Genomic DNA, 124,074 nt, shown 5'->3' with positions numbered 1-124,074 from the left:
TTCTTTTTATACATATTGTAGTTTCATTTCAGCACAACTAATTAAAGTATCATGTCAATTCAACTACAGTTTCATTTGGCAATATACACTCAATATGTGAGACATGTTATTCAATTTCATTTTATCGTAATGTAGTTTCATTTCAACACAACTAAAATATCATTTCAATTTAATTACAGTTTTATTTGATAATATAAACACAATATGTGAGACAGTTATTCAATTTTATTTTAGATACACTGTAATTTTATTTTGGTTTGAAAACACCGGAAATACAAGATTTGTTAAATATAACGGTTGTCGTTTCTTTACTTAAAGAAACGGTGATGTTTTTGGACCATGGTCCACCATATAACAATTGCTCTAGGAACGACAAATTATTGTGTGGACCGTGGTTCACACAACTATGTGACCACATTCCAAAATGACGTCGTTTCGATGTTTTAAAAAAAATTCCTTGCTCCACGCGTGTGCTATAATAATGAACATTCTAGGGTAAGATAATGTATTTTATTAGTTAGAATAATGTTTTATTTGATAGAATAAGGTACTTTATGTGTTAGAATAATGAAATTTATGGGGTAATATACTTTATTTTATGAGTTAAAATAATGTAATTTATGTGTTAGAATAATGTACTATAGAATAATGTACTTTATATGTTTTTTAATTGTGGTCTGCACAGCTGTGTGGACCACAGTCCACGCAATAATAATTGCTTTGGGAACCCAAAAAATAACCATGAGTTTGATTTGATTAACTATAGTTAAATTAATCATAATTTCATTTTTATTAATTTATTTATAAAAACTACAATACCTCAAAAAAAAAAAGGTTGCATGTTCACTCATACTTTCACTTTCACAATATATATAAAAGTCTAGAGAAAGGTGAATATATTTATTGACAATTTTGAAATTCTTTTACAATTTAATAAAAAAAATTAATGGTTTATTAAATAAGTTAATTTCTCAATAATAACTTTTAAGGTTATCTTGAAATCTTAATTATAAAATAAAAAACAAATATTTTAAATGTTTTGTGCAGTGAAAAATTATTTTAGCATACACGTATAATTGTAAGTGTAAAGACGTTGTTAATCAAGAATAAACTAAGTATGAAAGTAAAGTGTGATAATGTAAATGAGAGAACGATTTATAGGGTAGCTTGAGAATTGTGTAATTTTTCTACTCCACTCTTTTCATCTTCTACTATGAAGGAAATCCACTAATAATCTTGTATCCAAGGAAAATTACAAGTGAAGATAAACTCATGCTTTGATTACTAAGCTAGCTCCAATTCAAGTTTGTCAATTATATTGGCCATTATATTCACACAACATCGCTAAATTTGCAACTCATCCTCTTTCTATAACATGTAGAGATTTATAACATGTTAGATAAAGCTTTGAATCTATTGAGAGTTTTGGAGTTTTATTGATTATGCTTGAAGAATTTGTTGAAAGTTTTGAGATCATATGCTAGATTGTTCATTGCTATGTGTCTTCTTTTAGTATGCTTCACTCCTATATATAATTGAAGTCAATATTATCTATTGGAGAGAGACAAATTCAAAATATGCAACTCGTAATATAATATTATGCATATCCTAATATTTGTAAATGTCTAGCTAAATGTTGCTTGTAACTTATTTCCTAATATTTGTAAACGTCTAGCTAAATGTTGCTTGTAACTTATTTTTAAAATTTGACTGTTGAACATTTTTATATAGCTTATAACTAAGTAACTATATAACTTTAATTTATTTTAATTATAAATAAAATTAATATAAGTACAAGGACATCAAATTTAAACTTTAAAAAATAATAATCAATCTTTATTGAAGTAATAATAAATAAACTATTTTACAAATTCAACTATTTAGAATTTTTTTTACAAAAAATCAATAATGCAATTAAAATAAATTAATATATTTTATGTATTAAAACTATTATTATTATTATTATTAAAATAATTCATATTTTTAATAAATAACGTTGGAATAGATTTATGTTCATATTTGAAAAAATGAACCAAATAGAAAAGACAATTTTTTTTTACATTCAACCAAACAACACTAGAAAATGAAAATATTTTTTTTTAAAAATGAATCATTTTTCATAAATTGTTTTTTTTTTTTGAAAATATTTTTCATGTTCGGAAACGGAAAATGAGAGAAAATATTTTTGGTCTAACAATAGTTTCCTCTATCAGTCATGTAGGGCGGTACCATACATTGTGATTAATCTTGTTTAATTTGTGGCCAAGATCATTCATGCCCATTAAATTAAAAGAGACTCATCTTATGTACATCTAATGTGTATGTGTAAGACCAGAGAAATTTATAATGTCAATTGTAATAACAAGGACATTTTTTTTTTTAAAAAAAAGAGACATTAAAATAGTAAAAGATGAATATATTTTATAATTAAAGATGAATGTTTTCAACTTTAATTTGTCAAAATTATAAAATGTATATCTACTTTGTCAAATTTAAATTTGATAATATAAAATATATGTCAACGTTGTTACAATTTGTATGTGGACACACGATCCATCCAGCCTTGCAATGACTTCACTGCTTATGCTGTTTACCCTTTTTGAGAGATTTGAAAATGATATCCTTAAGATGCATCTTTTCTGCACAGAATATACTCTTCATCATAAAAAGGAGTGGGTAAGATCTTGAGGGATTAGAGTGATGAAGATGTTGTTAATGAGGTGTTAGCTGATTTAGTAATAATGAGATTTTCTTTTGAATACAAAATTTGTATTCATATAGCGATAGAGATTCATTTTTTAATCTTAACTTTCCTACAAAAACTATTCTCAATTGTGGCTTTGAATTCTTCTTTTATATTTAATTATTATGTTGACTTTTTATGAACAGACATGTTGGCTCAACCGAGAGGATATTAGTAAGAATTAAATTTGTAATTTTTAGATATGAGAATCATGTCAATGACCTTGTGGTCTGGTGGCACCAAGTCGTTCTCTCATATGAGAGGTTGCGGGTCCGAACTTCATTCGAGGCGGTATTGAGTCTTTGTGCTTCAATAGGTTGAGCAAGTAATATAATTATGAACAAATATTGCATTGTAACAATAGTATTCAAAAAAAAAAAAAAAAAAAAAAAGAAAAAAAGAAAAAAAGAAGAAGACATGAGAATCATGCATGCTCCGGTCCACCCACTCTATTACATTTGTTAGAACTAAATTTACCATTCGTAATGCTATAAATAATGTCAATATTTATGAGGTGAGAAGTCGGTCAAGATTTTTATAGATTTTTATAAAATTTAGAAGTTGGAGGTATTCTCTATGTTTTAGAGTTCTTTGATTAATTATATTATTCATTGCATTCATTAATAAGTTAATTAGTTGTACATGTAATTATTGATTTTAAGTAAAAAATGATTATAACAAATATTTGCCACCATATCTTGGAGATACCATTTAACCGCTTGACACAACTAAAAGTGACAAGTGCCAACACATATATCATTCGAACAACTCTGATCTGAATGGATTAAAAAATGTTAAGTGGGTATATATATTGTATAATGACATTTTAATCAAGTTGTATATGGATTTAGTCTTTCATTATTAATTTTATTTTATTTTCATAAATTAATAGAGTTAAAAAAAATGAATGATTATCTCATCAATAACAAATTATTAAAATTAAAACATGTGAAACATCGTTCTTATTGATAAATTTAATCATGCGCATGACATTGATCCCGCGGATGATAAATCTCACTTAAAACTTGCTTTCAAGTTTCAATGACAAAGTGTGAGTTCGGTTTATCCCTTATGGACTTGAAGGCGGGTTCATGAAGTTCAGGATATAATCTAATGAAGTCGAAAAATCAGGATTATATTAAAAAAAAAAATCATTTAACTATTTAAAATTGGTGAAAAAGAGAGCGAATAGAGTTAAAGGAATTGGTAATGACAGGGTAGAGAAATTAAAGGGATATCCATTGATGTCTACTTTGCTACATGCCAGCTGGTGCCTGGTGGTGCATGTAGTTGTGTTTTATGAAAAAGTAGCATACCCTAAATAACTTTTGAGATTCTATCCAAAATATTGTCCAAAGAATTTTGTTCATAATTATTGTCACAATCATTCTAAGTTTATTAGCTACCATAAAGTAGCTCTATTTTAATTTAATTAATTTAAACAATATTATATTTTTAATTTATCCTTTATTTTTTTTAATTTTTTAAAAGTAAGTTTGAATTTACTTCTTAAAAATAACATGAGAAAGAACATCGCATCTTAAAAACTGTGCTAAACACAATCATCTCTTACAAAAAAAGACTAGGCCCTGTTTGGTAAAAAATTGGCCTATAGGTCAATTTTGGCCTATTTGACCACTATTAATTGTTTGATTTAGTTAAAATATCAATATAAATGTTTGGTTAATTAGCTTTTTGCAACTCCAAAAGGCTAAAATTCAAAAAGCTACTCCGGAGCAACTTTTTCAATTAGCTTTTTGAAAAAAAAAAAATTATACCAAACTACTATCAGCTAACAGCTAATTTACCAAACACTTTTCTACAATCAGATAATGTTATCAACTATTTATACCCTCTAATTAACACAATCAGCTAACAGCTAACAACCATTTTACCAAACAGGGCCTATGTAGCCATTAGCAAAGAAATTCCAAGATGGGTAGCATGCGTTTCCTCATTTTGGAAATGTTTCATTTCTAAAACTCATTTCAGAAACATTTCCGTAGCATTTTTTATTTGATCAAAAGTTCCTGGTGAAAAGTCCTACTTCTCACCACTAAAAAATGTAATTTGAATTCATACGTTATTCAAAATACTTAGTTAAACTTTCAGATTATTTTTTTTTTTTGAGATTTGATTGGTAATGCTGCACAATTCAAAATATTTAAGAAGTTGAATTGTATTTATACTAATGCATATACATATGTATTTGCAATGTTAGACAAATGTCACTTAAAAGTCATCCCAAACTCGATTTTTACAACTTTAATAGGTATATTTTAAAAATCAATTTCTTATTCACCTATTATCTAGTTTGAGCGTATAGCATATCAAATTCATTCTTTCAACTAGAGATGCGTTTGGAAACCTGGAAAATGATTTCTGAAAATTATTTTCCGGGCTTCCATGTTTGGCAAAGGAGGGAACTAAAGTCAACAGAAAATGAGGATGAGTCAAAGGGAAAATACCATTGTTTTTTTTCAAAAACAACTTCCCCCTTTTTTGGGGAAGTCATTTTCCAGATACCAGAGTCAACTAAGTCTTCATTCTTCTTCTCACAACCCTTCTTCCCCACTAACGTAACGCTGCCAACCAGCCGTCGTCGCGCTTGCTGCCAGCCGGCGTCGCACCCCAAACCCGCCCAGGTTGTCGTTGTCGTCACACCCAGCACCACCACCTTGCTTCCAACCATCGTCGCACCCTAAACCCGACCAGGTCGTGGCTATCGCCACGGCCAACGCCACCATCGATCGCCCCACTGAGCTCCCACCGTCGCCGCTCAGCCAGCCATCTTCTTCGCCATTGCTGCAGGGGAGAATATCGGGTACGGATTTGGACTTGTGAGTTTGACTACATGATTGTGGATTCTGTGCTTAAAGATTTAATAATAATAATAATAATAATAATAATAATAATAATAATAATAATAATAATAATAATAATAATAATAATAATAATAATAATAATAAATCATTGTATATTTAAAATATTTAAAATTAATAATTCTGCTCTTTTCTAAAAAATGAACCAAACACACCAAGATGATTTTTGGAAAAATAACCAAACGTTGGAAAAGAAAATATTTTCTGAAAAATGACTCATTTTCCAGAAGTCATTTTCCTAATTTTCAAACACAACCTAGGAGAATCTAAATCTACTATTACCTACCCATATATATATATATATATATATATATATATATATATATATATATATATATATATATATATATGATTTTTACATTAATTAAAATAAATATTAAAAAATATAAAAATAAGCTACATTACAAAGTAATCTTAGATAAATTCTTTGTTAACATGTCAAAGAACCAAAATCATCAAAACACCACCTTAGCTTGTGAAAGGAGAGATATATAAATATATGATGAACAATATAAAATTTGAATAGTTTTTTTTTTTTTTTGGAAAACCAAATTTGAATAGTTAATAATACTTACATTAACAATTGAAAGAATATAATGAAATCTATATTTCATATAAATAAATAAAAGTGATACTGCTAATTCTACGTAAACAATAACTAAATAAACCCGAGACCAATTAAAGCAAGTAAATATCTTTATTGATCACCGTAAAGGCCCTAAGTACAATCTACTTGGTTGCTCTGAGTGCCGACTGACTGCGATCGGGATTCTCTAATAACAACCTATCGATCGTCCAAAAAGTCCTCTACACTGTAGCTACTGTAGGTATTTATAGCCGCTGTGCCGGAGACATGAATCCGGTCGTTCAGCATGTTCTCCACGTAGCCACCACGTGTCATCCTCCCGGGTGCCCTGTCTGTCGTCGTAAAGAGCCGCCACGTGTCCTTTGTCAGCTCTCTCGCCAAAGGGCTACCGCTCGGTGGTCAACACTGCCGCTCGGGCAACTCCCGGTCGGACCCCGACCGGGTTCTTCCCATGAAGCCCGACCTGTTACCTGCAAAGACAAAGAGAAAAGGACGAAGGCACCTCGGTTGGGGTAAAGCTTATGTCGGTCGGGATATTCCCTACCAAAAGCCCCCCAGCCCGGGCCTTTTTGACCGTCCGGGAAAAAACGGGACGGGATGAGGAAGCCCAACCATCGGCCATCAAACCGACCGGCCAGCTGTCATTCTTTCCCTCGCCACGTGTCGGCCACTGCCGGCCTCTGCGACTGCAATGGTCGCCTCGGAATCAGCGCTGGTCGTGTCATGCAAGTGGATTGGTTTCCCGCCCAAATGCTCTCCTATAAATAGGCCCTTGAGGCCTTCATTTGAACTTTCCTCAATCTTCTGATCCAATCGGCACCCTCAGAGAGTTCCGAGCGAGCTATTCAGCAGATCAACCGAGCAGCTTCCTTACAAGCTTTAGTCAAGTTTCCTTGATCGGTAAACTCTCTACTCTTTAGCTCTTGCTTTGTTTTTAGCTTTGCGTAGGAGTAGGGTAGAACTAACTCCGATCTAACTTCCCGAACCCTGTACTAACCCCCGACCGACCGTTAGGTAGAAAACATGTCGGATTCGGATAGCCAGAACGCCTCGGTCGCAGGCTACGACGACACGATCGAGCAGAGCAGCGAGGAGGTGGACATCATGTCCCTACTCCCCAGAGGTCGAGCAACGACCACAGCAAATACCCGATCGAGCCCCCGAGCCTGAAGGGTCATCAAGCTCATCGGAGACATCAGGGTCGAGCTCCAGCAGGTCGGGGAGCGAGGAAATGTCCACGAGCGGACGAAATTCCCCGGCTGAAGATGTCCAAGGAACGCCTACGAGGGTAATAGGGGATTACCCTCAGGTTGAGCCCGAGGGTGGACACCGGGCAAATGAAGCGGAGGCGGTCGAGGAAGACCCGGCCGGGCCGGCGATGCCAAGCGGGGACGGGTTTGAGTTCCTCAACAGCGAGAGCGTCGAAGGCCAGATGAGCTTGCTGACAAAAGGGGAAGCAAGCAGAATCGCGGAAACTCTCGCTGGTCGGGTCGAGTTCGACACCAGCAGGCAGCTCGGGAATATCATCGAGCGGCACCAGGGGAAGTGGCTCGGGATGCATTACGATTCGTTAATGGCCCCGATCACGTTCCTCTTCTCCAGCCTCCTTACCGCATTCCTGGGCTACTACCAGGTTATGCCCGGGCAGATTTGCCCGAACGCGCATCGGATAATTGCGTGTTTTCCCCAGATTTGCAGTCGACACAACTTGGCCTGCACCATGGAGCTCTTCAACTTCGTCTACCAAGTGAAGGTGCTGGCGGCCGCATACGGGGGTGGGTTCCTGATGACGCAGTCCCGAGCAGATAAGTGCTCGATTGAGGGGCTGCCCGGGAACAACCGGGGGTGGAAGAATCGGATCTTTTCAGTAAAATATGATCCATGGATCCTCCCGGTCGAGAGGGTCTGTAGTCAACGCTTTCGAAAGCAAGTCATCCCAGTCGAGACTCAGGCTCTCATAGATGCCGTGACCAAGATCTCGGGCGAGATCTACGAATATCGCATCTTCAAATCGCCCGAGTGCTACGAAGCGGCCCGGCTACCCGATCCGGTCTACAACCTGACCGAGAAGTACAAACTCGAGCCGGCGGGTGTAACAATCGCAGGGATGCCCGCTCGGGGCAAGAGGAAGGGTAAAAGTTTGAAGCTAACTTCTTTCCCGACCCTTAACATTCCGAGCGTTTATTTTCTAACATCCCGAGCCAACTGACTTTCTTCTTTGTTTGCAGCCATGGCAGAGTTTGGAGACGACGACGCCCCTCTTCCCCCGCCCGCCAAGATCTCCCTTGGCGGTAAGAAGAAACCGAAGGCAAAGCCGGCCGGGCAGAAGGAAATCCCCACGGCCCGACCTCTAAGCGCCTCGACCGTCACGACGGCCGAAGGCTTCGTCGTTGAGCCGACGGACGTTCTGGTTACCCGGGTGGAAGTCGCCCGGGGCAAGGAGAAAGTGCCTGAGCAGGGCGTGGCTGAGGTGGGCGGTACGAAACGCCGCCGAGAACAACGCAGCCCGAGCCCCTCGACCGGGCGAAACAAGGACAAGCTGTCCATACTGGCCCGTATTGGCAATGTCGGGCTAGCCAGAGAAGATTTGGGGAAGATGACTCCGACCCAAGTGGCCGAGAGGATCAGCCACGACCTGGCCGAGGTAAGCCTTCTCCAACTAATTTTCCCTTTTTATGCAAGTGTCTCTAACCGGGCTGATTCTGAATATCTTTTGCATTGCAGATTTCCCGAGCGGCCCAGCTTTTGCAAGGTCGGGCCATGCTGGTCGAGGAAGCCGACCGCCACAAGAAGATGGCTACTCGACGCCTACAGGAGGTCAAGGACGTCCAGGCCGAGCTGGAGAAGGTCCAGAAGGACCTGAAGAAGAGTGAAGAGAACCGGGTCCTGGCGGAGAAGGTCGCCTAACGGGCGATCGGGGATGCCACAGAGTTAAAAGCTCGACTCGATAATCCGAATGAGTTGTCTCAATCTGTCTTCAAGGACAGCGAGTCGGGCACGACATTCCTCACGGCGGCCCGAGGAACGAAGGTCGGAGAGGATCTAATCCTTTCGTTCGGTCGGTGGGCCTTCAAGGCCGGGCAGCGGAAGATGCTCGAGCAGGCCCGGACCCGGATGGAGCAGGCTCTTGAGGGGGACGACCTCCAGCTGGTCCTCTCGGCGCTTCCTCCGGATTTGGCCGACCCCGGTTCCTCTCCCTTTGCCCTGAAAGACAAGGCCGCCGAGCCTGGTGGGTCCGCGGCGGCCACTTCAAGCGGAAGGGAGCCTTCCGAGAAGGGCGGAGCCCGGGAAGCAAAGAAGTAGAAATAGGACTTCTTGTTTTGTAAAGGAATGCTGATCGGGAGCCCGGTCCCGAGATTATACCGGACACTCTTTGTAATTAATGAAACTCGTTTTTTGTAACTTGTGTCGCTCGTCTTTCTTTCCGCATTTTTACTTTTATTCATGCGTATACCAAGCCTTAAGGCTCGACCTCACGGCCTTTTGGCCCGGTCGTGCACTACTCAACTCGCTCGATGTCCGACCTTGTGGCCTTATGGCCCAGTCGTGCATCCGAGATTCCGACGTCGAACTGGCCAACCCGATCGAGTTTACCCGATCTCCAGGCCTTGACGAAATTTTGAAAATAGGTAAGCCTCCACGTTTGGGACATTCCCGAACGACGGGCCTATAGATACTTCCTTCATCTCAGCCCCCACGCTATTGTGCCCTCGAGGTACGAGTGGGTGAGATAGTGGAAAGAAGTTGGACGGATCGGGGAATTGTGCTAAGAGCTCCTGGCTTCCCCGATCGATGGCGTGACCCACATGTCCGCCGAAGAGGAGCGCATTTGACCGGTCGATGGACACGCCCGGTCGATGTAACTTGACGATGAATTGTTCTGCGTGCACTGAAGGTAAAAAAAATAACCGATCGGGCTGCCGCATGCAAGCGGTCGAGCAATCACCGATTGTATATACATTAAACCTTCCCGCTCGCAGGCGGTTAAATAAATATTTACATCCATAAATTTAAATACAAATGACGACCGGGACTAACTCACAGGTCGAGCCCCCACTTCGTCCATAGATTACAAAAAAAAGTAGGCTAATGCCTAAACATAACGAGGTGCTCGAAATTCCAAGTCCCCTCGATCACCCGACCGGTGGTCGTCTCCAATCGGTATGTCCCCGGCCGTATAATAGCACTGATGATGTACGGCCCTTCCCAATTTTGAGCTAGTTTTCCGCCCCCCAAAGGTTGACTGGCCTCCCTTCGTCGTAAAACGTAATCTCCCACTTAGAAATAACGAGGGTTGACCCGGACGTCCTTTGAACTCTTGACTCGCTTCTGATACTCGGCCATACGCCGAGCGGCTAGCTCTCTTCTTTCCTCGACCCCATCGAGATCCACGACCATCGCATGTTCGTTCTCCTCCGCATTGTAGGTTCTTTCTCGATCGGTCGGGATCTAAGCCTCGATCGGGAATCGGGCTTCTGCTCCATAAACCAGGGCGAAAGGGGTCTCCAAAGTAGCTTCCCTCGGGGTCGTCCGATAAGTCCATAGTACATACGGCAACTCATCGGCCCAACTACGACCAGCCGAGTGTAGCTTCTTTTTTAGACCTTCCAAAATCGTCCGGTTAGCGTTCTCCACTTGCCCATTTCCCTGCGGGTAAGCCACCGACGATCGGACGTGGGTCGTCCCGATCGTGGCCAAGAAGTTTTGGAAATACTGGCTTACGAATTGGCGGCCGTTGTCGCTGATGAGATGCACGGGCACACCAAAGCGGAAAATCACATTGCGCCAAAGGAACCGAGCACACTGCTGAGAAGTGATCGTGGCTAAGGGCTCGGCTTCAATCCACTTGGAGAAGTAATCGATGGCGACAATCACGAATTTTCTCCGACCGGAGAGCTGAGGGAAGGGGCCCAAGATGTCTACCCCCCACCTAGCGAAGGGAATTGCGGTCGTGACCGGCTGATAAAAGGTTGCCGGTCGTCCAAGCATCCGGGCAAACAGTTGGCACGTCTCACATTCCCGAGCTAACTTTTCACAGTCTAGCTGGAGGGACGGCCAATAGTACCCGATCAGCATGATACGACTGGCTAACGATCGGCCTCCTTGGTGTGAAGAACAAATTCCCGAATGCAATTCCTTCATGACCAAATCAGCCTCAAATGCGGTCAAGCAACGCATAAGAGGACCTCCGTATGATCGCCTGTAGAGATGACCGTCCAAGACTTGGAACCTCGGGGCTCTAAGCTTGGCCTTCCGAGCACGCTGGGGGTCGTCCGGGAGTCGACCGTGCTCGAGGAACTCCTTTAGATCGGTGATCCAATTGTCTTCTACCGGCTGGATTGGATTGACCGGTAGGCGATGGATGCTATGTCTCGGGATCACCAGAATTCGTGCTATCTTCGACATATGTTCCGGGGCATCTTGAGCCAACTTAGATAAGATGTCCGCGTCGGCATTATCTAATCGGGGTATGTGCCAGACGGTATACCTCCGGAACTGAGCAAGCTTCTCCATGGCTAGGTCTCAGTATAACTGCAGACGCTCTCCATTGACTTCATAATCTCCGAGAACCTGCCCGACCACAAGCGCGGAATTTGTTTGAGCTCGAATGTAGTCAACCCCCAAGTCTCGAGCGCACTGTAAGCCGTTAACAAAGGCTTCGTACTCGGCTTCATTATTGGTCGGATGGAACTGATACATGAGAGCAAAATAGACTTTGAATCCTTCCGGGCTCGTGACCACCATTCCTCCTCCTGCTCCTTTCTTACTACTCGACCCGTCAGTAGCCAACAACCACCACTCAGCCTCGGGATCCGCAACCTCGGGGGGTCGGGTATCCCGGGCGGTGCACTCGACCAAGAAATCAGCAAGGGCCTGACCTTTGATTGCTGGTCTTGGTCGGTATTCGATCGCGTACTGGGTCAGCATTAACGCCCACTTGACTAGGCGACCGGATGATGAAGCAGTTCGGAGGACTGGCCCGATCGGTCAATACGCGAATTGCTCGACCCTGGAAATAGGGAGCCAACTTCTTCGCGGCAATGTATAAGGCGTAGACGACGTTCTCTAACCGGGAGTACCAGAGCTCGGGACCATGTAGCGCATGGCTTACATAGTACACCGGTCGCTGGACCCCTTCCGGATCGGTTCGGCACAATACTGCGCTTACTGCACGATCGGAGACGGCGAGGTACACGTCTAGCTCTTCCCCGAGCTCGGGCTTTGAGAGCACGATTGGTGACATGAGATATTCCTTCAGCTCATCAAAAGCCGCTCGGCATTCTTCGTCCCAGGCGAATCCATTAACCTTCCGCAATACCTTGAAGAAAGGTAGAGCGCGCTCGGCTAACTTAGAGAGGAACCGGCTGAGGGCTGCCAACCGACCGGTTAATTGCTGGACTTCCCGAACGGTAGAAGGTGGTTGCATGTCCAGAATCGCTTTTACTTTGGCCGGGTTGGGCTCAATTCCTCTCTTGGTCATCATGTAGCCGAGGAACTTGCCGGTCTGAACTGCAAATGTGCACTTGGTCGGGTTCAACCACAACTGGTACTTCCTCATGATTTGGAAGCACTCCTGGAGGTCCCGAGTGTGGTCGGATCGGTCCCGACTCTTGACTAGCATATCATCAATGTAGGCTTCCATCGTTCGGCCCAGCAGATCGGCGAAGAACATATTGACCATCCTCTGGTAGGTTGCTCCCGCATTCCGGAGGCCGAACGGCATCACTCGGTAGCAGTACAGCCCGTCCGGGGTCACGAAGGCTGTCTTGCTTTCATCTTCATGGTGCATCATGATCTGATGATATCCCTTGAATGCATCCATGAAGCTCATTAACTCGGCCCCGGCCGTCTCGTCGACCATCTGGTGGATACTCGGTAGAGGATACGGGTCGAGCGGACAGGCCTTATTGAGGTCGGTAAAATCAATGCACATCCTCCAAGCTGGGGGCTTAGGAACAAGAACGACGTTGGCCACCCACTCAGGATAGATCACCGGTCGGATGTGCTCGATCGCCGCCATCTTTTTGACTTCCTCTCTGACAAACTCACGGCGATCGGAAGAAAGGTGCCGGGTCTTTTGCACGACCGGCTTCGCAGCGGGATCGACAGCTAACTTGTGACAGATTACCGATCGATCGATCCCGGGCATGTCTTCGGGCCCCCATGCAAAGATATCAGCATACTCCCGGAGTATGGCTAAGATTTCCCCTCGGAGCTCGGGGGTGAGGGCCCGGCCAATCTTAATCTTCCTATCCGGTCGGTCCTCGGATAAGGGAACTTCTTCTATCTCCTCGGAAGGCTCAGGTTGTTCCTTCCGATCCTTAGCCTCCTCCTTGGCTATGGTGTTCACCCGGGAAGACGGACCGGAATCGCGTCTATTGACCGCGCGGGTGTAACACTTCCTGGCGGATTGGACGTCGCCGCGGACTACACCGACCCCATTGGGGGTGGGGAATTTCATGCACAAGTGAGGCATAGAAATTATCCCACCAATCTTCATAATGGCGGGTCGGCCCAAGATAATGTTGTGGACGCAATGGAGGATGACCACAACGAACTCTAGCTCCGTCTTGATCAACTTTGGGGCTATGCCGATCTCGACCGGGAGCGTTATCTTTCCCTCGGGGTAAACAAGAGCCCCGGTAAAACCCGACAGTGGTACACCGACCGGAGTCAGCTCCTTCCTGTCAAGTCCAAGTTTTTCGAACACGTCCAAATAAAGGACGTTCACACTGCTGCCAGTGTCCACCATAACCCTATGGACGTCCGTCCCTTTGACATCAATCGTGACCACGAGCGCCTCCATACCGTGGTCACCGCTGCTGGGTTGATCTTCGAGGGTGAAGGTTATGGGCTCCATCTTCTGCCTCTTCCCGGTCTCCCGGGAATCTACTACAGCGACCGGGCAATTACTCCGCGGTCGGGAAGCGTCTTCCAATCCACCGAAAATGACGTGGATGGTCGGCTTTCCTGATGGTCGGCTGCTAGACGGAGGGTCAGGGTCCCGTTGGTCATCACGACGATCGTCCCTGCGATCGTCTCTTCGGTCCTGACCTGACCGATCGGAGCGTTCATCACGATCAGAGCGATCGGAGCGGTGATGGGAACGCCGGTGATCTCTCCGATCGGTGTTCCTTTTATTGTCCTATCTCTTCCCCACACACTTGTCCAACTTCCCCAGGTTGAGTAAATCTTCTAACAGTTGGCGCAAGTGGGTACACTCCTCGGTGTCATGCCCGGCACATCGATGGTAAGCGCAATGCTTACTCTTGTCAGGGCCGTCTCGATCGGGATGGGGGAGTTTGATGAGATTGCAAGACTGAGTGTACTGCATGGCTTCCGCTGTGGATCGGTTCAAGGCCGTAAACTCACCAGGCCTGGTGCGGGATCGGGGATGGTCATCACCCGATCGATGTTCCGCCCGGCCGGCCGGTTTACGGGACGAAGACCCGACCTCCTGCGAGCGTTTTACGGCATTCGCATCGCCGGCGTTGGCATAATCTGTGACCCTTCGAAGGGCCTCCTCATAAGTGGCCGGGGGGTGTAGGATGAAATCTTGATACAAATATCCCGCCCGGAGAGAGATGTAAAGCATGTGGGTGGCGGTCGCATCATCCATGGGCTCGACCTCCCTGACCGCCGCCTTCCATTTGATGAGGAAGTCGGTCAAGCTCTCCCCTTCAAGTTGCTTGGCCTTCTCCAGATACATATAGGGCTTCCTTACCACTTTGGAAGTGATAAACTTCCTCACGAACTTGATCGCCAAGGTATCAAATTTGTCGATCGAGCCCGGTTGCAAGGTTCGGAACCATTCCGCCGCCCGGCCGGTGAGCGTGGAATAAAAAGCCCTACACATTACGGCATCTGACACGCCCTTCAGCATCATATTGCTGTAGAAGTCATTAACATGGACCTCAGGGTCCGTCCGGCCATCGTAACTTTTCTCTCCAGAGACCTTTAAATCAAGCGGGTAAGGCTGAGCCATTACTGCCGCTGTAAAAGGCGTCTGGTGCAAGGTCGATTGGTCGACCGGGGGTGTTGCAGGGTGCGCATTTCTGAATTGCGCAAACTCCGCCTGGAGGTTATAGAGCAATCCTCGGGTCTCGTTGAGCTCGGCGGCTTGGGCTGTATCCCGAGCGCGTCGCCGTCGGTGAGATCTCGACCCGCTAGGCCCGGATGAAGCCTCTTGACTGGCTTCCTGCATCTGCACGTCTTCCGGCTGGCGGTTTGGGTCTTGGGGCCCCAATCGTTGCGGCATCTCCGGTCGAAGTGATGAGCATATTTTATACCTTAATTTAAATAAGATTTTATAGGTTAATTTTATTATTTATATTTTATATTCCATTATTTTTAGTATAATTTGTTATATTAGGTTTAGAGAACTTAATTAGTGAATAAAATAATAAAGAAAGCTTATTAAGCCAAGTTAGATAAATTAAAATATTATATTGCTTTGGGTCCCACTTGTTAATAATCCGCAAATCATACTTTGCTTCCCTTTGTTTTCCTGTACGTATAATTAGTATTATATTCTATGTTTTGTTTGGTTTACGACAGGTTGCAGACGCGAGACGGAGAAGGCACATAGCTTCGGATCAAGCGACTTCGACGGGTCTTCTTTGCGCAATTATTGATGAAATTAACCATCTTTTGAATTTGAAGATGAATTTGTTGAAGGAATTGGCTATTGATGCGGTAAGAGCCTGAATTTTAGGGAAGATTGTTGATTTGAACCCCTATAAAAGGAGAGCTATTCTGATGTATTTGAGGCAGATTGTTCCTTCTAAATTCTTATATTTTAGAATAGTTTTCTCTATGTCTAGCTAGATTTTCTTAATCTGATTCAAGAGATTTGAAGTTTTAGTTGTGAATTTAGGGAGGTTCTACTTCAATTAATTTATTGGATTCATGTACTTCCTGCTCTTTCAAAGTTAATTTTACAGGAAGACTGATAGTAAATTAAATTGACAACTTGGTTTATTATTTTTTATCCTATTGCTATCTATGAGTTTATGATCCGTAATTGTCATAAACGATTAGACCGAGTAGCTTGTATTAATTTTATTAATGTGATTAGTACACGAATGACAGGAAGACTAAGTTGCAGGTTGTAGCTATCTCAATCTGTGATTTAGGCTTAGTTGTTTTCCATTAAAGTGTAATGATGTTATTGGGTGAATATGGAACGCTATCGTCCCCAGTTTATTCAATAACAATTGTTGGTTTGAATGCTTAATTTGAATCAATTAATTTAGGGAGAACAAAGACTAGTTACGGCTATCCTAATTAGTTTTTGGCTAAGTACTTAAATCTAATTTAATTTTTAAGAGCCGATGATCTGAGTCACATCTTTAAAATTCATTTCCCCTTGAATCAGAATTCAACATCTCTGAACTTGTTATTAATTATTGTTTATTTTATTTATTTTATTTATTCTTCTCAAATCCCCCAATTTTCCCTACTTTGAGTCATTTTATTTTAATTAAAGAAACGAAATTCATTAGTTCTCTTGGGATTCGACCTGGTCTTGCCACTACTACAAATTAGTGGAGTGAGCCAGTATTAAATTTGTAGGGCTTCGACAACCCTGCCAAATTTTGGCGCCGTTGCCGGGGAACTAACATCGTTTCTTGAATTATTTATTTATTTATTTATTTTTTCTTTGTGATTGTTTCTATTGTCCTTAGTGTTGCATGACTCGTTCCTCTCATTCGGGAGAATTGCAATATATCCCTGAGATTGAGAAAGTCGCAAGGCAACTAAGGAAAGAAACAAAGCAAAGAAATAGCTCCTCGAGTTCTGAAGAGGTAAATTCAACCTGTGATCCAGTAAACGAGGAGGTTGCAAGTAAAATGGCTGAACCAAATAATAGAACACTTAGGGAGTTAGCTGCACCGGATCTAAACCAACAACCTCTATGCATAACAATACCAAATCTTGAGGTTGATTTCGCTTTAAAATCTGGTTTGATCCATTTACTTCCTATTTTTCGAGGTTTAGCTGGTGAAGACCCACATAAACACTTGAAAGAGTTTCAAGTAGTTTGTGCAGGTATGAAACCACGTGGGGTGACTAATGAGCATATAAGTCTTAGAGCATTTCCATTTTCATTAAAAGATAAAGCAAAAGATTGGCTCTATGATCTTTCCCCTAATTCAGTTAACACGTGGAATGATGTGAAAAAATTATTTCTAGAAAAATTCTTCCCTGCATCTAGGGCAACTAATATTAGGAAGGAAATATATGGGATAAGACAATGTACAGGTGAAACATTGTATGAGTATTGGGAAAGATTCAAGGAGTTGTGTTCTAGCTGTCCACACCATCAAATCTCAGACCAACACTTGATACAGTACTTTTATGAAGGGCTGTTACCTACGGATAGAAGTATGGTAGATGCAGCTAGTGGTGGTTCTTTGGCTGACAAGACACCTACGGATGCTAGACAATTAATATCAACCATGGCAGAAAATTCTCAACAATATGGGACACGTGCGGATGGATCTATTCGTAGAGTTAACGAGGTAAGTACTTCTCAACTTGAAAATAAAATTTCAGATTTGACTACTCTTGTGCGTCAAATGGCTGTAGGACAGATGCAATCTACGGGAGCATGTGGAATATGTTCATTTGTCGGGCATCCCACAGACATGTGCCCAACATTGCAAAATCCAAATCAAGAGTTGAATGCAATAGGGGGATTTCCTGGTCGACCCAACCGAAAATATGATCCCTTTTCAAACCAGTATAATCCCGGATGGAGAGATCATCCAAACTTGAGCTATGGGAATCAAGGAGCGCAACCAAGGTTTCAAAATCAGAATTTTAGACAATTCCAAACACCTCAGCAATCTCAACCCCAAGCTTCAAATTCAGGTATGTCTTTAGATGAAATTGTTAAAGCACTTGCTAATAACACTCAACAGTTTCAACGAGAAACAAGAGCAAGTATTCAACAATTGGGCAATCAAGTTTCTCAATTAGCCACATCTGTTAGCAAGTTGGAAGCCCAAGCTTCGGGGAAACTACCATCACAAACGGAGGTAAACCCTAAAGAAAATGTAAATGCAATCACATTGAGGAGTGGTAAGCAACTTCAGCCTGAATCTCCATTATCAGTGGAAGAGGAAAAAGAAGGAAAATCAAAGGAGGAAAGTGAGTCTACGGCTAATGAAAAATCCAAGGTAAGTTCTGAATCTTCTTTTGGTCAATATGATTCATCTCTACCCCTTTTCCTTCAAGGTTAGCAAAATCAAAAGAAGAAGAACATGAAAATCAGATTTTGGAAACCTTTAGAAAGGTAGAAATCAACATCCCCTTACTAGAAGCCATAAAACAAATTCCTAAGTATGCAAAGTTTCTAAAGGAACTTTGTACCAATAAGAGGAAGTTGAAGAGTAAGGAGACCATCATATTGGGTAAAAATGTTTCAGCCATGATAAGTAATGATCTACCTAAAAAGTGCAAGGATCCTGGTATGTTCACCCTACCCTGTATAATTGGTAATAAAGAGATTAAACGTGCCATGTTAGATTTAGGTGCATCAATAAATGTCATGCCATTTTCCATTTATCAAGCTTTAAATATAAATTCTTTGCAAGGAACTAGAATAGTTGTTCAATTAGCTGATCGTTCTTGTGTGCATCCAGTTGGAGTCGTAGAAGATGTTTTAGTGCAAGTTAATGGACTGGTTTTTCCTGTTGATTTTTATGTTTTGAAAATGAATGATGATGCAATAGATCAATCAACTCCAATTTTGTTAGGTAGACCATTTATGAAAACTGCTAAAACAAAGATAGATGTTGATAAAGGTATTCTTTCTGTTGAGTTTAATGGAGAAATTGCTGAATTTAATATTTCTGATGCAATGAAGTATCCTGATGATTACCATTCTCTTTATCATGTGGATGTAATTGATTCAATAGTGCAAGATGTTTTTGAAGATAGTTTTGCTGAAAATTTGTTTGATTTAGAAGCTGAATTTGATTTAGATGAGTTTGTTGATTCTTCTTGTGAAGTTTTATCAGCTGTAATATCTGGTTTAAATTCTGCAAATGCTGATTTTTCTTTAACTCATGAAAAAATGTTGCCATCTGTGTTGCGGGCTCCAACTTTAGAGTTGAAAACTCTGCCTGATCACCTCAAGTATGTATACTTAGGTGAGGGAGAGACATTACCCGTCATTATCTCAAATAAGTTGTTACAGGAACAAGAAGATAAGTTGGTTTCACTGTTGAAAGAACACAAAACTGCAATGGGTTGGACTTTAGCTGATATAAAAGGTATAAGTCCAGCTGTTTGTATGCATAGAATCCATTTAGAAGAAGATGCCAGACCAGTAAGGGAGCCACAGAGAAGACTCAACCCAACATTGAAGGATGTGGTATTTAAAGAGGTTCTTAAACTTTTGGATGCAGGTATAATTTACCCAATTTCTGATAGTGAATGGGTAAGTCCAGTGCATGTAGTTCCAAAGAAAACTGGTATAACTGTGGTAAGAAATCAGAAGAATGAACTGGTACCCATGAGAGTGCAAAATGGTTGGAGAATGTGCATAGATTTTAGAAAACTGAACTTAGCTACAAGAAAGGATCATTTTCCTTTACCTTTTGTTGATCAAATGTTAGAAAGGTTAGCTGGAAAATCTTGTTTTTGCTTTTTGGATGGATTTTCAGGTTACTATCAGATAGCCATTGCTCAAGAAGACCAAGAAAAAACTACTTTTACTTGCCCATTTGGAACATTTGCATTCAGGAGGATGCCGTTTGGCTTGTGTAATGCACCAGGAACATTCCAAAGATGCATGATGAGTATTTTTTCTGAATTTATTGAGAGTTGCATAGAAGTGTTTATGGATGACTTTACTGTTTATGGTGATTCCTTTGAAGTGTGTTTAAATAATTTGTCTAAAGTTTTAAAAAGATGTATTGATGCGAATTTAGTTCTGAATTATGAAAAATGTCATTTTATGGTTAGTCAAGGAATTGTGTTAGGGCATGTAATTTCAGCTAAGGGGATAGAAGTTGATAAAGCTAAAGTAGATTTGATTGTGAACTTACCCTACCCTACTAATGTTAGGGAAGTGCCCGGAGAGAGATGTAAAGCATGTGGGTGGCGGTCGCATCATCCATGGGCTCGACCTCCCTGACCGCCGCCTTCCATTTGATGAGGAAGTCGGTCAAGCTCTCCCCTTCAAGTTGCTTGGCCTTCTCCAGATACATATAGGGCTTCCTTACCACTTCGGAAGTGATAAACTTCCTCACGAACTTGATCGCCAAGGTATCAAATTTGTCGATCGAGCCCGGTTGCAAGGTTCGGAACCATTCCGCCGCCCGACCGGTGAGCGTGGAATAAAAAGCCCTATACATTACGGCATCTGACATGCCCTTCAGCATCATATTGCTGTAGAAGTCATTAACATGGACCTCAGGGTCCGTCCGACCATCGTAACTTTTCTCTCCAGAGACCTTTAAATCAAGCGGGTAAGGCTGAGCCATTACTGCCGCTGTAAAAGGCGTCTGGTGCAAGGTCGATTGGTCGACCGGGGGTGTTGCAGGGTGCGCATTTCTGAATTGCGCAAACTCCGCCTGGAGGTTATAGAGCAATCCTCGGGTCTCGTTGAGCTCGGCGGCTTGGGCTGTATCCCGAGCGCGTCGCCGTCGGTGAGATCTCGACCCGCTATGCCCGGATGAAGCCTCCTGGCTGGCTTCCTGCATCTGCACGTCTTCCGGCTGGCGGTTTGGGTCTTGGGGCCCCAATCGTTGCCGCATCTCCGGTCGAAGACGGTCAAAAGCTACTGCTCGGGTAACTTCCTCAGGGTCTTCCGCTCGGGCGGGAACCTCCTGTGCTTGCTGGGCCTTCCGTGGTGCCTCCATCGCATCAGCACCCCCGACCCCAACCGCGAACGAGCCGAGCGTCGAGCCCGGGAAGTGGGCTGATGCTGCGGCTCTACATGAGCGGCCGGGTATACTGGAGGGGCGGCGGCTGGAGCCGTGTACGCAGGCGTGAACGGTGGATAGCCAACCGGAGGTGTGTAATACATCGGTTGGCCTGGCCAATACCCGTACGGTTGAGGTGGGACCGGGTATGGATACTGACCGGGGTATATCATCGGTTGTGGATATTGCTGACCGGGTGTCTGGAATCCCGGTTGTATGTAGTTGACCGGCTGTTGGGCGGCCGGGTACGTGTTGGATGGATGTGGTGGTGAGAGATTAAGATTCAAGTCCACCGTCTGACCTTGCTGTTGGGTGGCGTGGTGGTCGGATGAGCTCGCTGCATCCGCCTGGTCGTCAGCGAAGTTGTTGTATGCCCACGGGATACATTGTTGGAAAGAGACCGGGTGCTCGTCAAGACGTTGCTTTCTTGCACGGGTCCCCACAGACGGCGCCAAAATGATACTGCTAATTCTACGTAAGCAATAACTAAATAAACCCGAGACCAATTAAAGCAAGTAAATATCTTTATTGATCACGGTAAAGGCCCTAAGTACAATCTACTTGGTTGCTCTGAGTGCCGACTGACTGCGGTCGGGATTCTCTAATAGCAACCTATCGATCGTCCAAAAAGTCCTCTACACTGTAGCTACTGTAGATATTTATAGCCGCTGTGCCGAAGACATGAAACGGTCGTTCGGCATGTTCTCCACGTAGCCACCACGTGTCATCCTCCCGGGTGCCCTGTCTGTCATCGTAAAGAGCCGTCACGTGTCCTTTGTCAGCTCTCTCGCCAAAAGGCTACCGCTCGGTGGTCAACACTGCCGCTCGGGCAACTCCCGGTCGGACCCCGACCGGGTTCTTCCCATGAAGCCCGACCTGTTACCTGCAAAGACAAAGAGAAAAGGACGAAGGCACCTCGGTCGGGGTAAAGCTTATGTCGGTCGGGATATTCCCTACCAAAAAGAAAAATAGGGATAATTCTAACTAAGTTGGTTAAGAATATAGATTTATAATTACAAGATCACAAATTTGTATCCTAATCTTCTTGGTAGTTTTTTGTCAACTAAGATCACAATGCAGGGTTTAATTTACTCAGTACACATACTTTCAATTCAGATAGTGACGATAAGTTTCCTTTATACATATCTTATATAATAATTTTTCTATTAAAAAGAACGCACTCCGTAATATTTATAGTAAAAAACTATAAAATATTATAAATGGGATTCCCAAGATAAGTAGATAACTACCCTACCCATTTTGAATTGTAAACTGAAGCTGACAACGTAAATGAGAATGCATCCAGATCCAGAACATGTAATGAGGAATATATATGAGTTGTTTTTTCTGCACAGCTTCTCGGATCCCTAAACCCTGGATGGAGAAGATTGTGAACTATATATTACGTGTAAACCAGATATATATGTACATTGGTTTTATTGACACGAATTGAAAGACTAACGGCTATTATCCATTCATCAACAACTAGCATGTGCAGTTCCGATTCCCAGTGATCTACTTAATCTAATAGCAACTAGTATAAATGCGTCACTCAATGGGAATATAATAACACTATTTTTTTTTATACCATAAGTACACTTGGCCAATAAATGTAATTGTATATAACTATATACTATAAGTCTATAACAATGAATAACATCAATTATTACACAGATAAATTAATTACAATTATTATTCTATTCACAATCAAGACCCAATTCTTCCCTCCGTGTCAGATTATGTGTCTATAGTTAACGGAGTACAATATGTTATATGCAATTAACATATTATAATAATGCAAGGTAGACCATGGTCCATGATATAACTAACAATTAACGTGTCAAAGAGAGGACCATCAATTCTAGCAACATGGTTGGGCGAAGGCCAGTGATGGGCGAAGTCGCTATGATAAGCAAAAACTGTGCAGGCCAAGCCCACCAGCACCCTGCCGCCTATTGAAAATATGGTAGCCGTATATAAGGAAATAAAGTTGCGTCTTCGATATGAACTATAGCTTTCGACACAGAGGTAAGCATTTGACCCTAACAAACATATTTCGAACTCCTTAAAAAGTTTAAATGCATTTAAAACTAGTTCAAAGTACATACTTTTTCAATGCTGAACAAAAACTTCTTTTCAACATTTCAAAACCCTATTTTCTAATTTCATGGATATACTTTACGAATTAATTTTTCACTCAACCGTTATCTGTTTTGAATATAAATATATAAAATCTATCTCCTCACTCAGGAAAACCTAAATTCACTTAAACCCGACCTAAATCATAAATAGAGTACTACACTCAAAATATGATGTCTCAAAAAATAACCACTCAAGTACAATTTTTGCAAAATTTTCCAACACTACTTGTTATACTTTTCTTGGTAGCTTATTGTGAAACCTTTCTATCTGTAACATGCATGTTGTTCCTTGTATTAGCAAATTGGATAATAACAATGGTTTCTTATGCCCCAATTAACTTCAGATCTACATATCAAACTTTCTTGCTAGTTTCCACTTTGTGTAAAAGTGGTGCAAAATACTATGGAACCTTCACCCTACTCTAGCCTTCTTAAATCTATAAAAATAATATATATGAATCACTTTTATCAAAATCTCCAAACCTATTATAATGATAACTTTAAATTTTCATGAAATGATATGTGATGCATTGCACTATAGTTAACAAAATTTTATTCTCACATAAAAAGTATTCAATTAAAGAATTTAATGATTAAGTTAATTTATAGTACGAATAATTGAGTGATTAAATTTTCATCGCAATCATAACTGAAAAACTGAAGAGATTATTTTTTAAAAATAATTTAGTCAAATCTTATATAACTGAATATAACACTTGTTTAATTTATAACGAAATTATATTCATTAATTTATAAATAATAATTAATCGATAAAATTATAAAGAATGATATATAATATGCTATAATTTGTATACAATATTAGCTGATTTAATACATGAGTGTGATTTTCCATAATCTATTAGCATGTGATCCTTCTTCATGAGGATTATTGACTGAAATAAAGTGGATTAGAGCACATGGTTGTTTGGTAGGGTATAAGAGGGGACATCATGTGCCCGGTCATGATAGGGTTTCTTGGAACATAGTACAGTATAGAATATTGAGATACATTTCATATTTTAGTAGAGAGGAGATTATAATAATTAAAATATAGGCTACTTGGCATTTCATTTAATGCATGCTTGCATGGATGGTAAGTCATCCAAATAAAAATAGACGTTCATGAAATAAGAACAAATAATTAATTTGTCTCAATTATTTGGTAATCTAGGTATGTAGAATGAAAATGAGAAAACAGAATATAAGGAAATATAAAATATAAAACGAGGGGAAACATACAAATTTTAGAAAAATGTAAGTGTATATTTGCAGATTATAAATAAATAAATAAATAATATATATAGGAACGGGGAATTAGAAACCTTCTTTGTCCCAATTCCTGTTCCATGAATTTTTTCTCAGTATAGTAACGAGGAACGGAGAATTTCATTAGGTTCAAGGAAAATTGTCATCCCTAATATTGAAGCGAAGATAGAGAGAGAAATAGTAATTCTATTGTTGAATATATTACAATAAAGTTATTGTAATGTGATGAGGGATAATTATGACAATTTCACATGTCCCTCAAATCATCTGAATTTTCAATTTACAATAGTTTAATTACCGGAGTATAGTTATTTTTTGAAAATGGAGTATATTTATTATTTATCACAAATGAATGATGATTTGTTCGACATCTATGACAAACAAGACTCAGCAAAAGTCATTTGGGAATCACTATCAGAAAAGTACGGTGCCAATGAAACTGAAAATCAAAGTGTCAGAATTGTTTACAACAAAAGGAGTAGAAAAATCAAGAAGTTCAAAGGAAGGTGTTTTCTATGCAGAAAGCAAGGACATCGAGCACACCAGTGCTACCATCACAAGGGCAAAACTAGCAAAAGTCAATCTGACAGAACAAGATGAGTATTGAGTCTCTTTAAATAAGTAGTTATTTTTTGAGTAACTATATTTGCTCCAGTTCTAAGGGTTCGTATGAAGTATGATTGTCTTAGTACTTACTGAATTCTAGTTGAGTTGTCTAGATTTTGATTACTTTAGTAGTACTTACTTCTTTAGTATGTTGAATACTAATGACATTGATTGAAATAATTAGTGCATAGATATTGCTCAAATTTTATTACTAAGATTATTTGTATAAAAATAAGAGCATATATCATAGGCTTCAATTGTAATTAATGAGAACATGGAAAAGTCATCACTCTTGAATACTCTGTCTAGGAAGGTGGTTTTTAAGTAAACTTCAGTTTCACCACTCGACCTGGGAGTACTTAAGAAGTAGGACGTTGATCATGCAGGCTAGTTAGAGCGCCACTTGATCTTCACCTGAAATGAGGTTGACTTTCATATGTTGTTAAACAATTAAAGCCTTGCAATAGAAATTGTTGAAGTACTGCAATAGTAATATTGATATGCATCCTATGAATGCTTTATATGAGTTGTAATTTCCTCAAGGGAATGGAAAATTGTGCAAGTGGCAACTCTGAAGTCTCATTGTTGAGAGATATTTCCGAATAAATATGAGCTCGAACATATTCCTTGTGTATGAGATTAATTTCTTATAATAATAAGATGTGAAAATTGTGATTATGTTGTTCAACTTGATGTAGCATGTGGACAACATTATTTCTATGGCTTACTAACAATGAGCATTTGTATATATATTATTTAAACTCTTGGTTGAGTCATATTGAAATACCTATAATTCCTAGTTAAAGGGTAATTGTGATCAATTGAGATAACCAAGTTTGTTGAAATATATTCAACTGTTGAGTATGTATCAGGCAGAGTGCGAAGCTTCTATAATGCTCCACAAAGCCAATCGGCAAAACTCAGTTTACAAAGGAGCTAATGTTGGACACCAAAGATCAGTATGGGTAAGAGATCAAATACATTTGACAAAATTTTTGTAAGTGTTGCATTGTGGGAGTAATAAACTCCTTGTATTTTCATCAAAAGTTTCTCTGTGGTATTGAGAATAATGATGAAAGAGAATGTTTCATGTTAAACATGAAAATCTCAAGGGATTATTGACAAGTAAACGAAGTACTCGTCAAAGTGCATGTAAGTTTGATCAAGAGAATAAACTTACTTGAGGGCTAATTATGAGGATTAGTCGCTGACTCATTGGAAGGACTTAAAGTCCAAGTGGTAATGAATTCATGGTAATGAATTCGTGGTGGATCCCACTTCTGTGGTCAAACGAAGCCATGAAAAGAGTTACAAAATAGTAACTAGTTGGTCATTCCGACAGTGAGTGTGTACTTGTGAGGTTGAGCTACAGCTCTTAATGAATTCATAACTCTTTGAGAAAGGGTGATTTTTTTGAGACAAACCTAATGAATTCACTGCATAATGACATGAGTACAAAGTGCCCCTGGTGCCTTATACTCAATTGGGATGGTCTATGTTGAGGTAGACCTAAAGAGATCCCTAACTTGAGTAGAAAATGGCTAACCGCCTCTTATGAAAGATAATGGAGTTATCTCAAGAAGCTGAGTGGCTAAGAAACATGGTGATAACAGTGCAGTTGTGGGGGTGTCCAACACCTCCACCACATTGTGATACACAAACTGTCGTTTGCGTTGCATATAACAATGAGTATGATAGAAAAGACTTACAACTGATTTATGTTTTTAACTACTCTATAAGCCTTCAGTGGTAGTCTATACTAAGTTAGACTTGATAGAGTTAAAGTCTATATTGAGATAGACTTGATAAGACATAAAAATCTGTAATGCGGTAAGACTTGTCAGAGTTAAAAGTCTATGTTGTGATAGACTTTGACAGGGTAGAAGTCTATATTTGAGACAGACGTAACATTCTTTAATACTAAGGGTGTTCATAAGAAGTCAAAGAGTTTGACTTTTGTAGGACCTGCCTTTTGAGTTGGTGTGTGTATTCGAGTTCAAAATTTATCTAACCGGTGAGTTCAAGATTCACAACACTCTTGAGAAGAAAATTACTCGATGTCACTACGTGTCAGTTCAAGTTCTCAAACACTGGCATTAAGATCAACTCGATTGTATTGCTCAGATATTATCCTTTCTAGCCTTATACTTTGAACGTGTGGGGGATTGTTGGGAAAATACGGTCAAACTAGAAGCCACATTTCTAGTCCTATTTTCTTGGGTCTGCATGTTTCTTGTCCACACATTTTGCATGGACATGGGAATGAAACTTCCACTTCTAGTGTGAGTGTGTATGGTCATGATTAGAGCTTCATGACTATAAATAGTGCATCCTTCACTATTGAACAGTGCACTCAAAAGGAAGTTTCCTTCTTTGCTTTCTTCATTTCATACATACCCTCTAGTATGAGCATATATAGTCAGGTCCGCCTACGTGATTGCTAGTGCAAGCTATTCGTAGTAGGTCTGTGTAGCCTGTCGAAAGCGTGTCAGGGCGCTAACTGCACCGTTACCGGGCAAATAACGCTTTTAAGGTAGTGTTATTATAACACGACACAAATTTTCTTCCAACCATACACCAGTAGTGTCCGTGCTTCTTAAAAGGCTTCCAGATCACGCGTTGACGTTGCATTTTTCCCAACAGACTCTTCAAAAATAATTAAGAAGTTTCCTATTTTTGGCACCAGAAACAAATTTAGTGTCTGTTCATGGTGGATTTTTTTTTCTCCAGAAAATGAATTATTTTCTAAAAAATATTTTAATTTTTTTGTGTTTGGTTGAAGATAAGAAAATTATCTTTTTCTTTTTGACTGAAAGTTTAGAAATTACATTTTTGTCTAATTTGTTTCATCATTTTCCAAAAAATTGAACATATTATTTGTTATAATAATAATAATAATAATAATAATAATAATAATAATAATAATAATAATAATAATAAGTCGTGCTTGTTGTGGTGGTGCTAGTGGAGGTTTTGGTGTTAGTGTGGTGGTGGTAGTAGTGATAATAATAATAATTCAGAAATTAGCTTGAATTGAAGAGATCAAGATATGAGAGAAAAAAGAGACGAGGAAATAAAGAATATGCAAAATATTTTCCAACTAAAAATTTAGGAAGACATTTTCTTCACTAAATTGAACTTTTTTTTTTTCATTGATCAGAATGAATATTTTCTTTAAATAACTAAACACAAAAAAAAAATTGAAAAAATGACTTTCAAAAATCAATTTTTAAATTTCCAAAGAGACCCTTAGTATAACAAATCTTGTATGAGTTTATGTCATGCAATTAAGTATTTATTTATGTAATCTTTTAACAAAGTTTCAACTCATAATTCATGATTTCTAGTCTCAAGATGTTTATAACTTGAAATCTTGAATAAGGTCTTGAGATTTACTAATAGATAATTCCATTTTTATATTTAAAAGTTATTCAAACAATTAATTATATAGTTGGAAATATTTATCATTGATCATGCATGTTATTAGATACAATAATTTATAGTCGATTGTTCTAACAATCATATTAAGTAAAAGAAATACAGGTAAAAAAGCATCCTTATAAGTTAAACCAAAAACTTTACAGCTGAATCCCAGCATGCATGCCACTATACTCTAAAATGCGGCGTATTAATTTGTACGGACAACCTAAATTAAACAATATATTCCACCTCCACTAATTACCGGTTTAGTAGGTCAACACTCTATTTATTAATTAACAATTGAATTGGTTTCTAAAAAGAGACTACACCCTCTTTGGTACATACTTAGCTTATTTGACCACGGTTAGTTGTTTGATTTGGTTAAACAATCAATATGACTGTTTGATTAATTAGTTTTTTGTAACAGTTTATTGTTTCAAAATGTCAAAATTCAAAAAGCTACTCAAAGCAGTTTTTTCGATCACCTTTTCGAGAAAGTCATTTTTCATGTAATCAGCTATCAGTTAACAACTAAATTATCAAACACTTTTCAACAATCAACTAATGCTTTCAACTAGTTAAACACATTAATCCAATGCTATAAGCTAACAGCTATTTACCAAACACCCCTACCTCCACAAGTATCGCATGATACGGATGGTTAAACAAGAATAAAAATCATAAATTTTCTTCATAAAACTATGACAATATATTTTATAGAAACATAAAAAAGTAATTTCATAAATTAAGTTCAAATTAATATGTTGTATCTAATACACGATGAATACAACTTATTATACAAAAACTTCCTTAGGTATTATTTATTGTTTAATTTATTTACATGGAGAATTGAGACACACAAAAAAAAAAAAAAAAAAAAAAAAGTCCACTTTTTAGTGAACAATCTTTAATTTCTTAATGTGGGTGCATCATCATTCATCAACGTGACGCAGAAAGTGAACACACAATGCTTGCAACTTACACATGCTCCTACTTATATATATACTGCTATTTATTATTTTATGTACAGCTGTTACAAATCTTTAATTAACCAAGTCTGGTAATTTTCTTGGGGCATTAAATTACATTCATCTAATAAAAGGAAAATTTTATTTTTATAAAAATTAACTCATCATATTGTAGTTGAAAAAGGGGAATAGAGTATGGAGTATGGAGGTCATTATTGGCAGTACAATAATCCACTTTCTAACCTCTACCTGACAAATTCCACATGCTCATGTCAAAGAAAGAAAATGAGAGACCTCCACGGGGGTGCACCCACACATTATTATTTTGTCCACACCAAGAAATTAAAGTGCAATTCACAAAATGACACATCACATACAGTCCCTCCCACCACCAGATCTGCCAGTCTTTTCTTTTCATCATACTCATCACAATAATCCATTAACTTATTCACTCAATAAAAGCAACCACAATAGTGATTTATATTCAATTTTTAAGGAGAACAAAACTTGAAAGAGTGAGAAGATTTGGAACTGCGTGTAACACATTAATTTTTTGAGAAAGTGAATAAAAGAAGTGTAGACGGGAGCGTTTCGCGCACATACAACTCCCAACAAGGCGTGTTATGTACTTTGCGTTAGACCTATTTCTTTTTCTTTTTTCTTTTTCTTTATTTCATTCTTCTCTCTTCCTCATCTATATCCTAACTGGCATCTCAAAAATCACAAAAAACATACTCCTATATATTGAGGTTGCCCTTAAGTACAAATTCAAGAATGATCGAATAGCTTCACAGTATAATAGATAACTACATTAAGCACCTTCATGTGCTTAATTCACTAGTCTAGTAGGTAGTGTTTGGGACAATATAACTACAATAAGTCCCAATAGGCACTATTTAGGGCAAGATAACTATAATAAGCCTCTAAATAACAAAATATATGAAATCTACTAAGATATCTTATACAAAATTACTCTCACATAAAAATTTATACATACTACTTATGTCAACTTATTGTTATGAATAGTAAACACTACTTTTGTGTTCATGCAAATTTATGTAAGAATAATGTCACATGCATGCTTGTTATCTTGATAAATACAAAACACTTTATTGATTGAGTGCAAATAGTTTTATTTTATTTATTTTTTGATTCAACTTGTTCTTACCAATTGATGAAGGTTATGTTCCATCTCAATTAAACTACTAAATTGATAATCAGACATCGCATTTAGGATATATGCTCAACATGTACTATCAGATGCAGATCAAGGAGGCTTTGTGTATAAAATCGACTCTGATCTGATCTAATACCAACTTAAAAAATATTGATCTGATTCAACTAAAAATCTAAACAGATAATTAGACCAAATTAAACATTTTTATGTGTTTATAGTACTATACCCCAGCCCCTTAGCTTGTTGTCAAAACTGTCTTCCCAGTCAAAGAAGGTTAGGGCCTAGGGGTACCCTTATAATAAAGTAATACTAATATAGTATATGCATTGAATTGGGTGCCTAGTTGTAATTAAGTAAGTATTTTTACAGAAAGACTAAATTCCCGCCTCTTAAAGTTTTCATGACCGGTAGCCTCTCGATCTTATATTAGCCAGCAGCTTTTCCTTGGTTGAAAGTGCCAAAAGACACTCCCTCTTTCCCTTTCTTTAATTTTGTGTAAGAGATCAGAAGACCCCAAACAACAACTACTCTCATCTTCTTGGGTCTGGGGATTTGCCATTTACAAACATATATAATGAACATCATATATATATAATATATCGCACATTGCATACACAAATCATATATATCAGCTGATCTGATCTTCTCTGCATTATACTCAAAGCTAGGAATGAAGCGAAGCATAGAAGTTGGTGGCAGAAATAATGATATTGCTTGGATTCATACCGGCCGGCCTGACATTCCTTGTGGCCGCAGCTAACACTCCAAGATCAGAGCCGTTGCATAATCTCGGAACCCAAGAAAGCTAGCTTCTTTCTACTTTATTCCTAAAATAATCCTGCACCCATTGTGATTTGTGAGCTAGTGAGCATTATATTATATTCTTGCTTTCTGTTCTGTCCCGGCCTTCTTTATTTGTGTAAAGGCCTGGCCGGGGTTGATCGAGTTTGTGGTGTCGCCGGAAAAAATGTCTGCGAGGATACTATCTTCTCTTACGGAGGAGCGGGCGGACATGCGCAGCAAGCAGGTTGGGTGCATGACGGGGATATTTCAGCTGTTGGACCGCCACCACTTCCTTATCGGCCGGCGAGTTGCCGGCCACACTAACAAAAAGCTGCTCACTAAAGGTATGTATATATGTTTTATTTTGTTTAGGCAACTAGTATAGTATATAGTATAGATCTTAGTTAAACAATATAATTAAATGAGTTGCACCAACTGGCTAAGGCTCCCCGGCGCTGGAAGAGTAGTTAGCTAGAGTGGTGGCCGGTGGGGTTCGTTGAGAATCATATTGTTCTCACCAAACTCCTAGTCCTTTAGTTGAAATTTTTATGGTACGGTTAAAATGGTGCAACATTTTAATTGTAATTTATTCTATTTAATTTGATGAATTGGAGCCATTAACTCTATCAAGTGTTTGGATGCAATAGAAAAATTCAATTAAGGGAAAACATTATATTTTCAGTTGACGGGTGAATGTAGGCATTTTGGCGGAAAATAACTTCCGTCAAAATTTGATGGAAGTCATTTTCCGCCAACACTCAAAACATGGTTTCCAATGGAAACTAGTTTTTTTTTTTCTTAAATTTTTGATAAATGATATTATTTTTAATATTATTATAAATATTTTTATATTCTAAATAAAATATTTAAAATGTTTAATCATACAATTCTACTCATTTTTCAGAAAATAAACCAAACACTTCAAGACAGTTTGACAGAATGCAACCAAACACTGAAAATGAAAATGTTTTCTAGAAAATTAAATAACTCATTTTCCTACTTTTCAAACGGACCTTAAGTCTATCTAGTCCACAGTCTACACGGATAGTTCAGTTCTGTTAATTTCTGAGTGATAAATTATGGCTAATGACACATGATCAAGTCATGACAGTCACAATGTGGGAATTACATCCAATGTGGTGGACACCTTGTGAGTACCAAGCATCCATCATCCTATAGGGGGCTGAGTCACTGTGATTGAGGTCCCTTTTACTATCACATCCGGCCGGGGTGTGTAAAGGTTTTAGGGGCGAGGAATTTCGCAAATACTCTAAGTCTATTAAAATGAGTTAATGAGACTCAAATTAAATGATTGAGAAGGCATAGTTATTGGAACTTGGAAGGATTCATTGTTTTGCAAAATCCAATTAAGGTTTTTTCTCTAACCTGTTATAAAAATCTTATAATCTAGCGATTTAATCATATGAATTTAAGTAGATATTCGTATATATATGTTTAATTCAATTTTCTTGGGATGTACTAAAAGAAGAACAATAAAGTTTGGTGCATAGCTGTTCATTGCAAGAGAAATTTGACAAGTGCATATGGGCAATCCACACCATTATTCCCATGAAAAAGAAAAAGAACCTTTTTGCATTCTTCACTTTTTTGCCTTTTTGGTCTACAATGCCCATGCGTTTTTCTGATCATAACTCATAAGAAACCACCATAGTTACTACTTACTAATTTATCTCCTTATTTTTCCTGTAATATCAAGGTGCCCACCACAATATGGAGCCCAGAAGTGTGACAAAAACAAAGAAGGTGAGACGATGAAAATCCACACTCACTACCTAAAAGTATGTACGGGGTAAATTCCACTCTGTGACCCTAGCTGATCACAAGGAGTGTCCATAACTGACCGACTCAAACTAAAAAGGTCAATAGGCCCGAACTTGTAACGTTCTGGTTATGACGCCGACAGCCTGACCAACTTAGCTCAGACCGCACAACTTTAAAATGTAGAATTGTGGACTAACATATATGTTTGGTTGGGAAATGCAGGAGAAGAGCGTGCATGAGGGGTTGAAAGGGAAACAAATGGCATCTGACCAATCATCCAAGATATACCCATCATCTCCAACTCCATCAAACCTCTCATCACTTAGCAGATACAGAACTCCTCAGCTGGAATCCCCATCTGATTTTCCTGAAACACCCAAGAAGTCACTGCATTTGGGCAGGCAATCATCACCTGATATCCAAGATGTAGTGAAGGAATCAATGCACCGGGAGGCGCGAAGCGTATCAATCAAATCTGTGGCCAAAGTAGAGGGCAAGATCCATCTACTGAAGCACATTGATTCCCCAAGGCCCTTGAAGCAGCCCGAGAGGAACCCTCCTCGCTTCTCCTGTGACGGGATGGAATCGCGAGAGAGGCTCAAGGCAACCATGAAGCTAAGAGACACCCCAAGGCTATCATTAGACAGTGGCTTAAGGTCCATTAAGAGCTCTGCAGACCAAGATTCAGGCTGTCATCATAAACGATCGTCCAGCGTGGTGGCAAAGCTGATGGGCTTGGAAGGTTTCTTCCCAGATGAACATTCCATTTCAATGTCTTCAAGACAAACTCAACAGGTTTTTCAAAAGGATTCTGGCAATCTGCAATTGAGACCTGCAACTTCAACCTTAAAATCAACCCCAAATTCAAGTAATAAGGTGCCCTCCACTGTTTTTGGCGAAATTGAGAAAAGGGTAACTGAACTTGAGTTCAAGAAATCTGGTAAGGATCTCAGAGCACTCAAGCAAATACTCGAAGCGATGCACAGGACAAAACCAAGATTAGAGTGCCAAAAACCGAACCACCCATCTTCTACCAAATGGGAGACTTACCTTACCAAGAAGTTCAATTCTTCCATTCCAATACCAAAACCGGACAACCATAATGGTAACCCCAAAAGGGTTGCAGGTTCCATTGACAAAGGGCGAGCGAAATTGGGACCTAAGAGAAACAACGTCAAGGAGCCTAGTCGGGGTGTTCCTGTTCCTTCTGCAGAGAAGAAGACCAATGGAAGAACATCAAAATCAGTTCAAGAACACAATCATATCCATGTGAGAAGCCCAGGAGCTTTAAGTCCAAGATTACAAGACAAAAAGCAAGGAAAAGACAAGCTCAGAAGGCATCAAAATAAGCAGCCCAAACCAGGTCCACCACACAGGAGACATAAACCGAAACCTAACAATCTCCAGTATGATGATGACCAAACGAGCGAGACGAGCAGTGAGAAAGGCAACCACACGGCTTCAGTGCAATCAGAACGAAACGATTGCTTGGTCTCAGTGGCCCCAATCGAACAACCAAGCCCTGTCTCCGTGCTCGATGCTGCTTTCTACATCGAGGACTCACCATCTCCTGTCAAAAAGATATCATCACCGTTTAGAGGTACCAATTCAATACTTCCTTGCAAAAACACCATCTCTACATACAAGATTCACCATTTCTTGTGCTATTTGTCACCTTAACAGATGCTAATGAAGCAGAATGGCACACAGACGATTTAGACTGCAGCACAAGAATTCTCGGCTCCGAATACAATCTGGTTCATAAGTTCAGCATACTAAACACTGATCCTGATCATGAAGATTCCATTAACCAAATTGCATGGAAGTGCCAGAGTGACAACTTTGACCATCACTACATCAACAAGGTTGTACTGGCATCAAACATCCTCAAAGATTTAGGTTGTGTCTCAACAACTGAGCTCCATCTGATAAACCCAGAGTTATTCCATGTTCTAGAGCAAACCGAAGGACCCACAGACAAGAACCCACTGCAGTTTGATCAGAAAATGCACAGAAAACTTATATTCGACACAGTGAATGAAATTCTTGCCCACAAGCTACATCTGAAAGGATCTTTAATTCCCAGGAGGAGATGTTTGAGTGGAGAGCAGCTTTTGAAGGAATTATACGCAGAGATAGACTATCTCCAGCCTAAATCAAACAGCTGCAGGCTGGGCATTGAGGATGATGATGAACTGGTTAGCATCTTAACTGCAGATATGAAACATGAATCTGCAGATGATTGGGGAGGAGATGATAGTGAGATTCCAGCATTAGCACTGAGCATTGAGCGCCTAATCTTCAAGGACCTGGTTACTGAGGTGATTAGAGGTGATGGTGAAGAGAGATCAAGGGGGCATTGTAGGCAACTATTCACACAGTAGTAGTGGCTTCAATCTTCAATTCTGGGGTTTATCTAAGTCATAGCATCCTGCACTCATACTTTCTAATGCTTCTTTAGTTATACATGTACCATTTCCATATGTTGTCATCACATATTTGACTCCCAAGCAAAAGAAATTCAATCAAAATATAGTTTTTTAGCATTCCAAGTAGCAGATATGTCCATTCTTAACAATAATTAAAGAGGTTCAAGTGTGCATGTTTTCAATCTCACCCAGTAGCAATCATTATGGATGTCAATTTTAGTCTGAAACAGATGGATTGACCCGATAAGTCCAAAATTTTTTAAGATTAGGTGAAAAATATTAGTCAAATAAGTTCAAAATCAATAAGCTTGATTGCCCGAATAGGCTAGCTTGATAGGCTATTATTTGTGTTCACAAGTAACATTGAACAAAATATATAGGAAATTTATATGTAAGCTATCTTTAGTAATTTTTATTAAATTTTATAAAGAGTTAATTCCAGCAATGGTCCTCCGACTATATTGATTTTTCAAAATTAGACCCCGACTTTTAATTTGGACACTTTAGGTCCCTTGACATTAAATTTCTTTCCAATTGAGGTCCTTTCATCATAATACAATTAATTGAACTTTAAATGAAAGGGTAAACTCGTCCTTTCACCTGCCTATGTATTATTCTTCATATTTCTTCATTGTATAAGCGATATATATGAAGATAATCTCAGTCAAAGTCCTAGAATGTTCCTCACCGTTCCCATTTATTGACTGCTCATGTGTGCGTTTCTCCGTTATTGAGATGTTTACAAGGTATAACAGCGAAATACGAAGGGAGAAATACGACTTTCTCCGTTATTAAAAGTCGAGGACTAATTTTGGAAAATCAGTATAGTCGGAGGACCATTGCTGGAATTAACACTAAATAAAATGTTAACAAATATATTATGAAATAAAATACTTTTATGAAAATCATGGTTGAAAAAATCGCTAGATGCTCCTCGGGCGCTCGGGGGCGCCTAGAGGCATGTGTATTTTTTATTTTATTTTCTAAAAATTTGTTTAACAGTTTTAAATTTTTTAAGACTTGATAATTATAACCTATTTAATACTTTAATAGTTAATACTAAAATATTAAATATTAATCTAAAAAACATATAGAGTTTGAACAATTTAGCGTTATTTCGCTCAAAACACGATGTCGTTTTGAGTGAAATAACTCATTTAAAAAAGAAGGGAACAATAACTAATCGGCCGACCTAGTCGGTGCCTAGGAGGCCTACGTAGGAGGCCTAGGCGGCCAGCCGCCTAGACCACCGATTATGGTGATACGCTAAGCCGCCGGCCAACACCTAGCGCCGATTAATCGGTGTCTAGGCGGGATTTTTGCAACACTGATGAAAATAAATAACGAAAGATAAAAAAATTATTACGGAGTATATTATAGTGTAAATATATTAATATATTATTTTTAGTTAGAGTTTGGAAATAGAGATTTAAATTGATTGAATGATGTATAAGTTTATATTTAATAGTGTAAAAAATGCACTACTTTATTAAAATTGAAAGTTTAGAATGTTAATTTGAAAATGTCAGAAGAGACTTTGAACCTACCCAATAAATCTTACAACTCGAGATTTTAGGATTAGGGCTAAAAATTTTAAACTCGTCTGAAAAAAAAAAAAATCGATTAGCCTAAACCAAATGGGCTTACCTGATTGACATCCTTAGCAATTGTAACTTCCAAAGTCACAAGTTCAAGTGGGTATAACCCGGCGATTTATATCCTACACCACGGCGCGCGTTGCACTATGCGCCCAGATGCAAAACGACGTCGTTTTAATTATTTTTTTTTTTGAAATTTCCCGCCCCAATGAATGACAGTAGTTTTTTCTTTAAAAAAAACCCGCTGTTCAAGAATGTACATAATGTTATACTAGAATACACATAATGTTATACATGAATGTACATAATTATATAACAAAATATACATACTCTTTTTAAAAGATAATACACATAATCTAACATAATACATAATAAACATAAACTTTTAACATAATACACATCAACTCTTAACATAATACACACAAAGTTTCTGATTCGGATGTACATAATTGTATAAAAAGAATGTACATAATTGTATAAAAAATACACATAACTGTATGAACCAATACACATAACGTTGTGAACAAATACACATAACGTTGTAAACAAATACACATAATCTCAGCAACTTTCTACCGCGCCTCCCAACACTATCCCAAAACGACGTCGTTTTGGGAGGCGCGCGATGCACAGTGCTATGTGCGCCGTGGTGTAGGATATAACGATTGGTATAACCTCGGCATCAAAAGTAAAAATCTGACTACATGTCAAATGCTTCCATAGCATAGTGGTAGTGCGTTCGCTTCGTAAGCGAAAGGTTGTGAGTTCAATCCTCACTGGGAGCTTGTATAACATTGTACATAATTATCAAATCTTCTGGGGTGTATTATCTAAATCTTAGCATCCTGCACTCATACTTTCTAATGCATTTATGGAATTATAAAGATAGAGACGCCTCCCAAGCGAAAGAAATTCAATCAGAATATAGTTTTTTTTTTTAGCATTCAAAGTAGCAGATATGTCCATTCTTAGATTCAAGTGTGCATGTTTTAAATTTGATCCAGTATAGAATGCCAAACAATCATTATGGATGTCAATTTTAGTCTAAAATCGATGGATTGAGCTGAAAAGTCCAAAAAAAATTAAGATTAGGATTTAAAAAAAAAAATATTAGCCCAAAATCGATAAGCTTGATTGCCCGAATGGGCTAGCTTGAGAGTCTACTATTATCTATTATAATGTAATATATGTTCATATGTATTTTTCTCAACCTACCGAAACACAAAGAGCTAATGCTAATGCTCCTACACTAGGGTTTGAATATGAGACCACTCGTTTAATTTGATGAGCCACAGCTATGCTGCTCGAGCACAAGGCCGTTGGCGAGAGTCTTCACACTTAAGGCTATTATTTGTGTTCACAAATAACGTTGAGCAAAACATATAGAGAATTTATATATAAGTCCATCTTTAATAATTTTTATTAAATTTTCAAATAAAATTTTCATAAATTTATTACAAAATAAAATACTTTTATGAAAATAAATAACGAAAAATAATAAAATTTATTATAATTATTATATTATAGTGTAAATATATTAATTATTTTTAGTTAAAATTTGAAAATAGAGGTTTAAAGAATTAATTTCACTTTCAAAAGTCGTGGGACCAAAAGTGAAATTAATTCACCTTTTCACTTTTGGTCTCACGACTTTTGAAGTTTTATCACTTTTCGTGCACAACTTTAAAATTTTTCAATTTTGGTGCCTAACTTCTTATTTTTATTAGTTTTGGTCCTTTCAGCTAAATTAACGGCAAAATGTTACCGAATTTTATATTTTTATGGATAAAATCGTCATCCCAAGAAAACATCTTCAATGTCTAAACAAAATTACTATAAAATCATATCTATAGGTGATTGATAGATGAGAATAATGGAGAAGACGGGCAGAAACTAGATACAGATCTATGAGATTTATAGCGTCAACGATTGGTAAACTCTTCTTTTTCTCTTAATGTGATTTTTTTTTTTGTTTAGATATTGAAGATCTTTCCTTGGGATGACAGTTTTTCCCCTAAAATATAAAATTCGGTAATATTTCACTGTCAATTTGACCGGAAGGACCAAACTTGATAAAAATAACAAAGTTAGGAACCAAAATTTAAAAAATTTAAAGTTGTGCATCAAAAGTGATAAGAGCTCTAAAATCGTGGGACCAAAAATAAAATTAATTTGAGGTTTAAATTGATTGAATGATGTATAAGTTTATACTCTGTATTTATTACTGTAAATGCACTAGTTTAGCAAAATTGAAAGTTTAGAATGTTAATTTGAAAATGTCAAAAAAATACTTTAATTTGAGTCTGCCCAATAAATCTTACAACCTAAATAGGCTGGCATTCACATCCTTGGCAAAGTTTGAAAATCACAAGTTCAAGTGGGCATAACCTACCTGGACATGAGGTCCATCATTTAGACAAGAAAAAATCTGATTACATGTCAATTGCTTCCGTAGCATAGTGGTAGTGCGTTCGCTTCGTAAGCGAAAGGTCGCGAGTTCGATCCTCGCCGGGAGCTAAAAAATTTTAAATTGCACAAACACGTCCTCAAGCAACCAAAAGATCAAATTCTTGCCGGGAGGCGGCCCTAATTAAACATGAAACTACAAGTGAATTGCCATTTTAAAAATGCAAAGTTTTCTTGGTCTTACTTTTGCCAATACAGAGAACTAGCCCGCAAGCTAATTAAGTCTGCAATTACTTGCATATCTTTTCAGTTATGAATTACATTTTTAGTTTCCATAACACTCTTATAGTGTTCTCAATAGGCCATGCAATACATTCTTATAGTTTTATGTATCAACGGTTACACTTGTAGTGTTCGTCTCACGATGCACTAGTAAAATCTAGTTTTGAGTGCACATTTCCATATCATCAACGATTTCACCTATAGTTTTTACGCGATGCATGTTCACAGTTCCCACGAGAAGCATGGTTCGCATAAAAAATTTGCTCATATATTTGGATCAAATAGAAACCTAGTTTTTAAGAGAGAATTAGGAACCAATAATAACCGTCAATTTAAGAAGATCTAACAACTTTAAAGTAAGGATAGATGGTAAAAACACAGTGACATTTCTTAAATAACACAAATTAAACTTTAAGTGCATTTAGCAACATTATGGAGTGTACTTAGTAAAACAATAGAGTACATTGCATGATATGTGAAGATGCTGTGAAAATGGTTCATCTTATAGAGTTTATTATTATAATTATAATTATAATTATAATTATTGTTATTATTATTATTATTATTTGTTTGGTTTAATGTTTAGTTTTTTAAGTGTCTTAGAAGTTCACTTTAGAGTTTAGTATTACCTTTATCACTTAGCAATATTATAAAGCATACCCAACAATATTATAAAGTGTATCCAAAGATACTATAAAGTGCATTTTATGTGCAGTGAAAGTGCAATACAATACACTTAGGGTTCACATTTTAGAATCATAGATTTAATTTTTTTAGTTTGGTTTCGGGTCCACTTTTTACTATTTAGGGGTTTAGTATTTATTATTTTTGTGTTTAAATTAATTATTTTTACCACCAGTATATTACATTAATATGAGATTTGTAGAAAATTTTATTTGTAAGAAGTTTCATAGGAAAACGAATATATTGATATAAAAATAATTTAATTTTATGTAAATAAAAATTAATAATGAAGATTAAATTTTAATATTTCAATTTATTCAAAATTTTAATTTTTTAACAATTAAAATTTTTAAATTTTAATTAAAATACACGTGACTTAATTTATTCAAATAAAATAAATTAACATTTGCAATACATAAATAAAATTTTATTAATGTTAATATTTGTTAATAAACTAATAAGTAATTTAATATGCATTTTAATATATACAAAATATAAAAATGGCAATTGTTAGAATATTGCAGACTAGAATAAATTAAAATATTACAAATTTACTTGTTATAATGGTACTTAAATAGACTTTGTGATAAAATGACAAAATGCATGTATATGTAGTAAAATGGTAGTAAATAGTCTTTGTTAAACAACAATAGATTAAGTGTTTAAATTTCATTGGAGCGATGATTGTGATTATTAATATTTTGATTATATTTATTATATAATTATTACAAATTTAAAAGTTTATTTTAATCCTCATAAATAAATACTCCCTAAGTTTTTTTTGGATATACCCAGGATTTTTACCGTCAAAGACAATGATTAATTCCCTCGCGATTTAAAGTTGCTCAAAATTCTTAAAGTCAAAGATTGAATCCTTAACCTTTAATTAAAGATGAATGAGTCATTTCCACTCAATCACAACCTCCGAATTAAATACTCCCTAAGTTCTAAGTTCACAACTTTATAAATCATCTTTTTAAAAACTATATAAAAAAAAATTGATTTGACATTATTTAACAATTAAAAAACTTTATATTGCATACGTTTTTAGCTTTTAGCAACCCTACTACCCTAGAAGAAGTATATTTTGGCTTAAAGGGCAAACTAGCCGCATTTGGTCCCTATCTAGGCCTCGTATTCCTTTCTTACGTACGCATGCAGGTCAGATAAAAAAAGACATCTATCTTCCAAAATCCAAACCCTAATAATAATGTATGATGTTTCTCTTCTTTTTCTTCAACTATTATTATTGATGAATATATTGTAAGTGGAGCAAGTCGACTTAAGAAGTGAAGCAATAAAGACTCGGGGCCCTGGGGTCAAGTCCCGTGCTTGACCTGGGCCGCCTAGGCCATGGCCGAGGTGCTCGGCTTGGGCCTCGGTCGAACCCTGGGCGAGGCCTTGGCCGGCCAACCCGGGGCCCGGGCGCGGTCAAAAGTTTTTATAACCGTTTCCCCCTCTTCAGGGGGCGATTACGGAATTTTGCTAGTAGCCTAGTATAAAAGTCTTAGGGGGGTGTATTCAATCATGACTTTCATAGAATTTTAAAGACTTTTATAAACTTTAAAAGTTTGGAGGTATTCAATTCAAACTTTTAGAGAGTCTTTAAAAGTCAGGCTATATTCAATCAAGATTTTTAAAGATTATTTAAAAGTCGTGTGGTATTCGATTAAGACTTTTAAAGAGTCTTTAAAAGTCATGTGGTATTAAAAAAGTTATGAACTTTTGTAGACTTTTTAATTTTAAGACTTTTGGAGACTTTTCCTTCTCAAATATAAATAGTTGAAATCCAACCATCCACCCCAAGATTTCAAAAAAAAATTTTCTAACAACTTTGAATATTTTCTCTCTCTATTTAAACTCTATTTTCTCTCCCTATTTAAACTTTATAAACCTATTTAAATTCAATAAAATTATATTTTCTTCATTATCCTATATTTTCCTCATACCTAAACTCTACCAATTTTTCTCTCTCTCCTAAACTTTATAATCTTCATCTCTAAATTCGAAATAATATTATTTTTACTTCATTATTGCTAGTTTATATTGATTTTTATTTTTTTCTATGAATTTTTTATCCCTAACTTTCTCTAATTCTCCCTAAATACAAGAACAAAGCAAATTTTTCTATCGTTAAATTTTAGTATATGTTTCATAATATTCATACAAATACTTATATATTTTGATTTTTTTCTTTTATGTTTATATTCGTAATATATATATATATATATATATATATATATATATATATATATATATATATATATATTTTAACAATAAGTTACTACGAATAGCGAACTACTGTTCGCAACAACAATTTGGGATTGCAAACAGTAGCACCTTGTTGTTGTTCACAGTGTAAAATTGCTATTGCAAATAATAGTTCTATGTGTGATGCTTAGCAATATATCAAGTATAATTTTTTTTTATATATTATTAATATTAGATTTTTATTTAAATTTTATGCAACTTGTAATTATATTTTTAAATATTTTATTTGATCAATTATTTTATTATAAATTTTATTGTTCAATATTATTATGAATTTCTAATGAAATAGTTTTTTTTTTGTTGATGTTTATTAATAATATATATAAGTAGTTAGCATATAAGTCTCAACATACTATGGATAAAAATAATAATGTTGAGAATGTTGATGTGGGTGAAGAACTATATAATAAGAAGAATTTTATAATATATTATAAATATTTTGTAAGAAAATTATAAATGATAAGAATCAAAATCATCGAAAGTTTGTAAGGATGTATTCAATTTAGAATTTCAATGACTTTTGTAGACTTTTTAAAATAAAAAGTCGATAAAAGTCTATGAATATTTTTTATATAGAGTTTTATAAAGTTTTAAAAAGTTTTGAACTACTCTATGAAAGTCAATCGAAGTTTATTAAAATCTATCATTTTAAAAGTCTTTAAAATATACTAAAGTCATGATTGAATACACCCCCCTTAGTTATTGTCGCATTAGGACATCATGTTCTACGCTGTCTAAACACTATCCTATTGTAATAGCGTTACATAACATATTTATACGATCTTTTATCTCCGTTATGATACACACATGTCCATGTCTTTTTATATTTTTATCTCGTTTCTTTGTCATTTACCGTATTGTCCTTATTCTTTTATTATCAGGTTTGTTAATTCGAATTTCAGACCTCCCGAGTTAATTAAATCTATCTATTATTATTACTGTTGTTCATTGAATAAATGAGGACCACATGACAGCTAAACTATCTTTTCATTTTGTGACACTAGACTTTATATGCTGCTTCTGCTTCCTCATCGCCTCATTTCAGCATGCATTTTTGCTTTGGATCTGCAGAAAATTATTACTGCAAACCTCTCAACTGTCCCATTCACCCAATTTAAAGCACAGCCTCCTCGTACAACTCGGTTACTCCTTTTGATCTGCATCACTGCATTATCACTCACTTCTCCAACTCACTTTCTATCTAATGCCCTACCTACATTATATTGCATTTCTTTAATCTGCACCATACTTAAACTTATTTAGCTCCATTTGCAGATTCCATGTTAAATATGTAACATTTTCCTATTAACTATTAATTATTATTATAACATTACAATACGTTATGATAATATTAAGTGTGTTATATGGTGCAACACTAATAGCTAGACTTCATTTATGACTAGGATAGGAGTTGGTTAGGGTTTATATATGAGACCTAATGACATATAACTCCACATTGATGGTATGCGGTTATTTAAGGTCCACAATCCAGCCTCTCACTACTTACATCCATTCCTGATACACCATCTAGAGAGAGTACAGTTGAGCATGAGTGAGAGACAAAATGATCCATGCGATTACAACAACAATAATGTTTTTCTTTCTTTCTGTCAAATAAAAAAAAGTAATTTACGAGTTAAGAAATTAGCACAACAGCTAATTTACCATATTTTTTTTACAACCAGTTAATACTATGAGCTGGTCAAACTAGTTAACCACTCATCTATCAACTATATATTAACTAATCACCATTTGCCAAACACCCCCTAGTCTTTCAATTATTTGCAATGTAAATGTAGTCTTTAGTTATTATTAAAGTGTCGTCAGATTTATACCTAAGAGACCAAATTAGCCACTTTATAAATTTAGTCCTTTGACAAATCAAATTCGCCACTCTAATAATAACTAGAAGATTAAATTTACACTTTAAATAATTAAATCGCTAAAAATCTACACTTTGATTATAACTAAAGGATTAAAAGTTTCTTTTCTCTTAAATCTAATATGAGTTAATGAAAAGAACGTACGTGACCAAATTGGCTCTGATCTAAGTTGATGAAAAGAAAGTAACATATGAACATATACGGAAAATGCATAGTGCACTTAAAAGTTTACTGATATTACTCATTTACTCTATTATTTATTATATAATTTGTCAATTTACTAATACTGATGAATATAAAGGATAATGAAGTTATGTCTGTCATTGCAAATTTGTATAAATTTTTTTAAATACATTTAGCATTTTCATATCAGCACAAATTGAGATCAGAAATGAGGTCAAAATTTAAAGCTTATGAAACAATTTTTTTCTTGTAAACATGCACAATGGTGCATTATATTAATACCAGAATGCACCATTTTCACACCCAAAACAAATTATCATAACATAATATATAAATTACTAAAGATAAAATAAAGCTTTTCACCCTTTTCTTTAATTTAACACCAAAAAAAAAAAGCAATCTATATATATATATATAATGTTATGCTTTCATCTTACCAGCATCTATCATATCGAACTGTGGAGTTGCATATATCTTACAGGTTTACTGCTTTGCTTCGACACTGGAATTTGAATGCCATGAGCTTTGTAGATCAGAATTGTCAAACAAGGTAACCTGAAGCAGCTTGATCATGAACTGAAGCAACTGGAAATCAAAGATACAATGCAATATAAGGCCATGATCTTGACGATTGTTGGGCAGAGGCCGATGAAGGGCTAGCTAAGGGTTCAGTATCCTGTTTCTGGAAAATGTGATGGTATAAGAAAATAAACCCTTTATCCTAACAACGATTTTGCTTCCAACCCACATATGATCTCAGAAATTAAAGAACAAGTAGTATTTGAACTGGAGTGAAACTCGATCATTCTGGATCTTTACTTGGGTTGCTCCCAGTGTGGTTATGGGGAGCTAGAAAACGCAACGGCCTGAGAGAATGGGTTGTGAAGTCGTGAATGGGAGGCGGCCGGAGCAAAGCCGGGGAAGGATGCTGCGAACCACCGGAACTCAACATCTGGAAGTTGATGATTTGCCTGGAACTGGGCTCAAACTCCCCGCCGCCAATAATGGTTTGTGGGTGGTGGAAAAAGGAATGGGGCAATCCAGATGGAGAAGATAATGGCAAAACATTAAAGTTGTGGAAATCTTCTGAAACACCTCCGTGATGATGATGATGACGATCCCATCTCAGGAAAGAATTGAACTGCGCTGCATTACCCATCATCAGATTCGGTAGAGAAGAAGAAGAAGAAGAGTTATGTGATCTGGGCAACAGATTAATTTTGTTGGGATTATGTTGATCTTGACTATCATCATTATCGGCTTCTGCTATCTCTTTAGACGACTTGTGGTTGGTGGGTGGCTCGAGGGGAACCCCTTCTTTGACACCATGAGATTCGGCGGCGGCGGTGGCGGCGGCGGCGGCGGAACAAAGCCATTGTTGAAGATTGGGGTTGAAGTTTCCGGTGGGAGGCAGCTGGAGAGGAGGCAGTTCGTCGATTTCATTCTTGGCAACGTTAAGCAACCAATCAACAACTTTACTGGGTTGATTTAGGCCCAGCCGATCTTGGAGGTCGTATAATTGAATAGCAGTGGGCACCGAAAGCCTCACTCGCCGGTCTCTTAATCCTCGGACGGTGCACACTTTGCTGTGCCGATCTTTCCCGCCGAATGCCCGCGACACGCGAACAATCCTCGGATCCTTCAGCCTCGTCCACGCCGATGATGTCGGAGTAGCAGCTATAGCAGCAGAAACCTTATTAAGATTCACATTTCTATGGTCGCTGCTTGTGTTCCCCTCCTCCGGTTTTGTTGTCGCAGAAAAATCTACTTCTGTTGTAATCATCTTATGTCTCTCATGCTTTCTTCCACATCAAATTCTGTATTATATGTATGGCACAAATACAAATTCAATGTTAATTAGTATATCCATATAGGCATAGCTAGTTAGGCATTTAATTATTGCCCAAGGTACTAAATTAAAAAAATCAAATTCAAGGGTAGAAGTAAAATTAGGGATTCATATATATGATATGCAAGGACATTAGAGAGAAAGATTAGTATATAGGACACTGGAAATTTAATAACGGATCCGATACAGAGAAGATTAGTATAGACGACACTGGAAATTTAATAACCCATCTGGTACAGAGAAGATTAATAACGGATCTTGACACAGAATTGAAGAAAAAGGACTTAGGTAGGTAGTATATGAAACACTACACTTTAATTTGAGCAAATAATCTATCAAGTCAAACAAAAATAGGGTTTGGATCTGGAGACTCACATGATCTGATCTGATGGAGTAGCAGAAAAGTTGGCCTGGGGGGTTTGGTCTCTAATTACTTAGCCGCCCAAGCTAAGCTAAGGTAGATGAGATGAGATGAGAGAGATGATAGGGTTTCCATTTCACACAATATAATGAATAATGAGGGAGGGCATATAAAGTGAGGGAGATGAGATGAGAGGAGAATTAAAGATGCTGGAGTCCAAAATACAGTACAGACCAAGCAATGAAGCTCCACTGGGAAGAAGCTAAGGGCAAGGAGAGAATGAAAGCAATGGAGGAAATGCCGCCACGTGGAACCGGGCATCTGAGAGAAAGATAAGTGTAATGTAATGTGGGAGTCAATATATATCTTATCACGCTTGAGAATTGAAGCTGAGCTATCATGCAGACTATTTGATCATGCTTATAATAATAAGCGCAGTTATGTACAAACAAATAAAGCAGGGTTTTTCCCTCTTCTGGGAATCCAAAATATAATGGTGTTTGACTGTTAGTGTGAGAGGAGAGGAGATGAGAGGGTGATTAATTAAGAAGGTGATTATTATTTAATTTGAGCATGCATGGGGGACCATTGGCTTAGAAAAGTTGGCGTAAATGCTTTATCGACAACTACAAAAGCCATTCATGTTGAATTATTCATATGAATTCACATGGGGTTGACAGATTCATGCCTTGCCATTTAGGGATTTATGCTACTTTCTTTGCATCACAACTAAACTTCTTTCCTTAACAGTACACAACTCATTGCCCTAGCTAAGCTACTAGATAGCTACTCCCAAAATTTTCATTTTCAATCACTCATTCATGCATTATTATATTCATCCCCACCAAAGAATATAATTATGATTATTGGATTAACAACCACATTATCATCCCACCAATCACCTAGATAGCTAGGCTACTTTGACCTTTGGATTTCAATCCCTTCCAAATTCAAATAAAACTAACCCTAGCTAGTTGGTATATATTTAGGAACAAAATTAGGTATTTTTAGGCTATAATGGATCGGTAAGTTAAAAAAAAATACAAGAGGTTTTAAGCCATCTAGAGGTGCATAAAAAACATGTAGCCTAAGATGGAGAAATACTACATGATTTCTAGTCATTCAATCATCACATTAATTGAATTGATTAGTCTTTCAATGAATACGCATTTATATGCTTGACTATTGTTACCTTACACAATACCAAATTTCAAATGAAGTACTTAATACCATGTCAAAAGTTATATATAACTAGTAGCTAAAATGCATCATTATTTTCTTATACTTATTTAGTAGCCATTATCACATTTTAATTTTCCAAACAAAATAACAACTACAAAAAGCCAATCACATTAAGATCTCATATAGCTTGGATTGGTTTGATATAAATAATTTCAATTCCATAACTAATTGTATCATTATATTCATGATTTTTAAAATAAAATCTCAATTCAAATCTTGAGACAATTTTTTTTTTTAATGCAATCTTGAGACAATTCAATTTAACTATAAAACTAAAAATAACAAGGCAATATATATATATATATATATATAGAAGTTGACAGCTAGAGATAGGGTAGGTAAATTCCAATCTAGACTTACTGTCTATAAAAAGATGAAACTTATAACTTGTTATTAAATTATATTTGAAATCCACTAACATTCTTGATATGACTTATGTGCACAATATTCTAGTAGTAACAAGTACAAAGCAATGCAGACAAGAAAGAAAATAAATTGCAATTAGATAAAACTAATGATGAGGGTATGGTGTAATGTTGATATAAACGATAGGTACATGAAAGAGACATACATATATATATAGAATGAAAGCTAAGAAGAGTACATAACATAGGTGAGGGACCAAACTCATAATCGTTTAAAACACCCACTACCCTAGGGAGAGGACCACTTCCACTTTCTTGCAGAGGTATTTTCACAAATCCACATGAATATGAATACTAATATACGGAGTATAAATCTACTCATTCATATATATATATATATATATATATATATATATATATATATTAGCCTAGCTTTCTTATTATTGCAACCCAAATTTCATTCAATTCATTTCCGTAAATTTTATTGCCTGCTCAATAATATTGAGACTAAATAATTGTATGGTATAAGTAAATAAATATCTTTGCAGTGTTGGAGTTTCTATCGACATGATCTACAATGAAGCAAAACTATTGGCTAGAGTACTTAATTGTAATTTAAAAAAAAAAAAAACACACAGAAGCAAGCCTACTTGATTACTGTGTTGAAAATGTGATAGACTACTTCTCATTCAGTAAAACTATATAAACATGGGAAGGGAAAAAAAGTATGAGGACTATTTCTATGGTACATTAATGCGTTTACAACTTTACTTTCACCTTATAGTATATTATATGGTTATTTATTTTAACAAAGAGTTTATTATATATTTATATATAAACTTAATTTAGCCCGGCTACAACAATAGGTTATAAGAATGAAAGATGAAAAGAATTGAATTATAACGGTTAGGAATAAATGTTTAAATAAATTTTGATTATGCATTGTAAAATTAGAGTTATAAAATAAATCCTCAAAATTTTCCTTGTAATATTTAATTAGTATAATATAAATCAAATTCAAGTAGCATTGCAAAATTGTAAAGTATCAAAGAATAGGGAGACTTCAATGTAGTACGGAGTACAAGCTTAGTGATGACATAATGTTGATTTCATCAAGTAGTAAGGGTTTAATTTATAGCAACAAGAGTTACTCAAGAACAAGCTAAGACCTGGGAGATGACACAATTTTTTACGTTTGCAAATTGCAATAGTAAGAGTTAAGTAGTAGCGCACTAGCTTGAGGATAGTAAAACCTCGAGAATAGTAAGAGTTACATGTAATAGAAGTAGAAGACACAACAAGAGTTGAGAAGTACTGAAGGGGGATCACATCAAAACGTGATGTTGACTGCTATGCAAATATAAGAAAATAAAGTTGTGTCTTTGCTATTAACTATAATTTTTGGTGTAATGGTAAGCGCTTGATAGATCCTGACAATTGGTATCAGAGCATGTCATGGGTTGAAATTTCACTAAAAACATGTTGTGAAAATGTGACGATGACTGCTACGCAAGTATAAATAAATAAATTAAGTTGTACTTTCGCTATTAGCTATAGCTTTTGGCTTAGTGGGAATAATAAGACTTTACTCGTAGTAGAGTTTTAGAGCCTGCAGTAGAAGTCCTCAAGGCAAAAGCAATAAGAGTTTTGGTAACAACAGAAGATTTGTCAAGGACAAACATTCTATGTTCTAAGTTTTCAAAAAAAAAAAAAAAAAAAAAAAAACATTCTATGTTCTAAGAGCAACATTATCAATTGGGGATATTAAGGGGGGAATGTAAGAGTAATTAAGAAAGAGAATGTGGGAGGGGATAGAAAAATAATTATTTAAAAGAATATATATATTGTGTCGGGCGCGCTGTCAACGTGCCTGACCCGCCACACGGGCGTGTGCACTGCACGCGCCCGTGTGGCATTTGGCTGTGCGCATGTCTTTAATGGAGGGGTGACCGGCGTGATAAATTTTGGTACTAAAATAATAGTCGTGGATGAAAATTGGTACTAAAATAATAGTTGTGGACGAAAATTGGTATAAATTAAATATGTGGACCAAAACTGTCGTTTTGCTAATACTCGTGGAACCAAAATTGGTATTTACTCTTTAAATAATTATACTCATGAGGATGTAGATAAAATGGCGTAAGTCTTTTTTTTTTTTTTCTTAATCTCAAAGAAACCCACAAGTACTTAAATATTTTTCCCTTTGCACAATACTTTCAGGCCTCAGAAAAGTCATAATATAATAAACTCTATATACTCCATAAGCTATTTGATTCTTTAGAATCTAGATCTTTCAATGCTTTTTAAAGATATATACTATATCCAAATAAACCAGTCAAGTTGTATTCACAAAGATTTGATCCTTAAAAAATCTATCAAAAAAGATATTTGAGTTGCATGTTGAACGTGAATACAAAGCTACCATATAATTGCAAAAGTATCAAACTCTTTAAGCATCTTCTTCATATAAGCCAGAGTAGAAGTCAATTTGGTTATTCTATACTTTTAGAACTTCCCTTCATCACGTCTTCTAATAATCTAGAGTACATTTAGCTCCCAAGCCATTACTATATTTAATTAGTTTTACAAGTTTTTCAAAATACGAAAAATCATCATTAGAACTAAAGGGCGTTTTTATTTGGTTTGGAAAGGCCGATTGCATATATTGCTTTGAGCTCAAAGGCTTCAAGAAGTTTAAGTGTGCTAGTTCACACTTTAATTAAAGAACGGGTTGATTTGGCATCTTTCGAGTTTCGACCATTAAAATAAAGACTCCACACACTTTAGAATGGTCAAATTGCAATTGTGACTTAAGAAACTAATTTGACAGTTTATTGAAATTATATATAGTGCCCCGTTTGCAAGCCTTGTGCGCGTAAGTTGGCTCATTAGCGCAACCTTGCCTTTTGGGATCGAATAATGAACCAAATGAACTATAATAGGTTGCTTAGGCCTTGCCTAATTGGAGATGGATTCATGATATAACCATGTTTCAAATATGGAGTAGAGTTCTATTTGATAATAGATAATGCCCTGTTTGGTAAAAAATTGGCCTATAGACCAATTTTGACTTTGACCACTATTAATTGTTTGATTTAGTTAAAATATCACTATAAGTGTTTGGTTAATTAGCTTTTTGCAACTCCAAAAGGCTAAAATTCAAAAAGCTACTCCAAACAACTTTTTCAATTAGCTTTTTGAGAAAAGAAATTATACCAAATATCTATCAGCTAACAACTAATTTACCAAACACTTTTCTACAATCAACTAATGTTATCAACTATTTATACCCTTTGATTAACACAATCAGCTAACAGCCATTTTACCAAACAAGGCCAATGTAGTGTAGTTTGTTGAGTCTAATTCGTTTTTGTTGTTTTTGAATACTATTGAATATAATCTATTACAATGCAGTATCTACTTTCTCAACCTATTGAAGCAGAAAGAGTCTATACCGCCTCCACTGAGGCTCAGCTCGAACCCACAACCTCCCATATGGGGAACAACTTGGTGCACTAGACCAATTGACTTTTTGGTGTTGTGGTTACCTTGGGTTTAGTAGGCTGTTAGCTTTATTTTTGTAGTATAAATAATTTCGTTGTGTAATGCAAAATCATTAGTTCTTTCACCTATCTACACTATTAGCATTTGCATTTCAAACAAGAGTTTTGTTCTTAGTCTTATGCATTGTTAGTTAATTGTGAGGCTTGTTTATTAGCTTTTGTTCTAGCCGATTATATATATTGTGAATAAGCTAGGGTATATATAACATGTTTTGTCCTTTTGTAATTCAAACAATTTTGATAAATGAATGTGTTTTGTGTGATCATTCAAAAAATAAGTGTGTCAAACTCCAGCTTCAACCTTCCCAAAATATTCAAACAATCAACCATGCCATTCCATAAAGTTTGCAAGCTTTACCCAGGGAATGACATGTCAAATGGTCTCCATTGAAGCAAGCAACAACAACCCGTCTACCATGCATGTCTATATATAGAAATTCTATTTTGAGATATGAAAGACCATATATGCCTTTAACATGGAGATCGAGATTAGATAAGAAAATAGTTACACAAGAGTGACCAATCATAGAACTTGTAGGAACCGAGTCACCATTAATGACCACTACTGGAAATTATGAAATTTCTGACTACCTTAAAGTTATCTTAAATCAAGTTAATACCAAAAATTGGTCGTAAATAGCAACAAAGGTTTTTCCGGATATCAAAAGTGGTCGGAACAAGGCTTTCAACTTGATTTAAGATCAATTTCGGGTGGTCGGAAATTTCATAATTTCCAGTAGTGAACAGGAAAACCATAAACTTTTGTAGCAGCAACATAGAGCAATAGGTGGCGTTGATGATGAGATAATTCAAGAAGTTTCACAATTAGTACCACCAATCTCGCAAGAAAGTGATGCGTCCCAAAATACACAAGTTTTCTTAGCAGGACAATATGAGAAAATTTAAAGATAATGAGGAAGAATATGAAAAAGTTAGTATGTTATAATTGCAAGAAGCTAAGGCACTTCAAAATTCCATTACCATGCGAAATGCACCGCAAGGTCTCCGCGCGTCTCCAGACATGCGGAGTACTTAGTGCATTCGTAAAGTAATTGTGGTGCATTCTCTCAATTTGACATGTTGGAGTAGTGCGGTGCATTGATGGAGTAATTGTGATGCACTCGTTCAGTTCGACTTGCTAGAGTAGTGCGATGCATTGATGCAGTAATTGTGATGCACTCGTTTAGTTCGACTTGCTGGAGTAGTGCGGTGCATTTAGAGGTGGCAATTATTGATACGACCTGTTAACAGTACCACGAAACAAGACATGGATAGGGATGGCAATGTGCCCCATCCCCGTTGGGGATCTCCGCCCCCGTAGGGGATGGGGACGGGGACGGGAAAAAATTTCGGGGATCGGGGACGGGGATGGGGAATTTCACAAACTCCCCGGCGGGGACGGGGACGGGGACGGGGATACCACTCCCCGCCCCGCCCCGCCCCCGAAAAAAAAATTTAAAATAAATAAATATATAATATATATAGAATATTATTTTAGGATTAGGAAATAGAATATTTGAATGTGTATACATTGGAATAATACGTGTACTGTAGTAATGTGTGTATAACAACAATAAGTAACAACAATAAGTCAATATAATTTATAATGTTTGAATGATAAACTATTTTTAGTATATATTTGCTCTTTCGGATTGGAATTTGAACTTCATTAGTTCGTATGTTATTAAAAATAGTTGAATTTTAATTGTCATTTTAATTGTTTTCTTTTTATTTCTACTAGTTTCACACTTTAACTATGAGTTGACCGGGGATGGGGATTCCCCGTCCCCGCCAAATTCCCCGCGGGGACGGGGATGGGGAATTTTTTCAAGTCCCCGCCCCGCCCCGTTGCCATCCCTAGACATGGAAATAACGGGTTAGTGTTTTGTCTTTACGTTAACCCGTTATGTTTTGTGTCTTTAACGGGTTAACCCGTTAAACCTATTAAGAATATGTCTAACCCGTTAATATTATTGTGTTAACCCGTTTACACGAACCATTTACAAAACATTTTTATATGAAATTTGAATTTGTATTGTGTTCAAGTTTTTTTTTTTCTAAAAACTATAGACTTCTTTAATTATGATTTTTGGATGTTATTTTATCGTTTAATGAATGTTATGAATTGAATTTTTTTAGTTTGTTTGATTGATTGAATTGTAGGTTTTTTTTTTTATAACTTAACTTCAACCAACTATCATGTAGTGTGATGTCTCGATTATCATTACAAATGGATGGTCATAGTTTCGCATTTTTTTGGACTGAAAATGTTTGAGAAAGTATAGAACAGATACTATCTTGTAAAGAATCATGATTATTTAAAATATATATATATATATATATATATATATATATATATATATATATATATATATATTACTTAACTTCAAATTTTAGTAATTTTTTTAATATATTAATATGTTTAGCGAGTTTAATGGATTTATTCAGTATTTGAGATTTTAAGAAATTAAAAATTGTAGAAACAATGACATCTTGAGGTTGCTATTTACTAACGTCTATAGGTTACAATTGTTACGTTCTATGCTTCAAGCAAGTCTCCAACAATAAATTAAAATTACAAGACTATCAATATTGAACGACGACAAATATTTACGATAAAATTTTAATTGATAATTTGATTAATTTGTACTATAATTTGATAACCAGGACTATGTGGTCCAATGGTACCCGGGTTGGACTTCCATTTGGAAGGTTGTGAGTTCAAGCCTCAGTGGAGGCATTATTAGCTCTTTGTGTTTCAATAGGTTGAGAAAGTATATGAACAGATACTACTATGTAATAGAGCTAGTAGCATTCAAAAAAAAAAAAAAAAGTACTATAATTTGATAACTTTTATTTTTACTACTTAATCAACAATATAAATAGGATTTTCATGACTACAATTCTATGATTGCAATTGAAAATAAGATTTATATACAACCGTATATATATATACACACACAATTTTAAAAAAAAAAAAAATATTGCATTTTAAAAATAAAAAGTAGCAAAATACATACAACCGTGAGTTAAAAAGTGATGTTTAAGTGTAGTATTAGGGTCTCCATCAGCAAGTACAGCGGCCACTACAATAATCAGCTACTGGGGCACCAGAAGGCTAGGGGTCAACCTAGCACAATCACACCAGACAGGAAACCACGATAGGGAAAGCAAATTAAAGAATCAACAACTTTTTTTGGTGAATATCGAAATTACTCTACTATTCTTTTGTTTTGTTTTGTTTTGTTTTTTTTTTTTTTTTTTTTTTTGTGTGAGTTTAAATTTTATGCAGTGCACATCTTTAAATAATAGCTACAAATTTATCTTTTGGAGTGTTTGGTAAATAGCTGTTAGCTGATTGGATTAGTGAGTTTGACTAGTTGATAACATTAGTTAATTGTAGAAGGTAAATTAGCTATTAGCTTATTATATGCAAAATTATTTTCTCATAAATCTTATAAAAAAAAACTGTTTTGAACACCTTTTTAAATTTTAACATTTTAGAGCAATAAGCTATTACAAAAAGTTAATTAATCAAACACTCACATTGATTATTTAACCAAATCAAACAGCTGGTCAAATAAACCAAAATTAACTTATAAGCTAACTATATAGGGGAAAAAAATCTGTTTTCTATTCTACCCCATAATGATATTTTATTGGAACAATTTTAATTATTTTATTTTTTATTTCCTGATGTGATAATTTATTAATAGTTGTAATAGGTGGTACATTATTTTTTTTTTCCTTCTTTTCTTTTCATTCAATTGGTGAAAGTATTATTCTCCAGAAGGATATATATTTACTTTATTTAGTATTTTTCCAGTCTTATTAAGCAGATATGGACATCTCGAGGAACTAAAGCAGCAAAAAGATGCACGCGAGTCTAGCTAGGTTTATTAATGCACTATGTAGTTATGTACTCTTTTGTCCACACTTATTTGGAGATTAACTTTATTTTTAAGAAGTCATGATCATTTGGGCCAAAGAAACGGAATAATTTTAAAAAAATGAAAAACAAAAAACAAAAAAACAAAAACAAAAAAAAAACAAAAACAAAAACAAAACAAATTGTATCTTTGTGTACTTTTTTTTTTTGACATTCAAAACTGGCAAATTATGCTGTGCATCCGTATGCACTATGCATGGTGCATACGAATGCAAAAACGACGTCGTTTTATTAAAAACGCGCGTCTCCCCTTAAAAATAAAAAAAATTCAGGTTCGATTCCCAGCAACAACATATGAACTAAAATTCCAGAATCGATGAACTATAATTCCATCGATGAACTAAAATTCCAGAATCTAATCGATGAACTAAAATTCCAGAATCTAATCGATGAACTAAAAATTCCAGAATGAATGAACTAAAATTCCATAATCTATGAACTAAAATTTCAGAATCGATGAACTACAATTCCAGAATCGATGAACTATAATTCCATAATCTATGAACTAAAATTCCAGAATGAATGAACAACATAATGTTGTTCCTGGGAATCGAACCTGAATTTTTTTTTAAAGGGGAGACGCGCGTTTTTAATAAAACGACGTCGTTTTTGCGTCCGTATGCACCATGCATGGTGCATAAGGATGCACAGCATAACTACTCTTCAAAACTCTGAACCTCTATTTTGAAGTGCATTGGGACGTATCCATAAAATTATCTGAATGGGTGAAATTTAAATAACGTTAGAAATGTCAATGACAAAATATCAAACAATCATAATAAGGTTAAAATACAAAATACATTATAAATTACAATAGAATGTTTTTTTTTTTTTTTTTGATATATTACATGATAATTAGGGTCGGAACAAAAAAATACTTAAGTATGGTGAAAATGTGAAAATATTTATGACAAAATATGAACCATAATCAATTAGATAAAATAATTTTTTTTTTTTTGAAAGTTACTGGTCCTATTACATTGTAGTATCTGTTCATATACTTTCTCAACCTGCTGAAACACAAAAAACCAATAACGCCTCCACTGAGGCTCGAACTCATAATCTTCCAAATGAAAGTCTAACCCAGGTACCATTAGACCACATAGTCCTGGTAATTAGATAAAATAATTTGAATAACATTATATTCAGAAATATTTTTTAATTTTAATTTCTTTTAGTTAGATCAACTTTAAGTTTTTCTAAATTAATTTGAATACAATGAAGTATAGTATAAACTTATATACTACATTAATTAAATGATTCACAAAAGTAGACAAAAAGATCATTTAATTTGTTATTAAATGATTCATAAAAAATATACTAAAAAAATATTTAATTTATCTTGTGAAGAAAAGGAAGAGATAAAATAAACAAGAGAAGATAAGGACAAGTATTGCTAATGAGATTTGAACATATGGCATAAGTTCTTTAACATCAAGTTTGGAATTCATCCAACTAAATTACTCAAACAATTAACAATTTGAACATAAATATAGATTTCATATAAAAGTTAATGTTATATATATATATATATATATATAAGGGGTGGGGTGGGGTGGGGGTGGGAGCAGTTGCCCCCATAGTGGCTCCGTCCATGGGTGTGCTTAACCAATAACCATATTAAGCAAATTTTATTATGGACCATGGTCTATGTAGCAGCGTAGACCATGAAATATGTATCATTTTAATTGCACTTCAGTTTCATTTGACAATATTGCTATGTTTTTTAGTTTCATTTTCCTTCCATACTAATTTCATTATAGCAATACTAAAGTATCATTACAATTCTACTATAATTTATTTGATTATATACATTATTGTCTGTGCTCTATTTTTTTGTTTCATTTTTCACACACACTAGTTAATTACAGTTATGTTGAAGTATTATTTTAATTGTACTTCACGTAATTTGACAATACATGTTGTTGTATGGCTCGATTTTAGTTTTATTTTTCACGCACTAGTTTCATTATAGCAATACTAAAGTATCATTTTAATTATACTACAGTTTTATTTGACAATAATGTGCTCTGTTTTTTTGTTTCATTTTTCACACACACTAGTTTCATTATAGTAACACTAAAGTATCATTTTAATTCTACTACAGCTTCATTCGACAATCATGGTTCACACAGCGATGTGTGAACCATGGTCCAATGTATAACAACTGACCATATTAGGAAGTCTAACCTTTTGATACAAAAATCATGCTCTCACGAACACTCGACCACACCTTTCAGGACAATTTGTATACTATTTAATGTGAATAGAGCTGGCTAAGCACTTTGTGCACAGATGGCACCCGAGTTGGACTCCCATATGAGATGTTGTGAGTTCGAGCCTTTGTTGGAGGCGTTATTGACTCTTTGTGCTTCAGTAGGTTGACTAGATTGTAATAGAGTCGGTAGCATTTAAAAGATGTGGATAGAGCTGGTGTTGCAATTATTCGTATTAATTTGTACATTAATTTTTTTTCCCATTTAAACAAATAAAATCACATTAAGAGTCCATTTGGACATTTAAAATAGGAATAAGGGTCAAATAGGCCATCGAACTGCGCACAATAATGCAATTAGGCCACTGAACTAAAAAAAACAACAATTAGACCACTAAACTAAGCAATTTCATTCAATTATTCTAATTTACAGGTTTTATAGGTTACTAACAGGTCACCCAAACAATTTAAAATATTTTTTAAAAAATTATTATTTAAAAATAATAAATTAAGATTAAAAAAAAAAGAAAAAAAAAACTAAAAACTCGTTTCTGCCGGAGACGAAGAAACTCTTCGTCCCCGGCTGGAGACGAAGAGAATCTTCGTCTCCATGGCCGGAGACGAAGAGACTCTTCGTCTCCATGATTGGAGACGAAGAGACTCTCCGTCTCCGACCATGGAGACGAAGAGTTTCTTCGTCTCCGGCAGAGACGAGTTTTTAGTTTTTTTTTTTAATTTATTATTTTTAAATAATAATTTTTTAAAAAAAATTTGAAATTATTTGGGTGACCTGTTAGTAACCTACAAAACCTGTAAATTAGAATAATTGAATGAAATTGCTTAGTTTAGTGGCCTAATTGTTGTTTTTTTTGGTTCAGTGGCCTAATTACATTATTGGGTGCAGTTCAATGGCCTATTTGACCCTTATTCCTTTAAAATATGACTTTCAAAAATTATTTTTGAATATCCAAATAGAACCTTATTGATAAAGGAAAATTTAAACATTTAAAAAAAGCAAACAGGTAATTTGTACCAAACTTAAAAAGTTGGTGCAATTCTAGTCTAAAATATTTAACCACAACTTAAATTGTACAACATATTGTTAAAATTGATATTCGTTATTATTAGACCAAGGATATATAACAATAAAATATTGCAAGTTAATATTAAAATGATTATAACATATATAATATAAAACATAAATTTAATTTAAATGATATAGTATTTTACATTTAGTAATAATTTATTTTTCAACAAAATTAAAAATCTGCATAAAACTATGCTAATATTTTAAATTTTGATATCTAAATTACCAACTTTAAAAACCAAAAGGTCAGTTCTCGTAACCTTTCAGGTATCTTTTGAAGGTATGATTCGGAGTAGTTACCTTTCGAACTATTCACGTTTTGAATCACTCTTCGGAGTACCGTTCTGAGTATTAATTATGATGTTACGTATCAATGGCTCATATCTCACCGCATCTTTCACCTGGCCTGAGAAGAGTTCATGTGCGTGTATAGCTTCCCATGCGGTTGTGTGGTTAACTTAAAAAGACGCATCTTAAGAACACAAACCACGCACCTAAAATTTTAAAATGATGCACATTAAGTTTCAACAACTGACGCACATTAAGCATACAAATCACGCATCTTAAGAATGAAAACAATGCTCTTAAATTTTAGGTCGACGCACCTTACGTTTCAACACTGACGCACCTTAAGCACACAAATCACGCATCTTAAGAAGGAAAACTACACATCTTAAGAATGAAAATTATACACTTAATTAAAACTTTAGACCGACGCACTTAAGTTTTCAACAACTGACGCAACTTATCATTGCCTCCACTTATCATTTTCCATAATCAATAACCTTTATCATTTGACAAAAAAAATCTATGGTGATTAAAGTCATATTTTTTTTTAATAAAATATTATATCTAATCTCTAATTATATCGAAAATAGCAAAAAGACTCAAACCATTTATTGTAGTTATTCTTTCTTCTTCTTTTTTTTTTTTCGAAATAAAGGAGGTTTATTAATTAAGAGAGAGATATGTAGAAGAGTTCATAAAAGGCTTGAGATCCCTATCCAAGGTGAGAACAAATGCTATATTTAGCAAATCTAGTTGAAAAGCTATAAACTAGAAGCTAAAAATTGAAGAGTTGCTAAGGATGCTCTGTTTGGCAGAGCTTATTTAGGAGCTTATAACTTATTTTAAGCTATTAATAAGCTATAAGTTCTGTTTGGTAACGTTCCCAAAATAAGCTCATAGCTTCTTAACTTTTTTTCCATCTTTGTCCTTATTATTTTATTATAAAAAAATGACATAATTTATCCTTTCCAATTAAAACCTTTTTCCCTTCTCCTTTATCTGCAACTTTCACCTCAAATATTATTATTATTATTATTATTATTATTATTATTATTATTATTATTATTATTATTACTATTACTATTACTATTACTATTACTAGATTTGCAACAATATTGCTACTTCATTATGAGATGCTATATCATAATTATGCTAATAGTTTTATTTCAAAATGTTAATTTTTTTAAAGACAAAATGTCAAATTTTAATATGTAAACAAACTAATTTAAGTTTTATGAAGATGTCATTTTTAGTCTTTTTACATTTATCAACTTATCAAAAAGCTAATTTTATCAAACACTTTCAATCATAACAGCTAGCTTAACAGCTCTTCAGTTTTCAGCTCCGAGCTTATAACTTTTCAGGTTTCAGCTTCTAGCTTATAGCTTTTTAGCTAGGTTTGCCAAACAGAGCCTAAGCTAACTGATTATGCTAAAAGTGTTTCGTAAAATTTGCTTTTTCATCGGTTGATAAATGTAAAAAGACTAAAAATGACATCTTCATAAAGTTAGCAATTCTATTTGTTCAAGCATAATGGATTTCAACATATAAAATATGTCTTAACTAATTAATTAATTAATTGAGAATTGAACAAAGTTAATTTGTGTGTATGTTCCAAAAGCTTTTGATTTATGAAAATATGACTTAAATATTGCTCACTCAATTGCTAATTGCACTTGCTGATCAATATATATATTTACAGGGTGAAATACTACTGCAACGAACAAAGTTTGTGTCAATATGCATAGCCAGTTCGAAAACAAGCATAATACATGCAACCATCTCTAAAAATAGCTGCTTTTTTTTATTATTATTACAAAAGACTATGGCCCTGTTTGGTAAAAAAATGGCCTATAGGCCAATTTTGACTTATTTGACCACTATTAATTGTTTGATTTAGTTAAATTATCAATAGAAATGTTTGGTTAATTAGCTTTTTGCAACTCCAAAAGGCTAAAATTCAAAAAGCTACTCCAAGCAACTTTTTCAATTAGCTTTTTGAGAAAATAAATTATACCAAATAGCTATCAGCTAACAGCTAATTTACCAAAACACTTTTCTACAATCAACTAATGCTATCAACTATTTATACCCTTTAATTAACACAATCAACTAACAGCAAACAGCTATCAGCTAACAGCCATTTTACCAAACAGGGCCTATGATTGGCCAACACAAACTAACAAGAAAATCAGACACAACAAAGCAGAAGTGAAAAATGTATTCAAGAATCAAGATGGAAGCCCCTGAAACTGTTGTTCAAGAATTGATGCCCAGTAGGCTCCACACCACACATACGCTTCACTAACAACTAACTTTACCAGCTTCACAATTGCATTCACTACAAGAAAAACCATTTTTAGTGACGAAAAATTAGTGACGGGTAGAAAAACCTCTCACTAAATGTAGTATTTACATAGTTTTTGTGAGGGTAAAAAATTACTCTAACTAAAAGTTTATGATTTGGTGACAAAATTTTAAATATATATTTATTTTAAAAATATACTCTCACTATTGATACAAAAACTATTGTTACTCTCACTATTGATGTATTTGAAAATTATTTCATTGAAATTTAATTCCCACCAAAATTTTTGGGCGCCCCAAGTGTGCAGCTGGCTCCCTCATTATATGTTTATTTTTTTTTTAAACGAATTAAAGCATCTAATCTCCTCAATCGCTATGATCAACACCGTCAAAATCAATGACTACAAAAAATTCAATGAAATATAAATATATAGAGCCCTAAATCATCAACTCCAGTGTATTTGAAAAGAATCTCAGGTAGATCAGAGAATTTAGAACAGCAAAGCGGCAGTGACGAACGCCAAACCAGCAGATTCGACGAGAGCGACTCTATTCAAAGCGGCGGCGTTGGGAGGGGAGGAAGGAGCATCGCCTCCGGGAGCCTGTGCGATGGATAGAGGATTAGCGATGGTGGAGGCGGCAGGAGTGCTGGTGGGAGGAGCCGGTGGAGAAGAGAGTGGTGACTCAGAGGGAGCGGCGGCAGATGGAGTCTGAGCCGGAGAGGACGCTGGAGAAGAACGTGGTGCCGGCACTGCCTGCGGCGGCGACGCGACCGGAGATGGAGATCTCTTCGGTGAAGCAGCTGGTGCGGGAGTAAAGGCAGATCCAGCCATCAAGGCCACCATCATAACAGCAACAATTCTCAAGTAAGCCATTTTTCCACTCAAACGATAATTCAAGTTCAACAAACTTTGCTTCTGTTTGCAGAGAAATTGAAATTGTATGTATAGGCACAGAGAAATATTTTTGAATGAAGAGATGAGTGAATCCATTATATGTTGATTTGCTGCTTGTGTGGACAATGGAAATTTTGGTTTACTTTGCCTTGTTTTAGTAATCATTTATGAAATTATGAAGACTTTTTATTCTAAATTTGTAGCTACTGTTTGTGATTTGTTTTGTTTGTTTATTTTACAGATTGTTATTTCTCTATTTTTGGGTAAACATTTCAATAGCTTTTGATGATTATGGTTTTGTGATCATGTGATTGAATGTATTGTGTGAACAAGGAAACTAGAAAGAAAAAAGAAATACTTGCTTCGACACCTGCGGCAAGGACTTCAACAGAAGGTCAGTCATTTTTTCTTCTTTTTCCCGTTCATAATGATGGGTTTCCTATTCATTGCTTGCATTATCTCGTGAATTTTAAGCTAGAAGTGATAGCTTAGCTTGCTTTATGGGTTAGGCATGCATTTGCGGTGGCTGTGAGATAATAAACAGTACAGTAATGGCGGATGGATGGGAAAGAGAAAGCCAAAAAGGGGTTTGGATTGTTGTTAGTTGGGCACAAGCTTTGGGGTAACTCTTCACTAGCTGATCATATTGATTGTCAACCATAAATTTTTAATAGTAGTGATTTGAGATTATGCATAAAGAGTTTTTGTCATGCTACTTTGATCTTTTTTATGGACAATGGATAAATAATGTAGGCAGTTTACATAGAGGCAATTGCAATGGTGGAAGAGTATTAGCATTCAGCAAGCTCTTTCTGTAGATGGTGGCGTTCGAGATGTTAAGGCTCATTACCCTCAGCTCAGTTTGAAAAACCTTCCTCAGGTTCTTTACTTTTGCACTGTGTATACTAAAACAATAATAGTCAATATAAAAATAGCTATAATGTTACAGTCTTGTAAAATCTCATCCCTTTTGTGAACCATTTACCTTTTCAATTTAGAAAGATAATTAGAAGATGTATTTTGCTGAAAGTATCACTCTTAAAACTATACTTTGTAGCATTTTTCATATTTAGAGTGATAGAAATATGCATAAGTTTAATTTGTGGGATAAACTGTGAATGAACACTCATTCTTGTGTTTTTTTGTGGTGCCATATAGGATTAGATTTTCCAGTACATATGGAGATTTGTGTACTCTATGTTTTCCCTTTTTAAATTTTCCAGTAATTTGTACCATGGAAAACTTGTGGGAGAGAGTTTCTTGGGAAAGAAAAGGCCAGTTTATGAGTGTAGCGGTGTGCAGGTATTCTCTCCTAACCTTTCTACCGAGTCATGAACGCCACCCCTGTTTTTTTCCCCTTTGTTCATAAGGCTGTTAACTGTTGACCATTTTTCTGAGTTTGTCTTATGACATCAATGGGGTTTGCATCCCACCACTCACCTGGTCATCATTGTTATCAAAACGTTATTGATTATTTCAGAATTTTTTTTGAAAGCAAAATATTGCAGAAACTGGAGGCCAAGAGCTGTTAAAGAATTGTTTGCTTAATCTTTTCTTGCGTTTTAGGTGAACGGCATGAGCCTTTGATGTATAATGTTGTTAGGAACCAGATTGAGACGGAGTTCCCAGTGGTGGGACTGGATTGATGAGGTATATATGCTTTTTATTTTGTGGTTTCATTATAAACTATGGATTAGATTAAATTATTGCGTATTCTTTGTTCTATACTCATGAATTGGTACACATTTGAAATTTAATTAGATTGTGATAAAGATTTTGATTTTTGTTGTTCAATATTGCTCACCAAGACATGCATACACTATATTGCTGTAGTTTCAAGAATTTTGAGCATATAGCTGTATACTATTCTATTCTTAATTCTATACAACAAAATAATTTTAAGTGTATATTGAGGAGGCATGATGGTATGACTCAGGTCTTTATGTTTAATATAGGTATCATTGCTCTTGAAGGACAGTTTCATCGAATCAACATTTTATGAAGGTATGTTTCTAATGCTCAATGTTATATATTAACGGTTCTTTTTCTCTGTCTTGTGAACTAAGATTATGGACCATTCAATTTATATTTGACTTTGTTTCCCAGGATATGTGTATAATGTCACTAAACTATTGAAATAATAAAAAAGAATAGGGCGATGTACACACATAATAGTTCTATTGCAATCTGTATTATCATTATGTGATTATTATTAATCTTAAAGTAAAATTTTTGTTTAATCATATGCCATAGTAGATGTCACCCTTTTGTTTTCTCCTTGCTCTGTTACAAATATTGATAGATCATTTGATGAATTCTAAGCTTGGAAATTGTATGTCTTTAAGATTATACTAAAACATTTTGGGGTTTTATTGGCAGTCAAGAGATAGAGGTTGTGATTCCAAAGCAGGAAGTGAGATGATAAGCAGGAGTTACCACTGATCTTGCATGACTTGAGCAAAATTAGTTCAAATACAAAAGACTTCTGGCAAAATAGCTAGCCAACAGATACATTACTATGACTATTTGTTATAATTAATTTCTTTGTCTTTAGTCTTTACAAAGTTGTATGAAACATTTTATTTTGGTATTAATGATGAAGTCTTTTAATATATTGATCGAGTTTACTTTAATTGCATTATATATCAATATAATATTTATAGTTATAACATAACATAATATCGATTAGTGAGAAAAAGAAATGTATTACAAAAATGAATATTTAATGAGAAGTAATAATGTATATACAAATTAAAAAATAATACTATTTGTTAGTAAATAGTAGTATTAATGACAGTATTTTCTATCGTTATAAGAATATAATGAGAGGAAATTATGCTAGTGAGTAGTTATATTAGTGACGGGATTTTTTGTCGTAAAAAGAACGTTTTAGTGACGGTAAACACACTATCACTAAATTGCTTATTAATGATGGTATCATATCCCGTCACTATTTGTTTTTATCTACGGAAGAAATAACGACGGGTGGTGACGGTAAATTTCCCGTCATTAAAAGTTTTTTATGATGGTTTTTGGATTTTTAGTGACGGTTTTACCTCTCATTAATGGACAATTTTCTTGTAGTGATCCTATTTTGAAGTTTCGCAAAGATATGATATATGAATCAATTAACAACCAATTCAAGCAAAAAAAAAAAAGTATTTTTAAATAAAAATCCAGAGTCGAAAAAGCAACCATCAATGACCTAAAATAGAAGCGGTCAGACAAGACACTGAATTTGAAAAAGAAAAATTTGCCTAACATAATACAGAGAAATATTTTCACTACCCTACGAATAACAAAGTAAAAGAAAAATATACGAACAAATTTTTGTCTCACATACAAATGCACCCAAAGAACATATATACCAACAACACACAATATATAAAGAAAAACCATACCAGGGATTAAACGGCTGCTGAAGAATTGTTCAATAAAGATGAAGGAAGATGCTTGGCAGTGGATGAATAAAAAAAATAGGAGAAGATAAAAGGCCAAAAGGATTTTAATTGGGAGGGATAAAGGATGTCATTTTATTTAAAATAATAAGAATAAAGATGGAAAAAGTTTGGAAGCTACTAGCTTATTTTTAAAACGCTACCTAGCGTAGTGTTTCAAAATAAACTATTATTTTAAGCTGCTAACTTATTTTTAGAACATTACCAAATAGGGCTTATAACTTATTAGTAGTTTAAAATAAGCTATAAGCTCTAAGTAAGCCCTGCCAAATCGAGCCAAAGAAACATGTTACAAGAAGAGTCGAAAAGATACTAAGAAATAAAGTTAAGACATTATGAGGGGTAAAAAAAAAACAAAGAGACTACTATGATATTTTATAGAGGCCGATGAAGGGTTAAGTTCAGCACCAAATGGTTAGGAAGATTGTTGGTGAAGACTTGAAGGGTCAAGTCCAGCACCATGTTTCTTGACCTTAGCAAGTGATATTATAGTCAGTTTACATAGGGGATATTATTGGGATATAATCAAAGAAATTAGTTTTCAATGAGTTTATGAACGAATTCCAATGAGTTAAGAACCGAAATATTTCCAAATTAGAGAAATGATATCCTTGTAAATAGCCTAACCCTATCTGATCTCCTCTCCCTTAACCCCATGCAACACTTTTCCACCAAGATCAGAGGTGGCCTGGGGCTGGCAACCTCTGGTTTCTCTGATCTCCTTCTGCAATCTTTTCCCATGGGTAAAAGAAGAGCTTCGAGGCAGATCAGAAGAGAAGACGCACTAAAAACTGCAGAAAAAACAAAAGCTCTTTTAATTCTTAAATGTTACACACACTGTACTATCATTTGGATTATTAATTAATTCATCAACTAACTGCTACACATTTATTAGCTTTGATGACTTAATCAGCCTGCGCTTATACTTGCATTATTATATATTAATTTCTTGCTAGGGCTTTGTGGCCTTTCTTTTCAGACTAACTGACGAAATAACTGCGACTCTACGTGGTCAACGTACACAACTGATCGAAAACGGGATGATGATGACGATAACACGATGAGACAAAGTTGTAGTTAGCCGATTCCTTTGCTTTCTCAATCATGGATACTCTGTCCAACAGCGCTGTTCTGTTCTAGGTGAAAGTCAAGTTGAGATTTAATTTTTACCTCATATATGGTTTGTCTGATCTTGGGAGGTTAGGGTGAATAGAAATTTTTACCTTATTAAGAATATAAGGGTTAAAACAGTATATGTTGAGAGTTCAATAGATTTTTTTTTTTTTTTTTTTTTTTGTGACAAATGAAACCACAGCCACTAACTAACAGTATACACTTGGTAAATTCCGTCTTATGACCCTAGCCATTAAATTAAAGGCTTAGGTTGCTCATAACTCACCAGCTAAATTCCACTTTATGACCCCCGTCAAATTAAAGGCTTAGGTTGCTCATAACTCACCAGCTCAAACCAAGAAGGTCAATTGGCTTGCTGGGAGTCGAACGTCAACAACTTAACCAATTTGACTGGGTTACCTTGTTCAATAGATTTTTTTTTTTATTGGAAGGGGAAAACCCAAAGAAACATAGAACAGTTCAGTTTGTGTTACAGACAAAGCGCCAAGAGGGAATGCCGGCTGCATCATCTTCTAAAAACCCCATGATCGTATCCGGAGGATCAAATAACACATGCATCCCTTTCGAATAGTTCCTGCCACTCTTAGCCAATGCATATGCAACAGTATTTTACTCCCTCAAAATACTGGTCAATTGCCAAACCTCTAACCTTCTCAACTCATTTTTGCATGCTTCTAATATGTTGTGAGCCGTAACGCAAGGTGGTTTGGTATCATTCATATAGTTCACAAGGAGGGTAGAATCAGATTCAAATATTGCTTTCGATGTGCCCATATGTATAACTAGTTGGATACCTTTCAAAATAGCTCACGATTCAGCTTCAAATGGAGAGCCGTTGCCGCCTATTTAAAGCTTTCCAATTTCATTTTTCTTAATTTAAAATAGACACATTTTCGACAATTATTTTCTCGTTCAGCCATTATTCATTTTAAGCATATAATATATCAAATTAACTATTTCAAAGAACCTGAATTCACTTGACCTTACCCAAATCAGGAGTGAACCCACTCAAATTATATATCAGAATGGCGGTTTTAAATTCCTTTTTTAACTAATTTTTACAACTTTTTTTTAAATGTTTTCTTAATCTTCAATTTACCATCCATCTTTTCCAATTAAGTTGGTTAGTAAATTGTAATCATCATACACATTGTTGACAAAAGGGCATTATGGTTATGATTGGAAACGGAGTGCATGACTATGTTTGGCTATGAATGGAATAATATATAGGACGTGCACTGATGGGCCAAAAGCATTGTGGTTGAGCGGCATAGTTGTGGCCTCTCAAATGAGAAGTTTCAAAGTTGAAGGCTACAATGACATACAAATTTTTGGGAGGATGTAAATCACGGTGACTTAATGGCTCGTAAGCAGGGTCAAATTCTTAAATTCTTTTCCCAAAAGGTTGAATCTCCAACTTCGACCGGATAGAGTATTTGGGAAGATGTAATCGCGATGACTTAATGGCTCAGCAAACATGACTAAATGTCGGTGGGCAAGCACAAGAAATCTGTTCACATTGGGCATAATCCTCACATTATCGTTGTTGATGAGGTTCAAGAAATTTGTTTACATTGACATAATCCTCACACTGTTACTGTCGAGGTTCGAACATTGATCTCTTTTTCCAAATCTGCAGCCTACTGAACCAGTAAGCTAAGCTCGTGCGGACAACAAAATTTTAATTCTTGATTTGGTACAAACATGAAGTGAAAAATGGTTTTTAAGGCTGCCGTACGTGTTTCCGAATTGAGGCAGGCCAAGAAATGCACATTCGGTGCGTGGTGTATGTAATGTGGGGGGCAATGCGTGACTGCCAAATAGTATAAAGCACATACAAACAACCAACCTACACTAAATCCATCAGCATCAACATATAAAAGTATAAAACTTTAACAAGCTAAGGTGTCCTTTCTCCATAACAATACTATATAGTAACCTATAAGATCAATTGAAGGATGTGTTTTGTCTCAACTAAAAATTTAGGATTAAGTTGCATCAAAACTACATCCTGTAAAATTTTCCATGCTCTTCCAAACACTGGAAACCCAGAAAAAAATCATTTTCCAGGTTTCCAAACACAACCTTTAGAGTGTTAGCTCTAGCAACCATTGAGCCATTCTTGTACTATTTTCTTGTATGAACTTGCCAAGTAATTCCTCCAAATCAGGCTGTGAAGGCTCTACCACACCTCTTGGTTGATTGTTTGTTGGGTCCTTGGAAACCTTGATTATTTGCCCAAAATTGTTGTTGACCTTGAACAGCCTTTATTGAGGCCCGGCCTTGCATTGGAGCTTGAAATCCGAGTGGCCAAGGCTTTTATGTAATTGCAATATATTTGGTGGAAAAGGCTTTTACGGAATCTGTTGTGTTGACTTACCCTATATTTCTAGATTCATAATGATAAGTAGTGTAAATAGCTTTTTCAAGTTACTCCTAAAATAGACTGTTAGTATATATTGTGATAATAAGACTGTTGAGGTAAGTATTCTAACATAACTGCTTGTGCTGTTCCCCCTGGCTAACATTTGTGGAATTACAGAACATGGTCTTTAGTTTACATATACGATAAATGATGATACCATTTCTTCTATCTCGTACAAGAATTAGGTTAATCGTGATTTTTGTTTTGGTTGCCCACCGCACTGGCAAGTGAAAACTACAGTGTCAAAATTGGGCCAAAATATTTTGGCTGGATTAGTGTGGTGATGAAGCTGCTGCTGCTGCTGCATTTCGGCTCCAACCACCTCTTCGTCCTCCTCCCCTCCCTCGCCCACCTTGGCCCCTACCATGCCCTGAAAATTCACCGTCTCCAAAATCACCTCTCCCGTAGCTGCTGCGACCTCCTCCTCTGAAATCCCCATGCTCCCTCAATCTATCATTTCGAAACCCTCTACCAGAACCAAACCGACCTCTCCCCATCCCAACTGCAACAACAATTACAAAGTGTTGCCCCGTTAATCTGTAATGAAACAAACTGAAGTTGGCAATTGCGAGTATTTTGGGAAATGGGTACCCCTTTAAACTCACCTCGAGTTGTAGTTCTTTTTATCTCAACTACAGCTTGACGATCCCCAATCATAATGGGTGAATCCTGAATTGCAGAGTCCCCCACCAAAAGAAATAATAATAATAAGTGTCAAACAAGATGTACCAGCAATCACAGACACCCATAGTAGAAGAGAATTGTAGTTGCTAGACTTGAAGAAATCACAAATCGAAGGCGTTGGGAGAGGAGGTCAAGGGGAAGGAATTACAGTCTTGCAGAATCAGAACATGTTAGATATTGAAGTTGGCTATTGGTTATTAACATGTATGGACTGTTGTACCCCAAAAAAATGTACATGCCAATATTAATGGCTTATGATGTACCTAACAAGCTAAATTAAATTCACATTAATAAATAAAGGGAAAAAGCCAAGGTTCAAAGATCATGCACCTGTATAGCATTGTTCATTGAGTTCAAACCATGAAATTCAACAAAGCCAAAACAGAATCCTTGTTGCTGCACAAAAAAAAAGAGAAATTACGAGATAATTCAAAATTCTGTAACATAGCACAAAAATGTCAGTTGAACCTACCCTGTTACTTCTGACTTGGATACCTCCGTGCTTGATAGGTCCATATTTTTTAAATACAGCCTCTAATTCAGCTACTGTAATATTGAAAGGCAAATTTCGGACATAAATGGAATGACCCTCAGCTGCGTGAACCAAATCAAGTGATTAGACAAGAGTATTTGTTATAATGGAGTATAAGAATACAAGTAAAATATGATATCCATTTTCTAAAAACTTCAAGAATGACGTGTTTTACTTGAGAACATTTTAAACCTAAAAAGATCATCAACTATTTTTGGCTGACTCCTTTTCAGTTATACACTTTTCACAAATGTAAGAGTAAATGCTGGTGTAATTTGCAAATTGCTATTAAAATATGAGATACCTTCTTCTTGAGCATTCTTGCTTTCATCAATAGCAGTGCTGGGGGCAATTGGAGCTGGTGCTTCAGGTACTGGAACTTGTGCTACCATACTAGCTGACTGCTTTTCAGTTTTCATCCTCGAAGCATTAGTAGGTACATATATTTTTGTCGGTCCTTTATTCATCTGTGAACTTAGAATTGATGCATATGACATTTTTGGAGCATCATCTTGGATAGCAGAAGTAGTTGATTCCAAACTTGCAGAGGTTTGATTCTCATTTAAATGAGACTCAGTATCCACTAAAATTTCTTTTTCATCACTAACTTGTTTCTCATCTTCCAATGACTCATGGATTTTTATGCCAACATTTTTAACCTCTTCTGTATCAGAGCTAGCTGGGTTGGCATTAAGAGAATCAGGCACATGAGCAGGTTCTGCAAACAAAATGACAATGGTGAGATACACTTTTTGAGAGAGCAAGAACATAAAGAAATGTGAAATGAAAGCTAACCTGGATCAGGGGCCTCAGGGCTTGGAATCACTGTTGGTTCATCATCAACTCCATTAACCATTTTTGCATTAGAATCTGCCTCATCTTGCTCAACATACCTAAAGACATCATTCAGAACAAAATAGCCTTTGTCTTGCGGAGCAAGGAAAAACGTCTGCGTGAACTTCCTTTTTAAATTGTCCTTTCCAGTTAAACAACCAGTTACCAAAACAATCACCCCACCATTGTAGGAATTCTGAGCATCTGCAGTTTTTATCTCTGCATCATAGTTCTCGTAATCCAAGGAACGTATCTTATCATTAATACGCTGGTATAACATTAAAAAAAAAAATTCAAATGTTGCAGGACAGTTGGGTCAATGTTAAGAATTCGGGTAAAAAGAATGCCTGAATAGTGAATACTAACTAGAAATAGAAAAGGAAGGTTCATATAAGGCAAGCCACAAGGAAATTAGTTAGGGTGTCAAAAGCAAGCCTCCTTTAGACAAGACAAAAGCTTAATCGCTTGTACTCAACTACTTACATCCATGGTTGTCACAGATGTCATAGAACCATCAGGATCTGGGCGACTTAACACACTTGACTCCTGATAAAATCTGTAGACCTGGTCTGGTGAGTGGTGGAGAATAAGGTAATATTGTTCCACAAACGCATTTCCAACCAATTGTGCACTAGGTCCAGGAACTGTTGCCGGTGTTGTAGTTTGCATCGCCATTCTAAAAAAAAAAATCAAAAACAAGAAAACTGCTACAAAAAATTGCTTCTATATTTTAAGAACACAAGTACAATGCAGCTCAATTGCAATATCTTGACAGCTTGGCATAAACATAACTACGAGGATAGTTTTATAATTACTAGACTAGAAACAGTAGTTGTATTGTGGCAGTACACAAAGCTAACTTTTAGGCAACACTTGAAAACAAGTAACTCATGAACAAAGGGTGGGGGAGAGGATATAAATATATAATGATGTTGTCAAGATAAATCCAAAGTTTTTATGAAGAGGTTTTCAGTGGGAATGGTGGATTTGAAGGAATAAATAATTACTCTGGAGTAAAATTTTAAAGAACCAGGACTGAAGTACCCAAAAATTCCAGAGAACCCTAGAGCTGTGTATAGCAATTCCATTCTAACTACTTAAACGTTAAAAGGCAAAAAACAACAAAAAGAGCCTTAATATAGTAAAAATAATTTAAGTATCTGTGCAGAAATTCAAAAATTTACCCCTAATCGACAGATCTAATATTACTGCAAAGCTGGAACTCCAAAGAACAAGTTCAATCGATTTCTATAAGCAACAGTACAGATAATAAAAGGAAAACAAATGCAAATTCAATATAAGAGATTCCACATTCAAATATAGCTGGCAACACAAGCAAAACTGAGGCGAGTGAATGACATTCTTGGAATAAATCAAACAAGGAAAGAGTGAAGTCAACAAGATCAGTTCCCGTTGAGTCACTTGTAATTTGTAACCATAAAAAATTTGCAGTAATCTGGAAAATCATGATATTATCAAACTATTATTTACCTGAAATAGATGTTTTATAGGGTGGCGAAGATTTGTGATTCAGTTCAGCGGCTTGGCGAGAGAGAAAGTGTTTTAGTTCACAAAAAGAAGGAGGGGAATATTTCTGACTGGCTTATGCTTCAGCTTGGGAAAACAGTTGAAGTTGAAAGGTTGAACCCAAAGGTACGGTCAGGATTGTAACCATTGGACTCGTAAATTATTGAATGGATATATGTGTTAATGCTATTAAACAAAAAGTCACTTTTTTTTTAAAAAAGTAAACAAAAAAGTCACTTAATAAGGGGGAAAAGGTTAAAATTACTCATCGAACTCTATGTAAAAGTGTAATTAGATTATTCAATTTTAAAAGGTGCAGTTATGTTTTTAAATTGTCTAAATTATGTAATCCACCTAAATTTGACATGTTTCTCAAGTCATCACTAACGTAACAATCATCTTATTAAAAATTATTATTTTTTAATTTATTTTAATAATTTTAAATAAAATAAAATGTTTAAAAACGACTAAAAAAAATACACCCCTCTCTATCTTCGTCTCCCTGGTCTCCAACATGGGGACAAAGACGGAATGGGTTTTTTTTGTTATTTTATTCTATTTTATTTAAAATTATTAAAATAAGTTTTTTTAAAAAAATTGTTTTATTAGGATGACAGCTACATTAATGATGATTTGATAAATATGTCAAATTTGATCAAATTACATAATTCTAGACAGTTCAATGACCTAATTATATTTTTTAATTGGATAGCTAATTTGAACATTTGTCTTGAGTATCTATAAAATTGATTATATACAAGTATGGATGTATAATTACTTAGCAAGAGTTGATGTTTAGGAGAGAGCTCCTTATTAATTAATGGCAAAAATTTATCTGAAATTGTATTCTCTTAGACGGGTTAGGTTAAGATTAAATGTAATACTTATACTAGCAAATGTAATACTAAATTAGGAATAAAATGGTTATTACTTATATGGAAAAATGTAATATTTTTTAAGAAAAAGTGTAATACTTTTACATTTTGATGATAAAAGTATTACATTTTCCTTTATAAGCAACATTATTTATAAGGGAAAATATCATACTTTTGATGAAAAAAGTAAGACTTTCTACATCAAAATATAAAAGTATTACATTTATCCTCAAAAGTATTATGTTTTCCCTTATAAATAACAGACATTTTATTCTTGATTTAGTATTTCATTTGCTAGTATAAGTATTACATCTTTATATTGACTCAACCCGACTTGTCTCACGGATAAAGATCCGTGAGACGGTGTCACACAAGTGTGACCCTAATTTAATAAAGCACTTAAAAATGACTACAAAAAAAAAAAAAAAAAAGAAGGACAATGGAAAATAGAAAGGTTCACTGCTATGGGTGATCACGAACCGGATACGGTAACAACTTAATCAAAATTGAAGATATAATGATAGTTCTAGTTACGATTCAAAAAGGTTTCAGTTTCGTATTATTAAAATCGGGAACTGGAATCATTGGTTCATGTTCGAAACTGTGGGTTTTAGGGTTTTTGGATCCAATGAGGTCCAACACAACCGTAATTGGTGGATTCACCGATCAAATAAAGCTATGACCTTAAAAGAAATTAGACGCAATGATTTTTACGTGAAAATCGAAAGGTGAAAACCATAGGCCTTTTTGGGTGGTGCCAAGCCTAAAGACTTCACTATATTGTTGGGTACTGTACACATGTTATGGCTATTTTGTACATGTATTTCTGTAGAGTGTATAATTTGTACATGGAAGTAGAGTATTCTTCTTGATCTTCTTATTGGGAGGGTGAAAGAGTCTGCTCATGTGTGATGAGTGAATAGTGGTAGAGTCTTCTCTATGTGGAGATGAATGAAGTCTTCTTGAGTGAGAGCAGAAGAATGTTATCTCCTAGTATGAAGAATAATCTCTGATCCCCGTATGAGGAAGAGTGATGGAGTCTTCTTGTTTGGAAGAATGGAGAGCGGTTGTGGAAGAGTCCTTCCCTTTTGGGAGAGAATAATAGTTGGTAGAATGGAAGAGTCCTCACATGTGAAGATGATGGAGTCTTCTTGAGTGAGTTGTCTTCTTATGGGAGAAAGAATAGTAGGTGGGGGAAGAGTCATGTGAGTAGAGTCCTCCCCAGGTAGATGTCCCTCACTTTATGCTTCTTGAATCTTCTTTTATAGTAGTAGGATGAGATTATAGCTGTTAGACAATTAGTATGGAATTTATGGATGATTTTAATTGGGTAGTAAATAGGAGTTTATGTGGGGGGTTATGGATAATAATAATAATAATAATAATAATAATAATAATAATAATAATAATAATTAGGTAATTAATTAGTGGTAATGAATGGGGTAATAATAGGGTAATAATTAGGATATTTTGACAGGGTTTGTGTAATCCAATTGGGGTTAGGCGGTCCAACTAGGTCCAGATATCGAGTATCCATCAGAAACCATTCGGTTCTGGTTCTGAACCGAAAAATATATAATATAATTTAATTTAATAGAAAAGCTTGGAGATAGAAAATAGAATTAAAAAAAAAAAACAAAAAAACAAAAACAAAAAAAAAAGTTCGAACTGGCGGTTCAAACCAAAACCTTCTTAAAAGGTTTCAGTTTTGGTTTATCATTTCCCAGAACCGTAAATAGGTAGTTTGGAATCGGAACTGGAACCAAACCAAGGTCATATCTACACTGCACTTACTTCTCTTAATGCTCTAATCATTACTGAGATGTAATTAGGGATGTCAATGGGTCAGGGTGGATCATCAAGAACTACATCCATTACCCTACCTACCTTATACTTTCTCCACTCACCCCCCACCCTGACCCACAATGGTGAACATTTTCAAAACTCACACAAATAATAGGCTCCACCCGAGTGTGTGTACCCACTATAAATACCAACCACTTGTTATCTAATTAAATTTTTTAAAATAATATTTAAATTACTTAATATAATAAAATAATAAAATTCACTAGTCATATTAAAATATTAAATAAGAAAAATATTCAAATATTATAGCTAAATGGTTAATATTTAAAATTAAACTTATTAGTTTAGAACTAAAAATAGTAAAAGGTTGTTAAGCACCTTGTGCTCAGATGGCATGTAGTGACTCTTCAATATGGGAGGTCATGAACAGATAATACAATGTAGTAGAGTCACTAACCGATGAACTGGTTTAATTGATTTAGGACTTTAGGTAACCATATTTTTAACCGATTTTAGTAAAGTCCTAAACCAATTAAATCGGTTGAAACTGGGAAAGAAGAACAAAAGAAAAATATGAAGAGACAAAAATGCTCTTACTAAAAAGAAGAAAAGCCATGAGAATGACTAAAAGTGTCCAAAAAATAATAGTCTGGGATGTTAAATGACAAAAACGATATTCTGAGACTAAATTTAAAATTGTCACCAAAGACAAGGGACCTCTAGTGAAATTAACTCTTTTAAAAAGAGATGCTTAAAGTCTTTTAAAGTTTAATGGTGGCAATTTTGTAATTTTTTAAACAATTTTACGTGTTTTTTATTAAATAACTAGACTCGTAAAATCTACCTTAAAAGAGTTAATACCTGTTTTGGTCTATCAACTATGGAATATTATATAATTTTGTTATTGACTTTAAAAATTACTCAATTGTGTTATCTGAGTTTTAAAATCGCTCTTAATTTGGTCCTTCGTTAAAATTTTCGTTCGTCCAAACCCTTAAGGACAAATTTGAAAACTCACCTCCATTGGCACGTTTAACCTCAATTGAGTCCATAGTCGAGGGACCAAAACTCATAATTTTTTGGCATAAGGAAGAGAAGAAACGAAGAAGAAGAAACATGGTTGCAGTAGGCGCTAGGCGCTAGTCTGGCGCCCGGACAGCGCCTAGCGCCTAGGCGGTCTAGGCGGCGCCTAGGCGGAATCTAGGCGGGGCTAGGCGGGCGCCAAAAAAACAGTGGTAGACTTGCAGTTTGAAAATTTTAATGAGGTTGTTTTCAACATTTAATCAAATAACACACCCAAATAAATGAATTAATGATAATTCATAAGTCATAACATCAAAACAATGGTTTAAAAAAAATATTAAAACAATATTAAAAATTAAAAATACTCAAATACTTCAATCATCCAAAGATTCAAAGTATCAAACTAGTCTACGAGTGTATATATGTCATATTATATATATATATATATATATATATATATATATATATATATATATATATATATATATATATATATGCGCGCGCACACACACACACACATGTATAATAAAAAAATAGGTCGAGCCAATCGAGTTAACTCGACCAAAATGGACGAGTTAACTCGACTAACTTAGACGCTAGGCGGCCAAAACGGCCGAGTTAGGTGCTAGGCGGACGCCTAGGCGGGCGCCTAGGGGGAAAATCGCCACGGTCTAGCGGGCGCCTAGACCGATTTTTACAACCCTGAGAAGAAAAGAGGAAGAGGAAATGACTAAATTGCCCTCAAATTTTATTCATTAAAATTTTCCGACCACTTTTTGCCTGCAAATTGACCGGATGGATCGAAATTGATAAAAAATTGAATAGTTTGGGTACTCAATTGTTAGTTTGAAAGTCGTAGATTGAAATTAGCAAAACCCCAATATTCATAGGATCAAAAGTGTAATTACCTCAACTTATAATTATTGACTAAAATTATTACAACTAAGAAAGGTTCTTGAAGTGTTGGAGCTCTGATCTTAAGAATGACTAAGTACTCGTTGAGTTTGCTCGTAAAAGAATTATTAACTTTTGCAATCTTTTAACTTCGTAACTTATACATGCTTCAGGAGAGACTCTTTAAATATATAGTTGAAGGTCTTAGCTTGGAAAATTTGAAAGTTTGAAATCTCCACGTTGGCGGCTTTTGAAATGATAGGTGTCTAATTTCTGCCCTACTTTTCTGCAGCATGCCATTGACAGTTAGTAAAAACCATTTCCTTTTAGGTGAAAGGAATGTTTCTGATTTGTGTGTCCAAAAAGTATGTTTGCTTGTTGTTAGAAGATATATTGTTGTATGGTGTCGTTTGAGAGTATGTCTAACAACTCTTATTATTATAAAAGGACAAATAACATATTCATTGTACTAATCGTACATCTACCGGTACACCTTGGAACTACTGCAACACTAGTACAAAAAAGGCTTTTTGAATAACCTATAAATGACTTTCCGAGTCACCTGTACGGGTGACTTGGATTTCGGTGACTGTGAAAGTGCTTCACTTTCCAAGACACCCATACAGGGGCGTCTTGGAAAGTCTTTTATTTTTTTATTATTAATTTATTCCCGTGACAGTTGGGTGTCGCAGATACTTCTTTATTTAAAAAAAAAATTATATATATATATATATATATATATATATATATATATATATATATATATATATATATATATATATATATAACTATTGTCATATACTATAGTCATCGAAAGAGTTTTTTGTACTTTTAGTCCCACGACTATAGTGGCACTGGCAGAATTGATCCACGACTTTTGAACCTTGCAATTTTAGTCCACGACTATTGATTTTTTTGCAAAAATGGTCCTTCCGGCCACTTTTCCGTCAAAATTTCACCGGAAAAAAAAAATCTCTAGTTTTAGTCGGGTTAAAATTGACATTCTACTTATCTCAAAAAATTAAAAGAAAAAAATTGATATTTGACTACATACAATATTACTGAGCTACATACTACTGCCCCAGGCATCGGAGTACATTTATCACTCCAATGCTGCTGCCGGATAAACCAACTAGCACGGGGAACGCCACGGTCGCTCCACCGCTTACTGACAGCCCTGCCTGCTCCAGGAACTCCGCCGCCTGGGGCAGTAGTATGTAGCCCAGTAATATTGTATGTAGTCAAATATCAATGTTTTTCTTTTAATTTTTTGAGATAAGTGAAATGTCAATTTTAACCCTGCTAAAAATGGAGAATTTTTTTTTTCCGGTGAAATTTTGACGGAAAAGTGACCGGAAGGACCATTTTTACAAAAAAAAAATTAATAGTCGTGGACTAAAATTGCAAGGTTCAAAAGTCGTGGATCAATTCTGCCAGTGCCACTATAGTCGTGGGACTACAAGTGCAAAAAACTCGTCATCGAAACTATTGTCATATACTATAGTCATTATTTTTTATTTAACTTTCTATTATAATATATATATATATATATATATATATATATATATATATATATATATATATATATATATATATATATATATATATATTTAGTGACCAAAAGCAAATACCTAATCCATGGCTGACCCTAACCCACGGGTCAAGAACGTGGGCGATAACAAAAACTAGGGATGCATTTATTATGTTTTTTTTTTTAAAGAAATAGATTAATATATTTTAATTAAATATTTTATTAAAATTTTTAAAAACGAAAAAAGGTTGTGCATTAATTTTGTTTTTATTATTTTCTATCAAAATGAAAAATCAAGTGAAAATTTCAATGTAAATGCTTATATATATATATATATATATATATATATAGCTTTTCATTAAGATAATTATTTGTTTGAGTATAAGGATATAATAACGTGTTTGTTTGTGTTCCCATTTAACAAACTTGAGAAAGAAAAGCACAAGATTCCAAATAACTTAAAAGAAAGAAAACTATGTTCTATCTTTTGACATATCTAAAAAAATGTTCTATCTTTTGATTATTCTTTGATCTAAAAGTAGCTTGGAATATGCAAATTATTATTATTATTATTATTATTATTATTATTATTATTATTATTATTATTATTATTATTATTATTATTATTATTATTATTTGTTCAACAAAACAATAATATTATGCTAAGTGATTAGGCATCCTAATATACTACATTATTTTATTATTTTTAATTATTTTATAATATATTAGTTATTTTTAATCTTTTAAAGACATATTCATAAAGAAAAGATCAGAGAATAATAATATAATAATTCCAGGTGAAATTTGTAGAGAAAGGAACCGTGTGGCCCATGCTTTGGCCAAAACGGTCGATGCTAGGATAAGGCGCATTGAATGGAGCGATGTACCTCCGATCTTTCTTGATTCTTTACTTACACAATATATATTCCATTTTTGTTTTCAATATATATATATATATATATATATATATATATATATATATATATATATATATATATAGTTAGTTAGTTAGTTAATTTCAATTTTGGTTATTTCGCTGTTGTTATTTTTTACTTTTAGTTATTGAATTTAAAATCTATAGTTGATCCAAAACAAATAAAGATCTTTTCCTAGCTATAATTTAATTTTATCATCTTTTATGTAATTATAAATTATAAATTGTAAATATAAAATAAAGAAAATAAAATATTTATTAAAAGCTTCTATTGAAATAAATAAAAAAAAAATATTCAACAAAATATACAGTCTAAAATTTTGCTTAAAAATAAAATTTAATTCCTCTATATTTATTAGTACAATTCTCCTAGCATATTTATTTCAATAATTAATATTCGCACATATATATACATACAACGCCCTTACCTAACAATTACAAACTTAATTTGATTGCCCATTAAACCAACTATAAAAGTAGATATCATAATCATTGTTCCCAAGATATCATAATCATGGAGATGTGAATGAGATGACATGATCTGTTTCAACTTATATATCCAGATGTCTTAAAAACAAAGTAGATATATATTTTCAAAAGTTGATTTTAATTGACCTTAAATATAATATGATATATAAATAACATAGATAAATATTGGCATATGATTCCAAAATAAATATTTTTATATGGTAAATTGATATTATAATATTTAAATTAGGAATACAATTTAAATAAAAACATATCCTTTTTCTGATATATATACATATAGGAAGAAAAAGCGCTGCTGATTTTGATATGACTAGGCGACTAGCCAAATCATATCCATCTCCAAGTCATAGTCACAATATTATCTTAATAATCGAGTTTATCTAGTGCACACCCTCAAATAGTATTTCGCATTTATATAATCTTAATAGTAACAGCCAACAAGGCAAAGTTGCAGAAACTTCATCGAGTGTCATGCATATATGAGTGGTCAAATTCCCTCTATTTATAGCATCCAACAACCCATACCAAAACCACCATCCACCACCTTCAAATTCGGTGACACAATTCAAGCACAATAACCGCCATTATTATCGATCTACTTTGCAACCTTAGCTTAGCTTGACCCAAAATATAATATAATGGCAGATTATTATTATGAGAGGGAGCTTGACATGTTGCCTGAGGACTGCATTTCCTCTATTTTGTCTCGCACCTCCCCGCTCGACGCTTTCCACCTATCTTTAGTCTCCTCAACTTTCCGGTCAGCCGCCGGAGCCGACTCCGTCTGGGAACGATTCTTGCCGTCCGATTATGCCCAAATCGTCGCCAAGTCCACCGTGCCGTTGAAGTTTTCGTCCAAGAAGGACCTCTTTCTGCAACTTTGCAACTCTATCCTCATTGATCACGGTAACAAGGTAATATAATCTTTTTCGCAAATTAAAGATTCCTTCTTGTAAAGGTAATAAGATGCATGGTGTAATAATTATATGTATTACTAGCTAGATTGGGACATTAATATCTAACTGGTTCCGACCACCTTAACGACCTTAATATGTCATCATTTCTGGTTTTTTTTTTTAATGTATGCATAGAGTTTTGCATTGGAAAAGTCAACTGGCCTAAAGTCATATATGCTGTCTGCAAGGGAGCTCTCAATTCGATACGGTCACGCATCTGACCATTGGGCATGGAAATACATCCCGGAGTCAAGGTAATTCAACTTTATAAAACATATGAAATTATAATTTAGAAAACTGTAAAAATAATTTAATTTTTAATAGCCAAGAACCTTGTATTCAAATGGTATGTAGTGATCTCTTTTATGTGGGAAGTCATGAGATCGAGTCCAATTCTTAGTAGTGGCGTTGTTGACTCTTTGTGCTTTATTAGGTTAAAAAAGTATGTATAAACAGATACTACAATGTAATAGAATATCATTATCAATTATCAATTCAGTCTTTTAATTGAAATAAATATCACATGTTTGTTTCAAAAGTTATGAGTTTAATTATGTCAAAAGTTATGAGTTTAAATCTATGGATAATTGTTTACAGGTTTGCAGAAGTGGCTGAACTGAAAACGATATGCAGGCTAGAAATCCAGGGGAAAATAAGAACAGAGACGCTATCTCCCAACACAAAATACGGCGCCTATATGGTCATGAAAATGACGGACGGGGCATTTGGGTTGGACGCGATACCATGCGAGATGTCAGTGGCGGTGGGCAACGACGATGACCAGCTAGAAACCACCGCCGGCACGGCGTATTTGCGGAAGCCGGCGGAGGTTGCGGCGAAACAGTGGTTGGAATATGCTCTCTACAGGAACAGAAAGGAGAAGTTGAAATCGCGTGTTAACGGCGGCGGGGAGGAGAGACAGTTGCGGGAGAGGGGCGATGGGTGGATGGAGATTGAGGTGGGAGAGTTTTTTGCCGGAGAGGAGAATGAAGGAGAAGTGACGATGAGATTCACGGAGGTCAATGGTTGTCACGTTAAAGGAGGGCTTGTTATAGAAGGTATTGAAATCAGGCCTAAGCATTAGGAATTCTTTTATTTTTATTTTTCAAACTTTACTTCTTTGGAAAAGTAATGGTAGATTGTAGACATTTGGTAGTGCAATATATTTTGGCAAAACATGGAAATTTGAAAAAAAATAAATAAAACAAATTAATTTCTTTACTTAAAGCAAGGTTGAAAAAATTACTAGGCACCCTCTAAGCGCTTGGAAGCGGCTAGGCGGTCAATTTTTTTTTTAAATTTAAAAAAAAAATTATTAAAAATTCTGCCTAGTCCACGGCGGCCGACCGCTTAGAACGATGATCCGCCGAATTTCTAGGCGGTCGGCCGCCGCCTAGCGCCTAGACGCAATTTTTGCAATCCTAATTTAAAGTGGAATTAGTATTCTTGAAGAAATCTAGAAGGTAAATCAATGAATAATTACTTAAGAACTTGTTTTTGTCGCCTTTTAAATGTAGGAAATGTTTGTCTTGTCTGGAATGTAACAGAAGTCCCCGGTTCAAGAATGATTAAAGATCTTAAGCTTCCTTTATCAAGAAGGATTCAATAGCTCAATTTAACAAAAATTGTAAATAAGGAAGTCTTACGATGCCCGCATGGGTAGCTCAACTGGTCATAGAGGTGAAACTTTGAAATAATGACTAGGGATCGAGTCTCACCAGCGGCAGTGTGGAAGTAACCTCTCAAAATGAGGGGGGCTCCTTGTGCGCAGTGAGCACCGGTCTACCCTGGACCGGGGTGTGGGTTCCCTTAGGGTTGGGGTTCAGCCTTGGGATAATAAACTAGAAATATTAAATAGCAAGATGAATGTGATAGGCAATCCCAAGAAATACTCACTTAGAAAAGTTGATTGGGGCAAAATTTCATTAACAATTAACTCTTTAGATAGAGTAACGGCATCTCAACGGATATTTTCATAGTTTAAGCTTAGAAGTAGGTTAAAGGTTTTGAAACTGTAAAGATTGATGCTTTTGTTGAGGTTTCACCCGTGGATGTTCATTACACCATTACTTGACTTTGGTTAGAATTTTAGGTAAAGTTTCATATAATGCTTGGTAGACCACTAGATGACTAGATGTTCATTGGTTAAAAAAATTATAGGGTCGCTCACTTCACTTCTATATTTTTCCATTTCCAATTTTTCATTTTTTTCATTTTTGCAATTTCTTAATTTTCATTCTCTATTCCTCCAACTTTTCATTTCTCTAATTTTTTTAAATTTCATTAAATACAATCATTCCATATATTATTTATACATTTCTACAACAACAAATTTGTGTGCATGAGGAGGTAAAATGAAAAAGGGAAATAATAATAATAATAATAATAATAATAATAATAATTATTATTATTATTATTATTATTATTATTATTATTATTATTATTATTATTATTATAAGAATGAAAGAAAAGGAGAAGAACAAAGAATCATTTGTACATTTCTACAACAAAATAATAATAATAATAATAATAATAATAATAATAATAATAATAATAATAATAATAATAAAAGAGAAGAACAAAGAAAGAAAAAGATAATAAAGAAATATTATTATAAGAAGAACGAAAGAAAATGAGGAAGAACAAGCAAGGAAAAGGAAAACAAAGCATTCCTCCATTTGGAGAAGTCCAAACCTTCTTTCTCCAAAAGTATACATAAGGTTGGAGAATGGAGATGAGTCAATCAATTGGAAAGCGAGTTTTAATAAACTTCATTTATCTATTTTTCTACGTTGGTAAACGACCCTATATATTTGCAGTTAACATACTATGTGTCTTCAATTAGCATATTATGTGTCTATAAATCTATAATTATAATTTGTTAATTACAAAAACATAATATGTTAACTTAGATTAAGGTCCACAATGCAAGGTCTACCCCTAATCCATAGTATAATTGCCCTCTTTCCTCAACACTAGGTGATAAACAATGCTAGGGAAACATTTTCTTATAGTCAACTTTTGTAAGGCTATCCCCATTAGAGCATCTATAATAGTGGAGATATTTTGTGATTTTTGAGGAGTTTTTGTAAATGTGATTAGGAAAGGGAATATGGGAAGAGAAGGGGGAAAAAGATGAAAAATAAATAAATAAATAAAAATAAAAGAAGATGATTACCGTGTCGTGCAAGCCTGGCTTTTCTGTGCACGAAACGTGCACTTGCACACCAACTCAGCAGTCACGGTTCCAAAAACCATCTAATATGATGTGGATGAGAGAGTGTGAAGAGAAAAAAAGGGAGAGGTTCTCCGGTAAAAATGAGGTTTTTGGCAGTGAGTGGGCTCTACCATGTGAAGAGTGTGAAGAGAGTTTTGGCACCATGTGAAGAGTGTGAAGAGAGAGATGCGCCTCACGCCTCACAATGCGTGAGGCACAACTCTCGGGCACGTAAATCTGTATATTTTTTTTATTTTTCAGCTTTTGATTTTGTTTGTTTTTTTTCCTCTCATTTTCTCTTTCCTAGTCACATCTGCAAAAACTCCTCAAAAACCTCACAGTATTGAGAATGCTCTAAAGGATTCAAGTGGTTGGCTTTTCTTGTAATGTTTACAGAAGTGGGTAAGATTTAAGGAATTAGCTTGGAGGTTAAATGTTTGAATTGCAATATTAAAATGGATGATTGATGAAGGGATGTTGCTAAAGCAATTTGAAAGGCAACTGATAATCTGTATTCATACTTGGATGAACATTCATTACAGTTGCAATCCACACTCATCATAGTTGCAATGAGCATGTCTTTTTATGGTAAAACTAACCCTTCTTGGGTATCTATCATAATATATATATCCCCTAAACCAAGTGCCCTGGTTGAAATGGATATAACATGTACAAAGAATGCACAGTTTCACCACAAAGATTGAAGACAGACACCCCCCCTGACTCCCTAAAATATCTAGCCACCGCAACCAAAGGCGTCGTTTTGAATCATTTCTTCCCGAATGATTCCAAGAGCCCTATATCAGCAGCAGCGTCGCAAACAGAACAAGTATGAAAACCAACCAACCCCAACAGCGGACTCTTCTTCTTTTGAGCTTGAATCCTCCTCCGGATGTGGCTTCTGTTCGGATTCTGGTTTCTCGGGCACTGATTTCAACGATGAACCATTCCGACTATCATTTACCAGCCTGCAATTCAAAAGATTCAGCAGATATTAATTGACCATAAATAACCAAGGATGAAATCTTCATGTCCAAACTGTTGACACCCAGAAATAAATAAAACTCGGGTGATGACAATTGAGCTTACACTGGGAAAGCGAAGGAACTGCTGCTGCTGGTACCACTATCATCGGATAGATGATGAGGATCTGAAGCAGGAGAAGTTCCTCTACCATCTGATGAGTTAGATTTCATAGCAAAAGAGTGGACTTCATTGGACGCAGCAATTTTACTAATCCCTTCTGAGCTTCCATCATTGGATTTTTGCACTTGCAATGCCTCGGACGCAAGCTCGCTCTTCTCTTCACTATCCGGTGCCCCTTCGATCACGGGAGCAAGGGTGGAGGAGAAGCTCTTGCGAACGTTATTGCAACGTTTGTCCTCACAACTCCCATCCTCAGACCTGTTCATTGACATTGCGCGGTCTCTAGAAAAGCTATTATTGTTACCCATGTGAATGCTGAATAACGACTCAGTCGATGTAACGCTCCATTCCATGGGTGCACTAGACCTGCTGCCGAATACAGAGAATGGAATTCGATTGGGATCGTAGCCCGAAGGCTGGCCTATGGGTATCATGGCCCATTTATGTGGACTAGTTGAAATATCTGGATAGGATACAGGGATAGGTGACTGTGGTTCCGGGCTGTCAGGTTCATCATCATAGCAACAAGGGGGGGAAGAAGAAGAAGAAGAAGAGGAAGAGGAGGGGGATTCTACAGGTGAGGATAAAGAAGAGGAGGAACCAGAAGTTGTGCATTCAAGAAGCTGATCATGAACATTATTGTGCTTACTCCTATAGGGCTTTCCTAAAGGTTCATCTTCACTCCTATACCGATTCTCCATTCCCATTTTCACCTTGGATTGGCACAAACCTTTTCAGGGTTGTTACAGATCCAAGGATACTTCTCCTCTGCACAACAAGAATCAAAATATCAAAATAATTGAATCAAAATGTGCTCCATCTCAACTAATAGTTGGATCGTAGTCGCCTAGGTAACGTAGAGATTTGAACCCATGACCTTTGGTCTGGCAGCCTAAGCTAATAGTTGGATTGCACATTAATGGCTATATGCTCAACAAAAATATAAATAAATAAATAAAACCCTAGAATGGAGAATCAAATCAAATACTATGTGAATGAACAAACCACACAGATTTCTAACCTTTAATTGTATGTTGCCTACATCAAATCCCTTCCCTTCCCTTCATCTTCTACTTCATCCTGAGACAATTAGGAACATATGAGGATCCAAAACATTATCAAAATTGCAGATACACCTTAAAAACATCAAATTAATTAGATATGCAAGCTAAACAATTCAGATGGCGATTAAAATGGTGTTCAATCATACACACCCTGAATTAATCACGAAAAGTGACAAGGGAAATTGAGCATACCTAAGATAGGATAGAAATCCACCCATGAATATATCTTCATGGGAATTGGATTGGATAGATTGATAGACGTTTAAAAGATGGCGATTGGAAGAAAGGGATTTTAGAGCATGGGGGTTTTGTTTTTATCATGGTTTTTCCCTATTAAGGGAAGGCTGAGCGACCATTACGGTGATGCTCATCGACTTGCCTTCCATCCCACTTTGCCACCAAAATTTTTGCAACGCCAACAACATTTCTTAATCTCACCAATTCAATCTTTGCTCCCTTCCTTATAATTATAAGGAGAAGGGTCCAATAAAACATTATCAAACAACAATTTAGAATGTTGGATCCATTTATCAAATGAGTTAATTTCCAAAATATTTCCGACTTGTGACATTTTCTCAAATTAATCTTTTGATTTTTAATTTCTTCAAAGTGATCTTCAGACTTTTGATTTTTAAGTTAAAATTGATCATCCGTTAACTTTGGCGTTAAATTGGTTAAAATGAAGGATAAAACTGAAAATTTAAGTTTTGCATTCCAATTTAAAACAATCTGTAATTCCTTTCAGCAGTCTGAAATAATCAGGCTAAAAAAGTTTATCTTCAACTTCCATCCACAAACTTCCCAAGGTTAAAAAGCAGTTTTCTTTTATTTATTTTTAGGAAAAAGTCAAATAGGCCCTCGAACTTTAACTTAAAAGTCAATTAGGCCCTAAACTTTTTAAAGGTGCAATTACACCCATTAACAATTCATTTAGGTGCAATGAAGTCCAAAAACAAGTTAATGACCTGCTATCACAAGTCATTAGGGTTCATGCCACTCCCGACGCCGGATTTTCCGGCAAAAAAAAAAAAAAAAAAAAAAAAAAAAAAAAAAAAAAAAGTGATCGGCAAAATTTTCTACAAATCTTGGTCGGTTGTTGTCACTTTTTTTTGCCGAAAAATTCCCCGGAAGGTGGCCTGAACCCTAATGACCTATGATAGTAGGTCATTAACTTATTTTTGGGCTTCATTACACCTAAATGAATGGTTAATGGGTGTAATTGCACCTTTAAAAAGTTTAAGGACCTAATTGACTTTTAAGTTAAAGTTCAAGGGCCTATTTGACCATTTTCTCTTTATTTTTTCCTCTTCCCTCCTATATTCTCTTCCCTAATCTCATTTACAAAAACCATAAAATATCTCTACTATTCACATATTCTCTTCCCCAATCACATTTACAAAAACCATAAAATATCTTTACTATTATGGATACTCTAAACATAACTTATTTACTTACGCTTAAAATTAGACATTATTCACGTTATCACAATTAAAACATGGGCACTACACCCAAGTTTTGATTTTGATTGAGAAGTTCAGATATTAGTTGTGTATATCGTAATACAAATGTTCAATAATGCATTTTTCTTCTAACAGCTGACAATTACAAGTTTTAAATACTACTGCAAATTTTCTTCATTGATCAATATTACAAGAAGTCGGTGACACAAGGAAGAATTTAAATTTAAAAAAATCACAAGGCTGAAGCAGTAAATATATTCAGACCATGTAGTATTTATTGTTAAAAGAATAATACATCTTCAAATATCTAGGTCAAGGAATCCTCAGATATTCAAAGTATGCTATTCATAAAGTTGACATTTTCCTGTACCAGCACAAACTGAACACTCATCTGCATTCCCATCAATGTGACTTAAGCAATGGTCAAGTCTGTCATTTATAACGTCCTGTGTACCACCCAAAAGGAATTATTAAAAAATTTAAAATAAAAATAAAACAAAGGAGAAGAAATGTCTTGCAGACCTAATTAACAAGATTGTGTGATACTAGGTTCCAATTGCATTTGATGCTTTGAGGAGATGGAAGAATAAAAGCATAGAAGGATGCTAACTCATACCACAAGCAATTCATGGACACCAAGAGGTGCAGTAATAATGAATGGTATCCCAGGATGCAGCTTGGCAGCTTCGGCGGTTAGTGAAGGAATATCCTGACAATAGAAGTATTATAACTATCTTAGCGCATGTTAATTGATGCTATAAGTTTACTTCGCTAAATGGTACTAACGGGATTAATCTACCTGTTGCCAGTGTCGTCCAGGAAAAAGGAAGAATGGGGAAACTATAATTCGACGTGCTCCCTGTTGAACACAGGAATTAAATGCATCTTTGATAGAAGGCTCTGCCAGCTCCTATTTATGTTGGAAGAGAAGTTTCTCAATAAGAATTCAGTTCTATGGAGATAAAACATAGAGGTAAGACCATAAACAAGAGGAAAAGGGCATTAAAAATAACATATGGCTTACTAGGAAGCACACATACTACACTTTAAAGCAACAAAATCAAAGAACAAACTTCACCATATGAGCAGGTTCCACAATGGGGTACTTGGTTTTCTCTTGAAACATTGCCACAAACTCATCTAACATAGGTAATGAACTCAGTTTACATTTCCTTAGAAAATAACAATAATAGTAACAATAACAATAAACTCAGTTCACATTTAGCTACCAAGAGTTCACCAAATCATTAACACTAGCCTTTCAATCACCAATTGCATATTAGAGAAGACAAATTTATTAGAAAAGTGAAGCTTACTTAGCATAAGATTGGACTCTTTTCGACGCGATCCATGGTCAACAATTATCACACCATCACCAACTTTAATACAATTCCTTTCCCCTTTAAAGCCACCATTTGCGACGGTCAAGCACAACCTTGGTGCTAAATAGCCGGTTTTAGCAGGAAACTTGCGTACTTTAACAAAATCAAGAATTGCCCCTCCATGGGCTCTTCCTATTTGAGAAATCGTCAAGCTTCAATTGTTTATAATAAAAGAAACAGCAATTAATGACACATTCATAAAGACAAATGATTAATATGTATGCCCAACAAGAGAATATACATGAGAACCCAACTAGTGCTATGAAAACACAATAAAACATACCTTCTTATACTAAACTGAGATGATAAAGACAATGACTCCATCAGTTCTATGCAACTTTTGGTCGAGAAGCTTACAAAATGGAGTATTGATCAGTACTGTCTACTCTGTGTAATGTTTACAAGGCATTCATAAGGTCATAGTTAATACTAAGCATAATCAGCCCACACTCAAAGACAAGATCAGGATCCAAATGCCCAATACACCCCATCCTCAATACAATAAAGCGCAATAAATTTAAACATCTTTTTACATAAGACACCAGAATCCCCTTTGCCTATGAGGAAAGCTATGCAAGATACAGCCAAAAAAAAAAAAAAGGGGGGGGGGGGGGGGGGGGGGGGGGGGGGTGGTTTGAATTGTAATTTAAGGGATTGGTCCCTTCCACAACCTGTTTGTGGTGACCTATGGGTGACTGACAATCAGTTTCAGTTGGTGACCGCAATAACTTGTTTTTCCCCACCCAAAACCATCATATGAACTTGGAATAACTGAGCATTACAAACCAATCAATTTCAGTAGGTTAATTCAACTCTAACCCTAATTCAACAATTTTTTAACGTGATGATTTTACATTTTTACTATACAAACTGAGAACTTAATGACACTATGAGACAAATGCTAATCCCAATCTATCATTGTTGAATAGTTTCATCGAATTCATTAGTTCACAGCCTCACACACAAGGAAGCAGAAGAGCAGAGGTGATTATGTATAGGATGACTTCGACTCTTCAAGTCATCAACTGACCAGTGGACACGCACAATTGCGCAACCACACAAGCCGCAAACCAACCCTAGTTTCTAGAGAAGAGGCAAGGAAGTTGAGGATTCCTGAGGTTTAATAGAGAGCCTTGAATATGTTTTCATGATCATTAGAAAACGGAAAATTAGCAATTTCGATTAACCAGTGGTATAGACTCAATCAACAGCCGCCGCCGGGTAGCGACCTCCCGAGTGCCGACCTGCTAGTCTCCTACAGTGCCTAGTGCGGTAGTACCTACCTACCCTGTCTGGATGCCTATCGAACTACCATGGGAACTGGGAAGACATACCTCGACTCACAGCCTGTCGCCGCCTGCCGCCTGCCGCCCGTCGCCCGTCGCCACTCGCCAGTCGAAGGAGTCTCGGTCCTCTCGGACAAAGTCGCAGCCGCAGGATTAATTTTTTACAACGAAAAGAATCTGGGGATTTTGGGGTTGGGTTTGGTAATATATATATGGGACATTTCCCCCGTGTTATATACTTATATACTCACATTTTTCCCATAAATAATTTAGGAAAAATGGCACTTTTTCTCCCTAAATTATATACTTATAGCACTTTTTCCCCCTCAATTATTTATGTAAGCACATTAGCCCCCTCAATTATTTTAAAAGTGGTGGTTTTTCCCCCAAATATATTAAATTGACACTTCTACCCTTAAAGCAAACATTTTATTTATTTTACTTCAACAAATTATTGCGTATATATAGCGATTCCACGGTTCGGTTCGAACTGAACCAGACACTATAACAATCGAATTAAAAGTTTTCAGTTATGATTCAGATCTAGAACCCAATATTTGGATTTCAATTTATTAAATTTAAGAATAAAAAAAAACTGGATATGAACCGTGAACCGGCAATTTCGGATCCAGTTCGCGATTTTGAACCGTCTTTATTTTAAAATAGTCTAAATTCAACAATAAATATATTTTATTTTTTCAGTTCGGAACATGAACCGGCCATTCCGGTTCGCGATTTTAATAAACTCTAAATATCGCGTTTTGATTATAAATTGTAATTGGAATATTTTGGTTTGGTTGCTATAGTATCTGTTTGGTTTGAACCAAATTATAGTAATAATTTGTTGGAGAATAAAAATAAATGAAATATTAATTTTAAATATTTATTTTAAGGGTAAATATGTCCATTTAACATTTCAGGGGGGAAAAATAGCCACTTAAATAATTGAGGGGGAAAAAGTGCTATAAGTATATAACTTAGGGGGAAAAAGTGCTATTTCCCCAATAATTTAAGTGGTTCCTTGATATGTTAAATAGATGTATTTAGGCTTAATTAAAATAAATATTTTATTTATTTTTCTTTCCCAACAAATTATAAACACGATTTGAAAAAATAAAATACATTAATTGTTAAATTTAGAATATTTAAAAATAAAAAACAATTAAAAGAATGTTTGAACCAACATTTCAAATTGAATCTGAAACCGTGAATCGATAGTTCAAAATGTGAAAAAAAAAAAAAAACATACACTATTTGTAAATATTATAATTCTAATTTTAAGCTAATGCTAGTAGTTGTTCTGATTTGAACATCCAGTTCACGGTTCAGGATTCATTTTGTTCCAGTTCACATTTTAATAAACGAAAACCCAAATATTGAGTTATGTTCTAAATCATAACCAAAAATTTTTTATTTGATTGCTATAGTGTTCGGTTCAGCTCGAACCGAATTGTGACCCTCCTTACGTATAAGCCATATTTTGTTAAAGAAGAAAAATAAATAAAATATTTATTTTAAGGGTCCGTTTGGAAAGCAGGAAAATGACTTCTGGAAAATGAGTCATTTTCCAAAAGTCATTTTCCTTTCCTGTGTTTGGCTGCAAAACGGAAAACTGTCTTTTCGTGTTTGGTTCATTTTCTAGAAAATGAATAGAAAAATGATCAAAATTGTATACTTCAATTAATTTTATTTCTTCAATTACTTTTTACTTTTTATATCATTTGATAAATTTATTTTTTAAATTTTATACCCAGATATGTTCTTCTACTACTTCTTCTTCTTCCTTGACTTAGCTTGCAATTCATAAAAATAGAGTAATTCAATCAAAACAAATAAGCACATAAACCCAAAACAATCACTTCCATTTCTACACAAATTAGAGGAATTGAATTCAAAAAAAACAAAAAAAAAAAAAACAAACAAACAAAAAAAAAAAAAAAAACTGAGAAAGCAAAAAAAAAAATAAAAAAAATACCAGATATCACTGGTTTCCGGCTGCGAGCCGGAAACCAGTTCTCACAGGTTTCCGATGCGGAAACCAGTTAACTGGTTTCCGCATCGGAAACCAGAGAGAGGTTTCCGTAGTTCGGAAACCAGTGGGACTGGTTTCCGATGCGGAAACCAGAAAGAGGTTTCCGCAGTTCGGAAACCAGTGGGTTTCCGATGCGAAAACTTCTCTGGTTTCCGATGAGACTTCCCATTTCCCTTCGCGATCTCTGTCACGATTCCAGGTTTTGATGACTCAGCGGCTATTTTTCTGGTGATGGATTTGTTGGTTTGGAGCTTGTTCTTGCGTTGATGGAGACGTGGAGATGACAAATGTTGCGTTGAATGAAGATGGAAAATGACTTCCCCAAAAAAAAAAGGGGAAGTCATTTTCCGAAAAAGTGAGGTGATTTTCCATTGACTTTGGGTTATTTTCCTTTGACTCCTATTTTCCTTGCCTAGCCAAACACCAAAAACTCGGAAAATGATTTCCAGAAATCATTTTTTGGGTTTCCAAACACACCCTAAGAGTAGAAATATAGGGAGGGGGGGGGGGGGGGTGACTGCCACTTTTATAACAATTGAGGGGGCAAATGTGAATGCATGAATAACTCAAGAAAAAAAAATAATATAAGCATATAACTCAGGAAAAAAAGTGTCATTTTCACTTTCACTATATATATATATATATATATATATATATATATATATATATATATATATATATATATATATATATATATACATTCAGGTAAAAACGCATTTTAAAATACAAACATATGGATTAAATGAGGTCGTTAGATCTTAAGTTGGATGGCTTGGATATGCGCGTGATATATGTGGGTTTATAGTGTTATTTTATTAAGTTTTTATGTTTAGGAGGGTAAATATGGTACTCCGTATTTGTCTATTGTAGGAACCTAGTCAGATGAGCCTTACAATTCCACACGTGTGTGCACGATAAACTCTAACTGTGTGCACGGGTTCAAAATCGCATGCTTCGTTGTCCATTCACTGCCCTAAGAATGTATTACTGTGTATGTTTATTTTTTTTAGCCGTATGGGGGTTTCTAATGTGTGCACGCTCGTCTCTAACTGTGTGCACGGGTTCAAAATCGAATTCTTCGTCGTTCATTCACTGTCCTAAGAATGTATTACTATGTATGTTTGTTTTTTTAGCCGTATGGGGGTTTCTATTGTGTGCACGCTAGTCTCTAACTGTGTGCATGTGTTCGAACTTGCATTTTTCGTCGTTTATTCAATGCCCTATGAATGTATTACTGTGTATGTTTGGTTTGTTCATGCATATGGGGTTTTTGTAATGCGTGCATGCTAGACTCTAACTGTGTGCAAGGGTTCGAAATCGCATTCTTTGGACTGTGTGCACGCGTTGCTTTGCCGGAAAATCGCGTCTGTATTTTCTTTGCGGGCAAATCGTTGTCGTATGGGGGGTGGATTCCAGCTGGTGGTTGCGTTTCTATTTGTTAGTTTTAATCCTACTATAATTACTCTTCATTAATTTAGGATATATATCATATTCATATTTTTACTCTAATTAGGATACAATGTAATTGTCATAACTGCCCTTTTAATCATTAATTAGTGTGATGGAGTAATTTATTTACCTTCAATCTAAGCCATTAACCTACTCTAATCTTGCGGCCCATATTTTTTCACAGGTTTGTATTTTAAAATTGGGAGACGGAGTTTTGCTAGTCAAACACGAAACTCCCTTGTCTCCATCCATTGGTGATGGAGCTTAGTCTCTTATCTCCCTCTCGCTGCACGGAGTTGAAGACGAAGCTCCGATTCGTCTTTCATGGGAGCTCTATATTCTTTTTCCGGACCAGAAGAATATATATATTTTTAAAATGGTAGCTCCACCATTTTCTTCCAGTCCACTTGAATTTAAAAAGTTGCAGGAGGCTGCATCCTCCTCCGTCGATTTGGACAGAGGATGCAACCTCAATCTCAAGCTTCTCAGCCTCAGCTCTTCTTCCATCAACGTTGACGTGGGAAGCAGTCTCATCCTCCGTCAACATTATATTGACACAAGAGGAGGACTCTTCCACTCTCAAACGTTTTGAAATTCAAATAAAAAAGGCACAAGTGTCAAATAGACCTATTTACTATTGCGAAGTGCTCAATTTCCGCTATGAACTAAATTAAGTGTCAAATATGCCCATCTACCAGCTAAATTTGTTCAATTGGCATTTTTTACAAATTGCTAGCAGGTTGCCTATTTAATTATATTAAAAATAAATAAATAAATAGAATAAAAAATTAAAAAAAAAAATCGCTGGACAGCCGGTGGTTGATATTTTTTTTTTTTTTAATTTTTTAATTTTTTAATTTTTTAATTTTTTATTCTATTTATTTATTTATTTTTAATAATTAGATATGCAACCTGCTAACAACCTGTAAAAAAGGTCAATCGAACAAATTTAGCTGGTAAATGAGTCTATTTGACACTTAATTTAGTTCGTAATGGAAATTGAGCACTTCGCAGTAGTAGATGGGTCTATTTGACACTTGTGCCAATAAAAAATAAACAAAAAAATTGGGACTTAGAACTTTGAAATTTATTTATTTTTAAATAGTAGTCTAAATTTGTTTTAAAAGTTTTATTTTAATAATTAAAAATATTTTTAACAAAATGACACCCTTTCTCTTTATTAATTATTTAATTTATTTTTACTAATGTTAAGGTCGCACTATCCGTTCAATTAACTAGAGTTTCAGAATAGCTTTTCATCCCGCATAGAAGGTAAGATGTTCCCATTTTATGTTTTGTATATCATATTCTATATACTTTGTAAAACTTTTCGTGAATTTGTGTGTTTTTTAATTGAACATTTAACTAATAATTTGTGTGTTTTAGGTGAGTTTGTTTGGTATTCAAATAAGTTAATTTTTTAAATAAAATTTTAGCTATGTTGGCATTATGTAATGCTCTCATATATTCTTTCTTTCCTATACTGAAATACTGAATACTTTGAGTATTTCAGTAAATATTTTTCTCTAATATTATAATCAGTTCTTCATTCTTCACTAAATTTGTATAATATATTGTGACTTTTTATTGACGTGAGTTGGTATGCTTATTGATAACTATGCTAGAGTTTTGCTTTTTGATTAATTATTTATTAATATGAACTCATTGATGTCTTTAGGACCATTAGTGCTATAACTTGTCTCGCCCGAACTTTAAAATATTGTATGCAATATGCGTGCATAGTGCGTGCATTTTTCGTGTATTGTATAGTATCAGAGCAACAATTAATGGTATCATAGATTCCAAACTATATATATGGGTAAGCTCGATCTGACACCTATATCAGTGATTTGTGTTTGTTTTCATTATCCATTTCTTTTATTTAAACAATTTATTTGCTAATACTCATTTTTCAAATATTTATATTTGAATATATAAATAACAATATTTCAATCAATAATATATTAAGTTCCCTTCAAATTTAATTTAGATAATATAATTTTTGTATATAATATTCAAAATATTTTTGAATATATTTTAATTAAGATTCTTTTTGGATAACTTTATAGAATATTAATTTGTTAAAGATGATAGGTGTGGGCATGGATGTCCTTCTCTTTGGCAAATTATGTTGTGCATCCGTATGCACCATGCATGGTGCATACGGATGCCAAAACGACGTCGTTTTAATAAAACGCGCGTCTCCCCTTAAAAAAAAAAAAAATCAGGTTCGATTCCCAGCAACAACATATGAACTATAATTCCATAATCGATAAATTATAATTCCATAATCGATGAACTATAATTCCATAATCTAATCTATGAACTAAAAATTCTAGAATGAATGAACTAAAATTCCATAATCTATAAACTAAAATTTCAGAATCGATGAACTACAATTCCATAATCGATGAACTATAACTCCATAATCAATGAACTAAAATTCCAGAATGAATGAACAATATAATGTTGTTGCTGGGAATCGAACCTGAATTTTTTTAAAAGGGGAGACGCGCGTTTTTTAATAAAACGACATCGTTTTGGCATCCGTATGCACTATGCATGGTGCATACGGATGCACAGCATAACGATTGCTTCTCTTTAGCTGAGTGGTTTTCCTTCTTAAGGTACATTGTTTTCTTTCTTAAAGTTCTTTGTTTTCATTCTTAAGGTGCTTTATTTTCATTCTTAAGGTGCGTTGTTTTCATTTTTAAAGTGCGTCATTTTTTACAGTTTGCTTCTTTAATTGAGGACGCACCTTTATTTATTTATTTATTTTTTTTTTTTTTGTTTACAATCCTAAAACACAAACGGTATTCTTTATAAGATTTTCTCTACAAAAGTCATATTTATGTTAATCTAGCTTAAGGTGCGTAAATTCAAAGCTTAAGATTCATCAACTTAAATCACCGCACTTTCGCACCTGAACCCTTCCCTAGGAATTTTGTGATTTCATTGTTTTCTTGTGAATGTACGGTATGACTTTTAGGAATTAAAGTGAGAGTAGTCTGTGCAGTAGTACTAAAATATCATTTGGCTGTCACTACACGTATTTTGATAATAATGTGTTTCCTTTTTTTTTTTTTTTTTCTTTCTTTTTCAAAAGGAAAATTTCATTAATAAACTTTAAAATGCAGAGGATTTAAGATAAAAGAAGGGGGGAATGAGTCCACACCTTATGATCAGACATGGAAAGGGATTTCCGAGCTAACAGATGAGCAATTCAGTTCGCATATCGTTTAACAAAAGAGATAACAACATTATTTAGGGATGGCAACAAATCTTTGATATCAAGGAGGATGAAGTCAAACTGAGAGTCGAGATTGGGAGATTTGAGAGCATGGACGATCTGAAAAGCATCAGTTTCAACCTGACAATGTGAAAAATCTTGGTCTTTTATCCAGCTGAGAGCTTCTCTAACAGCTATGCATGGCCTCAGCTTCTTTGACAGAAAAAATCCCCTCAACATAATATTATAATACTATGTGGACTCTGATCTATAATATAAATTGCCGCCCTATATCCCAATTAATCTCATTTCTTGATTAGTCATTTAGTCATACCCTCAGCTTCTCCAAGCCCATCAATTAGTCTCAAATAAGCAAACGATACTTGAAGCAAGCCACAACAAAATTGTGCAAGTCCTGCAAGGAAATTCACTCCGACTGAGGGACTCAGTCGGAACACAAAATCTACTTGATCCAAAAGAGGTTTGGGCTCAATCAAATCGTCATAAGTTCTTTTTATGAAGTATTGTCCAATATCGAGGAACTCTGACCTTATGCTACACTTAGCATTTTTGTGAAAGGAACTTCCTAAGTATCTCACTCTGGGCGAGAGGACTCGGGCAGGAAGTCGGTCGAGTACATTATACTCGGTTGAATCATACACTGGCGTCGGGCGACCTCATTTTCCACCGGGACAGCCTCATTTTCCTCTGGGGAAAGCGTCAGTGGATATGCCGAAGTGCCTTCGGTCCCATGATTAGCCTGAGCCGCCTTGCGTGCTCTAGGTGAATTTTTTTTAAAGATGAGTTGATGAATGACTGAGATTCTATACATATATATATATATATATATATATATATATATATATATATATATATATATATATATATATATATATATATATATATATATATTGGGGCTATATACGGAGTAATAATTTAATATTAAATATAAATGTTATTTTTAGCGTACAAACTATTACATGAATGCGCACAATCTAATATTTCAGTAATTTAATATTTCAGTATACATTGCGCGCTTGAAATATTGTGTTAACAACATATTATATGTCTGCAGTTAACCTATTTTATATATGTAATTAATAATTTGTGTCTGTAATTACCATTTTATGTGTTTGTAGTTAATATATTATGTACCTTTAATTTATTTATTTACAGGCATATAAACAATTTTTTATAAATACATAATATATTAATTGCATACGCATAATTTTTGAATAATATATTAATTGCATACGCATAATTTTTGAATCAAAGTTTACAATATACAATAGAGCCCTCAATCATTATTACATGGACCGTGGTCCACACAATTGTGTGGACCATAAATAAAAAGTACATTTTTAATAAATAATAAGGGTACATTATTTATGTACGTAAGGTACAATTTTTGAAAGTACATTTTTAATATATTAAGGGTACATTATTTTATATAATGTACCTTTAGCACAAAAATAATATACCTTCAGTACAAAAATAATGTATTTTTAATATCTACATCTACATACAAATACAAATCTAATAAGAGTCAATAATGTTAGGCCCTTAACTGGAACAAAAAATGTTAGTATAATTGTTTATTGAAATGAATGGTTCATATTATTTTAATTTTAGCATTTTTTAAAAATGATTTTCCTTATTTACCCTCTATTATATTATTTTCTTCCCTTAAATAACGCTGGATTTCGTTAGTATAAACTTTAGTAACGGAATATTCCGTTAACTATTTATTATACTTTAACTTACTCATTAGTTTCTATAAGAAATGTCTTAGGTTCGATCCTCATCTCAAACAAGGATGTCATAATTGTTAAATATATACTACGAATATGTTAAAATATATGGAGTATTGAAAAAATAAATACAATATAAAATTTAACATAAACTTTGGTCAAATAATTAGCCCGACTAAATACAAAACATTCAAAGTTGAGCATCAAAGATTATAAATCATGAGCTTTGAAAATCATTTTCTTGCATTTAAAAAAAAAAAAAACAAAATTTAGACCAGTAATCCAATTACACATGACATACTACCAATAAAAAAAGAGAATACATGACATGTACGGAAGATGAAGACAATAATAATGATACCCAAAAGAGAATTAAGAAGACTTAGAGAAATTTAAACAAAAGTAGTATTTATTTAGACTATTGCTTTTAAACTATGAATTTAGACTAGCGTTATTACAAAGTTGCAAACATTTATTTTAGTGACAATTATAATCATTCTCTCATATATTATCTTGCATTTATATACTTTAAACAAATTCAACATTCAATTACATATGCAAGAATATCTCCTATATAATATTGCATTGATATACTTTGAAGTACTTATTTAAAAAAATTATTGGGCATTATCTCATTTGCTCAATGCGCGTAAAAAAGAACTAGTATTAAAAATATACCTAATAGGTTGCAGGGAGTGGTTGTATAGCCCTCCTCAATATCTTGTTAATATTCTCGTTTCTGATTCAATAAATTAAATTTTTCCTTTAAAAAAAAAACCTGATATTCATGGTCCACACAACGACGCGGACCATGGTCCACACAATAATTTGCCCAATTGAGCAGTTTGGATTAGCTTTACAATAGTTATGTTGTGCAACCGAATGCACCATGCGCATGGTGCATACGATGCAAAACGACGTCGTTTTGTTTTGACTAAAAATGCGCGTCCCACTTTTAAAAAAAAATCAGGTTCGATTCTCGGCAATAGCATTATTGTGGATATATAATTATGAATTTCTGGATATATAGTTATGAATTTGTAGATATATAGTTATAAATTTATGGATATTTAGTTCATTCATTGTGGATATTTAGTTCAAATTCATTGTATATATTTACTTCATTCATTCACTGTGGATATATAGTTATGAATTTATGGATATACTGTGAACTTTTACTTCATTCATTCACTGTGGATATATAGTTATGAATTTATGAATATATAAAAATGCTATTGTCGGGAATCAAATCCAATTTCTTTTTTAAGTGGGACGCACATTTTTTTTAACCAAAACGACGTCTTTTTACATAGTATGTACCATGCACATGGTGCATTCGGTTGCACAGCATAATTTGCGTTAGCCTTATCAGTCAGCCGAAAAGTGGCTTTAAAGCCTAATTTAATTTATTGGGTCCGATCTAAATGCCCAAATCCCTAAACCTAAAAATCGTCCCAAAATCCGTTTGCAAAATTTCAAATGGAAATCATGAAGTACTATGGATTGTAGTGCCATCGCCCATCGTAGATTCGTAGCACAGCGTTCCCTGCCGGCGGCGCTCTCTCTATTTCCGTCTGAAACAAGGTCGAAGTGGCGATTCAGTCGCGGGATTAATTTCAGTATGACTCATTCACTACTCCATATTTCCTTCTTGTTTAGTTCTACATCAGCCGATTCAATTTTGTTCGATTGTATGAGAGTTAGTTGTTGGTTTTATGATTAGGTTTTGTCCTTTTTACTACTCGTAGATTAGATCGAAAGTGCACTTACCGTTTCACGCTTGAAGAAGACCACAAGTTGTATATAATTGTATTCGTTTTGTTTTCCAGCAATTATAAAGGTGAAATAAGCAAATTAGGATAACATAAGCGCACTGTTTAGCTAGTTTATGTAACCCGCATTATGTTTATTATTTAAGCTAGAAGTTCATTAGCGATGCTAAATGGACATTTTGCAGTTGTATGTTATCATTAACGGTAGTTTCATCTTCTATGGATTCCGTTTGCAGATACAATTGATGCACAATATTTGGTAGGAATGCTTTACTTGTTATTGTAGGCATGGCCGTAGAAGATGAGTTAGTGGGTATGCTCAGGCAATCTGAGAAGAAGTCTAGAAAGTTGAAGAACATTAAAGAGAAGAATACAAAGAATAAGAACGCTGAGGGCCATGAAAGCGATAATGCACGTCCAACTATGACTAAGATGCTAGAAAATGCTATCGAGAAGGAAAAGATGGTTGCAAAACTCTCTGATGAGTGCAATGAAGATAGTATTGAGATGGCCAGAATGAAGAAGAGAAAGAGGAAGAAAGAAAAGAAGAATAATGATGTTGGTGCTGGATCATTAGATATTGAGACAGAAAGTCATGGAGGTACTGAAGGTGTTGCTTATCCAAGTGTAAAGAAAACAATTGATGATGGGACAGGAAATGAGAATATTAGCAGTAAAATGCACTCCGCTGATGAATTGGGGGGTTTTCGTGTTTCTAATGTTCTTGAAAAAGGGAATGAAGAAATTAAGGAAGTGGAATTAATTCGAGGTAAGTTTTTCTCTAAAGAAGAAGATGAGATCATCAAAGAAGCTGTTCATAGATACATAGAGGCACATGATTTGGGTGATGAAGGTTTGAATATGGTTCTAAATTCTAAATCCGTCCCAAATGTGAGAGGCTGTTGGAAGGAAATAGCGGCTGCCCTTCCTGAAAGGCCTTATCTTTCAGTATACTTTCGTGGCCAAAAGCTGTTTCGAAAAAGTGATATCCCTTGGACTAAGGAAGACTACGAATTTGTACTGAAGTATCAAGAAAAACATGGGAATCGGTGGTCAGATATGGCTGAGGAACTTGGCAAATTCAGAGTTCATATCCTTAATGCATGGCTCAGAATTAAGTTGCCCAATAGGAAGAAGGGACGGTGGTCTCAAGATGAGTACCAAACTTTATTTGATTTAGTGAATACTGATCTGCAATTGAAGATTTCTGAAGAGAAGAAATCCAAGCATGGTATGTTGCGAGACAATATTTGTTGGATGGCAATTAGTGAAAAATTGGGCACACGAAATAATACATCATGTTGTATGAAATGGTACTACCAGTTAACGTCACCTATGGTGGGTGAAGGTAAATGGACCGATGCTGATGATTATCGCCTAATAGGTGCACTATATGACTTGGATGCAAGCAGCATAGAAAATGTAGATTGGGACAATCTTCTTGACCACAGGCTTGGCGAAGTATCTCTGCAGCGTTGGAAGCAAATGGTTCGTCACATAGGAAACCATGAAAACAAATCATTTGCTGAACAAGTTGAAATTCTGGCACAAAGATACTGCCCATACTTACTTGAAGCAAGGGAGGCATGGGATAGTAAGCCTTTTGTGCCGTGAATCCGTGGATGATCTGTCGTCTTTTCACTGCAAAAAGTCTTCAAGGTAAGATACATGTATGTCTGTGTGTGTGTAAAATCCAACGAATCTAAAGCAAATTGCACTTTGTAGTATGGCAAATTGCACTTTAAAATTAGAGATAATTATCAGAATACTACTGCATTTTTTTCAATTTTCCCTTACAGCTGTTATATCTGTCATGAAAGATGACTATGATTGGTTCTTAGTTTTCTCTTGAAAATAAGCTTTCATGTAGTGTGTCCGTGTGTGTGTGTGTATGGGGTTGATTATGTGAAAAAAAAAAAATCACATAACATTAAAGATGTCCTTGAGTAGGGCAACTCCAACTAAGTTGGTCTGGTGATTTGATAATCACAAGGTTACAAGTTTGACTTTGGAGTAGCCTATGGTCTTCTTAGTTTGAGTCAGTCACTTGGGAGTAACCTTACCTGCATAGCTTGTTGCCCTTTGTTAACTAGGATCACAAGGTGGGATTTACTTAATGCACACCTTCGGGTAATGACTATGGATTTTCCTCGTTACAAAAGAAAAAAAAAAAAATTCTTGAGTATAATATAATATAAAATATAAATATATAGCCTAATTATAAATATAAATTTTTAGTTGAGAAAAAGTATTTGTTGAATACTCAGAATAGTATGTAAGTGGTTCCAGTTGAGCAATACAAGGTCAGATGCAGTGTATTAAGAACGGAATTGAAATGGGGGAGTAAATGCGGGAAGAAGAAGGAAGTGTAGTGCCAAGAGAAAAGTCGCAGGAAGCATCCATCATCCATTACCCATAGGTCTAACATTTCATATTCTTTAATTTATTTCCCATTAAATGCTTTATCTCGTCACAGTGTCACACTGAGACCTGACTCAGATGTTCAGTCTAGTTTTGGGTTGAATGAACAAGCTAGATCACTATATCACTACCATAGGTCTAACATTTCATATTCTTTAATTTATTTCCCATTAACATCATTAAATGCTTTATCTCGTCACACTGAGACCTGGCCCAGATGTTCGGTCTAGTTTCGGATTGAATGAACAAGCTACATCACTATTCACTACGCCGTGAGATTGATGGCGTTATCCTCTAGTCTTGCTAGATGCTCCCAGATTGACCATTTCGGGTTTAACTTAAGTTTCAACTTTGCTAGAGTATATCTTAGACTCTTATAAATTTGGCTAAGGTGCACAAATAATTCTAATTTCTTTTGTTGCTTGTAAACTTTTACACACTATTGATGGAAATAACTTATCAAGTTTTGAGTGGGATTAGAATCCTACCCAGACCATTTATACATATGAAGGTGTCAAAGCATCACAATCCATAACTTCAATTCATAATTTCATATAGAAACTCAAAAACCGCATGGGAGTATATATACTGTATACTCCGTATTATTCATCAAGAAAAAAAATGTCAAAGCATTGCAATTAAAAGTATACATATACTTTTATAGAGTATAATTTTTGTCATATATTCAAATTTTATTAAGTAATAAATAAATAAATAATTGTTATCCTTCAGGCCTGCTACACCAAATGAAGTAAATAAATAGAATATATATATATATATATATATTACATCTTTTGTTCCTTCTGAAGTACTACACCCACAACAAGTCAACAACTTGTCAACTTGATGAAACTTGTCTGCTGTACACCTTGTACTATAGTCCTTTTTTTTTCTTTTTTTTTTTTTTTTTCCTTTTCATTTCTTTTTTTTTTAAGGAAAAAAAAAAAAAAAAAAACTCTCCGTGGTGTGTGTATCCTTGTGTAGTTTTCAGATAAAATAAATACTTTAATTTAGGAGTATTATACATTTTTTACAGTTAGTTTTTACGTATTATTTTATTATATTTAATGCATGTCTTTTAATTTTATCACATTTAATTATTTTAATCAAATGTCTAAAAAAAATAGACATAAATACATAATGCATCGTATTTTCAGTTCAAAACTAAAAAGAAATCATTTTCACAAATACATTTCAATTATTAGTTTCGTCTTGGCATCTGTATTATCGAATATTATTATATGAAAAGAATACAGCATCTAAGAGGAGAAAACAAACAAGGAGAAGAAAACAAGACTTCGATTTGAAACTTTTGTTGGCACTTTAAATTTATATATGTAAAAATTATAATTCAGAAAATATGTATACATTTTTAAGTGAATAATAATATTATTTTGTCTATTAGTTATAATGACATCTTTATTTTTAATTCTTGACTATCAATTTGATTGTTTATGATCCCGTAATTTTCAAATTGACTAAATTCAATTCAAAATATTCTAAATACTTTTGTTCACATCAAACTTCACTCTTATTTACATAATTAAATTTGGTTGTTTTGAAATGTCAAGAAAGTAAAAGTTGTTAAATTAATATTTAAAAATTAAAAATGAAATATTATTATAGTTGTTAAATAAAAATAATAAAAAAATATTTTTTTAAAAAAATTGCTTATTTGGCATTTCGTACATCAGTACATAAACATAATAGCTAGAAAAATATTATATATGTCTCATTGTCTCAAATAATTTATATTAGACGTTTTGTGTGATAAGCACTACAGTACAATTGCTCATATTAAATTAGATGATGAATACTTTGGTTTAAAAAAAAAAACACTAGCTCTCACGTAAAGTTAAACTTTAAACTTTGTAGTTATCAAGTCAATTGTCCGATCAAATCGACCTGTTCCGAATGAGGAATACTTTTGATTGCGTTGAGTTAAATCCGATAATAGAATAACAAAACAAGACAAACAAACATAATAATAAGTATCAAATTCAATAATGTAAAAAAAATTTCAACCAAACACCACCTAAATATAATTCCTTAACTAAAAAGTTATTCTTTTCAAGGTTTTTAGATAAGTGTTTGTTTTGTCCCAAAAGTAAAAATGCTTTAGTCAAATTCATCAATAAATGACAAACTGTAATTTATCAATCTAAATCAATAATTTCACATTCTTGATGAAATAAAATCTACCCCATAAAATGAGTAATATTTATCAAATCTATGTTTTACATGCCTCAATAATTTCTAAAAATCTTTCACATAGATTGAAAGTTCAACATCACTACTGTTCAAACTTCCAACATAATAGCAGTCACAGACTCACAGCAGCCAAGACTGGAAATAATCAGAAGGAACGCCAAAGCTTTATTGAGAAGCTTGGGGGTTTCAAGGTTGAAAGCAGCGAGAAACAAGTATGGAGTAGTATTTCTGGTTGTGGGTCTACTCTGAAAACCATTACTCTAGTCTCTAGAAGGGTCGGTTTGGTCTGCACTGTGATGGGCATTCACTCGATTCATTTGAAAGCAGGTTAATTCTGGCTGCTTTATGCTTTACTACATCAAGATTTGTACATTGTATCTGTGGTTTATAGTTCTTCTTGACACCCGGAATCCATTTTCTCTTTCATGCCGAAAAAGTGAGTCCAGTATAAAAAAGTTAATTGCTTTTTCCTGTTCTCTTTTGCTTTTCCATTTACCACACCTTTTTTGGGTGCTTTCACATTTCGCTCTCATGTATTAGCACTTCAGTTCTCTTGTCAGCATCTTCTTTATTGCCCTGTTTTGTTTGTACCCAAAATTTGTTGGAATTGTTTAGTTTTGGATTTTGTGTTAATCTTGGTTTCCAGGGTTGTAGGTTCTCTAGATCTTTAGTTTTTATCTTTGGTGTGGATGCCAAGATTTTGTTTGGGGCTTTTTCTTTATCTTTTGTGTGGATGACAAGATTTTGTTTGGGGCTTTTTCTTTATCTGTGGTGTGGATGACAAGATTTTGTTTGGGGCATTTTGTTTATGAGCTTTGGGGATTTTGATGATAATGGGAGATTGTAAACCAAACATCCCAATGGTGGAAGAAGAACAAGAAGAAGAAAGCTTAATTGCAGCAGCTCAGAATATAGTGAAGGCTTTAGAGGGGAACACGAATTTAACGAATGATGCTAGGAAAATCTTAGCAGATCTAGGCTCTCAATTGTCCTCCATAATTAGAGTTGGTGAAAGTAACCAGGATGAATCTGAGAAGCAGTTGTGTGAGTTTGAGGAGCAGCTTAATGCAGTGCAGATTAAGGTGATGAATTCGGAGTTAAATCAGTCGATGCTTTGGGACTGTGGAGATGAAGAGGCATATGAGTATTTAAGGTATGTGGATGAAGCCCGAAAGCTGACCGAGAGGCTCGAGAGGCTTTGTATTCAGAATGATTGCAAAGAGAAAGAGAAAGAGAACGAGCTTCTGCTAAGAGCTCATGATGTTCTCCAGACTGCAATGGATAGGCTTGATGATGAGTTTCGGTATTTGTTGGTTCAAAACAGGCAGCCTTTCGAGCCTGAACACATGTCGTTTCGTTCCAGCGAAGAGGATATTGTGGACGAGGGATCTATTCTCTCGTTTGGGGATGACTCTGTTGAAGAAGCGGTCCAAAGGGATAGTGGGAGTCGAGGCTCAGAAGAGTATATAATCGAGCTAGTTCATCCGGATGTGATTCCCCACCTAAGATGCATTGCCAATTTGATGTTCGATTCGAATTATGGTCAGGAATGCTCCCAAGTGTTCGTTAGTGAAAGAAAAGAAGCCTTGGATGACTGTCTCTTCATCCTCGAGCTCGAGAAATTGAGCATCGAGGATGTGATGAAGATGGAATGGAATGTCCAGAGTTCCAAAATCAGGCGGTGGATACGAGCTATCAAGATTTTCGTGCGAATCTATCTCGCAAGTGAGAAATGGCTGGGAGATCAAATCTTCGGTGAGGTTGGGTCAGTTAGTTCGGTTTGTTTTGCAGAATCCTCGAGAAGTTCAATGTTACAGCTTCTGAATTTCTGTGAAGCCATAGCAATTGGCCCCCATCAGCCAGAAAAGTTGATCCGGGTTCTTGACATGTATGAGGCTCTTGCTGATCTTATCCCAGAAATCGATGCATTATATTGTGACGAAGCTGGATCGGGTGTTCGGGTGGAATCCCGTGACATTCTAAGAACTTTAGGTGATTGTGCAAAGGCCACTTTTCTTGAATTCGAAGCGGCTGTTGCTTCCAACATCTCGACCAACCCCTTTCCCGGTGGCGGGATCCATCATCTCACCCGATACGTTATGAACTACCTGAAAGCCCTCACTGATTACACCACCACCCTTAACGAGGTCCTACAATGTAACGAGGAAGAACGTGATGAAAGCTCGTATACTTCTCATATGGCTCAACACTTTAGATCCTTAGTCTCAATCTTGGAATGCAACCTCGACGATAAGTCCAAGCTATACAAAGACGAGGCCCTCGGGCACGTTTTCTTGATGAACAACATACATTACACAGCTGAGAAGGTGAAGCAATCGGAGCTGAGAACCGTGCTAGGCGACGACTGGATTCGCAAGCGCAACTGGAAGTTCCAACAGCACGCGATGAGCTACGTGAGAGCTACATGGGGCTCGATCCTTTCTTTACTGAGGGACGAAGGGGTTCAAAACCCCGGTTCGAATTCTGTTTCGAGAACTCTTATGAAGGAGAGATTGCAGAGCTTCTATCTTGCTTTTGAGGAGGTTTATAAGAACCAGACTGGGTGGTCTATTCCAGACAGCCAGCTTCGCGAAGATCTTCGAATCTCGACGTCCCTCAAGGTAATCCAGGCGTACCGAACATTCGTTGGAAGACATACCAATAGCATCAGTGATAAACACATTAAGTACAGTGCTGACGATTTAGAGCAGTTGCTCTTGGACCTTTTCGAGGGATCTCCAAGATCATTGCATGGTTCTCACAGGAGGTGAGTTTGAAATGCAGGGATAATCAAGCAGGAATTTGATCAAGATTTTTTTGTACCCATAGTTTTAGTATTATAATAAATGATAAAAGAAATGCACATATTTGTAAACCTATAATGATTAACTGAGATGAACTCTTTGTGCCTTTGCCTGAAACCTCTGCATAATTTTTATGGTATGATATGTGTTGTGAAGAGTATGGGGGTGTTTGGTAAATATCTGTTAGCTAGTTGATAGCATTAGCTGATTGTAGAAAGATATTTGGTAAATTAGCTGTTAGTTAATAGCTGATTACATACAAAATGACTTTCTCAAAGCTGATCGAAAAAGCTGCTTTGAAGCAATAAGCTGTTACAAAAAGCTAATGCATTAAGCACTCATATTAGTTGTTTAACGAAGTCAAATAGCTAATAGTGGTCACACAAGTCAAAATTGGATGATAGACTAAATATTTTACCAAACAAGGCATATTTGTATTTGTTATTTAGGCTTGAGTTATTGCATTGTTTTTTCCACTTTTTCATGATCTTCATGGGTGAGAGATTAAGGTGTGTACTTTGCAACTGAGAAGCCTCTTGGTGGAGGATATGGGAAGTGGAACAACTGCAATGATAGTGGTGAAGGGTAATCATGGAAATAGGAATAGCAACAATTATTATGAAAATGTCAAAGCAAGAACTTTGATGGTGGAAATTATGGCTTCCCAACTGGTGGTGTCAACAATGGATTTGGTGGGAGTGCAGGGGCCTCCTCTTATGGTGGTTTGACTTAGTTTACTCATATTCTTAGTTAGACCACGAGCTGTTTTAAATATGTCTTAAATCTTAATTGTAGGAGCAAATTTTTTTGTAAACTAGGATTCATACAGTTGTTTCAACCATTAATACAATATACATTTTTAATATATTATTGTATATTGAATATATATTATTTGATAGTATACAAAATAATGTACTTTCAACATTCAAATAAAATACTTTATGTATATAAATAATGTACTTTTAATATATTAAAAATATGCTTTTTACTTATGATTCATACAGTTGTGTGGACTATGGTTCCTGCCTTCCTGGAATAATGATTGAACTATTAGATGCACTTTTAAGTCCATGCAATACTCAAACTTATTTCTATTCACACCGATCCAACCCAATTAAGAGACAAAGTGCTGATTATATTGATATTTTATACGAGATGGAATTTTGAACCCTAGACCATTTAATTTATTGATATTTAACAATAAAGTGGTGAACGAGAATTATAGGAATGACAATGATAGATTATCTCACCTAAATTTAGGATTGTAAATATTATAATATTACATTTCCTTGTTTTGTTCAATACAATGTGAGGTCCCATTGTCCCAATAGAAAATGAGAGAATTTCGAACTTTGTTTTTAGTTCATTTTTTATAGCATCGATAGGAATTGCATTTTATTTATTTATTTATTTATTTACTACATTTTTAGCTTTTTAGATTTGAGATTCTCGAAAATGTTACTTCGTATATTACTCCAAAAAAATATCTTTTAAACTAAACATCTGTCACCGGAGCTGTAGCCTTTACACAATCGAGGAATTTGTGTGAAAGGATGCTCTGCGGATCATGCATCAGAGTAAACCTATAAAATCACTAGGAAATTGTTCTTTCCGTTTTTGTTTTTCATTCTTTTTTGGGTGTATGAATATCCTTAGCTAAAATTTAAATCTTTTTCACATACAAGGGAAAAAAACACAAAAATTATATCTAGGTCACAACAAACCTATAAGGTCACGGGCTTAACTCACTGATTTAGTAGACATTATTTGAAAGACGAGACCAAGATTTGAACCTTAACAGCGACAATGTGGGGATTATGTGGACAGATATCTTGCGCGCACCGATATTTGACCTAGTCTGTTAAGCCATTGAGTCACCGTACCGTGATTTACATTCTCGATCTTCCTAACTACTCTGTTAGGCCGAGGTGTGAGGCCCTTGAAATTGGGAATTCAACATTTTGAGAAAAGAACTATAAAGGTTTAAAACCATCCAAAAAGCATTTAATGTAAGGGAGAGGGGTATATGCATGATTGCCTACCATCTAAGGTTATCCTCATCCCACAAATTTCTTTCAGTTTCTAAAATGGGTCATACTTCTACATCATCAAATTTGTAATATTTGTTCTACATCCCAGCAATATTCTCTCACTTTCTAAATTGGTCCCATTTTTATATTATATTTCCCATTTTTATATTATATTATAAATATACTAATTAAATAATAGTAAAAGATTAAAAAAAAAAAATTAGTCCCACTTTTATATTATATTGAGTTAATACCCAAAATCGTCCTCGACTATAGTGGCTTTTCTCAATTTCGTCCTAAACGACTTTGGTGACCTAATATCGTCCCAGACTTTTATGTTTCGCTCAATTTAGTTTCATACTTTTGCGTTTTTGCTCAATTTAGTCCCTCATTTGTTATTCTGTCCATTTGGTGTTAAATAAATAGACAATTCAGTAATTTTAATATTGGCATCTCTTTACTCATAGACATGTGAACTGCGAAATCCTTTTTTTTTTTTTACAAATTACTCCCAGAATTACTCATAAAACTGCGAATATAAAATTTGATTTGCAGGTCCGGGAATATAAAAATACGAATTAGTCCCATATTCTTTTTATCTTTTACTATTATTTAATTATTATATTTAAATAATAGTAAAAGATAAAAAAATAATAATAATAAAACGGCGGCTTTTGTCAACAAAAGTGGCAAAAGTTGCCGCCTTGCAGCTTTGAAACAATTAGCAAGCGCTTTCTAACTTTAAAACCACATCAACATTAAAAAAAATAAAAAAAAATGTATTCTCTCTCATGCCATGTCACCTAGAAAGTAGTAAAATTTTTGGGATGAAGTTAGCCTAAGAAGATTGCATATAGCTTAGACCAAATTCTTATTAGACCAAGTTCATCTTTACCTCATATTGTATTTTATTAAACTGTTGTAGAATCACTTTTCAACTCAAACCTGAGCAAAGTAATACAAATTAATGTTGAGTTTATCTTTTGGGACAAAGATTGACACATGAGGATAGGATTGGATTTGCCATTTAAATGATCAACAAAACATAGAATGCCATATACAGTGTTTTTTACAGATTGATATATGCTGCAGATAATATGCCAAGTTAAAAATTCTCAAGCAACAAATATCCACAACAAAGGTACAAAGTACAAAGAAGGGCTTGAACTAGAATGCAACCCCTACTCCATCCCTAATTCCCTACCCTCAAATTTCTGATCAGATAGGCACAAATCAATCACCATTAAACATCACCCTATGCTATAGACCAAGCATCAAACCATCCGGCAACTCCATCTAGGTACTTGTGTGCAAAAAAATTTCACCCTCAATACGAAAATGGAAAGTTCTAGAAGATTAATCTGCAGATTTTAAACAGCCCAGAATGGTTTTGGACCTGCTGGTACATTTGATTTGCTCTGCAATGGCTCTGCAGCAGCTGCATGCTCAATGTCATCAACATCATCATCATCATCATCTCCATATTCCATTAGCTTGACGAGGGTATCTAGTCCCAAGGACCGCAAGAAAGCAACCATAAATATGACATGAATGCATGAAAATAGTATTCTCATAAATCTAAGATGTATAAAATGATAGAAACAAGCCAACATTTTTCACTTTATTACTTTTCAAGAAAAACTAGTGTGCATTTCAAATACTATTTTGATCACTATATTTCTTTGTTCCCCAATTAAGACTGTAAATGTGGATGTAGATGTTAAAACCTAGAAGCTAGTAGCAATGTGATGTTCCTAGAGGGGCACTGGGAAAGTTCAATAACACAAGTGAAATGAGGTTTTTCCCAAATAAATAAAACTAGAGAGTATGAGTGGATAATGTACCAGGGAAGATTTCAGATGACGGTTTAGGGGGCGTATTGTTTTTCCCATGCACTTCAGGGGTTGGTGAATTAAATTTTGGTGGTGGAGGTGGTGCCAATGGCATCACCTTGGGAGGAGGAGGAGGTGGCGGCATTGCACTAGATGATGGCTGGCACAACTTTGCGGGAACAGTTGTGTTATCTCTTGCACCAGCATCTGTATTTAGATCCCGAGGCTTTGGAGGCTGCAAGTCCTGCAACTGATTTTGAGAAGAAAAACCAAACCAGAATCTCCTCAATAATTACAGAAAATAAGATCTAATTGATAATGCAAATAAAACACTCAGCTAACTCTTTCATAGTCATGATCAGAACTCAGAAGTTCCTGCTCCGAGAAAACATGATTTAATACTACAATCATTTAGCAGCAACAGTTGTGAAGAGATATAAGAAAATGATTATGAAGAATTTTATCTTTGAATTCCATGATATGCACATTGGAATTAGCATGCTTAAAGATGACAGATATCCCATAATTAGGTCAGAATTTTATGTCTGAGCTTACTACATTGTGTAAAACTTCATGTAATAATAATAATAATAATAATAATAATAATAATTATTATTATTATTATTATTATTATTATTATAAATAAATAAATGAATAAATGATAACTAATTAACTATGCTCAATTACAATAATTCTTATCACCCCTAAAAACATGAAGTAAATATCTTCTATGAAGGAGGGATTAAACTTTTCATAAATGTTTTTATTGTGTAGTTTTATGCTGGGAAAAGGGTTGCAACAAGTTTAGAGTTTAAATTTGAAGTAAAATATTATTTTGGGTAAATGCAGATGCAAGAGACAAATATGTAACTTCTTTTGTATTTTAGGCAGTTGGTAACGTGTCAGATGGCCTGTCCATCAACAGAACACAGTTAGTGTCAAATCTTGCACTAGCACCACTAAGAGTACTGAGATAACATGCAGCAATTCCATGCAGCCTCCAGATCAAAAATACCCTGTGAAACATACAAATGCCTAATAGGGGTCCAGAATCAGCCTGTTAGCTTCTTAGAAGATCAGAGAAAATACCTGGAATATCAAGTAGTAAAGGTCAGTATAGAAATGAAATTGCATCTTGACTAGAAAAAACATGTAAGAGTTTTATTGTTTCTAGTAATGAAGTATGTAAGTATAACTCTAGAGTTCAACAACTTAAGAAACACTCAATTTCAAAAAGCAAACCTGCCCTCCCCATGCAGAAGAATATATGTGATCGAGATGATTTCAAAATGGCAACACAAGATGTGCTTTAAAAAATATATACGTCAGCAACATTTACCAGTTTAGTCCAAATGTTGATTACTGCTAATGTGGTAAAAAGAAGAGGGGGGTTCAAAAAGATAGATTCCTACTAATGTTTAAACTCCCCAGCCTAATCATGCTTTATGTAATGTCAAGCAAGCTATTTCTGAGAAGACATTACATGACTTCTTAAGTGTGCCACAAATATATAATGATTACTATCATCCCCACAGCCTTGAAAAAAAAAAAAAAAAAAAAAAAAAAAGACCATGAGAATTTGCATCCAATTGTTCCATAAGTGCCTTCATAACTTCAAGTGGATGACAGGAGTGCCTTCATGAAACCTCATTCATGAAATTATTGCATTGTTCAACCCCATCTCTGTTTGATGAGTACTAGACATAAACTTGAAGATAATGGCCATTGGCCTCCAGCCATTAAGATGAAACAAGGAGAACCACTAGTACCTGATGGGGATTAGCTGTGCCCTTTCCTGTAGCAGGTAATTCCCGAAATTTGCGTTTATGTGGTGGTCGCTCTTCCTTCTGGATGGAGGATATCGTACTAGCTGGAGGCTTGGTGTTTACTGCTGTTGTTTCTGGAGAGACTGCAGCTGTGACAGAGGTAGACTGCCTAAGGGCTAAGGCAACTTGTTGCAAGGGTGTGACTTGGGGATAAATCCCACCATAACCCATATAGCTTGTTCCACTTGAGATTGACATATGGGGGTAGTAATTCATGTTTGGTTGAGATGGCAGTGCATTCAACGAGCCTAAAGACTGAGGTACAATTCCTTGAGAAACATTACTGTCCATACCAGGAGCAGTAACTGAGGGAACTGCTGGTACAGATACACCTGTACTTGCTGCATTCAAATTAGCAGCTTGAAAATTATTTGCTTCCAACTCATTTCCCAAACTCTTACTTCCAGCCAATAGCTGTGGTGGGGGTGGAACAGCACCATAGACTTTAGAAGAAGACACCCTATTTTGTAAAAATAAGACCCAATAAAAATGTTAGAATTGAAGAATGATGATAAATGACTCAACAAGTAATGTGGGAAGCTGAATTGTACAATTTCCAAAATCCACATAATTCTGTTTCACAAGTTCACTTGAAAATTTAATAATCACATTTTATCCATGAGACAAATGAAATGTAATACCTAGAAGTACCAAACTCGGCAGCTATGGTATCCAACAGATTTTCTGCCAAAAGCTTTGCACGCTCGAGACTTTTTGGATTATTGCTTGATAGGAACAAATGCAGTGGTTGATTTGCATCTGCAAGTAAGGCCAGATGCAGAATCAGCAAATTGCAGAATTAGACCACAATAGTGCACTAATAAATAAATAAATAAATAAATAAATAATAATAATAATAATAATAATAATAATAATAATAAAGATATAATTGCAATACAACAAACAATTACCTTCACCCTGTACAGGTTCGGAATCTCCTGAACCATGCCCTCTTAACACAACAGTTGCTCCTGTTTCATTCATAATGTGATTTACATACTGGTCCTGCACTTACAAAAAGCCAACCACCAGCAACAAAAAGAATCTCTCCCAATGGACGGAGAAGTCAGAGAAAGCTGAGGACATTAGAATCTCTTGTCTTTCTTTTATGAGCAAAATAAAAATTTCAAAGAAATTCATCAAGAAACATGCATGTGAAGCAAATACATCAACATAGAATTAAAATCACAAAAATTACTCAAAAGATGGCTACTGCACCTTCACTGTGATGAATTCAATTAATAAAGAAAAATAACAGAAATTGCAATTGGCCACTCTAATAGAAGTGCTCTTTCCCCTTTCTATTTCACCACCCAGACCAACAGCCAATAATAATAAATGTATGTATGTGTCTATGCATGCATGTTTGTGTATACAGGTATCCAAGAAGAAAATGGGGAGGTGAATGTGGGAGAAAAGCTCACATTTGGTCCTCGAATACGAGCAGCAATATTCAAGGATGTTTCAGCCTCAAAGCCCACATAGACACAGGTACTCATGGAGGGATTAACCTGACCAGAATATCCTAAATTAATCATTGCATTAATCTTATTGGTTAAAGTTTTCATTGACTTTTAGAAAAAGAGACCTTCAATCCATTGTTCACTGAACCCTCTTTCAGCATTTCCTCCACGATTGCTGCTGCATGATCAACTGCTTTGATCCTTTCCACTGTTGTTTCTAACTGAATCAATAATATAACATGAAAAGTACACCAGAATCAGAATATATAACATTTCTGATAAAGTAGATCATGCAAATATTAACTCCTAAGATTAAAAACAACAGCAATACTACAAAAGTAGATGAGGTAGCATAAAATATACAATGATGTCAGTGCCACATACTATATATACAGCTTTTAATAGTGAAAGCATTCTAAGGATGTTAACTAAGCAAGACCCCCATAGGTAATGCACTTGAGCAAGCACCTAAAAGCAACTGACAGTAGATAATTTAACTTAAGCAGAGGAAAATATACAGAAGCATGGGTAGGAACAGTTATCAAGTCTATTACAGGCATACAAGAATACATACAAACTCCATAAGACACAAAAGACTAACAAAACCAACCACAAAATCTAAAATATATAACACCATTTTACAATGTTCTTAAACATACAAATGAGGAATAACAATAACCACCCTACTTGCAAAAACAAGAAAATAACCAAAACCAATGCAGATAATAGGAGCATGTTTGAACTTTAAAAAGGTATCAGGTGATTCTTTTATGAAATGGTGCATCACAGACTCCAGAAGACAAGGTGTTTACATGTGTTCCAGCGGAAATGTGAAGATATAGTGGTTTTTCACCATCAGGGGGTGCATTTGGAAGCCTGTACTTGCCCCTGCAAAGCCATTTTGCAAATGCATTACATGATGAGGAAGAAAAGACACTAAGAAATAAGCCACATATAATGTTCCTACATACCTAGTTATTACCACTGCACCTGTGCTCTTCTGAATCTGACATAAAATAAAATAACAAGCATATTGATTTAGCATCAATTACCATTGCATAGATACCAAGTATAATAGATGTCTATGTCTCAAACATAAAATTTTTTATAGCAAATATCAATTTCAAATTATAATATCACCTCTTCCTGGGTTTGGCGCTTTGTGAGTTTGTAACGAACAGCGGAGTCAGCATCATTTATGACAATCTCTCTTGCTATCAACTCATCCTGGATCTTGGGCTACAATAGTTTAAAAGTTCATGAAGAAAATGTCATAAAATTGAAATAAAATATAGATTTGCAAAAAGATTTAGTGGCCAACAAACATTGATTGTGATGGTTAGTAAAATCTAGCATAATGGAAAATAGAGTCAGTGACTATACAAACCTTTCCCTGCTGAAATCAAAGATCAAATAGAATGTTACGTGAAAGACATAGCACTCCAAGCATATATAAATTATCATAAAGTTTTCCACTTTCTCTGATTATATATTAGACATCCGTATATCGTCATTTTTGTTGGGTACATTTGACAGGGACCAAAGTAGTAGACCTGGAAAGGGTCTAACTTACCATCAAGCTACACCCTAAACCCCACAAGTGTATCGTAAGAGAGATTTTATGGAAGCATAAGTGACAAACTGGTAATCACTCAAGAGATCTTACTTGATTTAATTTTTGAGCAAGAGCTACAGCATGTTGCTGAACGGAAGTTACACCATTCGATGTGAGGGGAGCTGCTAAAAGAGTGCCGCATACTGGAACTATTCCTGGTGGCATGATACCAACAAAAGATCCAATGTTACTGAAAGGAAGAAGTGCAGGCTGGCATCCTCCAGCTGAAACCAATGGCTCTGCAGGTTGATCCCACTTTCTCTTTTTTCTGCAAGAGATCATTAAACTTTATCATCCATTATTAACATGTAAACTGTTCTAGTTGGAGTACATAATTAAATATGGCCTTCTTCTTTGTTACTTCAATTTCCACACAGTTTGGGTAAACAAGAATCCAGTTGAGTTCTAAAAATATTAGTTCAACAACTTAGATGTATAAACTTATGGAATCGCAACATTTTCTTCAACTTTGCATTTTGGAACGAGCGATTACTTGTAATATATGATGAGCAACACAAGAACTAATCTCTCTAATAATAACAATAACAGTAAATACATAAAAGAATAATAAAGTTTTAGACTTTTATCAGATTTGGAGGGTGAGATACTGAGATTCAAATTCTAACTGAGTCAACGAAAATTCATTTGCAAATCGAGCAGCTACAAAGCTAAAATTATAGATCTTTGCAAATTTGTTTGCACCTCTGTTTGACCGTTGAAGGATCAGTAGACGAAGCGGTTTCGGAAGACGAAACCCTTGGGAAGCTATCCTCCGTCATTTGATAATCGATTGTCGATGTTAAAATTTTTCCCACCGATTTCCCTTTAGAATAATCAGCTGCGCCGATTGAACGGAGCGTAATATACTGGACGAGCGTCTATAATCGGGTCGTCGTGGTGGTGAACGACGATGAGGAATATGTCGGGTCAAAATGGCGGGTGATCCGTAACCGAGGAGTGCAACCCGCCGGTTAGCCAGTCACCACATTATACTTTACTACTCCGTACAATTTGGAAAAGTCCCTCAATTATTACGGCATGTTTAGCTAATGACTGATCCGTCCAAATTTTAGTACGTCTGTCAACTTTAACGTTTTGATCATGGTCAAAACGCTAAAGCAATCATTTAATAAATCGGTGCAAGTTAATTTTTGGATTTTTGTGGATTACTTCTTATAAATAAATGAGACATTATTAAAAGTATAAGTGCAATATTTAACAATAGATGGTATTAGTGATGAATACATATTTAAGTTATGTATATGTAGATTCAGGGCTTGAGACATCATATGTGTCATTGAGAAAATAGAATGATTTTGTCATGCTCAATTAATTATGTCCTAATTATTAGAAGAGAGAAATAATTTGAGGTAAAAAAATTTGAGTCATTTGCTGGGATTGGCGTTTTGGGGAAAGAGATCTCTTGTGGAGATTTTATAGGTCGTCCCCTGGATGGCTTCACGGCTTCACTCTAGGCTCTTCTTGGTTCCCTTTGAACCTTATACTGTAGCCAAGATTCTAAATCTACCACAAAAGCTAGATCATGAGTGGATGTTTGACCCCAACTTAAGTACCAATTCACAATATCTTGTGGAGCCAATGTGGGATCGTATAATTAAATCATTAAAAAAAATTATTACTATTAAACATGGTAGCTTGTGTGCATTCGTGTAGTAGTTTGTATGCATTTACGAAGGATATGATCTCACGAGACTTACGAGAACAAGTGAATGCAATTGAATATATATATATATATATATATATATATATATATATATATATAGGAATTATGGAACAACGCAAGCATACACAAACAAGTATTCAAAATAATAAATAAAGAATTGGGATGAGGAACATGTGATTCTAATGTCATCCTATGGATTAAGGGGAGACAAACACAATTTTGAGTTTCAAGATCACCATCGAATGGTGGGAATTGTCCCACTGTTGTGATGCATTAATTCCCTGAACAAAAGCCCAATCAATCTAAGGTTAACATTATCCCTGCAAATCTCTCTCACTCTAAAAAATTGGTCCCACTTTCACATCATCCTATTTGCAACTCATCTACTATTCATACTACATCCCTAAATCTAATCAACTTTCAAAAGTCGACCCAATATATTAAAATAACATTATTAATTATATTAAAATATTAAAAAGTACAAAAAATCAAATAAAATTTTTTAAAAAAATTACAAAAGCTGCCGCGGCTGGTTTGCAAATTTGCTTGCAGTTCAAATTTGCAAACCCATTTTATTAAAAAAAATAATGTATATGTGGCTTTGCCACATCACTTTGCAAAGGAGAGTTTGGCTGGGATGTGGACAGCTTAATTAATCCCTAAAATTTCATACTTTCACATAGGAATAAAAATGGGTTGCAAGAGGGGGCTATGAGAATACCAGTCCAACTTCCGTTTTGATTGGATTCCCAACAAAATTAGTGCTAAGAATGTTGTGCACCACACCTTAACACAAGATCGAATACACAAAATCTCCTACAACATTTGAACCCTAGATTGTGTTTTACCCCCTCTTTTGCAATATATGTCAAATAGGCATTATAATCTAATATGAACCTCAACAAGTCCTTACTAGGATTATATTACTCTCTCATGATTTTAGCAAATAAAGCAAAGATATTAAAGCAAGACATCTTATTGAAAACAATAAAGAGTAATAAAGCAATAAATAACGACTTATCTTCAAAATATAAAGAATATACAACTTCTTTTTGAGATTGAATCAAAAAAACATAAGAATCTACCATTTTGGGTGAATGAAAAAAATGTTTTATTGGTTTAGGGTTCGAGACCTCACTCTACACTCTACTCTCTACATTACTATTCACTCTCCCTTTGGACTTTGTATTTCATATATATGAAAATAACAGGTTTAGTCGTACATCAAGTGTTGGCGCATAGACATAGACACGGGCGTTCCAAAGCCCGTATATGGAGATGGTTACGTCATGGGCAATGCACACACACACTAGAGGTTATTCAACTCGCTCAATGGGCAATGCCCTAAGTGCCCTTGCTAGTTAGATACATAAAATTGAAGTTGTGGTTTATGAAGTAATTGGGTGTTTGAGTTAAATGATTTGAGAGAGATGGAAAATATAAATTTATTCTTTTAGTTGTCAATAGGTTTACAGTATGTAAACGGAAAATTAAAAATAAAAATATATATATAAGTAAATGTGACAATTTTAAAAGATTAAGATCGACTAACAACATTTTTCTTGTTTGTTCCCCTTCTTGCACGGCTACGCATCCGGACTACACACTGTATAGTGCAGAACAATTGAACATCATAAATCCTTAGTTAAATAATTCAGGCAAGCCATTATGTTGGAATTCATAAATAAGCTTTCATGGAATCATGATTTTATTGTTAATACTTTCTCTTGTGGAGATTAAGTTTTACTGAGGCTCCACTGTACTTATTGATAGGGCCGGCTTTTAGATTTTTGTGGTCCTGTTCGGATAAATAAATAAGGCCCTACCAAAATTAAAATCAATAAAATTAATACCGTAATTTTATTATCTAAATGTATAACAAAAAAAAAAAAAATTATTCGTGCATCGCACACACACTGCACGGATAATTGGGTAATTATTTGCTCGAATTTAAGCAAGGATAACATAAAAAAAAACATAATCGATACAATCCATTTCATCAATTGCACTATATAATATTCGTTGTTATAATTTTAAAATTATAACAAATCTTTTCCGTGCAACGCACAGGTAAAAATAGACATATTATGAAATAATAATAATAGTGTGCACAAGTTTTGAACTTTAGACCTCAAAGTTAAAATACAATAAATACATGTTCCTACCATTTCTTTATAAAACCTTTTAAATTTAATTAAAAACTTTTAATTTTCATTTCTAAACTAACTAGGTAAAAATAAAATATTGAGCTTCTAAAATTTGGGGCCTTCTAAAATTTGGGGCCCTGTGCGGTAGCCCAGCTTGTACAGCCCAAAATCCGGACCTGATGGTTGCGCATGAGAAACACAGCGCCCTCAGCCTCCCGACGAGGAATTAAAGTCGCGGAAGCAATACAATTAACAGAAAAGACAATTATACTGGCTACTAAAACTAGGATAAAGGTATTACCCACCCATACCCCAAAAGACTCTAAAATAGAAGGTGCGAAAAAAACTAGTAGATCTAAAGCAATAAACTGAGGTAGTATAGCCATTTGCAGTTTAGCTAGGACACCTCTAGTTACTAAACGTCCTCTTTGGGGTTCATTTCCCCAAATTCTCATCTTTAATGATGCCAACAAAATAAAACATGCAAAACAAACTAAAGCATAAAACCCTACCCACCAAAGTTTTGGAAAGTATCTAAAAATAATAAAATTTATTAAATGAGCTATAACTCCCCCACATAAATTAGACATGTCAAACCACAAGTCTAATCTAGCTCTCTCGCCCTCGGGAGAGATTTGTATCAAATGTATCGGAAGAGCCTGCACATATTGTGTGCAAATTAGTATATATACAAAAAAAAAAATGGACAAAATATAAGTATTAGATTAAAAATTAAAAAAAAAAAAAATTACCTCCCGAACAATTCCAACACCTAATCTAATCATGAATACATAGAGACTCAGGTGTGGAAAGTGCGCGCACTGCACACAACAGCCCCGTGATTACTAATACGGGCCCAATAATCAAATTGAGCCCGCATAGCCACTCACCCACAATTAATCCTGTGATTGTCCCAAAATAGACAAATACGTGCATCCAAAATACCAAACTGTCTGTATATGTACAGAAATTTGATGTTGCTGCCAAGTTGGATTTGATATATGCCGACGTCGATAGAGTAAACACATACACGGACATGTTTATCAATCCACCTAAAAGTAATCACAATGTTAAAAGTTTAATTTCATACAATGCAAGCACATAATACCACATCTAAAATAATTTAAAATTATACTTATGAATGGTTGTAGAAAACCACTCATCATCCCTACAATCACGTTCAAGACTCTTAAACTCCGTGCATTAACCCGTCTAAAATTTGAATATAAAAAAGTTAATAATAAGTTTTTATTACTCAATGTTAATCAAGAACAATGTCAAATCATGTGTTTTATACAATTAACCCCCCAATTATCCGTGTAGTGTGCGTGCGATGTGCGTGCAGTGTAATTTTTTTTTTGTTATATATTTAGATAATAAATTACGGTATTAATTTTATAGATTTTAATTTTGATAGGGCCTTATTTATTTATCCGAACAGGACCACAAAAATCTAAAAACCGGCCCTGACAGCCATAGTCTTGTGTCAGGTATTTAATTAATTTAGTTTTAAGTTATTTTTATTAGTTATTAGATTAATTTCATTATTAATTTGTTATATCAATTTTTTGCTATATTGCAGTGTGTGATGATTACCATTTCTCGTGTTGCCATGATCACTAAAAACCACCTTCAGTATCCATACACTATATATGCTTGCATAAATTTTCTAATGATTTATGTGATACACGGGATAGTGAGTGGTCCACATGGATGGACCACCCATGCATATCCTAGAGAGAGGGAAAGATCATGCCGTGCATGAGAATTGGTGTTGAGTCTTTCTCTCCAAGCCATCCTTGCTTCAATCATAGCAATCGTGATTTGTGGTCTACAAAAGTAGATTTTTGTATATATGACTGCCGTATTGATATGCAGGAACCAAGTCCTTGCTACAATAAAATGTGGTCAGCACAACCATTATCCAAGATCCAACAAGCAACCATAGAATTTTTAGCTATGGGCATACTAGCAACATTAGAAATATAATATACTTGCCT

General features: G+C 35.1%; 10 protein-coding genes, 2 long non-coding RNA genes and 2 other non-coding genes across 26 annotated transcripts; 6 read left to right on the top strand and 8 right to left on the bottom strand.

The window, feature by feature from the left end:
* The first annotated feature begins 31,193 nt into the window (after positions 1 to 31,193).
* LOC109153612 (protein LONGIFOLIA 1-like) lies at positions 31,194 to 38,215 on the top strand. 3 transcript variants are annotated; one of them, XM_019301464.1, is made up of 5 exons: positions 31,194 to 31,855; positions 33,229 to 33,275; positions 33,516 to 34,893; positions 34,977 to 35,718; positions 38,171 to 38,215. In XM_019301464.1, the coding sequence occupies exons 1-4, from the start codon at positions 31,696 to 31,698 to the stop codon at positions 35,675 to 35,677; spliced, it is 2,286 nt and encodes a 761-aa protein (XP_019157009.1). In that variant the 5' UTR covers positions 31,194 to 31,695; the 3' UTR covers positions 35,678 to 35,718; positions 38,171 to 38,215. The 3 variants fall into 3 exon arrangements, with proteins under 3 accessions (XP_019157009.1, XP_019157011.1, XP_019157008.1); XM_019301466.1 differs by lacking the exon at positions 38,171 to 38,215 and having other exon boundaries at positions 33,516 to 34,758; positions 34,801 to 34,893; positions 34,977 to 35,839; XM_019301463.1 differs by lacking the exon at positions 38,171 to 38,215 and having other exon boundaries at positions 34,977 to 35,839.
* TRNAT-CGU lies at positions 38,034 to 38,105 on the top strand. Its single transcript has one exon. It is a non-coding gene; the product is annotated as a tRNA-Thr (tRNA).
* A 1,550-nt stretch (positions 38,216 to 39,765) lies between the features above and the next one.
* Positions 39,766 to 39,837, top strand: TRNAT-CGU. The gene has a single exon. It is a non-coding gene; the product is annotated as a tRNA-Thr (tRNA).
* A 5,904-nt stretch (positions 39,838 to 45,741) lies between these two features.
* On the bottom strand, positions 45,742 to 47,622 carry LOC109153641 (transcription factor TCP13-like). Of its 3 annotated transcripts, XM_019301501.1 has the most exons (3): positions 47,254 to 47,622; positions 46,391 to 46,846; positions 45,742 to 46,351 (listed from the first exon to the last, which is right to left on the bottom strand). In XM_019301501.1, exons 2-3 carry the CDS (start codon positions 46,810 to 46,812, stop codon positions 45,832 to 45,834), a joined length of 942 nt encoding a protein of 313 aa, XP_019157046.1. In that variant the 5' UTR covers positions 46,813 to 46,846; positions 47,254 to 47,622; the 3' UTR covers positions 45,742 to 45,831. The 3 variants fall into 3 exon arrangements, with proteins under 3 accessions (XP_019157046.1, XP_019157045.1, XP_019157044.1); XM_019301500.1 differs by having other exon boundaries at positions 45,742 to 46,871; positions 47,255 to 47,621; XM_019301499.1 differs by having other exon boundaries at positions 45,743 to 46,846; positions 47,254 to 47,620.
* An 11,025-nt stretch (positions 47,623 to 58,647) lies between these two features.
* On the bottom strand, positions 58,648 to 81,395 carry LOC109153648. The gene is made up of 3 exons (XR_002049555.1): positions 81,385 to 81,395; positions 77,099 to 77,104; positions 58,648 to 58,743 (listed from the first exon to the last, which is right to left on the bottom strand). It is a non-coding gene; the product is annotated as an uncharacterized LOC109153648 (long non-coding RNA).
* LOC109153646 (classical arabinogalactan protein 5-like) lies at positions 62,604 to 63,251 on the bottom strand. Its single transcript, XM_019301511.1, has one exon. The coding sequence runs from the start codon at positions 63,245 to 63,247 to the stop codon at positions 62,747 to 62,749; it is 501 nt and encodes a 166-aa protein (XP_019157056.1). The 5' UTR covers positions 63,248 to 63,251; the 3' UTR covers positions 62,604 to 62,746.
* LOC109153638 (ras GTPase-activating protein-binding protein 2-like) lies at positions 70,174 to 73,878 on the bottom strand. The gene is made up of 8 exons (XM_019301495.1): positions 73,710 to 73,878; positions 72,702 to 72,894; positions 72,180 to 72,486; positions 71,689 to 72,102; positions 71,325 to 71,446; positions 71,183 to 71,248; positions 70,774 to 70,837; positions 70,174 to 70,670 (listed from the first exon to the last, which is right to left on the bottom strand). The coding sequence occupies exons 2-8, from the start codon at positions 72,891 to 72,893 to the stop codon at positions 70,441 to 70,443; spliced, it is 1,395 nt and encodes a 464-aa protein (XP_019157040.1). The 5' UTR covers position 72,894; positions 73,710 to 73,878; the 3' UTR covers positions 70,174 to 70,440.
* Positions 81,396 to 81,817: 422 nt separating the features above from the next.
* Positions 81,818 to 103,467, top strand: LOC109153643 (F-box protein PP2-B13-like). 2 transcript variants are annotated; one of them, XM_019301507.1, is made up of 5 exons: positions 81,818 to 82,211; positions 82,389 to 82,507; positions 82,851 to 83,333; positions 92,914 to 92,937; positions 103,454 to 103,467. In XM_019301507.1, exons 1-4 carry the CDS (start codon positions 81,936 to 81,938, stop codon positions 92,915 to 92,917), a joined length of 882 nt encoding a protein of 293 aa, XP_019157052.1. In that variant the 5' UTR covers positions 81,818 to 81,935; the 3' UTR covers positions 92,918 to 92,937; positions 103,454 to 103,467. The 2 variants fall into 2 exon arrangements, with proteins under 2 accessions (XP_019157052.1, XP_019157051.1); XM_019301506.1 differs by lacking the exons at positions 92,914 to 92,937; positions 103,454 to 103,467 and having other exon boundaries at positions 82,851 to 83,447.
* Positions 85,960 to 88,096, bottom strand: LOC109153642 (putative protein TPRXL). Of its 3 annotated transcripts, none has more exons than XM_019301503.1 (4): positions 87,873 to 88,096; positions 87,638 to 87,696; positions 86,560 to 87,384; positions 85,960 to 86,438 (listed from the first exon to the last, which is right to left on the bottom strand). In XM_019301503.1, exons 3-4 carry the CDS (start codon positions 87,321 to 87,323, stop codon positions 86,273 to 86,275), a joined length of 930 nt encoding a protein of 309 aa, XP_019157048.1. In that variant the 5' UTR covers positions 87,324 to 87,384; positions 87,638 to 87,696; positions 87,873 to 88,096; the 3' UTR covers positions 85,960 to 86,272. The 3 variants fall into 3 exon arrangements, with proteins under 3 accessions (XP_019157048.1, XP_019157050.1, XP_019157049.1); XM_019301505.1 differs by having other exon boundaries at positions 86,560 to 87,388; positions 87,655 to 87,696; XM_019301504.1 differs by having other exon boundaries at positions 87,655 to 87,696.
* LOC109153644 (sirohydrochlorin ferrochelatase, chloroplastic-like) lies at positions 89,266 to 91,990 on the bottom strand. 3 transcript variants are annotated; one of them, XM_019301509.1, is made up of 7 exons: positions 91,857 to 91,990; positions 90,806 to 90,909; positions 90,457 to 90,674; positions 90,219 to 90,280; positions 89,940 to 90,050; positions 89,757 to 89,849; positions 89,266 to 89,586 (listed from the first exon to the last, which is right to left on the bottom strand). In XM_019301509.1, the coding sequence occupies exons 2-7, from the start codon at positions 90,844 to 90,846 to the stop codon at positions 89,482 to 89,484; spliced, it is 630 nt and encodes a 209-aa protein (XP_019157054.1). In that variant the 5' UTR covers positions 90,847 to 90,909; positions 91,857 to 91,990; the 3' UTR covers positions 89,266 to 89,481. The 3 variants fall into 3 exon arrangements, with proteins under 3 accessions (XP_019157054.1, XP_019157055.1, XP_019157053.1); XM_019301510.1 differs by having other exon boundaries at positions 90,806 to 90,904; XM_019301508.1 differs by lacking the exon at positions 91,857 to 91,990 and having other exon boundaries at positions 90,806 to 91,118.
* Positions 94,260 to 106,879, bottom strand: LOC109153647. Its single transcript, XR_002049554.1, has 3 exons — positions 106,794 to 106,879; positions 95,985 to 95,987; positions 94,260 to 94,270 (listed from the first exon to the last, which is right to left on the bottom strand). It is a non-coding gene; the product is annotated as an uncharacterized LOC109153647 (long non-coding RNA).
* LOC109153639 (cyclin-D-binding Myb-like transcription factor 1) lies at positions 101,689 to 103,899 on the top strand. 3 transcript variants are annotated; one of them, XM_019301497.1, is made up of 3 exons: positions 101,689 to 101,888; positions 102,031 to 102,109; positions 102,271 to 103,899. In XM_019301497.1, the coding sequence occupies exon 3, from the start codon at positions 102,330 to 102,332 to the stop codon at positions 103,653 to 103,655; it is 1,326 nt and encodes a 441-aa protein (XP_019157042.1). In that variant the 5' UTR covers positions 101,689 to 101,888; positions 102,031 to 102,109; positions 102,271 to 102,329; the 3' UTR covers positions 103,656 to 103,899. The 3 variants fall into 3 exon arrangements, with proteins under 3 accessions (XP_019157042.1, XP_019157041.1, XP_019157043.1); XM_019301496.1 differs by lacking the exon at positions 102,031 to 102,109 and having other exon boundaries at positions 102,278 to 103,899; XM_019301498.1 differs by lacking the exon at positions 102,031 to 102,109.
* LOC109153637 (exocyst complex component EXO70B1-like) lies at positions 106,813 to 109,594 on the top strand. Its single transcript, XM_019301494.1, has 2 exons — positions 106,813 to 107,356; positions 107,445 to 109,594. The coding sequence occupies exon 2, from the start codon at positions 107,501 to 107,503 to the stop codon at positions 109,442 to 109,444; it is 1,944 nt and encodes a 647-aa protein (XP_019157039.1). The 5' UTR covers positions 106,813 to 107,356; positions 107,445 to 107,500; the 3' UTR covers positions 109,445 to 109,594.
* A 2,922-nt stretch (positions 109,595 to 112,516) lies between these two features.
* LOC109153686 (protein RIK) lies at positions 112,517 to 119,223 on the bottom strand. 2 transcript variants are annotated; one of them, XM_019301558.1, is made up of 12 exons: positions 118,946 to 119,220; positions 118,295 to 118,511; positions 117,769 to 117,867; positions 117,600 to 117,634; positions 117,441 to 117,516; positions 116,754 to 116,849; positions 116,590 to 116,676; positions 116,077 to 116,170; positions 115,807 to 115,924; positions 115,109 to 115,625; positions 113,352 to 113,589; positions 112,517 to 113,014 (listed from the first exon to the last, which is right to left on the bottom strand). In XM_019301558.1, exons 1-12 carry the CDS (start codon positions 119,020 to 119,022, stop codon positions 112,878 to 112,880), a joined length of 1,791 nt encoding a protein of 596 aa, XP_019157103.1. In that variant the 5' UTR covers positions 119,023 to 119,220; the 3' UTR covers positions 112,517 to 112,877. The 2 variants fall into 2 exon arrangements, with proteins under 2 accessions (XP_019157103.1, XP_019157104.1); XM_019301559.1 differs by lacking the exons at positions 112,517 to 113,014; positions 113,352 to 113,589 and adding an exon at positions 114,203 to 114,428 and having other exon boundaries at positions 118,946 to 119,223.
* Between the last annotated feature and the right edge of the window lie 4,851 nt (positions 119,224 to 124,074).

The sequence above is a fragment of the Ipomoea nil genome, unplaced genomic scaffold (assembly GCF_001879475.1).
Source record: "Ipomoea nil cultivar Tokyo-kokei standard unplaced genomic scaffold, Asagao_1.1 scaffold2516, whole genome shotgun sequence".
NCBI classification, from domain to species: domain Eukaryota; kingdom Viridiplantae; phylum Streptophyta; class Magnoliopsida; order Solanales; family Convolvulaceae; genus Ipomoea; species Ipomoea nil.
The sequence above is the reverse complement of the archived record's forward strand: the minus strand, read 5'-3'. Positions and strand labels throughout refer to the sequence as shown.

Excerpts from the sequence above, each read along its gene's own strand:
- LOC109153686 (XM_019301558.1), bottom strand. The coding sequence starts at position 119,022 with ATGACGGAGGATAGCTTCCCAAGGGTTTCGTCTTCCGAAACCGCTTCG. Across the intron at positions 117,868-118,294 it reads TTGCTCAAAAATTAAATCAA|CCCAAGATCCAGGATGAGTT; the intron begins GTAAGATCTCTT and ends AAACTATTGTAG. Across the intron at positions 116,850-117,440 it reads ACATTTCCGCTGGAACACAT|TTAGAAACAACAGTGGAAAG; the intron begins GTAAACACCTTG and ends TTATTGATTCAG.
- LOC109153646 (XM_019301511.1), bottom strand. The coding sequence starts at position 63,247 with ATGGATTCACTCATCTCTTCATTCAAAAATATTTCTCTGTGCCTATAC.
- LOC109153638 (XM_019301495.1), bottom strand. The coding sequence starts at position 72,893 with ATGGCGATGCAAACTACAACACCGGCAACAGTTCCTGGACCTAGTGCA. Across the intron at positions 71,249-71,324 it reads TCCAAGTCAGAAGTAACAGG|CAACAAGGATTCTGTTTTGG; the intron begins GTAGGTTCAACT and ends TTTTTTGTGCAG. Across the intron at positions 70,838-71,182 it reads CAATGAACAATGCTATACAG|GATTCACCCATTATGATTGG; the intron begins GTGCATGATCTT and ends TCTGCAATTCAG.
- LOC109153641 (XM_019301500.1), bottom strand. The coding sequence starts at position 46,812 with ATGATTACAACAGAAGTAGATTTTTCTGCGACAACAAAACCGGAGGAG.
- LOC109153637 (XM_019301494.1), top strand. The coding sequence starts at position 107,501 with ATGATAATGGGAGATTGTAAACCAAACATCCCAATGGTGGAAGAAGAA.
- LOC109153612 (XM_019301464.1), top strand. The coding sequence starts at position 31,696 with ATGTCTGCGAGGATACTATCTTCTCTTACGGAGGAGCGGGCGGACATG. Across the intron at positions 31,856-33,228 it reads CAAAAAGCTGCTCACTAAAG|GTGCCCACCACAATATGGAG; the intron begins GTATGTATATAT and ends TGTAATATCAAG. Across the intron at positions 34,894-34,976 it reads GATATCATCACCGTTTAGAG|ATGCTAATGAAGCAGAATGG; the intron begins GTACCAATTCAA and ends TCACCTTAACAG.
- LOC109153644 (XM_019301509.1), bottom strand. The coding sequence starts at position 90,846 with ATGGAGTCATTGTCTTTATCATCTCAGTTTAGTATAAGAAG. Across the intron at positions 90,675-90,805 it reads TCTCAGTTTAGTATAAGAAG|CTTGACGATTTCTCAAATAG; the intron begins GTATGTTTTATT and ends AAACAATTGAAG. Across the intron at positions 90,051-90,218 it reads TTGTGGAACCTGCTCATATG|GAGCTGGCAGAGCCTTCTAT; the intron begins GTGAAGTTTGTT and ends CAACATAAATAG.
- LOC109153642 (XM_019301503.1), bottom strand. The coding sequence starts at position 87,323 with ATGGGAATGGAGAATCGGTATAGGAGTGAAGATGAACCTTTAGGAAAG. Across the intron at positions 86,439-86,559 it reads AGTTCCTTCGCTTTCCCAGT|GCTGGTAAATGATAGTCGGA; the intron begins GTAAGCTCAATT and ends TTTGAATTGCAG.
- LOC109153643 (XM_019301507.1), top strand. The coding sequence starts at position 81,936 with ATGGCAGATTATTATTATGAGAGGGAGCTTGACATGTTGCCTGAGGAC. Across the intron at positions 82,212-82,388 it reads TCATTGATCACGGTAACAAG|AGTTTTGCATTGGAAAAGTC; the intron begins GTAATATAATCT and ends ATGTATGCATAG. Across the intron at positions 82,508-82,850 it reads AAATACATCCCGGAGTCAAG|GTTTGCAGAAGTGGCTGAAC; the intron begins GTAATTCAACTT and ends AATTGTTTACAG.
- LOC109153639 (XM_019301496.1), top strand. The coding sequence starts at position 102,330 with ATGGCCGTAGAAGATGAGTTAGTGGGTATGCTCAGGCAATCTGAGAAG.